Source organism: Euleptes europaea, chromosome 9 (assembly GCF_029931775.1).
Source record: "Euleptes europaea isolate rEulEur1 chromosome 9, rEulEur1.hap1, whole genome shotgun sequence".
NCBI lineage: Eukaryota > Metazoa > Chordata > Lepidosauria > Squamata > Sphaerodactylidae > Euleptes > Euleptes europaea.
In genome coordinates this window covers 24,652,871-24,757,068 of record NC_079320.1, presented here as the reverse complement: position 1 = coordinate 24,757,068, position 104,198 = coordinate 24,652,871, and the positions used below count along the sequence as shown (strand labels likewise).

Genomic DNA, 104,198 nt, shown 5'->3' with positions numbered 1-104,198 from the left:
ATGGCCATTTTGGCAATTGGACTCTATTGCATTGAAGTCCCTCCTCTCCCCAAACCTTGCCCTCCTCAGGCTCCACCCCAAATATCCCCAGGTATTTCCCAACCTGGAGCTGGCAACCCTACATCCAGATGTGGCCGTGTGTTCTTTCTAGGGCCTGCATCAGCATAACTTGAGGTGGGGCAGCTGCCAGGGCCCAAGTTTTCTGGCAAGGCCCACTGTTGCCACTTGCCAGCACCCTCCACCCACTCACTTGCTAGTACTCCAACCCTCACCCTCTCTGTTGCCAGCACTGCCCAGTGCCATTTTGCAGGCAGCTGTGAGCATGGGCAGTGAGACTACTTGTGAGAAGACAAGGGAAGAACACACAAGCTGGTGGGCAGCATGCAGGTGGGTGGGAAGGAAGAAAGACATGAATGCCAGGAGAGGGAGGGGTCCTGGGAATTGTCTGCCCAGGGCCCTCCAAAATCTGGAACCAGCTCTGGGTTGCTCCTCATTCCCTCCAAAATGGCAGTGTTCATTCTGATGCTTCTAAACATGTCCCCAGGTTATGTTTAACATAGGAAGCATTTAGACATACACACCTAACATCTGCATACTGAATGACATGATGTAGGGCTTCATGATGTGGTTTCCTAGATCATCTAAACTGGTTCTCAAAGGTTGCTGCTGTTGAAAGTGCTGGCCACAAGGAGAATCTCAATTTTAGCTCTGTCAGCTCATGCTAATTCACATTCCTGAGACAAAATGACACTCAATGTACATGCTGAAAGTTTTTGTTCTATGCTATGCTATAGCCTTATGTACGCACTTTGAGCATGACCCCATGAAGATCCCTGTCCTGTCATGTTAGAGCAATAAGCATAGCAATATACAGAAAGCATGTAAGTCACAAGGGAAGAGAGCTCCTTAAAATCCCTCTTCTCTCTTTCTTGATACGAGAAAGTCAGTCATACAAACTGTACAGCTAATAAAGGACAAATCCCCAAACAGACCCGAAATAAGACAAGCCTTATCATTAAGCAGAGTGAGAAGACCGCATCCAAACATTTCAAATACCTTGAAGGGAGCAAATGATCAGTTACTTAATTCTTACTGTATGTTTTGCCACCACAAAACAAATGATTTGGTTTTTCCACCCAAATTCCTTGGTTCAGGTCGGACTGACAGGTCAGCATAATTCAGCAGCATCCCCACCCCCTAAAGCCTCTTAGTCTATAGCACGTCTAATCTCTTTCAAAGTCACCCTGCAGTTATAACCAAACTTTATGTTGGAGGGGAAATGATAGTTTAAATCTGTTGCATTGTTTCTCCCCATTCTTTGAAAGAATTCTGGCCAGTCGTCAAATTGTATGGTCAACACCAGATAATAATAATTATTTCCAGGTTTCAGGCCTTTCCTATGAACATTTAAAATCTGAACTCATTAAATAGATGTGACAACCCAGATCATTGTCCAAGCTGTGTGTCTGGTTCCTCCAAAACGAGAATGGTTAGTTATCATGCTTTAGTTTTGCTTGTTTGGTCTTCATGGCTGGGATGTAATTGGCAGGACTTCACTTTGTGTCACAGACTCAGGATAATGCTATTAACTCTACTGTTTTCTTTTGTGTCTGTGCCATAGACTGCTGCTCTAAGCTGCTATGTATGACATTGTTTGGGTGCCTGATATCACATTCAGTACAGACGGAATAGGTGGGGATATTGGAAGGGGGAGAGTTTTGTCATCGAAGAGCTGGATGGGTCTTTATAGGCCATATAGTTCTCAATATAGTCTGGTAACATGTATGTATGCCAAGCCAGGTGTTGACCATCCTGTACCTGTGTATTCTTTCCCTCCTCAGTTGTTGAGCAGCTTTGTTATTGACCACTAGCAGCTCCATCTTGTCTAGATTAAGCTTCAGTTTATTGACGTTCATCCTTCCATTAACATCTCTAGGCACTGGTTCAGGATTTCCACAAACCCGCCTGACTCATCCGTTAAGGAGAATTAGAGCCGGGTGTCCTCCACATATTGGTGGCACCTTACTCCAAATCCTCTGATGATCTCTCTCAGCAGTTTCATACAGATGTTAAACAGCAAGGGGGTACAGGATAGAACCATGAGGGGCCCATGGGGCTCAACAGCAATCCTCAACATCACCTTCTGGAATTGGCCAGTCAAGTAAGGGTAGAACCACCAAAGCACTGTTCCCCCCATTCCCATCTCAACCAGTCTCTTCAGAAGTATATAATGGTTAAAGGTACTGAATGCCATAAAGAGGTCCAAGAGAATCAACAGAGATGCACTCCCCTTGTCATTCTCCCAGTGAAGACCATCTGTCAGTGTGACGAGGGCTATTTCTGTCCCAAACCCAGCACTGAACCTGGAATGAAATGGGTCTAGATAATCTATCTCCTCCAAGACCACCTGAAGCTGTGTGGCCACCACCCACTCAAGCACCTTGTCACAAAGTGGAATGTTGGCCACCAGGCAAAATTTATTCAGGTCAGTGGGGTCCAGGGATACCTTCTTCAGGAGGGATCACATGACTGCTTCTTTCAGGGCAGTTGGAACTAAACCCTCCTAAAGAGGCATTTATTAGCTCCCTGACCCATTCAACCCAGATATCCTAGCTGGATACCAACAGCCACAAAGGACAAGGATTGAGGTGGGAGAGGGTTATCATGAGCAGACAAAGTTAATCTGAATCACCTAAGCAGGGGGAACGTGAAGTGTACCTTCACAGTACACCTTTGGAAGGGAAGGGTGCATACAGATCCACGTTAAGATGATTTAGTGCACAAAAGGCAGCCTACTGAGAACTCACAAAGTAATTTCAGCCAGTCTCTGACTATTTTTCTGGGCTCTCAATTATTTGACTTTACCCTGAGATGGGCAGTGGTAAGAGGAGGCCCTCAAATGCCCCCAAAACCAACAATATGCTACCACAAAAGAAAAATGTTGGGTTTGTATTAATTGTTGGAACCACTTAAATATAAACCATCTCTGCTGCCCCACTAATGCACCCATTACTGTTGCTTTTAATGGCTTCTTATGGAAGCTTTCTCTATTTCACTGTAAACTTAAAATCGGACTATGAAGCTCTTTTCCAGCAGTTCTGCTGATAGTATCCCACACTGCACTTTCCTTGATTAGTTCTAATTCTGTGTTTATCCTACTCTGCCCACTTGGGAGTGGCCCTTGCCGTCTCTGAACAGATTTAATTCTGTCTGATGGACTATTATTTCTTAAGTGGTCACTCTTTGTAAATCTCCCCACTCCTACCTTTCCGTTGTTTGTAACTATATCTGATAAAGGCAACTACAACTCATGAAAGCTCATGCCAGAATCAATTTGGTTACGTTTTTCGGGTGCCACTGGACTTCTGGTTAATTTTGCTTTTCTATCCCACCTTCCTGAAAATTTAGTGGGGAAATATGCTGGGCAAATCTAGTAGGCAAAACCAACATCAAACAACCTTTGATAGAAAGGTTTGGAAGCTTGCTGACTTTCCATACCTTGAGGCTGGTTATTACTGGTCGAACCAGTTGTGTAATAGCTGATTGGCAGCCATACGTGACAATGATAAGGATCCATCCAGTTAACTTCTCTTTAGTCTCTCACAAGTCTTTGAGTCAAACAAAAGTGATATTCATACTGGCAGCTACCCCAGAATTTCCTTTTCCAGCCCTCTTCTTTCTCAGTACATTAATTAGATTATGGTTTCCTGAAAGAGGGATTGAATAGAGATCACTTATGCACTGACTAACCAAGAACAATACTCTCTTTCTGTTTGCCAGAACTAAGATGGAAAGGAGAGCTCTTTATGAATGGCCAGGCAATATTGAGAGCTAGTGGAGAAAAACACTGAAAGTTCTTTCGGTAAAGGAAAATTACCCCCGATCTCTGGGTTTCCACATGCTGGAGATGATTAATTAATTTTGCTTTTGCTTTGAAGTAGCTTGAGACGGGGAGTCTAATAAATAGGCATCCACTGTAGTTCGTTCAGAACCTCTTGCAGAGAAAACACTCCTTGCCCAGATAGTAAGAACCACCTCTGGAAGCAAAATGTTTTTGAAGGCTTTAAAAAAAAGCCATGCTATAAATAGAGACTTCTAATGAGGGATGAGCCAAATTGTTGTGAGGTTATGTAAAAATTTGAATGTTCAGTATGATATATGCCACTGATATATGCACGTTCCCCAACTGGGCAAAACAGCAGCTCTCTGGGGCCATTTTGGCTCAGGTGTGTTGTGGAGGGAAAGACTTAAGACTCTTCTCTGGGTGTATATGGTCTCAATCTCTGAATCTCTGTATGTGCTTGAGCCAGCTACGTGGAAACGACTTCCGTCAGGATATAACTCAGGTCACGAGCAAAGCTTTGACTACAGTACTGCAGCTTACCACTCTGCGCCACAAAGCAACATCCCATTATCTCAAATAAAGATGGGAAAGGCCTCCTACCATCCATATTTTTCATTCATATTTTCCCTGCTAGTTTACACTTACCATTGTGAGTGGAAAAGAGGTCATTTTTTTGTGAATGAATTACCATACTCCTGAGTGAATGGTTCACCCCCAGGTGAATACCAAGATACACTTAGGAGAGCAAGAAATTAAAGGCAGTTTCTTAATAAATCAAAAACACAGAAGCTTTATGTGGCAGTTAGCTCTTGTGGATTAATTCTGTGGCAAAGATATACAACAATCAACCCCCAAAGACCCAACAACTGAGTGGAGAAAAGTGGGAAACTCAAATGAGGTTAGAAGAAGAAGAAGAAGAAGAGCTGGTTTTTACATGCCGACTTTTTCTACCACTTAAGGGAGACTCAAACCAGCTTACAATCACCTTTCCTTCCCCTCCCCACAACAGACACCCTGTGAGGTAGGTGGGGCTGAGAGAGCTCTAACAGAGCTGTGACTTCCCCAAGGTCACCCAGCTGGCTTCGTGTGTAGGAGTGGGGAAACAAATCCAGTTCACCAGATTAGCCTCCGCTGCTCATGTGGGGAGGAGTGGGGAATCAAACCCAGTTCTCCAGATTAGAGTCCACCACTCCAAACCACTGCTCTTAACCACTACACCATGCTGGCTCTCTTAGAGAAAGGAACAGTAAAAGTGAACAAATAAGTGACCTTTTGGGGGACATTCTTTCTTGGAAGGGGAGTGGGAGAGAAGTTCTGAAAGTAGACTATTTCTTGTCTCCCTGTAGCTTTCAAAGCTTGAATAGCTATGGGTCTAGATGGCAGTCAGATCTGTTCATCATGAGATTTCATCCCAGAATGTTTATATTACAGGAGGAATCCGCTTTGGGTTACTGAGGTATAAAATACAAAAGGGTCCTGAGGCGCAGGATGTCTTGCGTGTTCTACCAGTGCCAGCAACACATTAGTTTTTATGTCCTGTTACTTTAAACTTGAAGAGCCAACAGTACAACAAATCATTCTTCTGCCACTTTGAACCATACTGAAGCTATCACCCAGTCCAGCACAATAGTCATGGAGCTGTTGCAGGGGTAGCTACTTAAGTCTGTTCACAGTTCTCTGAGGTTGTTTTTGACTTTTTTTTGGGTAAGAAATGTAAACCCACATTCATTGATAAGGTTATTCAGCAAGGAACAACAGAGTACTATGTAACCAAGAAATGTATAGATGCACAAACCCATTGTTGGGAGAGAGGAACCCAGTGGAAATGGAAATTTCCATTCGAGTTGGGGAGGGCGGGGTAAAAATGCAATTAAATAAAAATAAATAAAATAAATGCTGGCATACTCCTGTCCGGGGAACAAAACCCTAAAGGCTCACATAGAAATAATAGCTTAGCCATTTTGCTCAAATATAGGTAGGTGAACTCTGATGTCAAACTCTACCTCACTGGGTTCTCTTCCAGTGCTACTGGTAGCACCCACCACAAATCCCTAAATGTTGTTCTTATTGATTTTGCCAGTTAGCAACAGTTAGGTCACCTTCTACCGCTTCAGTCAGTGTAAACAAAGCTATTCAGCTGCCAATTAACTAATTGTCAAAACTCACTTCATGGTTAATCATTTCAAAATTCTTTCAGGAATCGGATGAATACAGAAAGCTGCCTCTTAGTCAGTCAGACCATTGGTCTATGAAGGTCACCATTATCTACTCTGATGGGTAACAGCTCTTCAGGGTTTCAGGGGGAAGGTCTTTCACATCACCTACCACCCGATCCTTTTAACTGGAGGCTGAACCTGCACTCTGTCCTTCCTTATGAAATGTGCTGTATCAACTCATGAGGGAAGAACTCCCCGAAAGGTGATGTGGAGTAAAGATGGGTTGAAGAAGAGTACAAGGGGATTTCAAAGTGTATTTTATGGAAACCGAGGAAATAGGATTGCGACGTTTCAGTGATACTCGTGAAAACCTTCTCATGGCAGATGAATATCAAAAGATGACACATGACAAGAAATGTGTTGGCTTCAGCAAGTTGTCCCGGAGTCAGTCTCAACACACTCCCGTTTTTGTGAGCCAAGCCTAGGCAGAGACAAGACCTATAGAAAAGATGCTGAAACCCTTTTTGACACCTGGCTAATCTTCTTGGAGTGGAAGGCAGGTATCAAGGTGAGAGAAATGGCATAATAATACCTTGAGTGTGTTTGACAGAATGCCTTTAAAAAAAAATGCCATGGGAATTAGTGTTTAAAAGGTAACTTGGCACTCCGCATGTGAAGTGCGAAATGGCTGTGGTGGGAGAAGAAAATGCTCACGTTTCAGTTATTTGCGCCAAACAATTCCTGTTTGCTTGAGCAGCTCTTGAAAAAAAAAAGTTGGTCACTTGTGCCAGGAAAAAAAAAATTAGGGAGTTCTACAGGTCCTGGGGGCAAATACATTATATTATTGTTAAAAGGCGAATTGAGAAACATCTGTCAAGAGAGGTGCACGTTATTTTAAGGAGACTACTAATTAGAAAGTCTGCAAGGATCAACAATTAATTGTTCCATACACACCCTTGGATATAAAAGCTTTAATTAATCCTTTTACGGTCCTTCAAGACATTCTTTTCTTCATCATCTCCATGAATTTTAAAAAACCCTACAGCATCATGACACAAGATCTCAAATGCGTAGCCTTGAACAACCTCCCTCTAAAGGTGTGCCTTTGCATCTTCTGACATAAGTCACTGAAGAGTAGAGCATCCTTAGCTTTGCTTTACTCGGAGCACACAGCTCAAGAACAACAGTATTCTCTGAAGGTACATCTACAATATGAACTTGTATCAGTTTTGGCGATGAAAGTATCCTGGAAAGTGAAGTTTTGTGAGGGTGTAACAGAGCCATGGTGCTAAGGGTTCCCTCAGGAAAGGGGAAATACTCTTCAACCTGTATTAAGTTTGTAGTGTAAATATGCCCTTTCCATTCTTTCTACTATAGACTAATGTGGCTGGCCTTTGGAATTTGGGGATCGTTGTACCCTTTATTAGTGAGATGGAGCCTATAGGGGGGAAAAGAGTGCACAATAGTTTTATTTTTGCCCCTTTACTTTTGCAGGCAAGGAGAGGGAGAGAGCTGAAAACTGTGAGGGATGGAGATGACTGAAATTGGAGGCCTGGTTTCAGTGTTGACTCTATGGATCCGTTACCAGCTATTATTTCTTGTCACAATAAAGCTGCAGGATATGCTATCATAGGATATCATACTTTTTTTTCATGTTTCTCTTTCAGACATTTGGCATTTGAAGCTGAACTGCTGGTGGTGTCCTGTTAGGATTCATGCTAATCTAACTATGATGCTTCCTATTCTATTTTTGCTGCTCTTGTATATTTTGATGTATTATAATACTTGTCCCTCTTTAACTCTGTCTCAGTACCTAATACAAGCAGCTTCCTGCTCTAGAATTCTGCCTGCCTGGTTTCATGGTTCTGTGTCCATGTTGCTTCCTTAGCATTTCTATACTATGAGAATCCTGTTGGTCATACAAATGCCATATTTCTTAAAACTAGATAGGTAGCTTGCTTGATGTTACAGCAAATTTTTTTTCTGAGCCATAAACCTTCATTACTTATAAAACAAGGACCTGTTCTCCTAACTCTCCGACATTTAATATGGATGATCCCTTGGGCGAGGGCAGAGTGAACCCCTGAAAATGTAGTCTATGGCCTTTTAAGCAGGGATGTTTCCCCATGGTCACCCCTGCCGACTGCTTTGGGGTTTCCTTTTGATTATGCATGCCTCATCTGCTCATCAGAGGTCACCTCGTTGTCACCGCACGTTTGCCCCTCATTTTCCAGATTCTGGCTAAAACAGCATCTGGAAAACACGGGCAAAACACGTGGGGGAGAGCAAGGCGACCTCTGATGGGCAGAAAAGGCATGCATAATCAAAATGAAGCCCCGAAGCAGTTGGTGGGGGTGACCACAGGGAAACGTCCCCACATAAAAAGCCTACCGTGGATGGAAAACAAAGACATTCCAGCTAGAAATGATTTTCACTGAAACCAATTCTTATACTGAAACAAACGGCTGAAATAAATCTAACGTAAGTGAATGAAGGATAATCTTGTACATGGAGAAAAGAAGTGACATTCGTACAATAAAGCACTAATAGAAGTTTGCACAATAAAACTGATTGGACAACATTACTAAAACTTTTCTGATTTTCTGATGTTAGATTAAGTTGTTTTGCTTTGTTACAGTAGACACTGGAACAACAGATGAACAGCCGGGATAGTCAGCGATGCTCTTTTAACTGCTTGATAAAATTGTTTGAATCCTCACCCATAAGTTTGGTGAAGCTGCTAACGATTGTTAAAAACACAAACACATTAAACCTACATCATAAAAAGTATGGTGCCCAAGACAGAAATAACTAAATGCATTAAAGCTTGTTTGCTAACTTTTCATCATACTTTTTGGTATAGAAATCTAGAAGGGAACTATGCAGCCAAGAGCAGAATTGTTTCTGAGGCCTAGCTCCTACCACAATTGTGTCCCCGAGTGACCCCTTTATTATTTACTATATTAATGAATGGCTGTCATTCCTTCCTGTGAGGAAGATATAAAACACCACATTTGAACACTCGTAGTCAGAAAAAATTGCTCTCTTGCCCTGCTAGTGGGTGGGACTGGCTGTCCCTGAGAGGAACAGATATTGTGAAATGTATGCCTGTGCATAGAATACACAGACAGGCACTGTGCCCTTAAAAGACCTTGCAAGATCTATCACAATAGCTCTAAGAGATCTGAGTGGCGTACATGATTCTCTTTCCATAAGAACCTAAGAAGACCCCTGCTGGATCAGACCAGTGGTCCATCTAGTCCAGCATCCTGTCTCACAGAAGCCAACCAGTCCCTCTGGAGGTCCAATAACTGGTCATGGGGGATGAGGCATTCCCTTGGTTTGCCAGTACATAGTGAGGAACACTTTGCCAGTACATAGTGAGGAACACATAGTGAGGAGCCAGCGTGGTGTACTGGTTAAGAGTGGTGGTTTGGAGCAGTGGACTCCCACACCAGCCATATGAGAATAGTACAAGCATGTGAGAATGAGGGCACAGTCCACTTCTGGATGCTCACTGTTTCATGACATTGCTTAATTACAGATTTTGCGCTGTGCACAGAGGTAACACGGGCATCCCCAATCACATCATTCATCAGTGACATCTGTGGCAAGCCTCTAATTGCTTCAGCAAGCCAAGTACTTTGGGGGTTTAATCTTCTGCACATTTAAGGTGGTTTTCCTTAATTCATTGCTAGCGGAGCCATATTATCAACCCGCTGATGATTAAAGGGAATTTCTTTTTTGACTAAAAGGGTATACCATACATGCATATTAAATTTGATCCACTCACAGAATGAAACTGTGACTGGATCAATGAATGAAACTTCTTTGACTTCATTAGAAGGGAAGATTTAAAACCTCCTTGTTCCTTTTACGATAAGAAAAAAATATACACTGGCGAGAAGTTCTGCCCAGATGGTTTGGTAACAACTGGGAAAAAACACAACCACCACATCAAAAACCACGCTGAAGATTTCCCTCTGTAAGATAACCATATATGTGACCCTTGGAATGCAGTTTATTACTCTTCTAATGGTAACACACAACACCATAAATTATGCTATGGTCCGTTTCCCCTCCCCCCTTAAATAAATTATGTTGGCCTGACAGCTAGTGATTGAAATCTAAACTGAGAATTAGCTGCCTCAGTCAGAAAACAGTTTATTCTCTCTGATGAATTGCACGCTAACTCACATTTCCTTTTGCCAGCTGCCTTATAACTGACAGCCAAATACTTCCCCTTTCTAATTCTGCAGGGATATGGACTATTTCTAAACAACTCACAGGGACGCATAATGTTTTAATATGCAATGAATTTAACAGCTTCCCCTGAAGAAATTTGTAATCAGCACCACTGTTCAACCAATTAAAATATTTCATTACAAAGCACCAAAGCACCCCTAGAATGTTAGATGGAGGATCCGATTCCTGACTCAATCGCTTCCTGGTCAATGGTCCCCATAAGAGCTATGCAGTCAATGCATTTGGTTTTATGTAAATCGCTGTCCGCTCCAGAACAAGGATGGGAAACTATTTTTTTCTATCTCCATCTTAACTTACATAATGCGTTGACAAGGTACCAAAGGGCACCTGGAAAATAGCAAAGGTTCCCAGTACACTCCACTAAAAAATTTGGAAAGCTGTAGGAAGCATCCCATCTGCCCCATGCCATCTCTAGCCATGATCTACTAATTGTATTTCATTGCTGGTCTGGTGAAAGGCAAGGCAAGAAGAAGAGTGGCTGCCATGTCAGGTAGTGGCAGCAAAGGCATGCCATCTCCATGTCAGGATTGGGAAGTGCTCAACGCCTGCAGATCTTGCCCTGTAAGTCTTGGCAAAGTGCGCATGCAGTATCAGCCACAGGAACAGATTAAGGTTCAGAGGAATCATGTTAAGGAACTAGCATATTGGGTAGATAGAGACAATAGCCCTCTTCACAAGTTATAGTGAATGCATATACAATCCAGGTACAGGATACATTTTGACTTTTCTTCATATGTGCATTGAGTAATTCTTACATTATGTTCGATGCATGTACAGCACAATGTGTGATTTAAACTGCACACTTATTCAGGTACTGGTCCTTCTACAGGTGCCACCCTGCAATTGGGCAAAATCGACGAAGTTCTGTAAACCTGCATTCTGTATTGTGGCCCCCACCTTATAGAATGGCGTGCCTGAGCTCTAGGGTTGCCAGCTGCGGGTTGGGAAATACCTGGAGATTTGGGGGGTGGAACCTGAAGAGGGTGGGGTTTGGAGAGGGGAGGGACTTCAATGCCATAATGCCATAATGCCCAACTGCCAGGGGAACTGATCTCTGTCGCCTGGAGATCAGTTGTAATAGCAGGAGATCTCCAGCCACCACCTGGAGGTTGGCAGCCCTACTGAGCTCCCACTCTCCTGGCTTTCCACAAATTATGCAAAACTGAATTGTTCAAGAGGGTTTTCTTGTTTTTGTTTTTTGTTTTTTACAGAGGTAATAGGACTGTACTGCAATTAAATGGTTCAGAAAGAAGCTTGGGTAAAGGGTTACGGACTGTGGACTATACTACTATGTATATTTTGTACTGTCGGTTGCTGTGTCATTGAACACATCATGTTTACGCTTATGCTTTGTTTCAGGTCAGTTCAGATTTCTCCTTAGTCCCAGAGTTCTACTATCCAAATCCTATTGCATTGCTTACTGGATGTCCTATCCTGTTGATTGTATTGACTTGCACTGTGTAATCCACCTTGAGTGCCAGTGAGAAAGGTGGACTATAGATAAAGTAAATAAATAAATAAAAATAAATATTGGCTGCAATTCACCGCAGACTTAAACATGATTAAACTAATTGAAATCAAAGGCCTTAATCTCATTTAATTCTGTGCTGGAGTGTGGCCAGTTTTAAATATTATTAAATAGAGGAGTGGGGAGGCATGCCATTGCCTGGAAAAGTTACATCAGATGGTTTTTTTTAAAACCTTTATCATGCTTCCTGCTTTTATGGCCCAACCTTTATTATTATTTTTAATTTTATTTTCTTAAACGGGTTATCAACCACATGTAAAACTCCTGCATGGCCATATACACACGTACCAGCTCCCAAATAAATCTTGCTCTGTAAATGACCGACCACATTGTTTCATGCTTAAGATGTCTTTGGCTCAGAATCCTTTTGTCAACATCTTTAGCTGATGTGATATACTACGTATGTTGGACTCCCAATCTAGGAATGCTTCTCTTTGTGCCAGGGCTGGGTGCTGCATGCCTTTGTGTACTAGATCACAGCTGATGACACGAGATATCTGAAAGGGCAATTTGTAAAGAGAGGAGGAAAAGGCAGACAGATTCCACTGTTAACTTGCCAAGGCCAAAGACACAGATGGACACCAACGGCAAGGAACAGTGACAATCATGGGAAATTATGACATAGCTCAGGTAACAAAGGTTTTATAAATTCAAATTTAGCCCTTTGTGCATTCATTTGACATCCACACCTGCCTTTGACGAATGCATTTTCTGATTATTATCTTTTTCTGATACCTCTTTGGCTCTCTCCACCACCTTCCTATTTTGCCTCAGGTGATCTTATGTCTAAAGATGGGTGGTCCAATCCTGTGCTAGAAAGTCATAAGCATAAAGAGATGATAATGCAAGCCACTCAGCAAGCTCTCCAGCATAATAGTATCTGGGTGTCACCAGATATCGTGTGAATGTGGCAAAGAGGTAATGGAGGGCTTACATGTGAAAATGCCCTGTGTTTTTGAGTTGGGTTCTTGCAATAACCCAAAAGAGCAGCACACTCCCATGTCCTCTTAACATTTTTCTTCAAGCTTGCAAGAAAGAGGAAATGGCCATCTTATGTGGAAAACATAAGCAAATTTAGACACTTTAGCAGTAACAATTCAGTAGAGCAATTAAAAGGAGAACTTTGTGTTTCTACAGGTCGTGGGGGGTACAATTGCAAGGAGGGAAGAACATGATTTGATGTACATGGATAGTTTTATGACAACTCGTATATTTCTGCCAAAGGAACAATAAATTGTATTGAGAAGGTCACATGTATAGTTATGGTCAAAAGCAGATGGATGACAACACATTCCTCTGTCTTTCAAATACATGAATATATTAATGCAGCATTTTTACATAGTTTACTTCTATAGCTAGTGTGAAAAACAAGGCACACACGTATTTCTTTTACAATTTAGTTTCGGATCAAGGCATGATACGATAAATAAGTCAATTGAATATTGTTTAGACAAATCCATCAGTGTAAATGGTACTTCATATAAATATCGGCACCTTTGTAGTCAAACAATTAATATTTTGAAGGTGCCCACAATTCCCAATCTGGACATTACAAAAGAAATGAGCTATGGTTAATATTAACATACCTGTAATTTTACCTACTGTAATAACATATCCCTAATACATATTTTGATGAAGTATTTAGAGCAAGTGATTACAAATCCTTCAAGGCTGCTATCCAAATCTCGTGCCCTACTTGTGTTTCAGGAAACATGTGGAGGGTCTAGCACATATAGCTGCCTCCACTCAGTTGAATGCAGGAGAAAGATCTGAAGATCCATCACTTTGCACACAGAGCAATGTGTGGGTGTACTTATAATTCAAGTGAACATTTCTGAAAGTGAATCTAGCCTTAAAACATATCTGCTTCACTCGACTGGAGAATTCAAGGGAATTTATATCAGGGGATTTATATCAGTGTTGGCTAAATAAAATAATGTCCTTTGCACTATAGCACCACAGAAAAACGGGTATATCCTATTTGACAACTACTACCACCACCACTACTACTGTAATAATAATATAAAACATTTTAATGTTGCCTTGCCCCAAGAATGGGCTCCATTTTGTAGAGTCCTGGAATACCTTTTAAGAGGGCTGCGTGGGCCTGGTTATGGGTGGGACCACTACAGTGAGGAGAGCGGTTGGGATCTTGCTTTGCCTCCCTCTCCCCATTGTTTTACTGACTCAAAACAGAGCTGTTGGGGAAATGGTGCTCGGGGAAGGCAGGAGCTCCTCCTCTCCCTGCACCGCAGTGATCCCAACCAGAATCAGGCTCCCGCAGCCCTCTTTAAAAGGTTTTATAGGATGCTACAAAATGGAGGTGAGGCCAAGTCTGGTCTAGTTTGGCCCTGAGAGCAGAGAGGCAGGAAAGTCAATTGACAGTTCTCGTAACGGAGGGAAGTTCTCACAAGGATCAGTACTAGGGCTGATGCTAATGATTAAATGCTTTAGAATTGCGGCTGAGCAGAGTAGTGGCAGATTTGCAGATGATACCAAGTTGTTCAGGATGGTGGGAAAGCAAAGTGAATTATGAAGAACTATGGGAGGACCTCTCGAAATGGGTGCATGGGCAACGGCATGGCAAATGAAGTTCAGTGTCTGTAAGTGTATGGTGATGGGCACTGGAACAAAAAATCCTAACATTAAATATACTGGTGGAGAAGAAGATGGAAAGAGATCTTGGGGTTGTAAAGGAAAACTCAAGGAAAATGTTGACTCAGTAACAGCAGTAAAAAAGACAAATTCCATGCTGGGGATTATTAGGAAAGAGACTGATAATAAAAAAGCCAATATTGTGATACACCCCCCCATATAGATCTATGATGCAACCTCATTTGGAATACTGTGTGCAGTTCTGCTCACCATATCTCAAAAAGGATATTGCAGAGCTGGAAAAAGTATAGAACAGAGCAACCAAGATGGTTAAAGGGCTGGAGCACCTTTCTTATGAAGAAAGGCTGAAGAGTCTGGGATTATTCAGTTTAGGAAAAAGATGGCTAAGGAGGAACATGGTAGAGGTTTATAAAAGTCCAGGTGGGGAACCTGGAAGGACTTGCAGGGGCACCTCACTTTCCCATGTATCCCCCTCTCCACGCTATTTACTGTTTCCTTTCTCCCTTCAGCCTCCATATTATCTCTTTTATTTGCACTCCCCATCTTCAGCTATATATATTATTTATTGACCTCACTTATACCCTACCTTTCTCCTCAATGGGGACCCAAAGCAAACGGGGACCCTCTCCTTTTATCCTCACAACAACCCTGCGATGTAGCCTTCTCCTAAATGGCAAGAGATGGCTCTGGCCATGGGGACTGGAAGAAACAAGTTTCCCAACTCTCTGTAGAGGGTGGGCAGCTGGCTCTCGGTGTGAGAATAAAACACAACATTTAGATTATGGCTGAAAGGGCTGCTGCACTGGGAGAAAGCACCAAAGGTGAAGGATCTCTTTCTTGGGAGATCTGATATGCGAGGGGGGGGGCGGGTAGGGGATCTGCTGCTCCATAAGAGTGCCTCTGTGCATCCTTCTATGGTCTGCCTGTATGTTTTTAAATGAAGCAAACAGCAAAACAGCACCATGAGCCTCTAGAGCACCGGTTCCCAACCGGTGGTCCGCGGACCCCCAGGGGTCCGCGAGAACTAAACCAGGGGTCCGCGAAACAAAGTTTACCACCAGGGGTCCGGCACGCAGCTCTCTCCCTCTCTCAGTTGAGCTACGGCCGCGGCTCAGGGGCCGTGTGTGAGGTAAAGTGCCCTCCTCCTCCTCCTCCTCCCCCCTTTCCCTCTCCTCACAGCGCGGCCGGGTTTTGCACGCGGCGCTCGAGGGCCGGCGGCACCAAGGCGGGCGGCGGCAGCAGCCAATCAGCGGGCAGGATTTTCCCGCTGGTTTTGGCTGGCGGAGGAGGCCGAGGCGCTGAGGCCGGGCGGATGGCAGGCCCCCCGGGGAGGGAAGGTAGGAAGGAGCCCAGGCGGCGGCAGCGAGGAGGAGGAGGTCTTGGATTTGCCTTCCCGTGGCGATCCTCCTCGGCCTCCACCCCATTCCCTCTTTATAGGGCCGTGTCTTCTCCCCCTCGCTCGTCCTCCTATCTCCCAGCCGTTTGTGGGGAGGTTTTGCCTTGGATTTGCCACTCAGATGCACGTTTTCCCCATCCAGGTTCTCAAAACTGTGCATGGGGGGTTATTGGCCATCTGTGAATGGGAGGTTTTGGCTTGGATTTGCCTTTCAATAAAAAGTTGTTTGTATCATTGAAAGATCTGCTATTGTGTTTTTCTTTTAAGGCAAAAGATGTTAACATATGAGTTGTTTTTTTCTAAACTAAAACCTCAGTATTCAGGTTAAATTGCCGCATTGGCACTCGGAATTTTTATTTTGAACCTTGGGGTCCCTGCACCGAACAAAAAAGTTCTAGTGGTCCCTGGTCAAAAAAAGGTTGGGAACCACTGCTCTAGAGCATGGGTCCGCCAAATGTTTTTAGGAAGTGGGTGTGGCTAGATAGGGCTTTTACTCAGCAAGGCTTCTGATTAAATATTGATTTGATTGGCTGAGCAGATATTTTTTACATAACTTCCACCACCTCTACATACCATATCTACATACCATATCAACATACCACCATATCTACATACCGCCACCACCGCACAAAGATCTGCACTGTGTTACTGAAGTTAAGCTGTGGCCATCTTTTTTGTGGTTGGCTCCACCTCCTGCAGCAACCGTTTTGTTGCTGCGCCCACCCTGCTGTGTCAGAATTCCAAATGTGCCCGCAGGATCAAAAAGATTGGGGACTCCTGCTATAGAGCACTCTTCTCCAAAGGGTAAATGAAACTTCTCGTGTTTGTAGAAGAGGGGTGCACATAATACTTAGAAGCCAGGACTCCAAGTGCCTTTGCGACATAGGGCTCATTCACATCTGCATGACTGGGTGCCTCTACACTGCATTACGGTATGCTTAACGTAACGACCAGCAGTGGAATAGCAAAATTAACTCCACTGAAAAGCTTTGTATTTTAGGTGTTGTGAAGCCAAAAGAAGTTCCATCTGTGTGGTGTAATATTTGTGATTGCCCATCCGTTGCTGTGGTCAAGAGATGAACAGCTTGGAAGTCCGGCTTTCCAGATGCTGCAGCCACCACACAGCCACAACACATTATAACAGGGAAGAACTACTATATAATTTTCCCCTTTGAGGGATAAAACCTCTAATAACTGTCTATATATAGCTGCTGAGAGCATCTTACACCATGTCACAAGTCACTAGGCTTTGTTTCCACATGCGCTTTGTATCCAAACTCTCTAGATGCAGCAAACATGGCCTTTTGGCCTCTGTATTTGGTTTAGTCTCTCAAGGAATCCAGCCACCGAGTTAATGATGCACATCAAAGAAGCTGGGGATAAGACTGACTATTGAATAGTGGTTGCTTAACCCTTTTCTTGCTGAAGCCCTACCTTTGTTAAAAATAGCAATAAGATTCTGCCAGCTTTACAATGTTTCCAAAATTCAGTTTATTTAATTCAGAGATTGGCTGTGACATTAATAACCACGGATTTGTTATCTGAACTGTGTTCACTGCGACTTTTAAAAACAAACCGAAAAACACCAATTGACAATCCTGACTGATGTCTATATTTACAAAGATATCTTTATTTCGAGTCGGTTTGGGGAGTGAGCAGTTCTTTAAAAGCACATTAAATTATTAGCCAGTAAGATGTCCTACAGTACGTTTGATAATGTGTTCCATTTGAACTTAGTGCAATATATAGTCTTGTTGGCACAACAAAAGAATATTTTCTTCGAAAAGCAGCTGCACCTGTCTTTTTCCGCCTGTGGTGCTCACAGGGGTTTACACTGCATATTCAGCAAGGGAGGAAAGGCATTTCCCTGCTCCACTTCCCTAATCTTCAAAGCTGCCACATGGAGCCACTCATTACTTCTAAAATATGTTTTTTTTTAAAAAAAAACTCAGAGAAATCCTACTCACTATCTCCCTTGTCATACCCAGTTTGGCCCTAAGACTACAATACAGAATATGAACTGCTGATGGCGAGATCCTTTGCCCGCTTGGGCCCAAGAAAAATACACATTTTAATACTGCCAGTATATTATTAAGCCCATGAAAATGAAAGAGGCCACCATCTGGAAAACGCATGACTAGCTTCCTGTAATTGTAAGGGCTTTTGAATGTCATCCTTCCACCAAACCAGTGGTCAAGGTTCCCTGAACAGGCTTGCCCGTTGTTCTGTAGTTCAAGGAACAGTTCCTTATTTCAGAGTTCCTACATTTTATGCAATGCACCACAATTGCAAAAAGCAAATTTAACTTAATACATTACAAGAACCATCTATTCTAACACAATATAGCTCATGCTCTGACAAACACAAGATGTCCTTTCCTTGTGATCTTAGATGTTCTCTTCAGGGAGAAAACCTTATCTGTGAAGTAAATTGCTTTTCTAACATGAGTTGGATTCAAAATCAGATGCTGCTGCTGCTACTGCTGATGATGCAGTGTACAAGAGGGAAGAGTCAACAGTCCCAGAGTCCAAGGTATGTGGGAAGCATTTATGAGAATCTAAAGGAATTTGAGATTGTGGTTGTTTTCACAGTGTCCATCAGACAGAAGAATGAGGTGGAAGATGTTCTTTGATTTCAGTCACATACATTTCACAGACGATACACTGAGCTAACAGCACTCACATATTACAGGCTTAAATATAAAACAAAAGAAGCTGGACTTAATATTTGAGCACAGCTCTGCTAGTGTCAATCACAGCTAATTCTTAGTGAAATCAAGTGGACTTTGGTTAGGTGAGACGAAATCCCATTCAGCTGCTTTCAAAAGAAATGAGTCATGACTAATTTTTGCAGGACAGCTCCCCACTGTCTTTAGCCCAAACTGTAACATTTTAATATTGTGTCACTATAATAAATCAAGATTAAACTGCAGCTACACTTTAAAAAAATCTTAAAATATAAAGATATTTGGTCTAAGAAAAAAAATCTTATCAAAATAAATCTGTTTTTACCATTTGAAATACTGCCTGAACCAGAGAAATTCAACATACCTCAACTGAGTTGTATAATTTCTCATTACAAAACTTAATTGGATTGAAATCCTACAACCGCATGTTAGAGGAAAAACTCTGTGGGCACTGCAGTTGTTTCTGACATTTCTACTAGAGCCATTGGGTTGGCTGAAGAAGAAAACCACGTTTGAAAAAGCAGATGAACATAAGAACACAAGAAAAGCCCTGCTGGATCAGACCAAGGTCCATCAAGTCCAGCAGTCTGTTCACACAATGGCCCAACCAGGTGCCTCTAGGAAGCCTCCAAACAAGACGACGGCAGCAGCACCATCCTGCCTGCAGTCCACAGCACCTAATATATTCTGCATGTTCCTCTGATCCTGGAGAGAGTAGGTATGCATCATGACTAGTATCCATTTTTACTAGCAGCCATGAATAGCCCTCTCCTCCATGAACATGTCCACTCCCCTCTTAAAGCCTTCCCAGTTGGCAGCCATCACCACTGAGAGGCTTGAGTCAAAACTTTAAACTCTCCTTTGTGCACTCTTATCATTGTTACCTTGGATAATAACAACAAAACCCAACAAAACTGATAAATACTGTCCAAATCATGAAATTATTAACTAAAAAGGGTTCATTGCTTCTGAGGAGTAGAGAAAGGGATGCTGTGTGGTAGTATAACTACTTCCTACTACTACTTTCAGCACCAACAGAAGTCCCATCTCATCTTACTCATGCAGCTCAGATCACCTGTGGAAGGATGTTGTCAAAGCAGGCCCAGGGAAGGAGAAGGGGGTTGGGGCATCACAGCAATGTATACAGACCAAAACAACAGCTGGATGACTGTCTAGTGCAGCCCATACTCAGAACAGCCAATTCTTGACCCAAGACAATTCATTAGCCTTTAACATCTGCTGGGAAGCCACACAGCTCTCCATGCCATGTGGCTATTTTTTTAAAAAGCACCGTGTGAGGTCAGGATTTGCCATGGGTTCCCATTAGGCGTGATTTTAACCCCCCATTGCATTCACTTATATATGGAGAAGATTCTGCCTTTGTTGATGATCAGTCCCTTTGCAAGCACACAAAATAATTTGGTGTTTTAGTGACAAAAATTAGCAATTAGCTGGTAGCAAGGTGACAAAGAGGTTGTGATGAGACTACTCCCTTCACAGCTCTCAGCTCTGGGTTTGTGGGTTCTAGTCTAGGTTGGGCATGAACAGCTGCCATTTATTTTGCACCTAGGTTTTGTAAATACACAACACATATAAATACATTAATAATCATACACATTTATATAGAACACAGCACTACCAATATTAAGGGATGCAGTGCCTACTCTATCATAACTGCCTCTTGATAATAAGGAATATACATATATACACGCACACACCCTTCTTTACAAGTGAATGGTAGTAGAACAACCAAAGCTTAAGTCTAAGCCTGAGTTAGTTTCAGTTGGTGAAGGTGAACCAGTTCCACTGTATAGTCAGCAAAATGAAAACACACTACTGCAACTGCTGATTGTGCCGAAGACTCCTTTTGATGACGCCTTCTTCTTCCTGAAGGACATGGATATCCTTTTCACATGTACAATGTGAACAGGAAAACCTCTGATGGAAATACCCAATATTACTTTGCCATTTCAAAAAAAATTGCATTACTCAAATGGAGGTTCAATGGATCTCACAAAGCACACAAATGAGAGAAGTAGTCATTAGTCCACTGGCTCTCCCATCTAGGAGACATGGGAAAATACAAGCAATGTCCTCTGCCAGTCTGTCTGTACCACTAGTGGTCTTGGGAACAATGGCCTCTCCTCAAGCTCACATCGTCCAATCCGATCTCACCTGTTCTTCCTTTTCCTTTCTCACCTTTAAAAATGACCTGGAGGAAGAAGGTGTTCAAAGAAGGTAAGTAGTCACCACGAACAATCAAAATTACCAGAACTTAGAACCAAAATGGCAGCACTGCTTCTGAAGAATCTTTACAGTAACTGTAGCTATATGCACTAGGATACAGAAAATGCAGCCACTGGGATGCACGGATCTTATTATTCCCTTCTGCTAAGTGAGGAGTTCTGTTGCTCTAATGGTTTTTCCCCCTCTAGAGCAATTATTCCTTTCCACTAGATAGAACAAGACTCCTCACTTAGCTGAATGGGGTCATTGGATCCAGCCCAATGAACCCTCCATTCTATATATCATAAGCAACATACAAATATGAAAACTTTAAAATGTACTTCCAATTAACTCAACAATATAGCTAGGAAGATGGAGAAAAATCTGATACTGAAAGGAAACACACACATATACATATATGGAAGCCTGAACTTGGTAGAGCATGGAAAACCATTCACAAGTCTTGGAGAAAACAAGAGCATCATGGTATCTGAATACTTTTGCATACTTAACAATACTTAGAAGAGTACATTTGCATTCTTAAATATAAGATTTTGCTTTCACTAAGGCTGCCTCCTACCAGCATCTACTAACTAGTGAAATCTGTGAAATCCAACAGTTTTCGCAGGAAGGATCTTTACTCTCAGACACATTTATCGTCTAAGTTTGGTTTTTAAGTATGGTGGCTCCTTTTTTGTTTTGTGATAGTGGCATCTGGAGACATTCTGTTTCACTGAGACATTCACTTCCTGCAAAAACTAATTATCCCCAACAGTAATCAAGTGGAAAGTCAATTCTGAAGCAGGATGGGAATGGTATTCATAATAGGGCAACACATGGCTTGCAGACAGCCATGTGTGCCTGTGAAAACTTATTTTAATCCCACATCCTTGCATGATAAAAATATTGAAAGAGTTTAAAATAATCTATATCAGTAAGTGAATTTATGCCAACTGGAGCTCACCATAGAAACAATGGTATTAGGGGTTATGTTTATCTTGCTTTACCAATTCATTACGAGTTGAGATTGACCAATGCCTACAATGAGGGGATCATTTATTCATGGGATCATTTAGTCTTGACTGAATCCTGTTTTCATATGTTATCTTCCATGTAATATAATGCCATGTAACACACCAATGTAGCACACCCATGCTGGACCTTCCAAGCCTCCCTTTGTAGTAAACCTCCCCCTGCCATACACACCCTGCTTTTGTTGGTATCCATGAGTCGTAGCCAAACAACCAAGGATCTTAGTGGCATTTTAAAGTCAAATACATGTGGCTTTTGTAAGCCAGAGGGTGCTTTTGCTGGCTATTTCACCCTGCTCGGAATATACTTTATGCACCTGACAAAGCAAGCTCTTGCTCGCAAAAGCTTATGCTACAATAACTGTGTTTGACTTTAAGGCGCCATTAAGCCCTTCGTTGTTTGGGGCTTCAACCAACTAATGTGGCTATCCTTCTGAATTTTTCATTTGCTGTCACTCCAGCCAATTTATCTGTGAGCACAGAGCTGAAAAGCATAATCCTTTTGTAAATTCTCAGCAAATGAGACTAGAAGAAAATATCATATTCAGAGTAGATGCTGCCTTATATTATTTCAGTGTGGCTGCCAGTAGATGATTGGGGGAACAGCAGGTAAAATGAACAAATAAAAATCATTTGACACAAGATGGAAGTCATTTTATACTGAACTGTTTCAGCCTGACTAAATGTTATTTGTATTCCTAATTTTAACATTAAACAAAACCTCCCATCAAGGTTCACTCATCTGAGACACCAGACAGCGTGGTGTATGGTTAAGAGCAGCGGACTCTAATCTGGTGAACTGGGTTGGTTTCTCCAATCCTCCACATGAAGCCTGCTTGGTGACCTTGGGCTAGTCACAGTCCTCTCCAAACTCTGTCAGCCCCACCTACCTTACAAGGTATTGTAAGTGGGGGGAGGGAAGGTGACTATAAGCTGCTTTGAGACTCCTTTCAGTAGAGAAAAGCGGGGTATAAAAACCAACTCTTCTTCTTCTTAAAGTGGTTCTTCTTTCAATGGAAGAAACTTCAACATTTGCTTAGTAGAGTGGTAGAATGAGGTAGGGTCCATCCTAGGATTACCATCTCTCCTCCCAATCAGAGATGGAGGATAAAAAGGGGTTTGCCTACAGCCCCAAGTGAGATCAGAGCACAGGCAAATTTAAAACCAGGTGCTCCACAACTTGTACCTCAAGCTCTTATGAGACAAGATAAATGTGACAAAGATCATGGACCTTCATCAGTCCATAAACTGCACATCCTGAAGCTGACTAGAGAAATTCAGGAACAGCAGAAGTGCTTCCAACCCCACTAATCTCAGCCAAACTCCTGACAATGTTGTGTGTGTTATGTGCCATCAAGTCACTTTGCTCAGGTCTTGCAAAATGAAGGCCCTGGCTTCCTTTGTTTAGTCAATCCATCACATGTTGGGTCTTCCTCTTTTCCTGTTGCCTAGCATGATCTTTCCCACAATGAAGACTAGATGGTGCTTTAAAGGCCACAACTTTCACTCCCTTTAAAACTCTAATAACCTTACAAGGAGCTTGTTTTCAACTAGCAAAACTGATCAGGAGTTGAAGAGTTAAATCTCTTTTCCCCGCACTGGGCAATCCCAGTTCAAATTAGTGGCTGTTACCGCACTAGGTATTCCCAGCGATGTATTAAGAGTTTGAAAACGTTATAAAAAATACTGTTCACACTTTCTATGTATTCCCACCGATGTATTAAGAGTTTGAAACGGTTATAAAAAATACTGTTCGCACTTTGTTTGGCCCCTTTAGCTGTGAACACGTCTTCCAACCATTTTTTTAGCTGTAGTATCCAAAAACCCTTTTAAAGCGATGTTTTTTATAACATTTCCAAACTCTTGATACATCGCTGTGAATACCTAGTGCGGTAACAGCCAGTGTTTCATGCACTCTTTTAAAAAATCAAATATCTAGGATTCAGGAGCATGAAACCTGCTGGGTGACCTTGAATGAGTCACAGTTCTCTCAGAACTCTCTCAGCCCATGCAGAGGCAGGCAATGGCAAACCACCTCTGATTATCTCTTGCCTTGAAAACCCTATGGGGTCGCCATAAGTCAGCTGTGACTTGACGGCATTTTCCACTACCACTAGGATTCAGAGATACCAAAACATAGATCTTTATAACACTATTTGGCCACCTTTTTTTGAGAAGAAAAAGAAAAGAAAAGAAAAGCCCTGAGGGGTGGAATGGTCACTGTTGGGGAAGTGGGGCAGAGAAACTACCATGTGGAAGCTCCATGGCCACTGCATTGTATCAGCAGCTACAACAGCAACAGGGAATCTAGACAAGCCTGTCCCTGTGTGGAGAACACCCTGGAGGCTCTTGAGCTGACTCTCAACAGAATCAAAGAATAAACTGTGTATTTTATGTATTCTGCTTGGACATATTGTTATTTCTGAAGGGAGTTAATTAAGAGGGGTAAATGATGGCACAAAGATAATACATACAGCAAATCTGAAGTTCCAGATGAAGTCTGATTTTTTTAGGGAGTACATTATAAAAAAATGCAAAGTAGTTAGTCTACTTGAAGATATCTCAATTTCCAAGAATCCTAGGTATTCAAAATTGCTAGTCACAACCTATTCATAGCTTAATAAATGAGAATAGTACCCAGGAACTCTCCCTATATCTTCAATCTGTATGCAGAACATATAATTAGGAAAACTGGATTAGATTTAGATGAAGGTGGCGTGAAAATTGGGGGGGGGGGAGGAACATTAACAATTTGAGATATGCCAATGATACTACATTACTGGCATAAAATAGCAAAGACTTGAAATGACTCCTGCTGAAAGTTAAAAGAGAAAGTGCCAAAGCAGGGCTACAGCTGAACATCAAGAAGACAAAAGTAATGATTACAGGAGAATTACTCAACTTTAAGGCTGACAATGAGGAAATTGAAATTGTTCAATACTTTCTATTCCTTGGCTCCACCATCAACCAAAAGGGAGACTGCAGCCAAGAAATCAGAAGGGGATTGAGACTTGGAAGGGCAGCCATGAAGGAGCTAGAAAAGATTTTTAAGTGTAGGGACATGTCACTGGCCACCAAGATCAAGTTAATTCATGCCATCGTATTCCCTATTACTATGTATGGGTGTGAAAGCTGGACAATGAAGAAAGCTGATAGGAAGAAAGTGGATTCCTTTGAAATGCAGTGTTGGAGGAGAGTGTTACGGATACCGTGGACCGCCAAAAAACCCAAAAGTGGGTTATAGATCAAATCAAGCCTGAACTGATCCTAGAAGCTAAAATGACTAAACTGAGGCTGTCATACTTTGGTCACATTATGGGAAGACAAGAGTCACTGGAAAAGACGATCATTCTAGGAAAAGTTGAAGGCAGGAAGAGGAAGACCCAACAAGAGATGGATTGACTCAATAAAGGAAGCCACAGCCCTCAATTTGCAAGACCTGAGCGAGGCTATTAAAGATAGGACATTTTGGAGGGTCACCATGAGTCGGAAGTGACTTGACAGCAGTTAACACACACAACACCCAGGAACTCAGTTGTACCAATTCTCTACCTTCTTCATATCCTGGATCTCAATATTTTACTCACACTTTTGATGCCAGATCCTTGCAAGGTAATCTGTGTTTGTCTCCAGCCGTGACCGCTGTTCCTTCCCCAAATTGCTGTTCCATGAGCACCGGTCTTTCTCACAAAGACTTGGAGCAATCCAGAATGCAGCCCAGACACTTTATGCCTGAAGGACAGGCACAGATTTCCTGAACGAGCTAAATGGCCAAGAGGAAGGATCAAGCGTGCCATTCGTCCCACTTTGCCTTTGGGCTCTGAGATAGATAAATACTGTCCACCTGTTAAAAACAGAAAACAGTCATTTCAAAATCATTCTTAGACTGTTCCTTTAGTTGAAAACATGAAATTTATCACTGGCAGCCTGACTGTCACTGTTTACTTCAGCTTCTGCAGGGCTGGAAATGTTGCATTGAGTTAGGAGTTGTCTTCTGCGGCTTAGAATGTATTAGGGTTGCCAGGCCCCTCTTCGCCACTGGCGGGAGGTTTTTGGGGAAGAGCCTGAGGTCAGGGTTTGGAGAGGAGACGAACTTCAATGCCATAGAGTCCAATTGCCAAAGCGGCCATTTTCTCCAGGTGAACTGATCTCTATCGGCTGGAGATCAGTTGTCATAGCAGGAGATCTCCAGCTAGTACCTGGAGGTTGGCAACCCTAGAATGTATACACATCAATTGTTACAAGATGCGAAAAAAGAAGACAAAAGAAGAAGTAACACGTATTGCCTGCTCCTATTTGTATTTATTTAGATAGGTATCTCACCAGCTTTGGTCACAAGTAAATGTGCACAGGATTATAGCTCACGAAATTTAAAACCAAAATCTGTTTTTTTTTTAAAAGACCCTGCATGTAAAACAAACAAACAAACCCAAACCCCACAAACATAGAATAAGGAACCAGCTCTTTCCAGTGCCCCTGCTTACTGCTATAATGCTAGAGTGCTGCCAGACATGTGGGATTTATTCAAAGTCATTCAAGTGCCTCTTCCTTTCTGGGAAGTTATCTGCTCAAAAGCCATCGGCTGCTAAATGAAAACCAGAAGACTGGCACCGTTTTATGAACAGCCAAAAATCAAAAGGGTGTGTAATACCAATAAGCTTTTTGACTGATCCTTTCATGTATGAAGTCAAAACTCTGATAAATGGGATCTTCATCCCATTGCTACCCTAATGGGGACTTTTTTTCAATTTCCAACTCCTTTTATTAGGTGTTCTAAAGACAGAAAAATACCCAAGAGGAGATATAATTTTTATATGAAAAGAAAAATACACACACGAAAAGCTGTTGCCCTAATCCAGCAAGAGATGTATGGAGCTGTATTTGGCGTGCACTGCCAATGCACATCTAGATGTACATCTTCATCTCAAATCACAAATACCTTTTGAGCCAATTATGTGTCTTTTAATGAAAATGAGACTAAGCATTCGGATCCATAAATGCCAGATGTTCTCACAACTAACTGCTCTTGACTACAGCTGTTTAAGGGTCTGTATATTTCTGGACTAAAATGTGCTACCTATTACATTAGTGTAATACATTAGAATAAATGGAAGTGTACACTGCTGGTTAAAGAGAAATAAGCAAAAGAAATGCAAAAAACTGATTTTTTAGATTGCATTTGTATATACTGTTATGACACCTCTGCACAGTCTTTTCCATATGAGAAGGAGGCTAAAAGCAGATTATTCTTAAAAATATGCATACATATCAAAAACAAGACACAGTAAACAGAAACTAAAAAGCCAAGCCAACCTTAAATTTCGAATTAAAAATAAGGTCAGCCACTCATAAAATTCCCAACTGTTTTTAAAAAACCCTTATGACGCCCCCCCCCTTCCAACCACTACAATATCCCACTCACTCAGCCCGGCCCTATAGGCTGAGGCGAAAAGGCGTTGGCCTGAGTATATTTGTGAGGAGAATTATTTCTTTCTTCTCCTCCAGTCCCACACCCGTATTTACCTCAGTGAGAAATAGGAGACAAGAGGCTTTTCAACTTAAACAGAGAAAACAGGGAAGTTTATTAAAGAGAACACACAGAGGTTGGTTTTCAGGAAAAGGCAGAAATTTTGGAGGGAAAACTCAGAGTTAGATTGATACAAGCAGGATTACTTCAGAGAAATAGCTTGGATGTTTCCTTTTACACTAGTTCCTTCAGTTCTCAAGCTTAGTTCTATCTCTCAGAACTATTATGCACATTCAGCTTCAGCTTTAGTTCTATCCCTTAGAACTACTATTCAGATTCAGCTTTCAAAACTGCCATACAGCTTCAGACTCTGCCCCCAGCCTAGCTCTCTCTCTCTGACTACCCCACCTAAGTGGCTGTAATCCTCCACACCTCCCTGCTACTGGAATAGCTCTACCTCAGAGCCTAATTCCCCTTGTGACTTGAGAATGGGCCCTCTCTAACCCAGTTCTCACTCCTGTCACTCCCACAGGTTGTGTGTGTCAATAGCTCTGGCTTTCACTGAACCCTCAGGTTCTCAGAGTATAGTCTGGCTTCTTCTTCGTCTTTTCACCCAGCTCTGAATCTAACACAGCCTTCTCTGGCTGGTCCCAAGCTTCGAATCCTATCACAGCCTCCTCTCAGGCTGGTCCCACGCTTCGAATCCTATCACAGCCTCCTCTCAGGCTGGTCCCACGCTTCGAATCCTATCACAGCCCTCCTCTCAGGCTGGTCCCACGCTTCGAATCCTATCACAGCCCTCCTGTCAGGTTGGTTCCCAAACTTTGAATCCTTTTCTGTCTCTCTCAGCTCAGAGTGTCAGCTCTCTGGCTCGGCCCACTCTTCGCCTGTCGGCTCTTGCTGCTGGTGAACCCCTTATCCGTCACACCCCTCCTAGATAATACTGCCTTGTCTAAAAATGTGGGTTTAAAAAAATAATCCTGTCTTCACCTTTTTCATAAAGGAAAGGACAGAACAGGAAAGGATACATTTTTGATAGATTTCCCAGAACAGCAGAAAAGTGGTGTGGCTATTAAACATCCAACTGAAAAGTGATATAACTGCTATGATGTACGGCGACATTTGTCACTGGAAATATGGCAGTCATCCCCATGTCTTTCATCAGTGGTTCCAATGACTTATCTAATCTCCATGATAAGGGAGCAAGAACATTTTACGTTCCCAAATACATTCAAAGCCTTGTTCTCAAAGCAAAGGCTTAGATCTGGTGATGAATGGACTTACTGCAATTTTATTTATTTACAACATTTTTATGCCACCACTCTGGAATGTGCCTGAGGTGGCTTACAAAATAAAAATAATAAAAACAAAATATTAAAAAAATAATTAAAATCCAGCATTAAAAAAGCCCCAGCCCAGCATAAAAAACATAGATCATAACTGACCACAGTCAACTGAAAACAACAATTTCCAGGCTAAAATACTGTTTTAAAAATTCTGCTTGTGCAAGATCTTGCGAAACCCTTTCCTCCGTATATATTATAGTGTCCAGAAATTGGTTTCACAAGGTCTTGTACAAGTAGAAACACAAGCAGGGATACCATATGTTTGATTTGGTGCAGGCAGTTACTGTGGTCTTTTCCTCTGATGTAAGAGCTCTAGCGCAAGGGGAAATTTTGTACTGGATCCAATCCAGGGTGTGAGAGAGACAGAGATAGCAATCCTAAGTAGGTCTACTTAGAAGCACATCCCATTTCATTCAAATGGGGGCCATTTGTGTACAGCATTGGAAATTAATGGGGCAAGAAAAAGGATCTGATGTTTGATTCACAAAGGTGCCTGCCTTGGCACATGTGTGTCTGTAAAGTGCTGTCAAGTCGCAGCCAACTTACACGACCCTTTATGGGGTTTTCAAGGCAAGAGGCTAACAGAGATGGTTTGCCAGTGCATTCCTCTGCATAGCAACTCTGGTATTCTTTGGTGGTTTCCCATCCAAATACTAACCAGGGCTGACCCTGCTTAGCTTTTGAGATCTGGCAAGATCAGGCTATTCCATACTGCCTTCCCTCACCTTGGCACATACACCTACCAAAATACCAGTAGACTGGTTTCACATGACATGGGTTTCATATGTTTTTTGTGTAGAAAATATGTGATAAGCTGCATAGTTGCCTGGCATAAGAACATAAGAGGAGTCCTGCTGAATCAGACCAGTGAGGGTCCATCTAGTCCAGCATCTTGTCTCACATAGTGGCCAACCGGTTCCTCTGGAGGCCCTCTGATACTGGGATTCAGAGGTTGATTACCTCTGAACGTGGAGGTTCCCTGGCAAAGCTCTAGTACAGATAGGTTTGTGCATGTGTTTCTCCTAAGGTAAAGCTATCAACTTTAAAAAGGTAGTCCCCTGTGCAAGCTCCAGGTCATTGCTGACCCATGGAGTGATGTTACATCCTGATGTTTACTAAGCAGGGTAGTTTGCCATTGCCTTCCCCAGTCCCCCAGCAAGCTGGGCACTCATTTTACCTTATACACAGAAATTTAGCAGGTGATGTTTTTCCCATCACTCCATATCTATGCCTGGAAAAGCACTGCCTGCTGGACTTCTATCTACCCTGCTGATTTTAAAGACACAGATAACACTTGGCAACCCTAAGTAGAAAGAAAGTTTTAGCAGACAAGAGCATTTGTGCATTTGATGAAGCTGCTCTGCCTAAACATCATCTCCTTGCCGTTACAATTCCTGCAGTTAGCAGACGAATACCCTTAGGGATAACTTCCAGATTGTGTCAAGAAAGGGATCCAGATACATCTCTGATGGATGTTTTCCAGCTTTGAAACTCTACTTGTGACAGAGATTCACCGGAACCCAAACCAGATCAACTCCCTTAGATAAATGTACAGTGGTTTCTTCCAGGCAGCCATTTTGTGCTTGTGGGATGAACCTCCCCCAGAGAGGTTCTTTTAGAGACAAATCAGAAAGGTGTGTGCTTGACTTGACATTTCTGCGTTTTGCCCATTCTGGGCCTTCAGTTATACAAAATGTTAAAACAACAAAGACATTCATGAATACCTGAGGCATCTTTAACAGGCTCCCAATGCAAATCATCATCTTTCTCCTTCATCCATCCACAAAGGCCACTATCAAAGTTACAGCTGTGAACAAAAACACCTGAAAGGAAGAGATCAAAGATCAAAATGGACAAAGGACTCAACTGCTGTGGCTGATAAAGTTTTCAGTGGTAAGCGGGTAGATTGGAATTTGTAACATTTAAAAAATGTTTTTTAAACTAATTCAGTTTTCAAGAAAAGGGGGTTAGTTATAGTGCATCTTTAACAAGGGTAACGTAAATATTTTCATACTTTAAGTGGCAAACACAATTACTGCGCAAGTACAGGTGTTAAAGAAATCTGGATATGTTGCCCACACTTTATATATATGACCAATCAGGACCAGTGTCAGAAGCTGGCATGAACGGGCATCTGACCCTGCATAAATGGCCTTAGGGTGCTTAACCCCCTCAAGGTCAACTGATTTTAGACAGGTGTGGCAGAGTATAGCACTGCAGGCAAGTTGACCAAAGGATCAACACCAAAAGTAAACATGTGATAGACACAGATTATTATTCTAAAAGCACAGCAAAAGAAGAGCCTGTGGCCACAAATATAATTCCCAACACAGAAACCTGGTAACTACCTGGATCATCGTTGGCCTCATCCTCGTCAGCACTAATCCCTCTTTCAATTTCAAACATTTCAAAAAGATTATTGCTCACTCCAGGCTGACGCGGAACTGGGGGTGGGGAGAAGAAATTTGAAAGAAATGAAGTAGATAAGGTAATAGGGCAATGATTAATTTTATCTTTAATAAAATAGGGAGGGAAAAGCTTCCGGCATTGTGCTTTTGGAAAATGCAATATCTTTAATGACATTTGATGTGTAGCTTCATAACCATCCCATCTCAATAATGTATGCAGTAACAATTATCTGGTTTCTTTCGAAGGTAAGTTTTAAAGAAGCTTGACGAAGTCTTTGACTGTTCCTCTAGACAGGTTAACTGTAGTTATATCTATATTTCAAAATCTTAAGAAATGCTGGTTGTGCAGAGGTCTAACAATACTTCTAGCATCTTGAGAGTCAAACTATCTTGCTTGGGCATGACCTTTTGAAGGCAAAAAGCCCACGTTCAACCTCCATTTCAAATGCACATCATTCACCTGATTTCTGGGTCTGGTTGTCATTTGAAAATCTTGTGCTATGAGTGCCTATTGCCCTGTCATCCGCCTAGCTCCTTCTGATGATGCATTAAAATGTGTGATGAAAAACTCAGCTCTTCATTGGGCATTTAATGAATTAACTCACAGGATTTCAATCACGGTGGGCTGCTCCTCCCAAGATATTTTAGCCCCCTTCCCCTTCTACCCAATTGCTCAATACAAACTGTAAACTTGCTCCTGGTCTTCAGCATTCTGTACAATTAATGCAAAAGCACTGGAATGGCTGACAACTGCTAGCCTCTTATTAAGGACACAAAATAACATTAATTTTAGAAGAGTTCTTTACTTGCTTCATTTATAGCCCACTTTTATCAATGAGACTCAACAGAGATGAGAAAATATGTTAAAAAATCAATCACACAGCATAAACCATCTAAATGAAAATACTACAAAACTAGGATTACATAATTAGAAAACAATGCAGACAGAAAACTAAAACATGACCTACCATAAACAGTGCGGAAAGTAGATCACAACGGTAAGTGCAGTAAAAGCAAGATCATACTATAAACATTGCAATAGACTACAGTCCTTATAAAAATCCCTCCCAACTCTTCTCCTTTGCACATTCTGTGGAATGATAGGATTGTGGTCGCCTTCTTGCTTTCCGCAGGCAGGACGCTCCATTAGGGAGGAGGCAAGAACACCCAGGTGTGGGCAGTTTCTGATCTTACCCATTTGAGGTTGGCACCCTCAGAAGGCTTTGTTCAAGTGAGTGAAGTTGTTATGGCAGAGCGCAGTGGGAGAAATGGTCCTTTCAGTATGTGGGTCCATGGCCATAAATGGCTTTGTAGGTGACAACCAATACCTTGACTGAAATCAATAACTGATCAGTAACTGACTGCAAAATGGGAGTTGGAGGCCCATTCTGCTTAGCTTCAGCTAGTAACTGAGCTGCAACATTCTATACCACCATCCTGGAGTTTCCAAGCTGAACTTAAGAGCTAAACCCATATATAGGTTGCATTACAACAATCTATCCTCAAGGTTACTGTGACGTGGTTCCACAAGGCCACGTTGGTTGGGTCAACTGTTGCCCCACGCTTGCCATCTCCCGGACTTGATACATGGCAACCCCAGAAGCTACGTGTTGCCACTGTCCCAGACGTGCTGCAAACCCCAAACACTTGGGGCTCCTGCACTGTCCCGCAAAACAGACATGAAGGAACCACGGGTAGGATGACCCCTCTGAGTGAACCAGAGGGAATCCGTTTTCCTGTGTCCTTGTTCAAGTGTCCAGCAGAAGCCATTTCACAAGGAACAACCAGACACGTAGCCAGCACCCACCCCTCCATCTGCATGAGTAACGACCCATCGGAAGCCTCCATGATATCTGATGCTAAGAATCGCTCATCCAGCATTGCGAAAGTGACTCACCCAGGCGCAGATGTTCGCGCCTTTGTTTAAACCCATCAGCAATCATCTCCAGACCCTCCCAGAATTGCGCAAGCCATAGTTTACCTGTCTCAATTGCCCCCGTTCTGCACCCTGGCAGCCGACCATTAAGGTTTCAATCACCTTTTGTCTACCATGGGAACCACGAGGGATAATCCCATCATCGCCCACCCCACTCTCAGTCATAATTTATCCTTCCTTTTCCCCTCTCATACTTGCTGTCACTCTGTTGGTGTGGGTTTTGCGCAGCCCAGCCACGATACTCTCCCGCCTCACTGGCTGAGCCCCGGGAATCCCCTACCCCCACTTTTCTTGTATTCTAGCCGCACGGAACCCCGGACGTCCGCTACTGAATGAGGTTTAGTATCGCCCCTCTTCAAAGGGAAACTGCCACATTGGCGGACGTCTCTATCCTACTACCTTTACTTCATAGGCTCTGATTGTGTGTTGTGTATATGTTATTGGATTGCGTGTGCACATATTTTAAACTTCTTAAAAGAAACCCTTGATTCCGCCTCTTGTTTGAATCTTGGAACGGACTCCCGTAAACACAGGTTAGATCCCGAGGTTATGCCCCTTGCCGGTTATTGATTGCTAATTTCCCCATATAAATATTCATAACCGAGCAATTTGGCTAACACAACGTAGGGAGCTGCCTTGGACCACAAGGAAAGGCATGGTATAAATGTTTTAATTAATAAATAAATAAATCTTGCTCAGAAAGGACACATTAGAGACCTGGTGATACTGGGGCATGTCGTTCGTCTCTACCAATGGTTTTTCAAGTAATGGAAAAATTACTGCCTTCTTTTAGTGACCAAGAAAAGGTGCCCTGAGTCAGTGATTGGACATCAGGGACTCAATGTGATTTCAGAAATCAGGATGAACAAACATCCGGAGTACAAGTGGTGTCTTTCACAGATCCTAAGATCTTCTTGATATCCATCACAGTAAGTAGGTCATATGCAGCCCAGAAAGCGTTCTGGACATATTTAGTGTTTCACATATATTACAATAAATATTTTAAAATTATATTTTTAACTTTAAAAAATAATCTTTTAATGATTTGAATGATATTGAAATGGTTTTCATACAATTAAATGTCTTTATTTATGTTCTGACTGCTCAGCAATGATTCTGTACCCTCTTAGGCATCGTCACCACAGCATTTCTGACTACAGGCCTATCCATATATATACCTTTCCTCTTCCATTTTGCAAGTAGTTTTGTTTCGATTATAGATTCTAAGTGCACAGTCTGTTTTATTTTTGTTCTATGTCAAACATCTAGTTCTTATAAGCCCTCTAGAAAAATATTAACATTTATGATGGATTGGATCTAGGCTTGCCAAGCTACAGTCGGCAAAACATGGGAGAAATTGGGGGGGCGGGTCTGGTGTGTTGAGTCATGCTGGCATACCTACACCACTTCTGGTTTAAACTACAGAGTTTTTGCAGAATGCTAGAGCATCTTGTGTCACTTCCAGTTTAAACTGGAAGTGATGTAGGTGCGCCAATGCATTGCCAAGGCCTTTCCTTCCACCCTAGTTCCTTCTGCTGGTGCCTGGGGCATCAGTGGGCATCAAAGGCATTTCCAGGAAGCATCCCAAATTAGATCATGCCATTGGTAAACACAAAGAGTTCACAGATATTCCCTCTCTGCTTTGCTGCTCCATGTATTTCTGGCATATCGTTCAGAAGGATCCCTAACTTTCAGCAGAGGATCACTAAGAGAAGGGAAATGCAGGTGCATCTGCTTTCATAAACTCCTTTCTTCCACAGATAGTAGGATCCAACAAAATGACAACAACAACAACAACAACAAAAACAACTCTTCTGGAAGCTCAATTCTCTGTTCAGGTAATGGTTAGGAGGTGTTCTGATCCAGGCTGTGCCACTTTTTTAAACCTTGGATCTCTCCTGATTAGGGCTCCACCGGTGGGAGGGCTTTGTGGGGGTCAGCATCCCAGGAGAAAAAAGAAAAAGAAAAATAAGGCCTTGTCTACTTACAGTATTGTAATCTTACCACGGAGTTTTGATGATTCCTAGAGTGACCCTTGTCACTTCCAAGTAGCTCTAGGAATCTATGGCCAGAACTTTCTGTAAGTAGACATGGCCTTACTTTTCTTTGTAATTTTTCTCCCTAGGATGAGTGACCCCCTCCCCCTTTGGCTCTAGAGTTTCTCCCCCCCCCCCCCAATCAGGGGAATATCAGTGGGGAAGGGCCACAATTACCTGGTCTCCTGTCATAAATGGGCAAATGAGAACTCTACCCCTGACTCCTCACTGAATGACTTTATTGGACAGCTATTCCCACTTCCATGGGTCAGTAACAACCCAGTGCTTGCACAGGAAACTACCTTTACGTTTATTCCAATTTAGTGAGCCATTTGTAGGTATCAGCTCACCAATGCGGATCAAGAATTCTTCTCTGTGCCACCATAATTCTCAGAAAAGGGGGGCTCCTCATAGAAACTGACTGCATGGAGAGGCTCTTTTGTGCTCAGCTGTCCTTAGAAGGATGTTCTAGCTCATCATCTAGCACCAAATTTAGCAGACAGATACAATATACAAACTTGCTGGTGAAGAACAGCTGTAAGCTGTAGCTAAATGGATTACCGCATTTGTTACAGCTGTCTTTAAAAATTCCTTTTCCAGACACCAAAAGACGTCTAGCACATCATTAGTGACAGTAGCCGTGCATTTCAGATTTGTTGTGGTTTGCCGATATTAAAGCTTTGAGAATATTTGTGGATTTGTTTAATCATCTGTACTAAGAAAGTAACCCTAAATAAAATTGCAGTGCAAATGTTTGAAGCCAAACCTAGAGATTATCGATGAGCTTTTCATGAAATAACAGATTTTATATTACATCCCATCCCAAAGAAACAGGACTCTTTCTACTAAAAAGAAAACTAGTGCTTGCTTATCTTTGCCATTTCCAAATCTTATGCACTCAAGCAATACAATAGCTGTGTTCATACAACATGACGTGCACAAGAAAAGGCTGTGTGTGTGTGGAGGGGAAAACACATACAAAACTTTTGCTAAGTTAAAAGTAGATTTTTTAAATAAAAAGGTTAACCCCTTTCCCAAAGAACACAAACGCTACTTCAAAATTCTAACTGTCATGTTGCTGGGTTCCAGCCTAGAGTTTCTTCCTACTACAGTTGCCAAGCCTACCAATAAGGTGGGGCAGAGATACGGGTGGTAGTTGTTAACAACACTACAATGTCACTTGCAGGAAAGTCCAGAAGTGACGTCAGTCCTCTTTAAAATGGCGGTGGCATATACAGATTGGACCCATGGATGCTGTCATGTCTAGTTTGGCCCTAACTGAAGGTTATAAAGGAATGGCAAGAGACTTCTGGAGACATGTCCACCTAAAATATACACCGGACATGCACCTTTCCCCAAGTATCCCGAGAAAACAACTAGGGATGCCAGCCTCCAGGTGGGACCTGGGGATCCCCTGGAATTACAACTCATCACTAGACTACAGAGAGCAGTTCCCATTTGGATGCTTTGGAGAGTGGACTTTGTGGTATTGTACCCCACTCAGGTTCCAGGCTCCAAATCTCCAGGAGTTTACCAAACTGCATTGGGTCACCTACCCCCCCATCCCCCACCGGTGGCCAGGGGGGACCTGGCAACTTTAGGCATCACGGGGAAAATAAATTTGATAGCACTTCCTTGTAGAGTCTTCATGAAATAGCTGTCATTGTCCCCACAGCATAACCACAAGTCAGGTTGTTCTAATTATTTCATCTATTAATGAAACATGGAATTTGAAAACAGGTATTTTAGTTACTGGCCATTACAGCTGCTTATTATCCAACAAGTCAGTTTTCTTAGTGGGAGAGGCAAGTATGTGCTGTGTTTCTAAAAAACTACAGCCTTCTTTGGTTGCTCTTCATTGCCTCCAGGAGCTCTTTCCTGCCCCCTCCCTCCCACACGTTTTTTTTTAATTTAAGGCAGAATCAATTAACTTTTGTCTGAACCTACACTTCTGACTTACCAACAAATTTGAAAAAATTTGACAGACTGCACAAAGTAGGAATAGATTCACAAAATTTATGACTGGCTGATAAAGCTGGCAGAGGTCAGTTTCTGTTTTTATTTCAGCTTGTTAAATTCATTAAATATAATTGTAATGTGTTTTTGCAAGCATTGGCAGAAGAAAGGGGGTGTGGGAGAAAATGCCAGGCCAGTAGATTAATTTCTGCACATTTCACAAGCAGCAAATAAAGATGTCTATAAAACTAAGGCGTGCCAAGGGGAAAGGGTGGGAACAGCATAGTGTAAGAATTAATTAAGGCCAACTTTTCATTCAATTTTTCAATTTGAGTACTTGCCACTGGTTGAGTTTGGTTGGGAAAGACCTGTGTTATGGTAAGCACGGACTTCCCTGACCTGGATAGCCCAGGTTAGCCTGATCTTGTCAGATCACAGAAGCTAAGCAGGGTCAGCCCAGGTCAGTATTTGGACAGGGACCACCAAGGAAGTCCAGGGTCGCTACGCAGAGGCAAGCAATGGCTAACCACCTCTGAATGTCTTGTGTCTTGAAAACCCTCCAGGGTTGCTAAGGTCGGCTGTGACTTAATGGCAAAACAGGAGAGAGAGAGAGAAAGGATTTAATGGTCTCAAGAAAGAAGAAAGAACAGGAGAACGGTCTCAATTTTTTGATGATTCAATGTGGTAAAAAGAGTGTAATAAATTTTTCAGGAACATATGAAAACTAAACATTGCACATGAAATTATACTAATTGATGAATTAGAACTTCCATATAAGAGAGGATGCAGAAATAGGACTATGCCCGGGCGGCTGCAGCTCTCTAGGGCAGGGCTTCTTAAACTTTTTCCACTTCCGACCCCTTTTTGGCCAAGAAATTTTTACGCGACCTCGGGTATACAGGTATGCAAAATAGGTATACAAATCAAACATTTACTTATAATAAATCATAAAGAAATTGATTTTAAAACAATTCTTTGGTATGCATATAATTTTACCATTTACTGTTGCCAAATTTTTCACGGCCCCCACATTAAGTTACGCGACCCCATATGGGGTCGCGACCTACAGTTTAAGAAGCTTTGCTCTAGAGTCTCAAGTAAGGAAGGGTCTCAAGTAAGGAAGGGTCTTTCCCAATACCTGCTACATGAGATCCTTTTAACTAGAGCAAGGGTGTCGAACTCAATTGTTATGAGGGCCAGATATGACATGTCACTTGGCCGATCTGGGACATGCCTCGCCAGTCCAGATTGAGGGGTGTGTGTGTGGGGTGTGTGGCTGCCTTGGCTGGCTCGTGGGCTGGATAAGAGCTCTCAAAGGGCTGGATCCGGCACTCGGGCCTTATGTTTGACACCCCTGAACTAGAGGTTCCAGCAATTACACCAGGAACCTTTTGCATACAACCCATCTGTCTGTTATCAAGGCCGGCAGGCCGGCAGCAGTGGCCTGACTCTCATATATCCTAAGAGGGTAGTGATGCACATCTTGTCAGTAAACACATATTGTTATTTTAAACATGATAGTTCCCTATAAATCAGGATCTATGTATACCACAGCTACCAGCGGACCTATCTCGGTGGAACAGCAGCATAGAAATGATTTCAATAAATAAAAAATACCTCCCCAGAGATGCCCACCTAACACCTTTCCCATTAATATTTAAGGGACAGGTGCCAAGCATCTTATTTGCCTAAACCTTTAAGTGATTAGTTTTAGATTGTTGCTGTTTTAATTCTGGTTTTTGTTTGGAACTGATTTTACTGAAAGTTGTTGTTTGTTTTTTTTAAAAAATATTTATTTATTTTTCGCATTTCTAAACTGCCCTCTCCAGTTACAGCAGGCCGTTCTTGTTGGGTGTTCTCTGAAAAGAAAGCATGGATAGATGTAATTCAAATAAAATCTAACAAAATAATACCAAGAGGGCAATATGCCTCAAACATTTAACTCTAACTCTAGATTTTTGTATCCGAACTCTTTTTTTCCCAAAAGGGCATGATAAACTGTCTCTGGGCTCTTTTAAAGGAATAAAGACTGTTCTAGGGTGACCATCACAGGGTTGCTTTACGAACTGTCAGCATTTAGAGCATGAGAGGCATCTAGCGTGTGTTATCTTGCAGCTGTGCCTTTGATTCCATGTATATCAACAAAAGGATAATACGTGATTAATATGGTATTAAATTTCACATATCCATAGCTCTGAATAACAAGACTTGCGTGCTGAATAGCTGGTATTTCCCACTGAAGCCGGGAGAAAGCGTGGCAGTTTGATCTCTGGCATTAAGTTAGCATGAGGATGAAAACTGTCTAGTCCAGGCACTTTGTGTGGGGAATAAACTTTATGTAGCGAATCACTTTTCCTTGGTTTTGTGGAACACAGAATGCCTAAACATTTATTTAAATAACAGCCAAATGTAAAAAGAGTTGGCATCTTTGGGATTTCACAGCATTTATAAACAAGACTCAAGGTGGATTGCAGGTGAAATATTTAAGAACAATAAAAAAATCTATAAAACAGTATTAACAGCAGCACTCCAGTTTACAAAAAAGCTCCTCTAAAAAAAGAAGAAGTGCTGTTTTACAAAGTTTGAGGAAGGAGTGTGGGAGACCACGGTCACACAGCCCGGATATCCTACAAGAACTGATGAACTCTGACCGTGAAAGCCTCCGACAATATTTTGAGTGTGGGAGCATTCCGAACTTCCTTGAGCGAGCATCTCCACCAGGTAAGAGCCACAAGTAGGGATGCCAGTTACCCGCATGCTGTGGGCAACCTCCTGCGCCCACCTGCTCTTGGGCAGCTGAGCAACGGTAGAAAAGGGGGGAGTGGATTAAGTCATGGGTGCAGTGGCATCACTTCTGGTCACCACATCTGCAATGCTCTAAGAATTTTCCCCATCTTCATGGTCTTGGAGACTGTGGGGAATTCTTAGAGCATTGCCGATGTGGTGACATCATCATATCTGGGCAAACACCTGGAAGGATGTCTCCATGTTTGTGATGCTTCCCTTCCTGACATTCTGCTCCCAAATCTCCTGGGGCTTGCCAGCACTGGGCTGGCAGCCCTACACACCCACCAATGCCCAAGCACAGGCTGTATTATGTCTTACTTATCTGTAAGAGAGAATCTTCCAAAGGCTCTGTCAAGATGAATGAATGAATGAAAATCTCCAGTCTTTGAATGGAAACATGCACCAATAACTAACACAAAGACACCAGTTACTAACAGGTGAAAAATAATTTACTAATTAATGAGCAATGAATAATGCACCGTAGAGCCTCACCACAGTTTTATTGTGGCGGCGTATCTAATTAGCGTTTTTCCAGTTCTGCTTAAGTTTTGTTAAGAGTGAAATTTTAAATGAAATGCTTACTATTGAAGGCATTTCAGCAGAGCTCTTTTTTAGTATGTTTTTGCCTAATGTCTGCTGGCAGCAGCTTTTTGATTACTGATTTTGTGTAGCATGGCATGTCTAAACAAATTTTAAGAAACTGAACAGAGACCAACTTTATTCTTCCACAGAATGGTAATTATTAGCAGTTCTAACATTATATTTAATTCCCAGACAAACTAACAACCCCTTTGTAGGGTATGCTCTCCTTTTATAATTTAGGATTGTCTTATTCAGAGGCGCACTTACCATATTTAGATATTTTATTCCTCGATACAGGAGAGCATTTGCCCTTGCAATATTAAACTCTATCTCTTCTCAAGTAATGCAAGGTCAAATGTAAAGGATTGCATACTCTGACAGACTTTGTGACTGTGCTTCTGGACAGATAGAAACTTGGGAGCATTGCTTACTGGAATGCTGTACCTTTTTGCAGCATTAGGGATTTGTGGATTACTCCTCTTTTCTGAAATAATGAGGGGCTGTCGATACCAGATAAGGTTAAGCAACTCTTGGCAGGTGTGGATTTAGGAATTACATTGGCTGTAGCCAAATATTTTGCTCATGTAATTAAATTCAAAGGACTTCAAGCGCCATAACTGATTGATTATTTAAATTATTTATTTTTTGTTGTACCTAGTGTGACATTTCTCAAGGCCTGTAGGCTAAACGAGCAGGATCATTAAAGAAAGACAACTTCCGTTCCCTCACAAAATCTAGACTATAAAGATTCCGACAGCTTTTCCCTCCTCAATTAAAATGACTTTGCCCATTCCATAACATCACACCAGTTCAACCACAGTGTCAGAGGCTTCACTGCCACCCGTATCACAAAATATGAGTTTCATGATTGAGCCTTGGAAATGTTTATTCGTGTGCTTTTACTCATGATTTATTTTCTATAATTTACACCAAATGTTTTTAAAAGAAGCTCATAACAAAAAAAAAACAACCAAAAAAAAACCAACAACACTTTTTAGTAGTACCAACACAGGAACAATATTTGCTAACCATCCCTTGTCCTCAATTTATATGCCTGTTGTATGTAAAAGAGAGACAACTGAACTGTAATTTTAGCAGTAGCAGAACTTTAAGATGTCTCAAAGAATTATTTTGCTGGGAGTTGCTGAAGCAAAGCCAAAATCATGCTACGAGGAATTTGTCCATCTACTCTAAGGTAACCACAAATCACTTCCTAGTGAAGTTCAACAACTTTACTGTTTATAAAAGTGAATGGTAAGTTATCCAACTACCTTCCCAAGTGCTATAATTAACCTCAGTGGCGGTGCTAAAGATGAAATAGATTGTTGGGTATTTCTTGGCAAGCATATGAAATGTACAAGCCGGCAAATGTCATCTCTGGCACGAAGACAAGCTGGCATAAAAGCAATGCAATACCAGTAGAGTTCTCCAAATGAGACTTCCTCATGTAAGGAGCATCTTCACAATCATGAGCTTTAACTATGCCCCTTTTGGTGGTCACATTCCATAAGGCAGGAACCACAAGTTATTTTTAATTTGATTCTTGCAGTTGCTTAGCAGTAAATAGCCTGTGGACGGCAACATGAATAGAGGTGGGAGAGCATTCTGCAACTTGCAAGCTTGGACACAAATTGGGTCCCAAACCATTCTCACGTCATTATTGGACTTGTATACATGGTTACTTTGGGCGAAAACGCATGGTTGCTTTAGCCTCCTTTATTCCTTGTTTCAGCCAGGATCGAACGCACGTTCAGCGAAACGCATGCATTCGATCTTGGCTGAATCCTGGCTGAAACAGGGAATAAATGAGGCTAAAGCGACCATGCCTTTTTGCCCTTTGTCTCACGATTCTCCCACATTTGTCTCAGTTCTCTACTGGGGTTATGCATGATGTTCTCCTCCTTTGGGGCTCAGCTCGCTTCCATCCCACGACTTCCTTGGGTTTTCCAATCCCTGTTTTATCCCACAATTAAGTTTTCTTCTGAGCTTATCTCAGTTACTGGAAGGTGCATAGTCAAGTCGTGGGTTAATCTTCCCATGCCCTGATACGCCCTTGTTCTCCAAATCCTTCTCCAACTCCTCCTCCAGCCAGCCTTCAGCCATCCCTTCTGCAATGCCCCAGGAAGCCATACCAGAGACGGAGGTGGCCATGTGGCTGCCTCCTTCTCTGGGTGCCCTCTGCCTCCCCCCCTCCCCCACCACTGCTGGTCTGGCATATCGATATATCTGTAGCTCATTTAAAATATTAACCAAATTGCAGAGAGAGGCCATTACAAGGTAAATTAAACTATAAAACAAGAAAATTATACAATAAAGGTAAAAGATAAAATACAAAATGCCATATAAATTATGATAAAATACAATACAATTAAAATATATCCTAGCTGGCCATCTGTTCTGGCCAGTTACTTTCATTGGCATTCTTCTTCCTTGTGGCTCTCTTCTTCCTTGTAGCCCACTTTCTGCATTACCATATTCATACCTTAGACAAGTTTTTGTTGTCATTGTTTTCCAGTTCCGTAATCCTAATCCTACTGCATTGTTTATTGGATGTTTATGCTGTGTGCCTGAATCATTGTCTACATTTTGTCATCTGCCTTGAGTCTCAGTAGAAAGGTAGGCTATAAATAAAGGTAGGCTATAAATAAAGTACATAAATAAAGGCAAAGAGATATAGTACATCGCACACGACCATGACAGTCAGCACATGCTTGGTTTTTGAGCTTCCCCTATCGCTCAAAACCACCAGGCCTTGCAGTGATCACAACTACAACTGTGTTCAGTTTTGGGTACCACAATTTAAGAAAGATGTAGACAAGCTGGAACGTGTCCAGAGGAGGGCAACAAAGATGGTGAGGGGTCTGGAGACCAAGTACTATAAGGAAAGGTTGAAGGAGCTGGGTATGTTTAGCTGAAGACGAGAAGACTGAGAGGAGATATGATAACCATGTTCAAGTACTTGAAGGGCTGTCATATAGAAGATGGTGCCGAGTTGTTTTCTGTTGCCCCAGAAGGTTGGACCAGAACCAATGGGTTGAAATTAAATCAAACGAGTTTCCATCTAGATATTAGGAAGAATTTTCTAACAGTTAGAGCAGTTCCTCAGTGGAACAGGCTTCCTAGGGAGGTGCTCCTTCCCTGGAGGCTTTTAAGCAGAGGCTAGATGGTCATCTGTCAGCGATGCTGATTCTGTGACCTTGGGCAGTTCATGAGAGGGAGGGCATCTTGGCCATCTTGTGGGCATGGGGTAGGGGTCACTGGGTGTGTGTGGGGGAGGTGGTTGTGAGGTTCCTGCAATGTGCAGGGGGTTAGACTAGATGACTCTGGTGGTACCTTCCAACTCTATGATTCTATGATTCTACTATAGATTCCTATATTGCATGCAACTTCTGCAAGCAATTTTAAAGAGGCAATACTATGCTTACTGATCACTGACAACAGTACAAACAGAATTAATGTAACAAAATTGAGGTCTACTTACTGAATACATCCCCTCGTGGTTTCTGAGGATCTATTGGTATCCTGTTGTCAACCGTAAATCCCTGAGGAAGTGTTGCTGTAACAGGAACATGTTGGGGCTCTTCAGTTGTAAGTCTTGGTGTTTGTGTTGTGATGAACTTGGGTGGTGTTGGGGGCGGTGTTGGAGGTCTTGTAACTGGCAGAGGTCTCGTCACCGGTGGAAGTCTTGTCACTGGCTTCCATGCTGGTTTTGTTGTTGCAGGCTTTGTTACAAATCTGGTAAAAGGTTTTTGCGTTGGCCTGGTGATTGGACGTGGGGTAGGCTTTACTGTTGTCCTGGGTGCAGGTCTTGCTGTAGCTGGGACAGGTGGTGTTTTAACGGGTTGCTTTGAACCTCCAGTTTCAGGTATCCTATTGGTCATCCCACTGCTGCCCTTAGGAAAGGTAGTGTTGCCCTTAAATACAGTATATGGGCCTGATGGATCAATCATAACTTTGGGAATAGCTAAAGGGGGGAAAAACAACAGTCATCTCTCCATACAAAGCAAACCTAGGACACAATGCAAAAGCAACAAATAAATCGTTTACTTCAAAGTAACCACAGTTACACCAGAAGGATTGTATTGCATGTTATTCAAGCTTTTATAAATACCAGTTCCTCTTTCTGACTTTTGAAATGTGACTGATAAGAGCTACTTGGATGCCTATATAGCATTTTTCAAGACAGTGCATTATTTCTCAATACCATGAGATACTCTGCATGGTTCACAATCATTAAGGTTAAAGCAGCAGCTTTTCAGTGCTGTGTAAGGTTGCCAGCTCTGGGCTGGGAAATACCTGGCGATTTGGGGGGTAGAGCATGAGGAGGACAGAGTTTGGAGAGGGGAGGGATAGAGTCCAATTGTCAAAGCGGCCATTTTCTCCAGGGGAACTGAACTCTGTCACCTGGAGATGTTATAATAGCGGGAGATGTCCAGCCACCACCTGGAAGTAGGCAACCCTACAATGGTATAGTAACAGCATTGGGTTCCTCTGGGCATGTTCTTAGTAAATGTGTGGGATAGGGGCACCAATACCCACCATACATTGACAACTAAGCATGTTAAATCCATATGTTACTCAACCTGAAGTAAAATGTTTTCATAAAACTATGCATACAAGACTGGGTAAAACAGCTAATCCACCTGACATATAACTTTATGCCACTGCTGCAAAGTGTGATTCTACACTTGGGAAGGAAGGCATGAGAGAGTGAACAGTTAGCATGGCAGATCTCTAAATCTTCCGTCATTTCCATAGGCCCAGATTATATGATATGACCCAGCCTTCTCAATAACAAAATGGCACAAAAGACAGAAACTGTCAGTGACAGTACAAAGACCCTTAGCTATCTCCTATCCCATTCATTTGCAAACTCAAGTTGTTTGTGATGTGGTATCCATTAGGTGAGTCTCCATGGCCCTGCCAGGAATGTTAGGGAGGTTTGCAATGTCGTGGTGACAATTCACATAGTAAGTAATTCTAGCCAGGATGAGTACTGCTTGCTACACGGAAGATATATCTGGCACAGTCCCCATCAGAAATGCAATTCACAGATTTGCTCTAAAAAACCGGCATGGCTAACACTACGTTTAAGATAATACAAATGGCAAGCATTAAGACAATGAAACATTGCAAGTCTCTACTGCTAAGCTAAAGCAGCCTTATTACTTCAGCACTGGTCAGCAAAGGAATTTCTGCCAAGGCAGAGTATTTGTCATTTACTGCTGTTAATTTCCATTAGTTGTATCTTACTAGTCTCTGCATCCGCTCAAAAGGATCACTGAAACGAAACTGCTTTAGGAACTGTACAAAAACCCCAACATATATAGGCAGCCCCTTACCCCACATCTCCCTCTGAGATATCGTCTCAGAGAGAACCACATTAAAAGGGTCCTGTTCACCTCTGCCACGTGCCTCAGCCGAGTCAAAACCAGTTTCATTTTCAACGGCATCGAAAGCTGGTAAAAGATTTAGTACTATCAACAAGGGGCCTCTGCCAAGGGCTCCAAAGAAAGAAATTTCCATTTAATTTCAAGTGATTTAATAAAATTGCTTGTTCAGAGTTGTCATGCATGTCACCTGACCGACATCAGGTATAAATGCCTCTCAACTACCACCAATCTCAGTTTTTAACAAATGCTGAAGGCAAGCAAAGTTCTTCCTTCCTTGCACATGCATACAATCACAACAAAGAAGCAAAGGATAATTCAGGCAAATCTTGATGCATCATCCTTTGTAATCTCTTGTTTCATGCTCCAAAAGGCTTGCAGAAAATAGAGGTACGTTCCTGTTGGCCAACTCTGCAAAATCTCAGATGCTATCACGCCATGCAAATTCCCAAGACTTTCAACCTAATTTGCCAGTTGTGGGAATTTTTACAGAAAGGAGTAACTTGGGTTGGGTGGGGAGAAGACCATCTAACATAGCAAAGGAGTCTACAATGGAATCACCAAAGACTTTGTTTCTATCTTGTTTTTCTTCACACAAAGTTTGGAACAGGAGAAATGATGAACATGTGGGTTGCAGATGCACAGGATTAAACTTTCTAGATTTGAAGGATATGCAGTTTTCCAGGCTGCTAAAAATGTGTATTGGGGCCTTGAAACTCGGTACGTGTGAAAATACAGTCAGGGATACAGTAGGAATGTATGTGGAGGGACCTGTTAAGAAAGACAACGTTTCTTAGTGGCTGATATCCATAATAAAACGTTTCGGGCCTGGAACACCTATTGTGACAAAGTTTAAACAACATATAATCAGGCAACGAAAAGTGGTAGCAACCTACATTGACCAACACAACACGATCACATTCCTGTTAGAAGCAAAGCATAGATTGCAAAGTATCACTACTACTGGAGCTATGTACAAAATCAAAGTACAAGCTGGGTTCACTGGATTTTCACTCTAAGAATGAAAGGAACTTGAAGCTGTGTATTTTTATGCTGGCATACTAAGACTCATAAAACTTTAAATATACTGGCCATTCCTTTAAAGTATCTGAGTGAAACTGAGACAGACATGGTTGGCTCTCAAAAGATGCCTGATTATATTTCCATCTCATTTAGTTTTGGAATTCAAGATGACAAAGATCATTACGTACTCATGCAGTTCACTCCGTCACCTCTGTATCCTTCCTTACATTTACATTTATAGGATCCTTGCGTGTTGTAACATCGGGAAAATCCTCCACATTGATACTGGCCAAGTGAGCATTCATCAATATCTACCACAGACAAAAACAAACGTATAAAAGCCTTTTCACACGACAGACATCTTCAAGTTATACAGTCCTCAATCTCTCTTTCACACCACTGAGGCTCATCATACCAGTGGTGAAAATCAAAGAAAGACTATCACAAATGAGTGGCTTTAATGATGCTTTGACATGCAGAATCAGTATAATTTGTTATCCAAAGCAGCTGTACTGCTTGATCTGAGAAAGGCATTCCAAATTCCCTTTCTAGGCCCCACCTAGAGGTTGGCAACCTTAACATATGTTGGGATCCTTGCCACTTCCCTGGGACAAGGCTGTGGTGGCATTTGCCAACCTACGCTCGTGGAAGGGTATAGGGAACTCAAACGTTTGCACACTGTTTTGTGACACTGAAGCTGCTCCTAATAAAAGACATTATGAGGATTGTGATTTGGTTTTGCATTTTCCTTTCCTCCCTGGTCAAACTGCCCATCAGCAGTGCCTCCATCCTGTCTGGATTGTGCTTCACTTTATTCACTCTCATTAAGTACATTACTTGACCCAGTACTGAAAAATACCCTTCTGAAGCGTGGATCAGGGCATTCACATGTGTGATAAATTTGGTACCATGTCAGTTAGAATCACAGAATCATAGAGTTTGAAGGGACCACCAGGTTCATCTAGTCCAACCCCCTGCACAATGCAGGAAAAGTTGTTTGCTTTTTGTTAGATCACAGACAAGGAAGCTGTTTGGCAGTGATCTCAGGAATGGCAATTATCTGGGCTGGTACTGCAATCATTCCCCCAGTTTGAGCCAATCCTACATGACGTTTGACTGTGACTCTATACTTGAACAGAAATTGTCATGGGGATCAGTCTTGTTACTCAATAAAGGAGGAACTCTTGCTTCAAGATCACAGGCTGTTTCAGATGAAGAAGAAAAGTTGGTTTTTATATGCTGACTTTCTCTACCACTTAAGGAAGACTCAAACCGGCTTACAATCACCTTCCCTTCTCCTCCCCACAACAGACACCCAGTGAGGTAGGTGGGGCTGAAAGAGCTCTAACTTGCCCAAGGTCACCCAGCTGGCTTCGTGTGTAGGAAATCCAGTTCACCAGATCAGAGTCTGCCGCTCATGTGGAGGAATGGGGAATCAAACCCAGCCTCCAGATCAGACTCCACCACTCCAAACCACCACTCTTAACCACTACCACCACTCTTAACCACTACACCATGCTGGCCTCTGGATAACATTTGTGTTGGTCACTTTCATAGATTATCTCACTATAAAGAGCTTGTGCAAAATATACCAGGAAGCCTCTTTTCTTTCTACAGCTTCTTAGAACCTAAATCTCAGTAAATCTTAAATTAGTATTCTGCGTCACACAAATAGCAACGGAATCTGTCTCGTTTTAGCAAGCTGATTGGAAACGAAGGAACTCATTACACAATCAAAGTCAGCAGTAAAGTCAGATTCACTTTATATTCAACTATTTTAGAGAATTATTATTACGGTACATAGTGAATTATTACACTTGGGGAATTAACGACAACTCCTGTGTAATTATGTTAAAATACAAACTATGAATGCTTGCTGTAAGGCTGTCTGAAACATTTGAGCCTCCTTAAAGGACTTTATGGAGCTTGTTCCAAGACACAATATAAGAAATACTGTGCTGCCTCCAAAAGAAACCTTGCTATGTTGAGTTCTTCTTCACCCTTCCATAACATGGACAGCAATCCTCAGTAGGGGTACGGGTAAGACTGTTTTATTTAGTTGGGCTTCATCCCCAAAAAGAATTCTCAGGATTACAGTCATAGAGTAGCATATCTTGTTGTGATGACGTTATTTTCATTTAACCGCCTCCTTCAGGGGCAGCCAAAAACGAGAAACTGCACTGGGGAAAGAATGATTTGGCTGCCCCTGAAAGGAGTGGGGAAACAGAGAACATCATGAAAAGAACAACATGGGATAGAGTCACCAACCCATGGCTGGGAAATTCCTGAGGATTTTGTAGGTGAAGCCTGGGGAAGGCAGCTTTTGTGGGAGGGAAGTGCCATAGAGTCCATCCTCAAAAGCAGCCATTTTCTCCAGGGGAACTGATCTGGAGGTCACTTGTACTTCCAGGAGATCACAAGGCCTCTTCTGGAGGTTGGCAACCCTAACATGGGGTATTATTGTACACTGAAGAGGGGGAAAGGGGGACACCTGAAATATGTAGTTTCTCTCCAAAACAAAAACACATCCTACACATAAACATATTCTTCTAGAATATCCTTCTGGGAATGCTGTTGTAAAAATTAATTTGATTACCATGGCACTGGTATTTGCCTCCAATGTACATCAAATCGAAGCCTTTGTGACACTTGCAAATGTAGCTTCCAAACGTGTTAACACACTTCCTAAATCGAGGACAGGTCACTCTTCCAGTGGCACATTCATCAACATCTACAAGTGAAAATCAGTCAGTCATCTGCAGAAATAGACTTTGTACATTTAAGCTTGTTATAGAACTTATCTTAGCAAACCTGAATAGTCACAATTGGGGGAGGGGATTACCTTTTATTCTGATTTTATATGTGCTGTTACACAGAAATTGTGAGTTCATGTGACATATCCATGTAATTAGTGTCACTTTTTTTTCCTCCATCATTCTTCATCTCCCAGAACAAAATAGCCATTTGTTTTTAATATGTGTGAAAACCTAGGCCCTGACTTGGATGCCCCAGGCTAGCCAGATCTTGTCAGATCTCAGAAGCTAAGAAGGGTCAGCCCTGGTTAGTATTTGGATGGGAGACCACCAAGGAATACCAGGGTTGCTGTGCAGAGGAAGGCACTGGCAAACCTCCTCTGGTAGTCTCTTGCCATGAAAAAACCCCAAAAAGGGGTCGCCATAAGTTGGCTGTGACTTGACAGCACTTTACACACATACACAAAACCCAGTACAGGAATTTCTTTGTTGTTAGGTTTGTCAATCTCAAGCAGGAGATTTTGGTATGAAATCTAGCTACTAATTTGAACTCTAGCTAAGACTACTTAAACATGAATGTATTCTTTATCTATTATTTGCCTTAATTAAAAACATGGATTAGGGGAGGATCTGTCTTGTTTTCACATGGTAACACTGCATCCTGGGTTTTGTAATTTTTAGAATGACCGAGTAGCTATTGTTACACATTCATTTTAGCCTTATCATATCATATCAAAGGTGAAAAACCATAAGAATGATTGCTGGGGGTAGAATGGACTACTACTTCTGTGGATTTAATGCTGTTTCTATTTGCAGTCTTGTAACACCTATTCAAGGGAAGGCAGCATGATATAGCCTGATCTCATCACATCTCAGACGCTAAGCAAGGTCAGTACCTGTAAGAGATATCACCAAGGAAGGCACTGCAGAGGAAGGGAATGGCAAACCACCCCTGCTTTTCACTTGCCTTGAAAGCCCCTTGCTGGGGTCACCATAAGTCAGCTGCAACTTGACACTAACCCACAACACCTATTCAACTTGATGTAAATATAAACAGATTACGGCAGGGAAACTCTAAGTCTTAGGTCCCTTTCTTCCAAAGAAGGCTAAGAAATCTGCCCAGTATTTCCCATTGTTTGGTAAAGGGAGAGTATGGGAAAATGTATTTGTGGCCCTTGACTTACCAATACAAGTTCTACCATCAGGCGCTAACTGTAAACCTGGTGAGGGACAGCGGCAGCGTACTTCCCCTTTCACGACATCACAGCCATATTGGCAGTTTGCCATGGAACATGTGAGGGCATCTGTTGAGAGATTTATCATCACAATTAGAAACAGCTCAGTATTAAAATACTGTGTTGGACTGTATTCTATCAAGCTTGATTATAGAATTAGTTTAATAACAGAGGAAGTCTGTGGAAAGATTACCATTGATTTTAGCAGGAAAAGGATCTGTTTGATTCATCTCCCCCGCCCCACTTTGTACCATCCCAATTTGTCCTTCCAGGCAAATACCTAAACTATTTCCGGAGGAGCTCGGTCACATGTTTCATGAGGTAAAGGGACATGTTAACCACACATCCTGTACAAGGGTGAGGTAAAACCCTCCTTAAAATCTTAGTGAGACTTTAGGATCCTGAGGTAACTCAGGAAGGTTGTTCACAGTTCTTTAAGAATTGGAGCCTTTCGGAAACTGCCTGCTAAAAATGATTTGATGCTTAAAATAAACCAGTACATTTTAAACACACTATAAAGTCTCCATTTAAAATCTAACCACTTCACACCGCAGAAAAGATTTTGTGTAATCCTTAAAGAAAAGCAAATTCTCTTTCCCATCCTTAGTATTCAAAGTATCCTTCCGTATGAGTCATAAGAAACCTGACATTTAGAGAGTTTACACTAGAGTTTTAAAATAGGCACGCCAGCAGACATCTGTCATTTTAATGGGTCACATTTACATTGCACAGCAACATAGGCAGATAATAAAGGCCTCATGCTAATGAAATAATGCATTCCCAAATAAATTGTGACCAAAAGCTCTGTTGCATTGTGACAATAAAACCACTCAAATGAATTATCCTATGCTTCCCTATCTAATTTAGCAAAGTGTATTCTTCATGCATGGTATATTTTTTTAAAATGATGGATATGAATTTTTACTCAGCAGAGGGCTCTTGACGTACTAGAACATGATCCATCTGGCATAAGCATGTACCCATTCAGACAATAACACTTGTAGCTGCCGTAGGTGTTCATGCACCGGTGTTTGCATGGTCTTGGTTTCAGTCCACATTCATTGAGATCTAAAACAGTAGGTAGTGGAGGAAACAAAACAGAGCAGGCATTACACATCAGCATTTTTTTACAGTTGCCGAGATGGCAGCAGTCATGTTTTCTTTCTCTTGCAACTTAGCCTTGATGGACCCTGCGATATGTGAAATATTAATCTTTTCCAATCAATTGAGAATAGAGGACCAGTGGACATATAATTATCGTAATCCCTTGGCCATAGTTAAGAGATTAAGAGGATGCCGTTGCAGCCCCTCTCCTGCCCACCATCAATTACCTTTGTCCATCTTAACCATGGCTACATTTCCTGGCCCAATTCAAAGTGCCGGTCCCTACCTTCAAAGCCCTAAACAACTTAGAGATACATTACTTGAAGGACTGCATCCTTTTGTACTGTCCAGCCTGCTAAGCTTTCCAGTACTTAAGAAACGTGCAAACTAGTTAAGAGCCCCATGGCGCAGAGTGGTAAACTGCAGTACTGCAGTCAACAGCTCCACTCACGACCTGAGTTCAATCCTGACGGAAGTCGGTTTCAGGTAGCCGGCTCAAGGTCGACTCAGCCTTTCATCCTTCCAAGGTCAGTAAAACGAGTACCCAGCTTGCTGGGGGTAAAGTGTAGAAGACTGGGGAAGGCAATGGCAAACCACCCCATATACACAATATGCCTAGTAAACGTCAGGATGTGACGTCACCCCATGGGTCAGTAATGGCCCGGTGCATGGACAGGGGACTACCTTTACCTTTTAAACTAGTTAAAAAATGTGTACAAAAATGTGGGAGAGCTTCTATATTTCTGCATCGTGATGTTTTCCCATCAGCAATACTTGATGGTCATTACAAGCACCTGCCTTCAAACGACCAACTATTTCCTTGTGGTGCAGGGGAGATAGAGACGGTTGTTTTGTAGTTATAACAAGCAAGTTAGAGATGATGCAACTCCTCCACTCTAAGTTATGGCACTAGGCAGTTCAGGTGAGCAGCTAGTTACTCTTCTCTTTGCTGGGAAGAATGTGCATATCACTGGAAAAGTAGCTATCTTTTTGAATGTAGTCACTCAGACTAGATCCTGGATGTTGAAAGAATTTGGTTAATGAAACAGTGACAAATTCCTATATTTTGCTTTAATAAATGTATAACTGAAAGGTCCGTTGAACATATAATAAAGCTGTCTGTGTGTGTCCAGAGTGCCAGCTAAGATCCTCTTTACATACCCTGCTCCATGTGCCTCTGCCAACAGCACTAAGGCTGGTGGTACTAGGATTGCCAACTTGAGGTTAGGAGATTTCTGGAGATTTGGGGAGGGAGGGAAGGGACCTCATCATGGTATAATGCCATACAGTCCACCCTCCAAAGCAGCCATTGTCTCTAGGGGAACAGATCTTTGTTATCTGGAGACCAGCTGTAATCCTGGGAGATCTCCAGGTCCCACCTGAAAGGTGGCATTTCAAGGAGGTAACAAGATACCCTAATCTAGTTTAGGGGTCAGACCAAAATGTTTATTTTTACCCAGACTTTTAAATAAAAGACTTATATATACCTATTAAAAAATTGTTATAAAAGTCTGGTTCTAGCTTGAAAACTCTTATAGCACTATAAAGCCAGCATTTAGCAATCTAAAAAGATTCTCATATAACTTCAAGCTTCATAGGATTCTGAAAAAGCCGATGTTATTATTAACTGGAAAATATCTTATAAACCTAGTGGATAAGGTAGATTCATAGCTATAAAAATGCAATGGCGTAATAAAATTGACAGCCTTCCACTTTGCTTTGTAAAATCTGGATCTTTTTACAGAGTTCTGAACATAACACCACTGGGAATAACATATTTTGGTTCACAAGTTTAGGCTATGATGTTGGATAGTTATTAATAGTATCATCTAAGAATGTAAGTATATATTAAGAGTTTATGCTGGAAAGTTTTATTAATACTTTGTTTCACTGGTGCTGTTATTGGATAGCATATCTCACTAGTCCTAAAAGATCTATGCTGCCTGACAAGTTGCTTCAAGGCACAGTTCAAAGCAGTGGTTCTTACCTATAAAGCTCTAAATGGTCTAGAAAGTAGTATTTTAAGAACTGATTTCTTCCACATTAAATAGCTTATCAATTAAGATCCATGGCTAAGGCTCTTTGTATGTTCTCCCAACTTGCTGGGTCCAGGTTTTGTCTGTTGTGACATGTTGACCCTCAAGCTGGGTACCCAAGGTTGGGTGGAAAAGGTAAAATTATGTAATAGAAAAATATTTTTATTTTAAGGTGCTTATATCTCAGTTAAAAACATTAAAAATTATAAAACAAGGCACAATGGCAACTCATAAGGTTGGTAGACCAAAACCACACAGACCATACGTGTTTCGGCCTACAGGCCTTCATCAGTGGTCAAATAAAAACTCATACCATGCACACACAATTATTAAACAAATGTATGACCATAGATAGATAGATATCTTTATATCAGCCTAGGCATGTGTATACGATGTATATTCAATTTTGAATTAGAGGTTCCTCTAGGTAGAATACCTATAAGTTGTTCTACCCTGGGCTGTATTGGTCTCTCATACAAAGTGTGCATGCAAGTATCAGTCTCGTAAAGCTGCTTTGGTCTATCAACCTTATGAGTTGGGAGGGGGCATGGCTCAGTGGTACAGCATCTGCTTGGCAAGCAGAAGGTCCCAGGTTCAATCCCCAACATCTCCAGTTAAAGGGACTAGGCAAGTAGGTGATGTGAAAGACCTCAGCCTGAGACCCTGGAGAGCCGTTGCTGGTCTGAGTAGACAATACTGACATTGATGGACCAAGAGTCTGAGTCAGTGTAAGGCAGCTTCGTGTGATATACGCGCCTTAAAATACAAATATTTTTCTATTACATAATTTTACCTTTTCCACCCAACCTGGGTACCCAGCTTCTGGTTTTTAAAGGTTTGGTTTCTTTCCTCCTTTCTTTTGTTCTGTGAGCATGTTGGCCCTCTCCATATTGACCTACCTGTAGGATTGCCAGCTCTGGGTAAAGAAATACCTGGAAATTTTGGGGGTGGAGTCTGAGGGCGGGGTTTAGAGAGGGGATTTATTTAATATGCTGGAAATATTAGGAATACTCCAAGGGTTGGATTTGCTTTTCCCATTTGTGCTGGGGAAGATCAACAACTGCCCATAAACACCCATTCTCTGTTGTGTTCCCCTCACCTCGTGGAGTGACCTGCCTGAGGAGGTCAGGAAGGCTCCCACGTAGGGTTGCCAACTGCCAGGTAGTAGCAGGAGATCTCCTGCTAATTCAACTGATCTCCAGCCGATAGAGATCAGATCATCTGGAGAAAAATTGTCGCTTTGGCAATTGAACTCTATGGCATTGAAGTCCCTCCCCTCCCCAAACCCCGCCCTCCTCAGGCTCCACCCCAAAAATCTCCCACCAGTGGCAAAGAGGGACCTGGCAACCCTACTCCCACGCCTCCGTCATTCTGCAAACTATGTAAAACAAAATGGTTCGGGAGGGCATTTTAATAAAGGAAATAAAGCTATAACAGAATCTTTCAGGAAGGTGCTTTATTAAAGGGAACGGGACTGTGGACTACACTGCTGTGTATAGTTTATATTATCTGTTTGCTGTATGTATTATCTTGTTCTCACTGCATTTTTTTCTATTTATGTGATGCCATTTTCTGCATTGTTCAACATATTATGTCTAATACTTACAATTTTAAAAACATAATTATACTGATCAGTATTTACCGGTATACAACACTTTGCAGCATTCAAAGCAATTTAAATCGTCACAATTATAAAATAATATTGTTTTCCTTATATTGCAGATGAAGCAATATGGCATGGAGGGAATGGTGGTTTGCATAATAAGTAGGGTTGCCAATCTCCAGGTACTAGCAGGAGATTCTCTTTCTATTACAACTGATCTCCAGCCAATAGATATCGGTTCGCATGGAGAAAATGGCCGCTTTGGCAATTGGACTCTATGGCATTGAAGTCCCTCCCCTCCCCAAACCCCACCCTCCTCAAGCTCCACCCCAAAAACCTCCCACCAGTGGCGAAGAGGAACCTGGCAACCCTAATAATAAGACTATCTACCAAGTACACGGCAGAGATGAGTTTTGGATTTCTATAATGATACCTCCATTGTTTAGCCACAGTTAAGATAACACAAGCTTTCTTTTTACAGATTGTTTTCTATTTTGCTGTTTTAAGAAAAGATATTTCTGGTTCAGACTGATGTTGGCAGCTAGCTTGGGGCAGAAGCTCTTAATGAGTCGCACACAGGTGCTGTACTTCTAAGGTCAGACAACATGTGTTTTTATCTACCAGGTATTTCCTGCACCATCTTTACATCTCACTTAGATGCTCCCTGAATAAAAGAGGGAGGAAAAAGTAGAGCCCAACACTTTTCAAAGTTACAAAGACTTTTTGATTTTTTTTTTACCATTGCCTACAATACTCTGTTGCTTCTTTGCGTTTTGCAAAAGTTGTACTGGATTTTAAAATACAAGACACACCAGGCCTGAGATGTGCTTTAATGATCCCTGTTACTCTGCTCGCTGAGAATGCCCTTCATTATTCCAAACTAAACAATTTGACTGGGAAGCTATCTCAGAATCAGATGCGGCAATTATACAGTCAGAAACACACACTAGTATGGGCACCATTAAAATTGTACATTGAAAGGCACATATAGCAGCAGATTGTGTGTTGCAGGTCTTTGGAAAAGCAGTCCAAGATATAAGCGCAAGCTGCTAAGCTTGGATATTTCATTGCTGGATGGAAATCACAAATACGAATGCATAGAAAGAATATTGCTTGAGCACTGAAAAGCCACTAGCAAACAGTACAAAGAGAATTATGAGGTTGTATCTTTGATTATCACAATGAAATATCATCCCCTCTTACGAATATAACTAGGGCTGCAATGTTTAAAGAGTAGGGATGGGATTGTAGCAATGTGTGTCATCTTTTATGTTCTGTCCAATAGATATGCCTTTGACCAAGATGCCTTTCCACCTTGGGAAGGTGGAGTTCTGGTTTCTGGGTCCAGTAGTCACCATTTATCAGCATTATAGGATCCTAGTTGGAGTGTGAAATTTCAACTCTCCCACAATGAAAGCATTTCCTTGGGAGCCTTTGACAGGCTACCTATTACAACCACCATTTCCAAAAGATCCTTAGAAAGCACACGATCCTGTTATGTTGCATTTAAGCTAACTTGGTTGGTTTCCAACTTCTACAGTGTTGGCCTACAAATAAGAATTAAGGCCTGCCCATTGGCCACAGGTAATAGTCATGAATATCCAGAAAGAAGGGTTATGTGGCCTCTTGCCATTTTACAGCATCTACAAACTGATCAGCTTTCAAATGTACTCCACCACATACAACTGAACTGAGAAAGTAATAATGGTCACATGAAGAGACCACTTTTTCTGAAACATAACATACAAACAGCTGCACAAAATGCCTATTTAAAGCATAACATGCAAACAGCTGTACAAATGCCTACATTGTGCATGTATCAAGAGCAAAACTGTCACTAGATAACGCTATTCTCACATTACATTTAAAAAACTTACTTCAACATAGGTATTAATATCAGGGGGAAACACAGATATTAATATCAGGTGAATATAAACCTATATCATGGATTATTTCTTATTTTGGTCAACAGACTTCATGGAGTACCTTTTATCAGGACCAGCTAAATGTCACACACACACACACACACACAAAAAAAACACCCAATGTGTAAGCTTTCAAGTGTTATTTGGGTTGGTCCTAACTAAAGGTATTATACGGTTTCTGCTTTTGAATTTTGCTTTGGACCAACCTGAACCTCTTTCTACTGGAAGCAATATCCTTAACATATTTGAATACCCAGAGTTCTCCCCCCTTGGCTTACAAAGGATTTCAGAAAAAGCAGCACATATCCTGAAAGATCGAAGCAAGAAAGTAACACAGGCACAAATGAAGAGTACTGTCTAGGGCCAAGCCTTTCCAGAAGAGAGGTTTGCAGCCTCAAGGAAATGCAAATGCCGACTTGCTGAGCATGCCAGTGCTACTGCAGGCAGGGCTTTGATGTGGCAGCCAGAGGTTTGTTATCCTTCAGCACATCTGCAAGAGGTTTCACTGTAGTTCAAAGCCGTGCAGGTGGAAGGAACGTACCACCTGAAGTCAAGGATTTTTCTCACCCCTCAGTAGAAAATTTGCTGCATGGTGATCCCGAGGGATGAAAAAAGGTGGTTCACTGGGCCAGTCGTGTGGCGTTGTGTATGGGTGTTCCGCTTCACAAGGTGGGGAGAAGGCACAGTGAAAGTCAAGACCCAATCAATGACAGAGAAGTTTTTTTTGTCAAATACCATCAATGACGATGCAACAATCTTAGTTAGGTTAAAAAGAAAGGCAAGGATGGAATTTCATTTGCATTTGCAGCATGGAGCAGTGGTTTTCAACCTGCATTCCAAGGGGCTCAGTGTTCCCTGGAAGCTTAATAGAAGGAAATCAGTCGTGGTGGACAATCTTCCCTGAAAGATTTTACTTACATTTCCCTTGCCATGTATATCTTTTGGGGAATATTGGGAGTATTCTAGGGTGCCTATGGGACAACAGTGAGTCTGACAGGCCTGGCTAGTATTGCTCCATGGAAGCTGCCCTAAAACACTCTAACAAATCTTCTGCAATGGGCAGAGTTTCCATGGCTGATGCACAAGGATGTGGAGCACATCAATTGTCACGAAATAACATCTTCTACCACTCTGCTCAGCCAAGTCTGAAGCCTTCTGCTAATGGAAGAGGCTCTTCTTCCAGTGGACTTTATTTAAAGCCCCATAAAATTTAAAATATACCCAACCGCTGGCAAAACAACAGAGCCAATATATAAGTTACCCCAAAAATCTGAAGACCTAACTTCCAAACATTACTGGAACAAAAGGCTATACTACCAGAGGCAACCTCAGCAGCTGGGATGGAGAGAATAATTTGTACAGAATAAGAGTGGGTGAGGAATGGGTTAAGTGTCCCTCTTTCCTGCCCACTAATATTTACCTCTTCATTCCTCATATTTCCATTATTTTCAAAACCATTAGAATGGAACAACATGTTTGCTGATACAGCACTGGGGCCCCTCCTAAGTCCTGTTGAAAACCTGTTAATTTTTTTAACTTGGTGTTTCAACAGACGTTTTGAAATCACTTTATTGTCTCCCCTCAAAAAAGCTTCTTTCATTCTAAACCAGTTACCAGACATGAGTTGGAGCAAAAGCAGGAGCAAAAGCTACTCACTCCAAAAATACACGACAGACCTTCTGTCATCTCAAGTACAAAGATATTGCGATTGAACTCGACACTCAACTTGGTCTCCTAATAATATGTGCATGATATCATATGGTAAAGACATCATGTTCAAAGAGAATGAACAAGGCCATTTCAATTATTACGGCTAAGTCAGGGAAAGAACTGGAACAATAATTGATAACAGGGTCAATTGGTTTCTAGCAATAATCAATCACAATTTTCACAGCTTAATTCTGAGATTCCTTTATTTAGTCTGCAAGAAATAGAAGGAAACTGAAAGGTTAAATTTCCCATCCAACAAATGGTATTTTCTTGCACTTTACAAGATCCCAAGATTTGCCATGCAAACACGAACACAATAAATGGTAGCCTTCTGGAATATGATAATAAAAACCTGGAAGTGACAAAGAATAGCTCTAGGAATCCATAAAGTTTCTGACAATTCCTAGAGCTTCCCTATGTTGGAGACATCACGGCATTGTTGTTTTTTAATTTTTCTCCCACTGCTGCTCGGAGCGGCAGTGGGCCATGGGACTTGCCAGCAGGAGGCCTCTAGCCATAGCAGGAGGCCTGGCAATAGGGTTGCCAGGCCCCTCTGCTCCATCGGCAGGGGTGCACGATGTGCCAAAATCACTTCCAGGTTTACCTGGAAGCAATGCAGATGCTCTAGGAACCTCTATGGTTGGCATAGAGTTTTGGTGGAGATTGCAAGAGCGTCCACGTCACTTTTAGGTAACCCCAGAAGTGATGTCAGCGTGTCACACGCCTCCCCCTTCACCTGGCTCTCTTTTGCCCACCAACCAGCTGAGGATCAGAGGGCAGCCCGGTGGATTGGCAGACTTTTGCCCACCCCCACTGGGAAATTGGCAAGCCTACCTGGCAAGCCTATCTCTAGGTCAGGGAAAGGACCTGGAAAAGAAACAGTTTAGAAGATTGGGGGTGGGAAGGGAAAGCAATTTTTATCTTGTAGGCTAATCGTTTAAAAGAGAGTTGGTCATTAAGAGCACTATCTCATGCACTGTCTCAAAATATACTTGTCAACAGCTCCGAACTCCAAATATAAAGTGGGGTTTGGGGCTGGGAATGTAATTTTTAGAGCAAAAGCAGCTCAAGCATAGTGAATGTTAAACCTTCCTTTGCTAACACAGAGACTCCACGCAAGGCTGTTCCCCTGCTGCCAGGGGCCTTTCCTCCACAGCCAAGTTCTGATACTGGAAGACCAGCAGCTACAAGAGAAGTGCTTGTTGGGGAAATTAAAAACATTCACAACCGTGTACTCCTTTTGCTCTAAATATCAGATCCTTTTGCTCTAAATATCAGATCGGCTGCTCTGTTTGGGATTTGGGGAGTCTGAGATTTAAAGAAATGAGACTGCCTCCGGCACATGTAGCTTGAGCCTGTATAGAAGGGCCAACTTTCATATTTCAATAAAAAGAGTCCCTGCCCTTCTGCTGCAGGCTGAGCTCTACTTCCCTTTTGTGTATTTGAAAACATGTCCCCAGGAACCTTGGTCAATTGTGGCATTTGAGCATGAGTTCCTGGCATATTTTCCAACATGGGAAAGCCCTACACATTACAGAAAAGACAAAGTCAACCCACAGTGGAAATGTAAACTTTTGTCTTTGGTGTAATGTGAAGAGGCCCAAATTCTTATTGAAACCAAACACAATAACATTTCAGTCAGGGAGCTGCCCAAAAAACTGCAGAGCCCAAAATTTCAGTTCTCTTGTATTATTCATTACAATGGGCATCATTCACTAAGAAGCTGTCCCTTGTGAACCCCATTGAAACAGAGCTGCGGGCAATTGTCACTGGTACGTTGAACATAGTATGAATTTCCGACACAAAATTCCCGCTTTTATAAAACTTCATGACCATGCCTCGGGTCTAATATTGTTTCATAAAAGCCATAGATCCCAATGGCACAGGAATACAGATTTGATTGCTTTACACAGACAATATTTTTGTGGCATGGAATTGCAGAGAAAGAATGCTCCCCCTTTCCTTTCATCTTTCAAGGAGGACATCAGAGGGAGAACAGGGAGCAGCCGGATACCCCTTCATCATGCCTCGATCCCGCTCAGCGAAGAATCCTCTCCCTGAGGAACATTTTTATTATATTTTCATGTTATTTATATTGGGTTATTTTAATTTCAGTAAGCTGCTTTGGGGGAAATTTTGGCTGAAAATCAGGATAGAAATATAATAAATACATAACTAAAACTCTAGTGTAAAACACAGACTGTTACCCAAGATGGCGTTGGTTGTGTCTGACCAGAATAGGTGTAACATCACGAGGTAAAAAAGGGGTAAGAAAGTTTGCCAAGGCGAGGGTGGGCTTATATTCCACACAAGCCTATCAAGAAAGAATTAATATATCTAAACAGCCAAGCTTTAAAAAGCGTTTAGAAACCACTGTGCCACAAGAGGATTAATAAGTATCAGAGACCCGGTTTCGTACAGCATCACCTTCCTCAAATTGTCAGATTCTCTACAGCACTCATTTGCTTTTCCATAATAAGCTTAGGAAAGATTTATCTCGGTTAACTGGAGAATGTGAGTATGACTTGCTTAAGCACTAGGGAGAATTCTGCACTATATGAAATAATACTTTGGAGCTAAGTGATTAAAATATGGCAAAAATAGCCCGTTTTAAAAGAGACACTCATTTATAACCTTACTAAAATGTGGCTCTATAAAGTCAATAGGAAGAAAATCTTTCAAATTAGCATGGTAGTTTTTTTATACACACCCCAAAATCGTTAATACCTAAGGCAGAATCAACATTTTGAAATTAAGTTCAGGCTACACATCTCTAAGCAGGCTGAACAGCTAGATTGAAGTGCAGTAGCATCTTAGAGACCAACAAGATTTTGGGGGGTATAAGCTTTTGAGAGACAAAGCTCCCTTTATCAGACACCACTCTGACTCTCAAAAACGTATACCCCCAAAATCTTGTTGGTCTCTAAGTTGCTACTGGATTCAAATCTAGCTGTTCTACTGCAGACTAACACAGCTACCCTCTGAAACTAATGCTTGTATCTCCAATAAGACATTTACTTTTTAAATGATAACTTCCTGTCAAGGATTGTGATCCAATCCCAGTCCTTTCTGAAAATAATGGAAGTTCTCATTCAGGTCAGATGGCTATATGTCAGCTAGCCAGAAAAGAGAAACACAGATCCCTCAATCCAACTATTTGTAGATCTTGAACACCACCAAGTCAGCTGGCCAAAAGAGGAACTGCAAATTCAGCAGCCAATCTTGCCTTTGCTGAGTCAGCACACAGCCTGATAGGGAACCCAGAGAACCAATGAGGTAGAACTTTGCAATATGTCCTCCAGAGCTTCCTCCTGCTATAGGTCTAAATAAGCTATGGCTCTGATTAGGGGGATCAAATTGCTGCTAGAAAATTTGAAATACACTTCAGCAATAGTACAAAGAAGCTTGCTTGTGAATACTACGTTTTGGTTTTCTTACCTTGGTTGCATGTCTTTCCAGTGTATCCTGGTTGACACTTACATTTGTTTGGTCCAACACATTCCCCATGTTTACATCCAGGCTGGCATACAGCTGTGAATACAAAAATGCAGGCTATCAGTTTTCTGGTCTTATTAAAACACACATAATATTAGATTTTGACCGTGCATTTTAAGTGTTGAACAGTAAGGGGAAGGTGACCAGGCAGGTAAGTGACGAGGGAAGGAATGCTTCACCCCTTTCGCCGCCACCTTTTCTGGGATAATTCCCCCTCATCCCAGCCATTTCTCCCCATGTGATGTATCAGACACGGTTAAAATACAGCTATACAAAAATATTTATCCAACCTTTTTCACCCTTAAGGCAAATGTTATGATTCAAAAATGCACAAGATACATACATGGATAAACTGAGTACAGCTTCTGATAATGATTGTCCTAAGCCACAACAGTACAATCCTAGAGTTACTCCAGTCTAACCTCATTCATTTCAGCAACTCTGGAACAACTCTGCTTAGGATTGCACTGTAAATTCCATCAAAATGAGGATGTAGTAAATAAGTTTCCTTAAAAGGTCATAGATTCATAATATAAAAGTGTGACTGTCATTTTATTAAAGGGAAAATATTTGGAGGGGGAATAATTTTTTGCTTCATGGAATAAGCTTATGTTAATGTTAATGTGTATATGTTTCATGTAAAGTATCAGCTTCCTATATATTTTCAAATCAGATTTTATTCTTTTCCTCCTACCAAAGCTTCCCTGTCCATATATGGACCTAATTCACATCCTTGTGGTTCCCATGATCCAAGCATTTGTAGATCTTTTATGAGAATGAATTTATGCTTGAGTTTAACTCCAGAAGACCAAACAAAAAAGTAGTAATGGAATTTTGCAAAGCACCAGAAAATGTCTGAAAACTTGCAATTTCAAGAAAAACAGAATTAGTTCATGAAAATAGGGAGGGGGCAGTGAAATGCTGCTTATATGCTTAGATAGGATCAAGAAATCCCTCCTGAATCTATTGATTACTGATAGAAACACTGTAGAAAGAAAAATATATATCAGGAATCATTTCTTCTGCTGCAAGATATATTTAACTGAAAGGTTTCCTGCCAATTTAGTTGTCTCCTGACTGTTCTCTCCATTCTCCCAGTCTCAACTCAGTTCGTATTCTCTAAACCAGACTTCCAGGTGCCAAAAGAATGAATATTAATTAATGTAATTAGTTTTCCTACTTGTAATGTATGAGACTTTTTCATCTCATTTTTTATTAGTTAATAAGCGAACACACAACTCTAGTTAGTACCGCAATTAACTAATCAGTAGAGCTAGCAATGGATTTGAGGACTTTTAATTGACTGCCTTTTAACATATTAAATATATTTAATTAATTTTGCATATCCGCCAAACTTCATTATAACTGCCTCTTGAGGCACTAAAGACAGGGTTGCCAACAGGCCTGGAGAAAATGCCCTGTCCTTTTATTAAAAGCTTAATTGGATGTTATTATGTTATTTTATTTATTAGATTTTTAACCCGCTCTTTCCCAACCAAGGTCAGGCTCAGGGTAGTTATTTACTTCCATGCCATGAAAAGCTTCAGCAGCTCATTTCTACACATTATGGTTCTATTAAAGGAACAAGATATTTTTCCCCAGGCCTGTTGGCAAGCCTAATTGAAGGAAGTGTTAAAACAGATCTTTTTAAATGAAATTGTAAGTCACTGTGCACAGCACACCTGAACTAAAAAAAAAGTGCCTCTTTCATTCAGACTAATTAAAAAGTGATATGCACAAATTAATTAGTCTGTTGATAAAAACCAATTAAAGTGTGATGTCCCACTAAACAGAAATTGACCTTGACTACACACAACATCTGCAAATTGGTGTATTGTCACAAAATGTTGGGCTGACGTGGTTTAAGAAGCACTGCTTGAAATAAATGCGAGGGTTCCCTGCAAATTCGTAAGAACATAAGAAAGGCCCTGCTGGATCAGACCAAGGCCCATCAAGTCCAGCAGTCTGTTCACACAGTGGCCAACCAGGTGCCTTTAGGAAGCCACAAACAAGATGACTGCAGCAGCACCATCCTGGCTGCGTTCCACTGCACCCAAAATAATAGGCATGCTCCTCTGATACTAGAGAGAATAGGTATGCAGCATGACTAGTATCCATTCTAACTAATAGCCATGAATACCCCTCTCCTCCATGAATATGTCCACTCCCCTCTTAAAGCCCTCCAAGCTGGCAGCCATCACCACATCCTGGGGCAGGGAGTTCCACAATTTAACTATGAGTTGTGTGAAAAAATACTTCCTTTTATCTGTTTTGAATCTCTCGCCCTCCAGCTTTAGCAGATGACCCCGTGTTCTAGTATTATGGGAGAGGGAGAAAGATATATATACCCCCACCACGAAAACATCCTCCTGAGTGTGCACAGATGGGTGAGGGTGAGGGTGTTTATCATATATACATCTCAATAATAATATGCCTGTAAAAACTTAGATTTTATTTATCTCCAGACTGGTCCTATGTGTTCATACCAGAGAGGCACAGCTTATATATAAAAAAACAGACCTTGGCATTCAACATCATCTGGGCTGAAATTATTGCAAGGATGATGCAAATATATATATATTTTTGAGGGACATATTGCTAAACTTATGCATGGTATGGAGAGATTGGACAGGGAGAAACTTTTCTCTCTCATAATACTAGAACGTGGAGTAATCTGCTGAAGCTGGATGGCGAGAGATTCAAATCAGATAAAAGGAAGTATTTCTTCACACAACACATAGTTCAATTGTGGAACTCCCTGCCCCAGGATGTGGTGATGGCTGCCAACTTGGAAGGCTTTAAGAGGGGAGTGGACATGTTCATGGAGGAAAGGGGTATTCATGGCTACTATTCAAAATGGATACTAGTAATAATGCCTACCTATTCTCTCCAGGATCAGAGGAGCATGCCTATTATATTAGGTGCTTTGGAACACAGGCAGGATAATGCTGCTGCAGTCGTCTTGTTTGTGGGCTTCCTAGAGGCACCTGGTTGGCCACTGTGTGAACAGACTGCTGGACTTGATGGACCTTGGTCTGATCCGGCATGGCCTTGCTTATGTTCTTGTGTTCTTACCTCTAATAGTTCAAGGATTTTTCCCTTGTTTCGGGCTGCTAATATTGTGAAGCAAAAGGCAACAGTTGAGTTGCATACAGCTATGATACCATGGAAGCTGGCTGTTCCTTCCAACTAAGGGGATTTATAACTATCCTCATTAGGATAACTAGGGATTGAATTTTTATCACTAAATGCAATACAAAGCAGATTACAACCTCATAAAACATCTGCTTTTCTCAAGAAACATATTTCCATTATATGGCAAGTTGTTAATGTCCTTTGCACCAAGCTGCATCGCGGGCAGCTGGCCTTTAATCTTTTAAGCAGCTGGATATGCCAAACTTTCTTTACTCACTCATTCTGGAATGACAGTGCCAAATGTTGCGAACGTGGTTCCATAACCAACAGAGAGATTAGAAGCACCAGAGAACTAAACGTATAGCCCGTTTAAATAAAGCAAGTATTGGGTTTCCAAAGAGATTTTCACTTACCCACAGGGCCAGGGCATTAGATTAGAACTGTGTGCAAACAATCAGCATGAAGAATATGTTGCAATTTTTAGAAATGGCCTTAGTGGGTATATAATTGCTACACTTGCACGTATACATGGAAACAAGACCTAGCGCTTTAAACACTTACATTTGTATGTAATAAAAAATAAATCAAGATACATCAAGATTATATATTATATCACAAAAACTATTCCTGCAATGGCCTGGAGTTCCTCCAGCCTAAGGAACCTTTCTCAAGCCTTTCCCCAACCTAAGTGCTCTTCTGCTGGCAGAAGGTGAAGGAAGATTCCTTAGGCTGAAGGAAGGCTTCAAACTCTGCTCTGTGGAGTGGTAGGACCCATTCACTGTATTGGAATATCTCCAAAACATTCAACGAATCACTCATCTAATGAAGCTTGAAGCAGAGATTCTCAGCCTGTACATCTTGCACACCAGTATGCAGTGTGGGGGGATGAAGTGGGCTTTGAGCCACCATCTTGGAAGCATCCACCTGTCTTTGGCCCATGAGAGACTGGAGGTCTTGGGCAACACAGATCTCCACACTCTGTCGGCCAATATGCAGAGATTTCCACCATCCCCTGGCATCATCCCCAGGGAGGGAGTACAAAAAGGCCCATGGATTCCCTGACGTAGTCCACATTGCTGCTGACAGCTGAGGGAAATTTCAAAGGCATTTCCATTGCCCAGAAATCTCAACCACATCCCTGAATCCCGAGTGAGCAAAGAGACCATCATAGCCCCGGAAGAGCAATGTGCGTGGGGTGTTTGTGTGTGTGTAGTTGATATTAAATGGGCTTTCCCTCAGCTGCAAGGAGGAAGCCTGCTATGCTATCCTTTTTGAGGATAAAGAACAGTGCCTCTGATTTTAATTCAGAAAAAGAAAACAATGCCACAGGACCAAATCTTTGGGGAAAGCTGGTCTCGAGCTATCAATTAATCAATCTTTATTTTAAAAAAAAAAAAAAAGTCATAGACCAGCACAGCCTTTCACAATTTACCAGTCTGGAGCTATAATTATCCAATGTTCTGTCAATGTTCATACACTTCACTCATGGATATGTTCATCTCTGCTATAGCTTTCTGCAGCTTCTTATTCCACCTGCAGTTCCTCCTGCTGCACCAAAGGCTGATATTTTTGTGCGCACGTGTGAGGGGGGGAATCCCCTGACTTTGGGGGTATCTCTCAGACAACTGTCTTGTCAAGACAGTTCAAGAGAAGGGGAGCTTCACAAGCCCTGATGCAAAGTAGTTCCGTGTGCTTCTGCTAGAGTTATTTTTTTGAAGATGTACTTTAATCAGATGTCTTTACTCAGAATTTCCATAAATTTAGCGGTTGTTACTTTCAAGTAAGTGCGCATAGGATTGCAACCCTAGTCTAGGGTAGTGTCCAGTGAGTAACCATGTTGGTCTGCAGTAGAAGAGCAAGATTCAAATCCAGCAGCACCTAAAAGACCAACACGATTTTCAGGGTATAAACTTTTCAGAGTCAAAGCTCTCTTCAACAAATAGGCTCGGGTAGTTTGCATGAATTTCAAGTGACAAAGTTAGGCCTTGAGGAAAGCACCAGTTTGTAAACACATTATAAAAATGACTGAAATTCTAATTGGATAAAGCAAATTATACGAGGCTTAAAAACGAACCCAAAATTATTAAATGCTAAACCTGCGTGAATACTTACATGTGGAAATAAGTGGAAATAATGTAATGGTCAGGGCCTACACTTGTTATTAAACTTGTGGCTAGAAAGGAACCCGCTGCTACAAAGAGCTTCCTCAAGGGTTAGTTTCTGTCATTTGGCAGTTATCATGTCTATCAAGGGGTGGGCCTAAAAAGTAGTGTCAGAAAACATACTTTGTATATTACAGAAGCTTCTGGGGTTTCCACTTGTCTGGAAAAGACTGTTTTCTGAGGTGCTTGGAGAGATATAGGCCAGCAGGATGGACAGGTTTGACCATGCTGGGCCTGTTTGACCACATAACAGATCTCTGGATGATCAAATACATGCAAAAGTCCCCAAATCCAGGTGCTCACTGAATAAACTCAGCTGAGTTTTCAGGGCGTGGCATGCTAGGAACCTATATGTAAGCAAAGGAGTCTAAAATAACATTAGGTCCATATCATATGGGTGCTTTCTCTGCCTGAAACCCTAGAGAGCCACTGTCAGTGATGACATTCAGTCATGAGCTAAACAGTGCTGGGGGTTTGACCTCTGTTCAGGTAGGGTTGCTAACCTCCGGGTACTAGTTGGAGATCTCCTGCTATTACAACTGATCTCCAGCCGATAGAGATCAGTTCCCCAGGAGAAAATGGCTGCTTTGGCAATTGGGCTCTATGTCATTGAAGTCCCTCCCCTCCCCAAACCCCGCCCTCCTCAGGCTCTGCCCCAAAAACCTCCCGCCGGTGGTGAAGAGGGACTTGGCAACCCTACCTACAGAAGGGTAATGCGTTTTAACAACTGTAGATGTTTTCTCTATTGGCCTTAACTGTTGGGAAGGATCCAAGAGCCGCGGGGCTTGGAAGAGGCAACTCACCGAGCTGGAGGGAGGGGGCAGGTTGTGTGTGCATGTGTGAAAAGAAAGCACTGTTGTAACACTGGAAGAACAGACAGACTTCTTAAGTTGGCTGTTGGGTTTAGGAGCTCTGTTTCTCACTACTGTGGGATAGCAGATTTGCTGGCTTATAGCAGGGTTATTTTGCTTCCACTCGTAGAATACAAGTATAGTTGTGTAATTGTAAATAAACCAAACATTGCAGGCTGCAGGAACACTGTCTCTCTCCTCTTTCAAAGACAGCCAGGCCAGATAAAATGCAACCCCTGGAACTTCTCACCACTCAGGGAAGTGACACAAGTCTAACACTGTTCACCCTCCTAAAAATAATAAATAATTAAATATTTCCCTTTGACGTTATATATAGTCTTTATGCCCCAAATATGATCGGAGAGGTCATGCCTCCAAAAACACAGCCGTGCCAAAATTATTTCAAGAAATAGGTTCAGCTAACCTTTGGGTTGGCACCTTATCCTGGCTATTCTGTGCCTTAAGACGTAGAAAGCTGCAAAACAAATGTCCATAAAAAGCAATTCCAGCTTTTTGTTTTGGCTTGTTTTTCCTGCAAAGAGGTTGGATTTGGCTTGGGATTTTATCAACTTGCTACATTCCTGAAGACTTACACACATTCAACACTCAGAGCTTTTTTTTCTGAAATAAAAAATAAACTTCGACACATTTAAAATAGATATATATTATGTCACTATCTCATTACAAGACATTTCCAAATAGATGTTGTGATATGCTCTCTATAAAAGTGACTAACATGAATGATGTTATGCTATTCTTGTCAAGACAGTTCAAGAATTCCAGTGAAAGAGTGAATAGAACAGATTTTTTCTAACCTGAGCAGTTCATGCAGTACTTTCACCAGAAAAGCATTTTTGTAGCCTTTAAAGAGACAGTATCCTTTCATATCCATCTATAAAAACAAATGTTTCTCCAGTGACATAAAAGCAACCCACTCCGGGGGCTAATTTTGCCTTAAGCCTCAGCAGCATTTGCAACTATTTTAAACAATGGGAACCAATAAATACACTAGTCATCTTTTAATTTGGGGGTTTATTAAACCTAAGGGATATCTGTTGTGGCTGTTTTTGTTTTTTCTGCTGGTCAGTGACCATATTAATAAATTATTATAAACCTAAGGGATAAATGATCTAAGGGAGATCCATGTTTCGCCTTCCCAATTTATAAATATTTTGCAAAATGGGCCAGACAGATGCTGGGCATGGTACAGTCAGAAGGGCACTTGTTTTTATTTATACTGGAATTGTGTACAAGATTTCCGGCATCAGGCTTTGGGGCGGGGGGAATGAATTAAATTGTGGATTATTGTATCCAAGTGCTACTTCTGTAGAATGATTCTGAAAAGGTTCATTTGCCTGGAGGTATAAGAAAGCTTTCTGCTTGTTTGTTAATGGCAGCTAACGCAAACAGGGGATGATCAAGCCCCTTCTGAGTCTAACAAAGTTTGGGATATATTTTCCAGGGAAACTGGCCCATCAGAGATAGTATCATAAGAGTTGGAAGGGGGCAATACAGGCCACATAGTCCAACCCCCTGCTCAATGCAGGATCAGTCTAGAGCATCCCTGACAAGTATTTGTCCAGCCTCTGCTTAAATACTAACTAAATTTAGAGAACAGTGAGCCAAAGGCATTTATGGGTTTGGTTCTGGGTTGTTGTTCAACCAGAATCTCATCACACAAAGCCAGCCAAATATTATATTGTTCCATTAGTTGTGCTACAGTGTACAACTGAGAGAAAGCCCACGTGGTGTAATGGTTAGAACATAAGAAAGGCCCTGCTGGATCAGACCAAGGTCCATCAAGTCCAGCAGTCTGTTCACACAATGGCCAACCAGGTGGTTAAGAGCAGTGGACTCTCATCTGGTGAACTGGGTTGGTTTCCCCACTCCTACACATGAAGACAGCTGGGTGACCTTGGGCTAGTCACAGTTTCCTTTGAGCTTTCTCAGCCCCACCAACTTCACAAGGTGTCTGTTGTGGGGAGAAGAAGGGAAGGAGATTGTAAGCTAGTTTGATTCTTCTTAAAAGGTAGAGAAAATTGGCATATAAAAACCAACTCCTCTTCTTCTAAGTTAAGGTATAATGGAAGACTAGAATAACCAATATGTGAAGGGAATAACAGGCAATGATTTTTATGGGACTAAGGGGATGCAAGCCCTGACTTAGATGGCCCAGGCTAGCCTGATCTCGTCAGATGTCAGAAGCTAAGCAGGGTCAGCCCTGGTTAGTATTTGGATGGGAGACCACCAAGGAAGTCCAGGGTTGCTGTGCAGAGGCACTGGCAAACCACCTCTGTTCGTCTCTTGCCATGAAAACCCCAAAAAAGTGGTCACCATAAGTCAGCTGCGACTTGACAGCACTTTACACACATACAAAGGGATGCATTGGTGGTAGAAAGTGCCATCTAGTCACAGACAACTCAAGGTGACCCAACTGGATTTTGAAGGCTAGAGACGTTTAGAGGTGGTTTGCCATCGTCTGCATCTGTGTAGCGACCCTGGATTTCCTTAGTGGTCTCCCATCCAAGTACTAACCAGGGCTGACCCTGCTTGGCTTCTGAGATCTCATAATCAGGCTAGCTTTGGCCAACCAGGTCAGGGCAGAGATGCTTCACAGAACGAGAAATGTTAAAGGTGAACAGTTGCCAGTAATGCAAGTACAAAACGTGCACCGATCTATGACAATATACTAAAACAATTGTGCAGGGTGCTCCTGCGTATATTTATTACTTAATGAGATGTCTCTTGTGTGCCACTTTCTAATAAAGGATTGGGCTGTAGAAACTTTATGTATTATTAATCAATGTCAATTATCAGTAATGCTAAGTTGCCTATTTTCAATTATACAAATAGGCTCTCTTAAACTGGCTCTGAATTTTGATGTAGTTTGGTTCTTTAATTATAAAGGTTGCTGACCCCAACTACAAATTCTAAGGATACCACAGCTGGTTCTTATCTTCTGCATGTGTCAAGCGAGTTCCAACAGATGTAGAAAGGATACCATTTCATTAAAGCACAGTATATTCTCCTGCACTGTTTTGCAAAAATACATCATACTGATTTAAAACAACAGAGAATGAATCAAGAATAGCAGAACATTATTCTTGAAAACAATAACAAAGCAGTTCTGTATTATAACATATTTTAAACATTCTCAAGTTGAAATATAAGTCCCAAATTGTATAGCTCCTGCTTTCAATGAGACAGCGGCTTCTTTGAAATGAAAATTTAGTTTTTAATTGGAGTTCAGGTTAGGACATCTCAAGTTATTATACAGACTTGCATTGATGTTTTAAAACACCCAAACCCTAAGCAACTAGACGTGTATGATTTCACGAAACCAGGAATGAAAAGATTTCTATGGGCAACATCCCCCCCCAAAAAAATGATCCCCACAATTAAGTGTAAACATGCATCAAAAGGAAAAAAAATATCATTGGAAATAGCAGAATTTAGCATGTGTTTTTATCCCCAAAGCATAAAGGAGGAAGAGCAGGTTCTATAGCATTTTTGCACAGCTGTAGCGAGACAGCAGACACATGCAAAGCACTTAGTGAAAGAGCAGCATCTCCAAAACCCTTGGTAGTTGCCTATGCAAGGCCCTCTACACTTGGCAAAGCAAAGCAGCCAGTTGTTAGTTAGACTTAATGATCAAAAGATATTTTACTGATACTGGCTTAACATCATAATCCCCCCCTCCTGTTATTATTCCTCAACTATTAGGGGCAGAAGTTTTCAGACTGTGTTCCAGTAAACTCTAGAATTCCTCAGAAGTATACTGGGAGTTTTTGAAAGGTCAGCAATGAAAGAGCGAGCACCCCAGGACAAAAAGAGAAAAACCCTCTCTTGTTCCTCACCACTAATCTTTCTCTGTCAACAGCCCCAGAGTAGTTTCAGGAGTACTCTTGCTGGGTATACATCCTAGGGTTGCCAGGTCCTCCCTGGCCACTGGTGGGGAATGGGGAACACTAGGGTTGCAAGATCCAGGTTGGGAAACTCCTAGAGATTTGAGCCTGGGGAGGACAGGGACCTCGGTGGGGTACAATGTCATACAGTCCACCCTTCAAAACATCCATTTTCTCCAGGGGAACTGATCTCTGTAGTCTACAGATTACCTGTACTTCTGGGGGATCCCCAGATCCCACCTGGAGGCTGGCATCCCTAGTACATCCAGTTCATTTTTTAAAATTCCATCCTTCCATTTTATCTTCACAACCCCGAGCACAGGTTAGGTTGAGAGAGTGACTGGCTCAAGATCACCCAGCAGCCTCCATGACTCTGTGGATCTAAACTCAAGACTCCCAGATCCTAGTCCAACACACAACTCACTATACCACACCAGCTCATGTGGGTGGGATGGGCAGTACATAGGGTAACAACAGTGACATGGGTCAGGTGAAGTAGTCCGGAGGATCCCTGAGCTTCCCTTCCCCACTGTCCTCTCCTTACATGGAGACAGGGAACCTTTATCTCTCCCTCTCCAAGGCACTGTAATGAATTTCAGTTGTTGCTTTGCAATAGCAATTGTCCCAATGGAGGCAGTAAATACCAACTTGGCAATGACAAATGTCTGCCTCCACTGGTTGTACTTCCTGCCTGCTCACCCAATTGTTTAGCATGGCCATTCCTTAGGAAAAGGGGTGTCTGAGCTGACCTGGAATTGGGCAAGGCGCGACCTACAGACAGACCCAGACTGAATAGGGTTTTCAGCAAGTTGGAGGGCGTTCTGTAGCTATTAGCCAGCTTGTTACACCCTTCCCAAGACTGTGCCTACTTGCGATCTGCAAATGAACAGTCAGAGGACCAAACTCAGAGACAGCAGCAGTCTCATGTCATAAAAGATGGCAGTCATCTCATGCCCAAAGCACATTTATATTGGTGTATATAAGTGTAAAAACACTCTTACTCCTAGTGAAATAAACTTAAATAGGACCTTGGTCCAGTTAAGAACATCCAGTTCCAGTTTCAAAAAAAATACCTACAAAATGCTCTGCCTATTATTATTTTTTAAGAACTGTTTTTTTCACTATTGCTGCATTCCCAATGTGAAATGGAACACTGCGGTTGCACGTATAGCATAGCTTGCCTTGACTTAGTGAAAATTGATGTACAAACAAGCGGCAATCAGGCATGCAGGCAAGCCTAAAGCGGATTCAATTTAGCAAAACAAAACAAAAATCCAATGACCTGGGATTGCCCCAGTGGTTTCCAAACCACATTCTAGGAGACCTGGATTCCCCTGGAAGCTCTCAAGGGCTCCTGAGTGAGGAGATCGGTAATGGCAGGCAAACTCTCTGAATGACGTCCAGGAATCTTCTCCACGAATGATCTTCTCCAGCAATGACCAGCTACAGGGGAGAGTTGGCTCATTCTAAGGCACCGTTCTAAGGCTTGATTTTAAAAGTGATGCTGGTGAGGCAAAAGATGTCACCTGTGAAATTTGGCGCCCACCCAGTGTCCTGTTCAAACTGGGCTGTTAACTCACGCAAATCAGCTAAGTGTGCTTTTTTTGCAGACTAGCACAACAGTAACAAAGCATAAAGATCTCTAAGGTGGGCACTGAGGCGGCATACACATGAAGCTGCCTTATACTGAATCAGACCCTTGGTCCTTCAAAGTTAGTATTGTCTACTCAAACCGGCAGCGGCTCTCCAGGGTCTCAGGTAGAGGTCTTTCACATCACCTACCTGCCTAGTCACTCTAACTGGAGATGCCGGGGATTGAACCTGGGACGAAGCAGATACTCTACTACTGAGCCATGGCCCCTCCCCACGGTGTAGCCACTTTGTCCAGATCGCAGCACATTTTACACGAGAAGCTGAGTTAGTGTTGCCAGGTCCCTCTTCTCCACCGGTGGGAGATTTGGGGGGGGGGGGAGCTTGAGGAGGGGAGGGGCTTCAATGCCATAGAGTTCAATTGCCAAAGTGGCCATTTTTCTCCAGGTGATATGATCTCTATCGGCTGGAGATCAGTTGAATTAGCAGGAGATCTCCTGCTACTACCTGACAGTTCACAACCCTAAGCTGAGTCCATGCAAAATCACAAGGGAACATACTTTGCTTTGCCACCAGTCTCATATTTAAATGGGGCTTGATTTGCCATGGGGCTATACTGAAGCCCAATGGGCAAGGTCAGGCCCTGAGAACTGAGCATGAATCCTCTCCTGAGCAGTCAGCTAACAGCCTCACCAACAAAAGAATCCCAGGAGACAGAGAGGGTGAAAATCACTGGCTTATACAAATCACCAATCCTTCCCCTCTTCCTTCAGTGTTTAATATGGGAATAATAATAGGGACTGTGTTACTGGATTGTTGTAAGAACTATTCATTTATTTAGGGAAAATGTATATGCCACCTCTCCAGTGATCTGCTTGAAATGACTCATGAGTTTAAAAAGTCAAAGGTAGTCCTTTGTGCAAGTGCTGGGTCATTACTAACCCACGGGGTGACATCACATCACAACATTTAAAACAAATACTATATATACATAAAATTATATATTTTATATATACTATATAAACATAACATTATCAGCATTAAAGTAAGTGACACATTAAAAAGCCAAAAATTGTATCCATAGAACAATCTGATCTTGTCAGATCTCAGAAGCTTAGCAGGGGCAACCAAGAAAGTCCAGGACAATGGCAAACCATCTCTGAGCGTCTCTTACCTTGAAAACCCTATGGGGTCACCACAAGTTGGCTGCAAGTTGATGGCTCTTTCAACCACCACCATAGAACAACTCTCTGGCAAGAAGTAGACCTCAAAAACTGCTTTAAAAGATGAAACACTTCACTTAAAATCCCAGGAAAGAAGTGTTTTGGCTTGGCACCTTAGGGACAAGCTACACATTACAATTTGTAACTTGTAGGGTATGGGTTCTCCCAACCTGACTCTTGACTGACAATCAAATTTTAGGAGTAGGAGAAGGTATTTTCCAAGTGCATAGGGCCATGATTCAGATTGGGATTGTGGTACAGAGTGGAGACCTTCCTTCTGTGCCATTTTCTTGACCTAAAATGGGCCTGGGGGGGTGCCATTTGCCTAACTGGAGGCTGCACATGTACATGCCCCCCAAAGCACCATCCAGGGCTGTTGTAGAGTTTCCAGCTCTGGTTTGAGAAATTCCTGGAGATTAAGGGGGGGGGGGGAGTACAGCCAGGGAAGGTGTGGTTTAGGAAGAGGAGAGACCTCAATGGAGTATACAACCACAGAGTCCAGTCCATCCTTCAATTCAGCCATTTTCTTCATGGAAACTGATCTCCATAATCTGGAGATCAGTTGTAATTCTGGGAGATCACCACACCCCACTGGGAGGCTGAAAACCCTAGGCTGTTTTGAGTTGGGGAAAATGGCATGGGTGGAGGTGGAAGCCCCCTCCTCCTCACACCATAGTTCCAATCCAAACTTGGGCCCTGGTAGGGTTGCCAGGTCCCCCCCAGGCTGCCGGCGGGGGGTGGGGGTTGCCAGATCCAGGTTAGGAAACTCCTGGAGATTTGTGGATGGAGCCTGGGGAGGACAAGGACCTCCGTGGGGTACAATGCCATAGAGTCCTCCCTCCAAAGTGTCCATTACCTCAAGGGGAACTGATCTCTGTAGTCTGAAGATGAGCTGTAATTCCAGGGGATCCACAAGTCCCTGCTGGAGGCCGGCATCCCTAGGCCCTGGGCACTTAAAAAACAAATTCTTTCACACCTGGCATCTGACCTAAGAGTCTGTGTCAGGTGGTGGGAACCCAGACATTACACATTACAAACTGTAACATGTAGTTTGGGCCCAAGGGGCCATAGCTTCAAGGGGACAGCATTCCAAAGGCAACACATCACCACCGAAAAAGCAGAACATTCACTCTCTTCTCCTCCAACCTATTAAAAATGAAGTACCGGTATGCCTAATAAACAGACATGGCTGTATGCTGCCTTTTCATTCAACCAGCTCCTTAATCGTCTGGCATGGTAGAATCCTAATGAAATTATATTCAGATGCAGCAGCATCCCATAAATATATGTGAATGTGATAGCTAGCCACTTAACATATATTCCAAGCATTGCTGACTTTGAAAAGAAGGTGATTTTTCAACCGGTGTATAGCAGCTGTCAGCACGTGGCCAAAGAGATTTAAGACCCTTCCTCCAGCCTTCCTACTGGGTGAGGGATGGGACCAAAATAAAGAGCAGTTGCTTCTAATATGAACTATGCAAATAGGCATCTGTGAAAAAGTCACAGCTTATTTTGCACTTATCCTTTTTGCTGCTAGATCCCCCTCCCCTCTTTACAACAAATTTAAAACATGGTGGTGTAGTGTGGTTACCAGCGTGGTGTAGTGGTTAAGAGTGGTGGTTTGGAGCGGTGGACTCTGATCTGGAGAACTGGGTTTGATTCCCCACTCCTCCACATGAGCGGCAGATGCTAATCTGGTGAATTGGATTTGTTTCCCCACTCCTATACACAAAGCCAGCTGGGTGACCTTGGGCAAGTTACAGCTCTGTTAGAGCCCTCTCAGTCCCACCTACCTCACAGGGTGTCTGTTGTGGAAAGGGAAGGTGATTGTAAGCCGGTTTGAGTCTCCCTTAAGTGGTAGAGAAAGCTGGCATATAAAAACCAACTCTTCTTCTTTTTCTTCTTCTTCTTAGACTGGTCTGGAGGCTGCATTCAGACGTTGTGATGAACACAAACCTGGTCCGTTGCTGGGTTTCCATGCTCTCTCCCTCTTTCCCTGTATACGGCATGCATGCACCTGGAGGCTTCCTGGTTTCAGAAGTCTTCCAATCAATTCTGATTTCTTGTGATGTCCAAATGCGGCCACGTCAACAAACTGGAATTTGTTGCAATCCCAGTTTGTGGGTAATAAATCGCAATTTCTTAAGAGCCTTTCCATTTGGAGACCATGGCATGTTGGAATTAGATAAAAGGCTTCCTAAACCAGGAAGCTGTCAATCATATCCAGGGAGAGGAGGGAAAGAGGACACAAATCTAGCAACAGATCAGGTTCATGAATCATGTTCATTACAAATAATTTCCAGTATGTTGGTGGCTTCTGAAAAGGGCCAACTCTTCCTTTGTATAGTTCATATTAGGAACACAGTTCCATGTATCTGGAAACAACATGCTTGGAAGTGTGCTATTATAATGAGAAATGCTATGAAAGAGGCTATTAACCTGCTGGGAAATGTGAAAATCTTGGACTTTCTGCTAAGGGGACAGAAACCTTTCCAACGGCAAACAGTGCGCTGCGTAAAGGCCTTCATTCTTCTTATACATGAAATGTTTGAAATGAAAATATTGACACATCACATTGCATATATCAAAACTGAGAGTGTATTTTGCACTCTGAAAGGCTCTAGGTTGATTTGTTCTTTTGTATATAAAACCCTATTGTATATTCCAGCAACACTATCAATAAACACTGATCTTCAGCTGTTTTCCACATTTTTGTTTCTTATTTCTGCCAGATATATATCACATCCTTTCAACATGTCTTCTCTCTTAGTCTATTTTTCATAATACATCTGATTTCTTTTAAAACGCTTCCTCTATCCTCCACTGCATTTTAATTTACATCTTTGATGTTCTCTCTTTTTCAACGTTGGCATTTCTCCATCTTTTAAAAAAGTTCTCTTTTTAGATATCAGCAATCCTTTCTCTCCCATTTACCTCCAGTCTATTGTAAAATGTTAATATGTAGTTATCTTTATTAACTGTCCATAGGACAATACAGTTCCAGTTTTTCCTTCAGTCAAGTGTTAGAAGCATTCCTCTCCCTCCTGCCACTGTGAATAGCTTCATATTTGAGGGAAGAGGATGAAAGAGGGAATGTATGAAGTGGATCAGGAGTAAGAAAAAAAACAGATGTAACTGATACAGAAACAGAGCAATGTGAATAGGGGTTTGTCTCTCCCAAACCTGGATAACGAAGACGACACAAAAACACACACACAGGAATTGTGATGTTAGATAACTGAATAAATTTATTTTGAAACAGGAAATTGTACTGGAATTCTGTCTCGTTGTTATCTTATTTATAATGTACCTTCTTACTGTCTTGAAACAAATGTGTAAATTATGTGTTATTATACAATATAATTGGGGTTGCACACCCAAGGATGCAAATGTGAATAGTTATTATTTCCTTTTTTTGTTAAATACAAGCCAATGTGGCTGCATATGCTCGATTAACTACCTGGAGGTTGGCAACCCCAGTCACACTGCATCTGTTTATGGACTGAGCAGGGTCATGGCCAGGCAGAAAATTAGCAAGGTAAACTTCTATGAAATGAAATGATTCTTGAACCCCATGATTCTGATGCATAATTCACACTAATACTTTTACCAATGCTAACAACTCTTCGATTTCTGCAATCCTACGCTAGACCCAGCACTTAAGGGACAGTGACCAGTTTCCAAAGATATTCCTGGAACTTCTGACCACAGTTGCTTATCCAACTTGTAGAATATATTCAATGTCACATGCCAAGCCCCAAAGATGCGTACTTTGTTTCAAACTCTGCCCAGCAATGTGAACTTTTTAGCCACTGACTTCCAGGTGTTCTCATGTGCTGTTACCTTCGGAACCTCCAACTACCCAGTATTTCTGAGCATATCTCAGACAAAATACACTGCCGTTCCATCACCAATAACGAGGCCAGCAGGGCTGCATTTTGTTGGCACTCTGTGCTTACATGAAAGAGTTAACATGCTCAATTCTACAACCTTTAAATATTTTAGCAGATTCCATCTCCCCATCAATACATGCACTAGCCATGATGGTTGTTCTTTCCCTTTCTGGCATACATGACAATTCTCCTCCTCCTCCCTGAAGGTGCTGTGAAACACAAGCAGGATGGTGCTGCTGCACTCGTCTTGTTTGTGGGCTTCCTAGAGGCACCTGGTTGGCCACTGTGTGAACAGACTGCTGGACTTGATGGGCCTTGGTCTGATCCAGCATGGCCTTTCTTATGTGAAGTACAGCTGGATAGGTGGCCCAGGGATAGCTCCTACTCCAAGCAGCTGCAAAGCATGGCGTGATCAAGCCAAGCATGGATCCTTGCTGACTTTGCGCCATACTTGCTTAGGGTTGCCAGCTCCAGGTCGAGAAATTCCTGGAGATTTGGGGGTGGAGCCTGGGGAGGGCAGGGTTTGGAAAGGGAAGAGACCTCAGTGCGGAATAATGCACACAGTCTACCCTCCCAGCAGCCATTTTCTCCAGGGAAACAAATATGTGGCTGTAGTATAGTGTATCCCCTGATGCCATTCGAGGGTATTTCTTAAACTCCTAAATTAGTAACTCCATAGATACTCCCTCTGAACTTTGGAAGTTTATTTTAAAACAAGGTTGGTCTTATTTACATGGGGGGGGGTTGTGTCTGTGGGGGAGAGAGTGTCTGTTTTCATTGCAGTAATGAAAACTTCCACTAAAATGAAGTTATATCGAAGAGGGAAAGAGCCGATGAGGTGAACAGGAGAACAGGAGACCAAGCCGAAATTCAAAATATTAGTGGGAGTTTCACCTTTAACTGGAGTAGAAGAAGGCTAATCTATGTATGTCTGAATTTTTGGAGACTTCTCCAAGTATTTTTCAAAGGACGGGAAGCACCCTGAAAAATCATACTGAGGTCAAACATGTCATTTCTGTGGCAGCTTAGTTTCCTAGGACACATGCCACCAGAACACTGCCTGTTGTGCTCCCATTCATTCATTTCAATCAACCACACACAGTAGTTCCCTTATGGACCTTGCTCTTAGTTTGGATCGCATATCCTTGAAGTTAACACTAGAGAGTCTGTTAGCCTGTTAATTAAACAGCTTCCCTTTAGTCTAACCTCCTTCCATGAGATATAGACTAGGAGGATTTTAAAAGGAGTCATGACCCCAACTAACTCCAATTGTTCCCAACACCTGCCCTGAAGAATGAAGCCCTTAGCCTGCCATACAGTGAAGTCACCCTAAAATTTGGCATTGCTTTAATTTTAATTTATAAAAGAAGAGTTGGTTTTTATATGCCAACTTTCTCTACCACTTAAGGAAGACTCAAACCAGCTTACAATCACCTTCCCTTCCCATTATAGACACCCTGTGAGGTAGGTGGGGCTGAAAGAGGTCTAAGAGCTGTGACTAACCCAAGGTCACCTAGCTGGCTTCATGTGGAGGAGTGGGGAATCAAACCCGGTTTACCAGATCAGAGTCCACCGCTCCAAACCACCGCTCTTAACCACTACACCACGCTGACTCTGTATGATTTAAAAAATCTAACCATTTTGTTCAACTTGGGAATTCAGATCAATTGTTCAAAAAGATGGCATACTGTGTCATGAACTATCCTTATATACTAAAGGCATATGTAAGGTAAAGCCAGGCATGCCTCCAGGGGAGGGCCCCCCTCCCAGACCACAGATTAACCCATCAGAGGAAGGGTGGGAAGCAGTCAGGCATCCCTCTGATATACCTGAACCAGATCCAGGTGAGGGGTCCACTTTTCCTGGCTTCCAACATCCATCAATGAAGCCATCAGAAGGAGGATAAGAAGTAGCCAGCTGTCTCTCAAACTGTGCCTGCCTCCACCTCAGTTCATAATCTCCTTCAGTTTTGTACTGAACTTTATAATTGTCTTCCCAGTTGTTTTCTTTTTAGAATTCTAAACCCGTTTGAAAGCTATGTTTGGCTGAAAAGTAGGACAGAAGTATAACATAATATAAGAACTGCTCCTCAGAGGTATATATATTATGGATGCCTACCAAGCTATCAACAGCTGCTACTGAATGGAGGGGGATTAATGTGCCACATAAAGGCAGAAATGGCAAATTAGGCACTAACTAATGGGCCTAATTTCTAGCCTTGATGATTCATTGTTCCTTGAATGCTGTTATTTCTTAGTTATCTTGCATTATACAACATGAAGTACGGGCCACACCATCACAAAGTAGGGGAAGATTTATCACATCTTCAGAGAGAGGTGGATTGCACTCACAGCTAAATTTGTTAAAGATAAAAGAACGCTAGGTATCAGTTTGCTTGTCTGCAAAAAGAAGATACTGAATTAGATGACTTGATACTTACACCCAGATTTACAAAGGCTTGCTAAATGCATACTGTATATCGTGAGTCCTAAACCCCATTGAGCCTATGGCATTTTTTAAATTGTAGGAGAGGGTAGAGGGTGCAACCACAAAATGGCTGCCATGGAGACATAATTACAAAATGTCCTGAGGTGCCAAGCATCCTCCTATGGTTGCCATATGGGCACTTCCTGCAGACTCAAACAGTGATGCCACCTGGGCCGTGAAGTACTATTTGCTCCAATCAGGTGGACAATAGTCAGGACTGGCTGTTCTCTTTGGGGAAGAAGCAAGTAGGTGCCAAGAAATGCATTGCTGGGCACCATGCCACCCATGAATGGCACTTTGGGGATCACTGCTGTGCATAATCAGAAGTACCCCTTTTATTCACTGACCAGTGAGATGCCCATCTAATGTGGAAATATGTATTTGCTCGCTCATTTATATCCACATTCATTCTTGGTCATTTACTCCCAGGCCTTTCAAGAATAGCAAAAAAATGTGCTGTGGTTGCTGGATATGCAAATAGTTCTGAGAAGAGGATGGAAATTGATTTAATGGCTGCTGCAGTACTGGTGTCACCAAGCTCTATATTTTCTTAAGTGAGACATTATCTGTGCTCCTGCCACTGCCTATTGTCACAGACTTCTTGGAGAGATGAAACTTATTTGAAATCATTTGGAAAATAGAAAGGAAAACTATATATACTAGCCTGTACTATTTGTAGAAAGTGCAGGATAAAGATATAACGGACATAATAAATAGGCAACTCCCTCACCAGCAGTTACGGGGGTTAAAGGCTGCTTCCCCTACCTCCTGTTGAAAGGTAGTCCTTCACAAGCAAAGTGATTCTGGAGCAGAAGGCAAAAACTACTGCATGATTTCATCGTTGAGTTAGCCATTCAAAACAGGTTCTGGAGCTCAACCCTGGACTAGCTCAGTGATTTACACATAAAAGACTAATTCTATAATCAGAGCCATTAAATTGGTAGTCACCTTCATAGACATTTGTTCTGGAAAAAAGCACATAATCAACTAGGGGGTAAAATAATCCACAACATTAGGACTGTGAATGGTGATTTGGCTAGTCTAGAACCCTACCAGGCTGTGGCTATTTCTTTCTGATAAGGGGGATTTTTAAAAGATGATAAGCCAGGTGCTCATAACAGAGACACGTATGTAGTTGCTGATGTCCCTCTTCTTTCAAGCAGCTGTGGCTGACAATCTTTAGAGATAACTGGTAACGACTCTGGAATTTACACATATTTTGTTCTTAAGCCAAGTATTAGCTTTACTGGAAGTAGCAAGAGCAAGAACAAATACCAGAGGAAGCCAAAACCAAATTAGAACACAAGAGAGAAGCACACAGCCAAACCCACGTACATGAGTAAGTAAAGTCAAGGCAGAGCCATCCATGATTAAGACGCCTTTTAAAAGAGGACTTGGGAATGAAGGTTGTCTCTCCCCTTCAATTGTGTACAGGAATTAAATTCAAGTATAAACTGTGCTATATATTCTCCTAAAGAAGCTGGCACTTCATCCAGACATAGCAGATTTAATGCTGTGGCATGTTAATTGGCTCTTGTGATATTCTGTACTCTGGTACGGAAAACTGATAGTTCATCTTCACACCCAAGAACTTATTTTCGAAGCAGACATTTTCTTTGCTAATGGGGGGTGGGGGAACAACCTCTTGTCTCACGGGAAATCCAGAGAACAAGATACTGGCTTGGTTTAAATATCACAAGAAGTGTTTTAATTAAACCAGCTATTGTTAGTCTGGGTAGGTCAAACTGAGATTTAAAATTATGGTTTCATATTGGTTTATTAAATATAATCTTAATAATGATTTCACATAATGTATGAATGTGGAGATTGTGGCTTCTTCCCTGGTGTTACCCTTTGCAGAGAGCAGGCTGGGATAGTGATTGGGTCTGTGCAGGGGAGATGGGTGAAAGAGCAGAGGAAATGAAACAAAAATCAGTGTAAACTAGGATTTGAAGAATTCTTTGTAAACTGAACCCAGGTTTCACAAATGAACCATTGTTAAAATAAACCTTGGTTTTCCATTGTTAACTAAGCCATGGTCAGAACTTGCCACAAACTGAGAGCCTAAAATCCAAATGGACTATGGTTGCCAACTCCAGGCTGGGAAATATCTGGAGATTGTAGTAGGTGAAGCCTGGGGAGGGTGGGATTTGGGGAAGGAGCTCAGCAGGGTATAATGCCATAATCCACCCTCCAAAGCAGCCATTTCCTCAGGGATAACTGATCTGTGTCATCTGGAGATCAGTTGTAATTCCAGGAAATCTCCAGGCCCCACCTGGAAGTTGGCAATCCTAAAACGGATGCTTAATAAATATATTCCACCCTAAATTACCTATTCAGATATTCTCTGACTAAGCTGTGTTGGGTTTATTAACGTTTTCAAAAGGATCTTGGTTTTTCTTAACATTTTCCCAATGTCTAGAATTTGGTGTGTGACTTTGAAATCTGATCCCCTGTGACCTCAAGATAATCGCTGCACGAATGTTTTCTTTCAGGCTGCAACCCGGCTCGTAAGCCTGAAAGATATCTGCATCAAGCATCGTACACCTGCTATTACATATTGCCTTCCTCCCTGTTTGGCATGAGTTCTGTGCAATGCATTTGAACAGAAGTCAGCAGTTAAGCGCCACTCCTCTGTATGTATGCCACCAGAATACCAGAGATGGTCCGTGTACAGCATCAGCTGGATTCACACACACATTTATTTTTTAGACATGTGGTTCCACATGACACCCGAATGCCGCCTTGGAGGCCGGTATTTTCAAGTCTGCCCAGACATTACAAGGGATGCCGAGGAAAAATTAGCCCTGAGCTTCCCATAACAAACCAGGAAGCAAAGCACTAATAATCAAGGCTACTACTCAGGATGAGATGCAAAGGCACCAGCTGTTCACAGTACGCTTTGGGACACATCACACCAAGAACAGCTGGTGCAAATGTACAGTTAAAGAAACAGAGTGGGCTATAAGCTGTCGGAAAGCAGGGTCTCTCTAAGGAGCCGCAGGCTACCATCTTGCCTGGCGTGTGGGTTTTCCAGAGGCATCTGGCGGAGGAAGACAGATTGCAAAACATGGAACATGCGCACTGATACCCTACATTCTCCTACAAATGGACCTTGAGCTTGTTTGAAGGTTCTAGCAGAGAAGCGTAGCTATCGTATACCCTTGACCAAAGAACGGTACACTCCTTCTATCTGGGATGGTCGTCCTCTTCCACCGAGCATGCAGCTTCGGGAGGGACGCACATGGAGCAGTGAGGGAGGGAGGGAGGGGACACCCGCCTAGCCAGCCAGATCAGCCGAATCAACCCTGGTGATCAGTGGGGTGACAGATGTCACAGCCAGATCGCCCTCACATCCAAGGAAGACAGACTGCAAAACATGGAACATGCGCACTGATACCAGGCAGAATCTGAAGGGGAAATGTATAAATGTCCATGGGTGTGTTCAGCGCTCCCAACCCAGAGAATGCAGAAGTTTTTCCATCCCATAGCACAGTAGGTATTTGGTCAATGGAGCAATGGTTGCACATTAACTCTAACATGATGCACTGCGGGTTATGCTTACTGTACACAAAAAATAAAGCAATGGGGCATATCTGAATGCCTGCTAGGAGAAGACAGTTTCCATTTGGACATCCTGACCTATACAAATCAGTTGATACACATTAAGAACGATGGTCGTTCTCCATGCGCTCCTGACCTTAAGCAGATTTCGTCCCCTATGCTGCTGTTAACACTTCAAACAGGTGGTACATGGATAGAAAAACAGCACGCATGTGAACTTTATCAATACGCAACTTCTGCTGCTAGAATTGTTTATGCTAGATATTGGAAATCTAACACAATACCAGCTATTGCAGAATGGAGCAGTAAACTCTTTGACTTTGCATTAATGGCCAAACTCACCTGCTAAAAATGAACTCAATGGATGAATTCATGACAAAAAGGCAATCTTATTATGATCATTACTTACGTGCCAGGAATACTTATTAAAAATAAGGAATTTAGAGGATTATTCTAGAAATTAATTAATGAGTGTCTATAACAATGGTTATATGTTTAAGATGACTGGTGTTATTTTGACTTGATGATAGTTTTGACAGTGTAATGCTCAGAAGTAGAAATAGATGATCCTTTCCCCCTTATTCCCCTTTTTACTTTCTGTAACCTTTTATAAAAACAATTATATATATATAAAAGAAACATATATATGTATATTTATATATATATAAAAAAGAAACATGATTGGCAAAGTAAAGTGAGGCTTTAAAATTGCATAGCATGCTACAAGAGAAGCTGAAAGTTATTGAAATTCCTGCCAGGATTGTGAGAGCTCTGTTTGGGAGCCTAGCTGGAAAGACATGCAGTAGACGTGTTTTGGACAGACTACATTTGGACATCAGGTCATAACAAATTGGAGCCCAGATGCCGCAGTGGTGCTGCGCTTTGAATCTCTGGCTTTGCTGGCTGAAACAAAAGTATGGAGCACAGCATCATGAGTATTTGTTCAGAATTAAGCCCCACTGAATTCAGTTGTAGAGCACGTAGATTGTGCTCACCTCTATACCTAGGTCTAAAGTTGCCGCAATCCCTCCCAATGTATTTTGATTTTCTGATAATCCCGTGATACAGACTATTTATGTTGGCTAGACTGAATGCCATTTCATCAGGGGAATTAATAGGTCGTTTAAATAGGGTACCGTATTGTGAGAGAGTATGTCAATGTGGTTCTGGCCCAATAGACACTCTTCAGCATGCTTTGTTAAGCTGTGACTTGCTCAGCGAGGCTAGAGACAGGTGGATAAAGCCTTTTATCCGGGAATCTGTCTCCAAATTGGACAATTTGAAGGCTATTTCAGCAGGGGTGGATTTTAATATTAAATTGGCAGTTGCCAAATTTCTTTCCCAGACAATTAAGATTAAAATATTAATTTATTTATGGGCTAGTTAGATAGTTACTTTTTCTCTTTTCTTATTTTGATCTCAGCGTGACATTATTCAGGGCTGAATTGGCCATGTGAACAATATCATTAAAGTAAGTAAGACTGAGTTCAGTTAGATTCACTCCAAAGTAAATGCACGTAGAACTGCCTCCTTAATTAGACAATCTGAGCATAAACCTATCTTGTGTCAAGCTGGACTTCCAGTTATGGGACATCAACATCACATGAATTTTGGCCCTAAATCTTCCAAATACAGGCCAGTGGTGGTCAAGGTAACTCCAGCTCATGTTTAATACTAGATTTGCCAACAGACTTGGAGAAAAATGTCCTGTCCTTGAACTGCAGCTTAATGCGTGGAAATGGGCAGCTGAAGTTTTTCATGGCATGGAGGTAAATACCATCACTTGAAAATTAGCATCTCGTTAAACATCTATTAAAGGAACAGAACCTCCTTCAGGAAGCTGGCAATCCTAGTTTAATATTGATACAGTTTCTGAAGCCTGTGGTTGGGAAATGTAGTTTGTTTTTACTATATTTTTACCGTATTTTGTAAGGTACTTCAAGCAGGTTTTCTGAAGAGGCAGCATAGAAATGCCATAGAGTCCAATTGTCAAAGAGGCCATTTTCTCCAGGTGAATTGATCTCTAGGCTGGAGATCAGTTGTAACAGCGGGAGATCTCCAGTTACTACCCAGAGGTTGGCAACCCTAGAACTACACCCCCATTGTGAAGGTTTCAAGCAAACATAATGCTTTGGAGGCTCACAAAATATCCCTTTAAAAAGCCAACACTGTTCCCCTTTTTAGCTCCAGCTTCTTTGTCCAGTTGTCCCAACAGCACTTGCTATTTTGATTTCTCTGCATGTGTGTGAGAGTCCCCATATGTGCATGCTCAGACTTTGGGTGGGGGGTACTATGTGTTGGTACCACTGAGGGCAGATGAAGCCGTTTCACATAAAGGGCAATACTTCCTGCATTGTGTTTTCTTACTCAGAGTGGCCAACACTTACACATCCTTCCAAGCCCTACTGTTGCCAAAAAAGAAAAGAAAAAACCAAAGGTGGGGTGCTTTTTGTACAGAGGAAAATGTGCTGACAAAAAGTACCCACTGACCACACTTTGATTCAGCCACGATAATGACAATTTCACTGAACTGCTTGCTTACTTGGCGTGAGTTTCTGATGCTGATCCCAACAGAAATTGTATCTGGATTTTTTTTTATGAACACTAGATTTCAGGTATAAGCTTGCCAACTCTTCTAACCAGTCTCTTTTCGTTTGCTTTTAGCAGCAGCTCAGGATGTAGAGATCAGCATGTCCCGCAGATTAAGCCCGTGCTGAAGGAAAAGAAGGAGGCTGGAGAATCAGAGGCTATTCTATTTAAACATGAATGTTTCAGTTTCGATTAAGGAAAGCAGAATCTAAACCATAAAAGCAAGCCCCTCTCCCCATGAAGACAGCTATGGTCAGCCTAGGCTTGTTCCCAAAATGCTGCAGTGGACAACCTCTTGCAAATGAGCCCTCCCCACCCCCAGAAACCCCAATATTTGAAGTGAATTTGGATGCTGTCAAGTTGCAACCAACTCGTGGAGACCCCAGGATCACAGGGCATTCCGGACAAGAGACAAGCAGGGATGGTTTGCCATTGCCTTCCTCTCTGCAGCAACTGCGGTCTTCCTTGGTGTTCTCCCACCCAGTGGTAACCATGGCTGACCCTACTTAGCTTCCAAGCTCTGATGAGATCAGGCTAGTCACGGCTATTCAGGCTGCTTCAGAAGACCCTCCAACTCATAGAATCATAGAGTTGAAAGGGACCACCAGGGTCATCTAGACCAACCCCCTGCACCATGCAGGAAATTCTCAACTACCTCCCCCCCACACCCACAGTGTCCCCTACTGTATGTGCAGAAGATGGCCAAGATGCCCTCCCTCTCATGATCTGCTTAAGGTCACAGAATCAGCATTGCTGACAGATGGCCATCTAGCCTCTGCTTAAAAACCTCCAGGGAAGGAGAGCCTACCACCTCCCGAGGAAGCCTGTTCCACTGAGGAACCGCTCTGTTAGAAAATTCTTCCTAATGTCTAGGTGGAAACTCTTTTGATTTAATTTCAACCCATTGGTTCTGGTCCGACCTTCTGGGACAACAGAAAATGAGTCGGCACCATCCTCTATATGAAAGCCCTTCAAATACTTGAAGATGGCTGACCCTGCTTAGCTTCCAACTCGCCTGTCAGAGACCTGGATAAAATGATGTAGTTCATAGAATCAAAGAATCACAGAGTTGGAAGGGACCACCAGGGTCATCTAGTCCAACCCCCTGAACAATGCAGGAAATTCACAACTACCTCCCCCCCCCCACACCCCCAGTGACCAGAATATCAAGGTAGGGGGCCCTGAACTAGTAGAAATTTCCACTGGATGCTCTCTCATAGGAATATCCCACCTGCTGGAATGCTCTCAAGAAAACAGTGGTCAACACTGATCAAAGGCCTCCTTTTCCTCAGCCTCCAAAAGCTCTCACACACCCAGGAGTGATTAACTCAAGTTTGCTGGATGATAACCTGAGGCTAAAGAATCCTTCACACCATACGGCCTACCCAGGTCATTCAGTCCCCAAGCCTTAGAGAGGCATCATTGAACTGCTATGGGTCACAGGGGGAGAACCCCTAAGCAGTTCTATCTACAGGTGAATTCTAATTTGTTCAATGCGGCTTATTCCCAGGAAAGTGTTCTTAGGACTGCAGCCAGAAGTGCTTAACTTTGGCTGGATTGTGCCTGTTTATGTTCAAAGTATAGGAGTTAAATGCTAATTTTATTCAAGTCAGCTGCCAAGCATCAATCAACAGAACCAAGAAACGACATTTATTTTGGGCACGAGAGAAGCCGATTTGTGCCAGCAACGAGCATTTCTGTCACACAGGAACCAAATGCATTCCATCATGCTACCGCTGACAGATTGAGGTTTGACGAAATGTACTCTCTTCTGCTGGTGCAGAAATCTGTGTGGCTGATCATCTATAATGTGTCAGATATTTTTTTTGCACCTGTTTCTTTCCTCTTTGGAATCCATAAATCATGGATCTAATCTTGCACACATTTACGCCAATATTCATGCAGACAAACAGAAATACAGGCAAGTATTTACAGGAGTCAGACCTGTAACAGACATTACTGTGATCCTGGGCAGAGCGACTCTGCTCTAAAACACATGAGCTGAGAGTATGTTCCATTTTTTGATCACTAACTAGCAGCTGTAGGGGGGATTTTCCTCACGACACAGGGAAAGAGGGAGTTCCAACCTCCCCATGCCATTTTCCATAAAATGAACTCCAGTATGGCAAACAGCACCTACAGGGAGCATCTGAGGTTGTGTGGGGGAGAGATTGAAGGTACCTTCCTCATGTCACATAAAAAGGTAAAGGTAAAGGTCCCCTGTGCAAGCACCAGCTTATTCCTGAACCATGGGGCGACGTCACATCCCAATGTTTCCTAGGCAGACTTTGTTTGCGGGGTGGTTTGCCAGTGCCTTCCCCAGTCATCTTCCCTTTACCCCCAGCAAGCTGGGTACTCATTTCACCGACCTCAGAAGGATGGAAGGCTGAGTCAACCTTGAGCCGGCTGCCTGAAACCAACTTCCGTTGGGATCGAACTCAAGTCGTGAGCAGAGCTTGGACTGTAGTACTGCATCGAACTCAAGTTGTGAGCAGAGCTCGGACTGTAGTACTGCAGCTTACCACTCTGCGCCACAGGCAGTGCTGGATTTACATATAAGATAAACAAATTATAGCTTAGGGCCCCACTCTCTTGGGGGCCCCAAAAAAATTTAAAAGGAAAAAAAACTGGATGTACATTTCCAAAATATAAGATAAAAAAACAAATAAAATAAAACCTACATGCAGCAACAGTGTTTTGTGTTGTGTAGGCTCCTATGATGTAAGTAATGGGCCCCACCTGCTAGCCTGTTCCCTAAAATATCACTGGTTTGCTCATTTCTATATAGGGTGCCTACATTCTGCATAAATTACCATATAGCATATACTCAACACAAAAAACAGAGACAATTTGTTGTTGACAAAGGACAGCTGGACATATAAAGGGCGCCATTACCTTCAATAGCTTAGGGCCTCATCAAACCTAAATCGGGCCCTGGCCACAGGGCTCCCCATATCACATAGTCAACCCAAACAGGGGAACCACCCATGTTGTTACTAATTTAAAAATGCACTCGTAACCCATTCATAGACCTTCCAGCTTCTTGGCTGGTTTGACCCTGAAAGCCAGTATTCCTGCATTCCCAGCACTTCCTGGGCTGCACTTAAGTGCTACTTCTTTTCAAGTGTTTGAAGAAGTTGATAAGGCAATGAGAAAGTGAGAAAGGTTATGAATATACGAATACAGAACAATACAAGACACTGTCAGGTTAAATACAGAAATATAATTTGGATTTTAAAAATATTATTTCCATTGACATTGCCTGGAATATTTGGATTTATTTTTTTTTTGTTTAATTTCCAATGACGATTGCACAATTTTAGTACAGAACAAAAACAAAAATGTTCCACTCTGTTGCTTGAGACGTTAAACCATTTTTGTTGGGGTTTTTAAGAATTTGAAATCATAAAAGAAGCTACACTGTGGGGGGAAATGAATTATCCCATATTGGGGGGTGGGAGAAAACAAGAAACCAAAAGTAATACTGAAGCAACAAGGGAAAATGATTGATTTTTGCTTAATTTGTATTTAATTTTTGTGACTTACAGTCCTACTAATAGCAAAGGTCATAGCTCAGCGGTAGAGCACCCACTTTGCATGCAGAAGGTCACATAAATACACGAAGCTGCCTTATATTGGATCAGACCCTTGGTCCATTGAAGTCAGTATTGTGTACTCAGACCGGCAGCGGCTCTCCAGGGTCTCAGGCTGAGGACTTTCACATCACCTACTTGCCTGGTCCCTTTAACTGGAGATGCTGGGGATTGAACCTGGGAACTTCTGCATGCCAAGCATATGCTCTACCATTGAGCCATGGCCCCTCTCCCATGGGCATTTGGAGTTTAAAATGAATAGGATCCTTAACCTGCCAGTGTCCCTCTTGGTAGAAGCAAAAGCCCCCATACACGTCACAAGCCCTGCATCGTGTCAGTGTCTATGATTATGTGAAAGCCATTAATAGATAGAGTATAAAGCCCCAATCTGAATGGCTCAAAGCCCCAGCAGTGGCCATACTCACGTTGGCATTGGCCCCACGAATGGCGGACCCAGCCCCAGCAGCAGTCGACGCGGCTTCCGAAACGGCACAGTCCAGTTGTGGGAAATATTTGCCTGGGCCACCTATGCAATAAATTTGAAACAGAATAAGCGAAGGATCATGGTTGGAAGAGCCCTTCAAGCCCCTTCCCACTGGGCAAGGACAAGACCCCAAATATTCTGGACCTAAATTTTTGTTCTTTCCAACATTTTTATTGCAAACCTTTATATAAGGGGATCCTATGATCACCCTGGCTAGCTCATTCCATTGCAATGAACTGCTGTTAGAGCAGACATGGGATTGATTCATGCATGTATGTTTACTGCTCACTGAATGGAGCATCAAGCGTGAACGGGTGTGCCACAGATGGAACTCCACAGAAAGAACTCTTTTAAAGAACTCCCTCTCTCATAATACCAGAATGCAGGGTCGTCTGCTGAAGCTGGAGGGTGAGAGATTCAAAACAGATTAAAGGAAGTATTTCTTCACACAATGCATAGTTAAATTGTGGAACTCCCTGCCCCAGGATGTGGTGGTGATTGCCAACTTGGAAGGCTTTAAGAGGGGAGTGGACATGTTCATGGAGGAGAGGGCTATCCATGGGTATTAGTCAAAATGGATACTAGTCATGATACCTATTCTCTCCAGGATCAGAGGAGAATGCCAAATATGTTAGGTGCTGTGGAACACAGGCAGGACAAGGCTGCTGCAGTTGTTTGAAGGCTTCCTAGAGGAACCTGGTTGACCACTGTGTGAACAGACTGCTGGACTTGATAGGCTTTGGTCTGATCCAGCATGGCTTTTCTTATGTTCTTATGTTCTAAGTGCACTTTAAATGTAATACAGTTCATTAATATTGCTAATGAATCTTGCTATTCACACATCCACCTATCAACAAGCGTACAGAAAACAACAACAAATGATTTAAATGCATGCATGTAGAAATACAAGGTGCTCCCTGCACATGTTTAAGATAAATCGGTCTTACTGCATTAACCCCGTGTTCCTTGTCCTCTCCTCAGTCAGCAGAGTGCTTCTTCTCTCCTGACATCTACTTAAATATTTTAGTTACCTAAAATATCCCTTTATTATCTCTTCTTAGATAAACAGACCAGTTCGCTCTGCCTTTCCTCATCAGAAAGGAATCTCTGCCGTGCTTTTAACTTTCCTCTTAGGGCAGAGTCACACAATAGGCAGCCTGACAAGGAGGCTACTTGAAATCCCGACCATGTAGGCACGGCTGCACACGACAGCCGTTACTGTGCTGTTTATTCCCCTGCATGTGTGAACCAGTTTTCTGATCATTTGATCTCTGTCTTGGGGATCTACAGTTTCACAGCATTACTATGGACCATTTCTGGGAAGAAGGGGTACAGTCTTAGTGAAATTTGCAAAATCCCTGTGCTGACTGTTCCCATTTTCACTTCCATGTTTAGAATCCCTTATTACACAGATAAGCTTCAGCTCAGAGTCAAGCTAAGCCACAATGCGGGCAGAGTTACGGCTACTTGTGACAAGCTGGGCTGGACTCTTACCAGCATTCAAAGCCTGGGAAAAAATTCTGAGCTGCCAAAATAAAGCACGACAAACTGAGGCCTGGCTCTCATATACACTGGCCTGAGCTCCCTGGAGGAAAAGAAGGGTTAAAATATGAATAGTCCGATCTGTATACATTCCCCCTTTTCCTTCCCTTTTGTATCGATTATTTATTTACTTATTGAAAACATTTTTATGCTGCCTTTCCACTCAATCGGGGTCCCCAAGGACACGAACATGAAAACATTAAAAACATCTGTACAATTAAAAACAGCATTTATGATACAACAATTCAATAAAACACATAAATATACAGCACCAGAACCAGGGAGGAGGCCAATAACCATTACTGAGAGTACAGCAAACAAAACAAAAAGAAGTCTTCACTTGCTGGTGAAGGAGTGCCGGCGTGATGTAGTGGTTAAGGACGGTGGTTTGGAGTGGTGGGCTCTAAAATGGAGAACCAGGTTTGATTCCCTGCTCTTCCACATGAGCGGTGGACGCGAATCTGGTGAACTGGATTGGTTTCCCCACTCCTACACATGAAGCACCCTGGGTGACCTTGGGTTAGTCACGCTGTCTCAGCCCCACCTACCTCACAGGGGGTCTGTTGTGGGGAGGGGAAGGGAAGGTGATTGTAAGCAGATTTGATTCTGCCTTAAGTGGTAGCAAAAGTGGCATATAAAAGCCAACTCTTCTTCTTCTTCTGGAGGAAGTCACTGATAGAGGGAAACAGATAAACCTCCCTGGGGAGAGAATTCCAAAGTTTTGGTGCCACAACCAATAAAGTCCTTTCTTGGCCTGTCTAGCATCAGATGGCAGGGCCAACCAAAGCAGGGCTTATGAAGATGATTGGAGTGAATGGGTAGGTTCATATGAGAGCAGATGGTCCTTAAGACATTTTGGTCCCAGGTAGGATTGCCAACCTAGATGGAGATCTCTAGCTATTACAACTGATCTCCGGCCAATAGAGATCAGTTAACCTGGAGAATATGGCCGCTTTGGCAATTGGACTCTATGGCATTGAAGTCCCTCCCCTCCCCAAACCCTGCCCTCCTCAGGCTCTGCCCCCAAAGCTCCTGCCAGTGGCAAAGAGGGACCTGGCAACCCTTGTCCCAGGCCTTACAGGGCTTTATATTTGTCTTATAGATGGCAAGGCTATGAACTGGGTCTTATCTTAAAAAATAATAATACAATGCCTGTTATAAGCACTTAAAAAAAGGATAATTCTGTTGATGGTGTAGCTGATGATAAGACAAGGTCCGAAACAAAGGTTAGGGAGAAGTGACATTTATACTTACATGTTACAACTGAATCATGCTTATTCCCCAAGGAGCTCCCAGCAGCACAACAACTTAACCCAGCATGCCAGGCAGAGAGCTCATCATATGCCGAAGGGCATTTATTTATTTATTTATTTATTTATTTATTTATTGTGCCATCCTAAGCGGCCACACCCTTGGATACTAATTAACTTCAATGGGTATAACTCAGCTTAAAGCGGCATCATTAGGGCCAAACCAGCTGTGCAGTTTTTAAACAAGATGGGTCTCAGTTTCCCAGACCACATTCGCTTTCCATGCAGCCTGTACAACAGCTGCAGGGAACTTAATTTTCCAAGCACCGCGGAGGCCCCAGTTCGGATCAGGACTGCAGCGGAGGAAAGGAGAGTCCTTTGCCCCCCCACCCGGCAGCATTTTCCCAAGTTGAAATGGCCCGGAAGGAGCATTATTTGCCCCATTCTGGAACTGAACATGTGTAGAATGCTGTTCATACAACTTACTAATGGAATAAATAATGTCCCATGGACCCTGGTTTACCACTACACCATACAGAATCTCCTGGCCAAGCACAAATTTGAACCTAGATTTCTTCCATCCAAGGGAAATGCTCTAGATCAAGGGTCGCAAAAGCGCGGCTCCCGAGCCACAAGTGGCTCTTTGGGCCCCTGAATGCGGCTCTTCCCACGTGCGGAAGCTGCGCCCTAGGCTGGCCAAAGCAGCAGGAGGGTCTCCGAGAGAGGAAGGAGTGGCCCTTCCTCCTTCTCGCCCCAGCGCCGTCCCCGCCTCCCACCATTGCGGCGGCGGCTGGAGAACGACAAGAGCCCCTCAGCTGCCACCCCCCCGTCTTTTCTTGTCGCCCAGCTGTGCGCCTTGGTTTGGCAGAGAGGGGGCTCCTCCCTCCCTCCCTCCTCCCTCCCTCCTCTCCACCGTGAGGAGTGAGGCGTGGCTGTCCGGTCCTCGTTTCGGCCGCCGCCGCCTTCCCTCCTCTGTCTCTATGGGCGACCGGAGCTGGGCGACCTCTCACCCCCCCACCTCCTCCTGTTGGCTCCGCCTGGCCCCAGGCAGGGAAGGCAACGATGCTTCCTGGGCCAGGACCGAGCTCGCTTCGCCCTCCCCGCGCCTTAGACTGAGAGTTTGGAGCCGGTCCGGCGCATCGCCTTCCTGCCCCCCGCGCAGGCCACGTCTTGCCCGGCCGGGATCTTGCGGGGGAACTTCCAGGGCGGGGGGAGGATTTCACACCTTAATCACCGGCCCACTTGGAAGGGGTAAACTCTCCTCCTCGCCACCTTCCTCCTCCTTGTCCCCCTCAGGCGGCTCCCAAAAGTCCAGCTCAAGGCTGCCTTTCTTCCCCAGTTCCTCCTTTCTCTTTCTTTCCCAGTTCCTTCCTTTCTTTCTGTCCCTCCCCCACTCTTCCTTCCATCCTTCCTCCCTTTCATCCTTTCTTCCCCAGTTCCTTCCTTCTCTTTCCTTTCCCAGTTCCTTCCTTCCTCTTTCTTTCTCCATCCCTCCCCCCTTTCTTTCTTCCTTCTTTCCTTTCCCAGTTCCTTCCTTCCTTTCTCCATTCCTCCCCCCTCCCTTCCTCTACTAGCGTTTGCTGTTCTTTCCCTTTTCGCTTCTACATATTCATGCAAACAATCTTTTTCAAGCATGAACCTTATCAAGAGTAAATTGAGAAGTCATCTTATTGATGAGAACCTGGAATCATGCCTAAAATTAAAAACAACAACATACAAGCCTGATTTACCCAAACTTTCCAAGGAGATGCAAGGCCATTGTTCACATTAGGTGTTTGTCAGTCATTGTCATGATTTAATTTTATGGATACCTTACTTACAATTTAATTTTTATCAATAAATAAGATCATTATTAAGTATGATATCAAGTTTTATTCAGTGTAACTATAGTTTAATTAAGACTTAAAACTTTAATTAAAGTTTATTAAGTTAATAAACAGTGTACCTTCCTATATAGTTTAAGTTTAAGAAATTTGGCTCTCAAAAGAAATCTCAATGGTTGTACTGTTGATATTTGGCTCTCTTGACTAATGAGTTTGCCGACCACTGCTCTAGATGATGCACAGTATCCTCTCATTCTCTGCACACAATTCAACTCGGTTAGTTGCTTAGAGCGGTGGACTCTAATCTGGAGAACCGGGTTTGATTCCCCACTCCTCCACATAAGTGGCGGACTCTATTCTGGTTTCCCCACTCCTACGCACGAAGCCGGCTGGGTGACCTTGGGCTAGTCACAGTTCTTTTAGAGCTCTCTCAGCCCCACCTACCTCACAGGGTGTCTGTTGTGGAGAGGGGAAGGGAAAGTGATTGTAAGCCAGTTTGATTCTTCCTTAAGTGGTAGAGAAAGTCGGCATATAAAAACCAACTCTTCTTTTTCTCCTTCTGGGACCAAATTTGCCTAACTTTGTGTAGGACCGTGGCCCCAGTCTTGTCATCTATCACCACTACACTGCATCAGATCCGAGATGTGAAAACAATGAGCCTGCAATTTATTTTCTAATTAAAAACACGAAGGCAGCTTTATCTTGGAGAAAGGCAGGCAGTTAATGCTTCATATGACAAAGTTAACAGCAAACTTTAGAAATTATTTTGAAACTCAGAAGAACAATTTGGTGTATTTTCCTCCTTCCTGCCTTTTGAGCTGACATCAAAGGTCACACAAGTTGTTAGCATGGGGAACTGCATTTAAAATGCAATGCAAAACGAAGTGATAAAAATATAATTATCTGAGCATAATTGTACTAAGAGTCCATGTGGGACAGGTGTCAAAACAAATGACGAAAACTGCAATTAGAGACTGCCCCTAAAAGATCCTGCTCGATTTTTCTGCATTCCACATGAACTACTCCCTTATTTGCATCAACATTTTTCATCACACTGTGACACATTATAGCAGCACCAATTACACACACATTCCTGCTCTTCAGCATTCGCTTTCACATTTCCCTTAATGTGGATTCATGTTTAAACTTGAGATGCAATCTCCTCAGCGTACTGTTTCATAGACTCCACGCTGAAGTCATCAACTTCGGGCTTATAAATCATCCGTTTATAGGACTGGATGCATATATTATTCCCCCCCCCCCCCGCCAAAGCAAGCCTTCTGGTAGATCTATTCGATCTTGAAGTAATAGGGATCCGTTGGAACACAACAGAGAGATAGCGCAGGAACCCCTATTACTGAATTAACCCTGGCAATCGATACAAAGATACATATGGCTCAGTCAGCTGCATCATTCAAGAATTGCAGGTGAAGAAAGGGGTTTCTACACATGCCATTTTATTATATGTAACCCTATTTCTCTAGCTGGATTAGTAACTGCAAGAACAAACCAGATATGCCTTGGTAGATGCATCCTTTTAGAGCTCTCTCAGCCCCACCTACCTTACAGGGTGTCTGTTGTGGAGAGGGGAAGGGAAAGTGATTGTAAGCCAGTTTGTAGATGTACATTCTAATCTGAAGACACATTCAGATACAAATGTTGCCTATACATTGTTGCCACATGCACTGCCTGACCTCCCGCCCTGGTCTTGGCAACTACATCAGAGACTCACTATACTGTCTAAGCGTTAATAGCCTGCTGCTCTGGGCTAGCGCTCCGCTGAATTACCAGGCTATCTAGGACAAGAGACCGGGTCACCCCTGCAAAACCAGCCAAAGGGAAGCCATGATCCTGATTGTCTCCTGATCCAAAGAGAAGCCATAACGCCGAAGCGAGGGCAGTCTCTCTCCTGCAGTCCCCCCCCCCAGTATCCTGTGAGAAAAACATCTGCCGCAATCTACATTAACAACTAGGAAGAACTCCTCTGCTGCATCCCTGGAGTGAAAAGATTCACACCTTCCTGAGGTATTGTCGAACATGAGAAGATCGAGTCAAGCCATCCCGGAGATATGCAAATCATTGGTGCCAGCTTAGTTTACAAATTGTCACTCTGCCCGATCCCTGCAGCCGAAGTCTTTGATCCCTATTGTTTTAGATAGGAGCCATATGGGGAATCTCAAAAAAAAAAAAAAAAAAAAACCCACCCCAGAGGGTATATTTTGCACTCCCCGCCAAAACAAGAAGGTTCTGCCCTACCTATCTCTCCTTTTTACCGTGTGTGTTGAGTTTTGCAGAGCTCCACACCCCCTCCTTTCCGGTGACTTGGCTGGCTCAAGGCTCCGATACATCCCTCTCCCATCCCCCGCTATATTTCATTTTGTACCTATATGCCACGGATTTTGGACATCTCCACTTCTAGATCGGTAACGTACTACCCAATCAACAACATCCTCTCCCTTGAGAAATGTCCCTAATCCTACCTCCTTTTAATTCTTAGTTTCTTGTATGTATGTATTTGCAACACTGAACGAATGAATATATAAACACTTTTAATCTGGAATTCCTTGGTCTGTCGTTATTCTGAGATTCACTGAAAACAACGCTGGTATACATTGGGTGATTCCGCTAAATAAATAAATTAGTGCTGCTGCTCATGCTAATTTCCCCAATCAGAGAGCAGTTTCGGTAACAACATACTGCATTACTATCACATTCAGATGTACTATCACATTCAGATGTAGCTACTCAGATCTATAGCTGTACATGAGTACAACCAGATCAGGATGAATGTGTCTCCCATAAGTGGGCTCCCTACATGTGCAGTGTACACATGATGCTTTCTGCCAGCTTGGTATTCCTCTGACATATAGAGAACAGCAAAGACATTACTCCTAGACAGGGATACCAAGTGCCTGCTTTGGGCAGGCATTCTCCTGCTGATGGCACCCCCTGCCCACCCTCGCCTCTGGAGCTAGCAGGAGAATCAGTGGAGTGGCGGAAATGATGTTGCACTATGTGCCAATGGCGTGTCCAGGCAAAACCCTGGACATGACATCAGCCAACGCTCTAGAAACTCTATGCTGATATCACCACTACAGGGTGACGTCACATCCACCTTCCGACCTCCCAAGGGGGGTGCCCGGAGGCCGGGCATCCCTAGATCTAGATAAAGGCACAGCTATCAGCCATATTACCACATGTCTGCACCCAATCTGTGATAAAAATCAACCTTATCACTTTCAGCTTTTCTACCCTGCTTCTCACACCTTGACAGAATTATATGGAATAGAATATAGATCAAGCTACCTTAGGCCCAGCGATCTTTCCACAGTAGTTCAATTGAATCACTGGCCGTGCGATCCTATCCACCATTACTCCCCTTTCATCCCATTTATCTGGATTACAGTTAACTCTGCACAGGAGTGTACTCTTGAGTGTCCATGCTCATATGTACGTGCAGGAAGAAGAAGAAGAAGAAGAAGAAGAGGAGTGAGAAGAGGAGTAAGAGTTGGTTTTTATATGCCGACTTCCTCTACCACTTAAGGAAGAATCAAACTGGCTTACAATCACCTTCCCTTCCTCTCCCCACAACAGACACCCTGTGAGGTAGGTGGGGCTGAGAGAGCTCTAAGAGAGCTGTGACTAGCCCAAGGTCACCCAGCTGGCTTCATGTGTAGGAGTGGGGAAACCAACCCAGTTCACCAGATTAGCATCCGCCGCTCATGTGGAGGAGTGGGGAATCAAACCCGGTTCTCCAGATCAGAGTCCACTGCTCCAAACCATCGCTCTTAACCACTACACCACGCCTGCTCTCTGTATCTCGCTCCAAACCACCGCTCTTAACCACTACACCACTCAAGCACCTTCCTACACATACACACAAACGAGAGCGGACTTTTGCACAGCAGATATATTTGGAAAGCCACTTCCAAATCCTAGGAAAGCTGATTACGTCAACTTCTGTCAAGCTGTATACAAGAGGAGGTGTGCTTCACCATCCCCAGGTGTCCTCATAAACTGTTTATGAGGCACTCGCCAAGTCATTTTGCAGGCGTGCTTCCTTTGCACACTGCACACGAGGCAAGATTTCCAGGTGTGCATCCCGTTATTGGCTTGGGGGATAACCCAGAGCGCTGAAATAATTCCGCGGAAAGCAACAAACACCTGCAAGTTCAATTTGCTTATCCTCCCAGCTTGCTTGGCAGCCTCCAAAACGGAAGCACCTCAGCAAATGTCACCCATTCTTCATGCGTCTGAAATGGAGCTGGCTTTTTCTCAAAAGGTCAAAGCACCCACAAAGCAAATGATGAATTCAACAGGAATAATATATAGGCCAAGAGCACCGGGTACGCCGTGTGGGTGTAGCGACTGAGCTACGGAGTTGAAAAGAATTTTGGGTTGCCTAAACCTGTCAAAGCATGCATCTCTCAGATCTTTGCAAAACTTAAATATGTACGGTGCCCAGAGGAATTTCGTCTAGCCTTAAGCATTACGACTTTTCTGATTAATTTTGGCTTTAGATATAGTTTTGAGATATATGTAAACATCTGTGGGAAACGTTCACACAGAGCAGAGTCATCAGGATTACAAGTATTCTTCCCAGGTTGGTTCAAGAATTCACTTCGGGGGCTGTTGTCACTCTGGCCGGCACTGGCTGACCCCTTTCACACATAGCATGCCACACAAGTATCGTACACATGAGTTGTGGAGGTTGCAGTTATTGTGTGATGACAGCCCATTTAGTTTTTTCTGTGAATGGAAAACACCCCCCCAGAGCGATCAATATCTTCTATGCACCGCTCTTTTTTCATGAGAGTTTCATGAAAGAAAGAAAAAATAAATAGCCTTGACACGGTTAGGGCAAGCCCAAGGATACGCCTATGGGTGAAAACGCATGGGTCGCTTTAGCCTCCTTTATTCCCTGTTTCAGCCAGGATTCAGCCAGGATGGAACGCACGTTCAGCGAAACGCATGTGTTCGATCCTGGCTGAATCCTGGCTGAAACAGGGAATAAAGCAGGCTAAAGCGACCTGTGCGTTTTCACCCTATGAAAACAACCTACTGGACCTCTGTCAGTCAATCCAGAGTCACAACTTTCCCTGAACTTCCCACCCGCGGCGGCCCAGAAGGCGGAGGAGAATCCCCACCGACAGCCAGAACCGGCAAAGCTGCCAAAATCCACCCCTTTCCTCGCCCTGCTTTAATCCGCCCCAGCCGAGAGTCCAAGAGGGCAGCTGGGCTGTTCAGAAATCCCTAATCCACTTTTAAGGCGGAAACCCTAACCACGCTGAACCGGGAGCCTCTTCCCCTGGCGCAAGCCGGAGCCACTTCGAAGGGAAGAGAAGGCAGGGGGGCGCAGCACGGGGTCTTCGGCGCATCCCTCCTTTGCAAGGAAAGGGGGAAAATGAATCGCGATCTCCCCCCCCCCCCGCCCAACCTGCCTGTTTATTAGGTTTCGATGCCCTCTGCAGACCCTCTGCCGGATTGACAGGTGTTTCTGTTCGACGGTGATAAAGTTTCTTGTCCTGCAGCCAAAGGCCATCACAATCCACCATACCAAACAGTAAAATAACTTTAAAATGCTAGGAACTTTGATGCTAGGAAAAGTTGAGGGCAGCAGGAAAAGAGGAAGACCCAACAAGAGATGGATGGACTCAATAAAGGAAGCCACAGCCTTCAATTTGCAGGATCTGAGCAAGGCTGTCAAAGACAGGACATTTTGGAGGACTTTCAGTTATAGGGTCGCCATGAGTCGGAGGCGACTTGACGGCACTTAACACACGCACAACTTTAAAACAGTCTGATCCACAAGAAACCGATATTTAAAGATGTTAAGTTCCCTGGTTAAAAACCACTTTAGCTGGGCTTTTTTTGTAGCTGCTAAAGCAAGCAAAGAGTGACACTTTGCAGGGGGGAAAAAGCTCACACCCTGCCAGAAGACATTTCTGTTAGTCTTGAAGGTGCTCCTGGACTCCTGCCCTTTTCGACTACTGCAGACAGACTAACACAGGGCTCCCCGCTGGGAATTAACTTTAAAACAGCCTGATCCACAAGAAACTGGTCTTGAAAGGTGTTGAGTGCCCTGGTTAAAAACCGCTTTAGCTGGGACTTTTTTTTTTTTTTAAGCTGCCAAAGCAAGCCACTTTGTAGGAAACCTCAGGATGGGCGTCTGAGAGGAGAAAGAGCCGTTTCTCTGGCCCCGGAGCAAGACGGAGGCCCTGGGCAGGTGTTTCTGCCGCCGCCCCGACGCAGCTCCCTTTGCTTTGCGCCCTCGGGGGGTTGCCGAGCCGGAGATCCGCGCGATCTCTCCCCCCCCCCTTCCCAAGGGGGAAAGGATCCCGCCCCCCCACCCTTCTTTTTGCGGTCTCCGGATTCGATCCGCGCCCCGCACCGAAGCTTCAGGCGACGGTGCGGACGCGAGCCGCCCCTTTCCGCAAGCGACGCCAGGCGCTCCCTACCCCCGAGCCCTGGCCCTTACCCTCCGTCGAACTCCCCCGAAGCTGCCCGGTGCAGGCAGCCCAGGACGAGGAGCCGCAGGTAGAAGTCCATCGGGGCTGGGGGCCGGGCGGAGGCAGGGGAGGAGGGCCGCCCGCTGGGGTCTCCAGCAAGCAGCAGCAGGTTGCAGAGGGCTGCGAGGCGGCAGGGATGCCTCTGAGCCGGGGGGTTGCTAACCCTGGCTCCTGGGAGAAAGCGAGACGCCCGCAGGCGGCAGCGGCAATAGCGGGGAGCCCCCCTCTCCGCCTCCCTCCCGCCCACCTACCCACCCTGCCAAGCCGAGGCGGCGGCGCAGCGGCGGGGGAAAGGCGCAGTGCCCTTCTCCGCCGGCGGGGGCGCCCGCGTCCTCTCCGGGGGCAGCGGGGAGGGCTCGGCAAAGACCCAGCGACCTGAGGCGGCGAGGTAGACTTCCCCTGACTGTGGAAGGTCCGCCGGTTTTGCAGTTTGCCACCCTCCCTTTTCCTTTCTGTAAACGTGCCGAGGGATGGACTCAAGCAAGGAAGCCACAGCCTTCGGTTTGCAAGGCTGTCAAAGACAGGACGTTTTGGAGGACTTTCATTCATAGGGTCGCCATGAGTCGGAAGCGACTTGGCGGCACTTAACACGCACAAATGTATTGAAATGTATTAGGGCAGCTTGTTGCTGGGCAGGGTATCTCTGTGTGTCTGTGGGCTAGTAATTGGGGCAAGAGTCACGGAGGGTTACAGTGAACCATAACAAGAACTGGGTGTGTTACTATGCTGCCGCCATCCCCCATGGGTGCTCAATGGCGGGGCAAAAACAAAAAAATCATACATGCAACACCACTTCCGTCTGGGACCTGGAAGTGACATTGTCTTGACACTCTTTGCGTTTTCCCAATGTTTGTGGGCACTTTCACACATACTGAATAATGCTCTTTCAATGCACTTTAATGATCATTTGCAAGTGGATTTTGCCATTTCACACAGTAAAATCCAGCTGCAAAGTGCATTGAACGTGCATTATTTGGCATATGCGAAAACGCCTATAAGGCGTTTATGACTTTTACCAGCAAGGAATGTGGAAGTGACATTGCCATATCACATGACA

At 42.9% G+C, this 104,198-nt stretch overlaps 1 protein-coding gene across 1 annotated transcript; it reads right to left on the bottom strand.

Moving 5' to 3' along the window:
- Window positions 1-20,356: 20,356 nt before the first annotated feature.
- On the bottom strand, window positions 20,357-103,181 carry NPNT (nephronectin). The gene is made up of 13 exons (XM_056855019.1): window positions 103,111-103,181; window positions 91,959-92,059; window positions 69,114-69,164; window positions 62,485-62,577; window positions 51,617-51,736; window positions 50,618-50,737; window positions 49,277-49,411; window positions 46,869-46,991; window positions 43,749-44,231; window positions 30,911-31,006; window positions 30,287-30,385; window positions 25,337-25,593; window positions 20,357-20,704 (listed from the first exon to the last, which is right to left on the bottom strand). The coding sequence occupies exons 1-13, from the start codon at window positions 103,179-103,181 to the stop codon at window positions 20,609-20,611; spliced, it is 1,845 nt and encodes a 614-aa protein (XP_056710997.1). The 3' UTR covers window positions 20,357-20,608.
- Window positions 103,182-104,198: the final 1,017 nt, after the last annotated feature.

Excerpts from the sequence above, each read along its gene's own strand:
- NPNT (XM_056855019.1), bottom strand. The coding sequence starts at position 103,181 with ATGGACTTCTACCTGCGGCTCCTCGTCCTGGGCTGCCTGCACCGGGCA. Across the intron at positions 92,060-103,110 it reads TCGGGGGAGTTCGACGGAGG|GTGGCCCAGGCAAATATTTC; the intron begins GTAAGGGCCAGG and ends TTTATTGCATAG. Across the intron at positions 31,007-43,748 it reads ACCACGAGGGGATGTATTCA|TTCCGCGTCAGCCTGGAGTG; the intron begins GTAAGTAGACCT and ends CCCCACCCCCAG.